We start from the raw sequence: 119790 nt of genomic DNA, 5'->3' as shown, positions 1-119790 counted from the left end.
TACTTTGTATTTATCTATTATCTTATTAATCCCCTGTTTGTATTAATGTATTCTACTGTACAGCGCTGCGTACATAAGTAGTGCTTTATAAATAAAAATATACATACATACATCTGTGTTAGTTGCTTGACAAGCCCACCCCGCCTCAGTTACTAATAGTTCCTCTTAGTTGAGAACGGAAAAAATACTAGACTCTTCTCCCAGTTTGACTAAAAAGGGAAGATTTATCGTGGAAACGAATACAAGGTGACATTAAATGATCTTTTGAGGTTTTTTGTGCCTTGAGGGTGTTTGTATATTTGTGCGAATAAGTGGCAGGCCAATGGCTAATTTAGGAGAAGACAATAGGTGAAATATGTGTGCAGATTTTCTGTCAGCAGAAAGTTGCTGGTGCTGGCTGGTGTTTCCCTTGTTTCATGGAGGCGTTTGACCACATTGGCAACTTTTCACTGGCTATCACATTTGCCCATTAGCACCCTTTTATTTATTATTAATATATATTTTTTTATGTAGCACCAACATGTCATATACAGAAATTATCTTATTCATTGCCCCAGAGGTGCTTACAGTGTAAGGAGGCATAAACCCTTCCTGTTTGTTTTTGAAGTAAGGAAGGAAGCCAGAGTAACCATAGGAAACCCATGCAAGCTTTAGGTGAACATCCAACCTTTTTGCAAATAGTGCCCTGGCTGGAATCGAATTTGAGTGAAGCGACTGCACTAACCACCTACGTCATCTATATGTTTTTCACTCCCTGCTATAGAGACTCCATAGAAAGACAACTTTTTATAACATTAACAAGGTTCCACATTATTTTTGTAGATATGCTGGAAAGTATAAAGTATTCAAAAGACCCTCTCTGATACTTGCCAGTAAATACTGTAGCTGTCCAGTTTATAGTTGTGTCAGCAATATTAGCAAAACATCTGTGCTGAAAAACAATGTGTACACCATAATGTAAAATATATTGACTTGTATTTAATAAAAACCGTTTTGGTTTTGTGTGTGGGGGGGCTTTTTTATGTATAAAAATGCATTATAATAGAGGTTTCCCTGTCACTATTCCTCACTGCTTTGTGCACAGGACACGGATGCTTAGCCCCCAGGCCCTTCACATATGACAAATCCTCTCATATTGACAGTCACTTAGTGCAAACAAATAGGTCACTCAACAAACTGGGTGCAACAGACCAGATTGTAGCAAAGGGAGACTTAACACGTCGATACTGTACAAATGTGCACTCAAATGTGCACAAAAAGTTGACAAATACAAGGAAATAGATTTGGAATATCTGGCCAGTAAAAATATAACTCTCTTATGGCAGCTAATACTCAAGGTGAATATGTATATTCAAAAGCATCCTGCCAATAGCAATACATAATGCCTCATTGCTGGGGACTCTAGGAGAGAGGGAATTGATGATTACTGTTGGTTGCTTGTATTTTAAAAGAACAGTAATACCAAAAAATGTAAGTAATTGAAATATAATGTACTGTTGCCCTGCACTGGTAACATTTGTGTGTTTGGTTTAGAAAGGCTACTATAGTTTATATAAATAAGCTGCTGTGTAAGCTTCTTAAGCTGAAGAAAAGGCACAGGTTATATAGCAGACAACAGATATTTATATAAACTATAGCCAACCTCAGCCCCTAGGCCCCTGCAGCTGTAGGGTTCACTTCCCCTATCTAAATGCTACTTGTCACAATACTATGTGAATTTTATGCTTTGTCTTCTGAAGGGTTAACATATAACAAAAACACTGTGTGACTCTCCTGCATTCTTTAAAAAGCCTGCTAGCCATATCCATGGCATGTGGGTTAATATGGTAATGCTTAAAATCATATTTCGAGGGAATGAAGCCATTTAATACATATTTGGCTACAAGTTTGCGCATTGGCTGTACAGAGAGGAAAATATAATCCATTCTGAGGTCCTTTATCAATGAAGACCAACAGTCTTCCCTTCTGTGCTCAGCTGTGGCCCCCCAGTTTAGGGGATCTGCCTGCGAAGATTTCATGGAGCACTCAGATGTATGCACTTAATATAGAATTCACTTTGCCAGCTTTAAGTACAAGTTAGTGATGCTGCATTCAGTATTTGCTTTGGAATTCTAGGCACACATTTACACACTGTTAATTACAAAATCTGCATCACAGTAAATATTGTCAATTTTATTAATTATATTAATAAAATAATATAATGCATTTTGTTTCATTGTATGGGGCTATCACAGGCATAAAGTATAATGCGTGTCTCTTCTACTTTCATCTCTGTCTGTATACAGATTGCAGAATGTTTTCTGGTGGTGAAGTGAAAATCAAAGTTGCAATGCCTGATTGGCAGATGTACTCAATGTCTGTAACATACTGCCTTTAAAATTATTTTCTAATGCTTTTCTAAATTGTTGTAATTCTGCTGCATTATAAACTGCAGGTATGGAAGTAGGTGGTTTGTCCCTACTTGGAGATCCTGTCCTTATACAACCCACAGGAGCCTGTACTGAGCTCAGAAATTCGTATCACGTTCTTTAGTATAACATCATGTTCCCAGTCCTCGGCAACAGCAGCTGCTGCAATGTGGGCAGAGAGCTTGACAAGGTTACCTTTGAGAAGGGGGAAGCTGTGATAATCTCAAAAATTGAATATTTTAGGATGAGACTGACTGAATGCTATAAAGAGCATGAGCCTAAAACCGTCTCCCCCTCCATAAATTGGACTTGGTGGAATAGTCCTGAATTGAACAGCCACTTCCTTTCTTTGTTTGAAAAAAGGGGGGAGGGAGGAAATAGTTATAGGCATGTAAATACTGCTGCTCAAGCCTGGTATTACAAGTATGTTGCTGGACTACATCCCCCTGCATTCAAACACAAATACAGTAATAAGGTTTAAAGCATGCTGAAAGCTGTAGTTCTACAACATCAGGGACAAGGCTTTAATTATTGCCCATTTTTTGCACTTCACACACTGCCTTTTTCAAGTTAAAGGGTACCTATCACTGTGAAATGGGGGAACTCCCTCTCTGTGTGGGCGGCCACTTCAACTAAAACTTTCCAACAAGTCAAGAATTTAAAAATAACTACCTGGTTTGGGGGCACTGAGAGCAACATCCAAGGGGTTGGGTTGAGCAACATGTTGTCCCCAAGCCACTGGTTGGGGATCACTGCTCTTCGTCATACTAAAAGTTAATTCATAAAAAAATACTTCTGGTTCTTTTACAGGACAAACTCAGTCTAATACTAAATAATATAGCTTCATACAAGGGGCTAGCGACTAGCTAGATACCTCAACCACTCAGAGCCAGTCCCAATTGACAAACTAACATCTACGCAAGGGAAACAAATGTAACTTGCCAATATGACAGGTGAGACTGCCTATTCTTAATATGCCAAGGCCAAACACTTGAACTTCATACCACTGGCATTTCCATATATTGGACAAATATAATGGGCTTCTTTCAACCAAATACTATTGGGAGAAAGTGCTCGCGCTATGGTTACATCACCACTGCTACTTCACAGCACGTAACACTGCATGTGACATTAGGGGTACTACCTCTGTACTAATACAATTCTAGACAATACCATTATATGAGAGCTATAACAACTCCCACCACGCTTTACTATGGGTGGACACACAGCAACCTTGTATTAAGGGTCATGATCTCCACAACCTTTGCGTGCCACAGACACCAGAATGCCCTAAAACCAGTGGTGCAAAGTCATGCAGCAAATCACCCTGGACTTGAGAACATTGGCACAGCGGAACCCTCTGCCACTTCATTGCTGTATACTAAATGTGAGCCACTCGCTCCCTATGAGCACATCTCACATAAGTTCAGCTAAGGGATCAATACCTACCAAGCTATAGGTCAGGTCGGGTGGGTCTTTTTGAGTTAATGTTTCCTCATTGTTTTCTTGATATTTGTTATATGTTTTGGTTCACTGGCGTAATATCACATGACACTGGTACTTTAAGTATAAGCCCTTTGCCATACTCTCCACTAATATTAATTAACTTCCAAGATGAAGGGTTAACTTTTTTGAAATATCAGGGGTCTAAATTCCAAATTCAAATGGGCACTGATGTTTGATTATGTAAAAAAATATGCCTCACTGCTACTGGAAACCCACCTGGTGCGTCAAAGGCTGATGGCACTATACCCCACTACAACTTTCAAACTACCTGGACACCATTCCCATCCCCAAACTTCCCCCCCTACTTAGGGCCTAACTCAACAGCCCCATCAAACTAGAGGAGGTTCAAGAGGCAATAACTTCGCTCCAGCCTAATAAAACACCAAGCCCAGATGGATTTCTCCCTGACTGGTACAAGGCATTTACAGATTTATAGACTACTTCGCTCCTTTAACACTGCTCTCATTGTGGTCATCCTTAAAGATGGTAAGGATCCACTCGAGTGCAGCTCTTATAGGCCTATCTCGCTCAAAAAAATCCTTTCTAACAGATTGAAACTAGTAATCAAGGAACTAATTGAGCCCGACCAGACAGGCTTTTTGCCCAACAGATCCACCAATATAAACATCCACAGGCTATTTAGTAATATTCCTGCCAACCATGTCAATAAAGATTCTCAAGTAGTGTAGCAGCCAAAGCCTTATGTCTGGAACTTTTCAAGAGGTTTGGCCTCGGCGAGCGGTTTATTAAATGGGTGAGAATGTTGTATGAAGCACCAACAGCAAGGGTTAATGTAAATCGCTATTTATCCCCAAAGTTCTCTCTATCCAGAGGTACCTGACAAGGCTGCCCATTGTATGCCTTTAATTTGCAATAGAGCCCCTTGCTGTTCTAATCCGACACTCTCCAGTCATAACAGGTCTCAAATTGGGGGCTGTGGAGGAACGTATATCTTTATATGCTGATGATGTTTTACTGTATTTGGGCTCCCCTAGTGCCTCACTACAGGCAGTCCTACATACAGTCAAACATTTAAGGTACTTCTCCGACTTGAGAATCAATTGGGACAAATCTAGTCTATTCAATATAGACCCAAAATTGATTCAAATACCTCCTACTCCCTTGCAATGGGTTGATACATTTAAATACTTGGGCATCAAAATACGAAAGGAGCTGATCGACTTTATTCCTGACAATTTAGACCCCATTCTCAAAGGAAAAGTAACACTAAACACAGTCAAAAATCTATTCTACCCTGCACCAATAATTGGCCTATCCTGCAAACCACTTAGTATTTTGAATGCTTTATTAGAAAATACCTGCTAAAACTTGGCTTCCTGTCATTTGAAATAAGGTGATACACCAAAGGAAGGCGCAGCATCCACTATGCGACGATCGATTGATCGAGCCTAGCCTGACTCCTTCCTATACCTTCCTTTCCTTTAAAGCCATGAGAAACTGCTGGTATGGGCCAATCTCCCTTTATCTATCTGGGGCAGAATAAACCTGTTAAAGATGATATTCCTTTCTAACTTTCTCTATATTTTCCACAACTCGCCTATTTTCATTCCACCCAAATTCTTCACCTCTCTAGATAAAACACAGACTGCCTTTCTGTGGGCCAATAAACCTCCCAGATTTTCCAGAGTCAAGCTTAGAGCACCAATCACAGAGGGCGGCCTAGGCCTTCCACACTGGCAATTTTACAGTCTAGCTGCACAGATGGTCCAATGGTGGTTCTCTCCTGATCTCACCAACCCCATCATTCCACTACAGGCAACCTTAGCTAGCTCAATGGAGTCACTAAAATATATCCCATTTCATAAACTATTAGATATCCAAACTAATCACCCAATCATTGTGACACCTTACAAAGCATGGCAAAAGATACTACACTTATTTAAACTGATGCCTCCTATCCTATCCCCTGGGGAAACTCCTACCTACCCAATTTCCAACAAATTTCCCCATACCGGGTGTGGCCTTACTGGGGCATACGTGCACTGGGAGATGTGACAAATGCTGGGGCACTGTTACATAGAAACCAGATCTGACACACAGATATTGGAGAGCTGTTACCCTGGTTCTCATACTTACAACTCCAACACGCCTCCCAACACCAATTCCAAAGAACCATAGTCCCCTTTGTGATTACTAAGCTTGAAACACCCTTCAAAACCCCTCCTCCAAAAAGCTGATCGCCACACTATACTCCCTTCTTCTCTCTACCTTCCAAACTCCCTTTCTCATAGCTTAAAAAGCTTGGCGTCAAGACCTACCAGAGCTTGACAACGAAGATTGGGAGGGCCTATGACTATCTGATCTTAACAAGAGACAAACTAATCCAATTCAAAATCATTCACAGGCTTTACCTGACCCCCTACAATTACAGTGGCTTGCAAAAGTATTCGGCCCCCTTGAACTCTTCCACATTTTGTCACATTACAGCCACAAACATGAATCAATTTTATTGGAATTCCACATGAAAGACCAATACAAAGTGGTGTACATGTGAGAAGTGGAACGAAAATCATACATGATTCCAAACATTTTTTACAAATAAATAACTGCAAAGTGGGGTGTGCGTAATTATTCAGCCCCCTTTGGTCTGAGTGCAGTCAGTTGCCCATAGACATTGCCTGATGAGTGCTAATGACTAAATAGAGTGCACCTACATAGTAACATAGTAACACAGTAAGTTGGGTTGAAAAAAGACATACGTCCATCAAGTTCAACCATAATGCCTATACCTAACCTGCCTAACTACAAGTTGATCCAGAGGAAGGCAAAAAACCCCATCTGAAGCCTCTCTAATTTGCCTCAGAGGGGAAAAAATTCCTTCCTGACTCCAAGATGGCAATCGGACCAGTCCCTGTATCAACTTGTACTAAGAGCTATCTCCCATAACCCTGTATTCCCTCACTTGCTAAGAATCCATCCAGCCCCTTCTTAAAGCTATATAATGTATCAGCCAGTACGACTGATTCGGGGAGGGAATTCCACAACTTCACAGCTCTCACTGTAAAAAATCCTTTCCGAATATTTAAATGGAACCTCCCTTCTTCTAAACGGAGTGGGTGCCCTCGTGTCCGTTGGAAGGACCTACTGGTAAATAAAACATTAGAGAGGTTATTATATGATCCCCTTATATATTTATACATAGTTATCATGTCACCTCTTAAGCGCCTCTTCTCCAGTGTAAACAGACCCAACTTGGCCAGTCTTTCTTCATAACCGAGACTTTCCATACCCTTTACCAGCTTAGTTGCCCTTCTCTGGACCCTCTCTAGCTCAATAATGTCCCGTTTGAGCACTGGAGACCAAAACTGAACAGCATATTCTAGATGGGGCCTTACCAGTGCTCTGTAAAGGGGAAGAATAACCCCCTCCTCCCGTGAATCTATACCCCTTTTAATACAGCTCAGAACCTTGTTTGCCCTTGCAGCTGCTGCCTGGCATTGCTTGCTACAGCCAAGTTTATTATCTACAAGGACTCCAAGATCCTTCTCCATTATGGATTTGCCTAGTGCAGTCCCATTAAGGTTATACGGGGCTTGCATATTTTTACATCCCAGGTGCATGACCTTACATTTATCCACATTAAATCTCATCTGCCACTTAGCTGCCCAGATTGCCAGTTGGTCAAGATCCTGCTGCAGGGATGTCACATCCTGGATAGAATTGACTGGTCTGCAGAGTTTTGTGTCATCTGCAAACACTGATACATTACTCATAATACCCTCCCCTAAGTCATTTATGAACAAATTAAACAAAAGTGGACCCAGTACAGAACCCTGAGGGACCCCACTGAGAACCTTACTCCAAGTAGAGAATGTGCCATTAACAACCACCCTCTGTACCCGATCCTGTAGCCAGTTTTCTATCCATGTGCAAACGACTTCACTAAGACCAATAGACCTTAGCTTAGAAAGCAGTCGTTTGTGCACCTGTGTGTAATCTAATGTCAGTACAAATACAGTTGCTCTGTGACGGCCTCAGAGGTTGTCTAAGAGAATATTGGGAGCAACAACACCATGAAGTCCAAAGAACACACCAGACAGGTCAGGGATAAAGTTATTGAGAAATTTAAAGCAGGCTTAGGCTACAAAAAGATTTCCAAAGCCTTGAACATCCCACGGAGCACTGTTCAAGCGATCATTCAGAAATGGAAGGAGTATGGCACAACTGTAAACCTACTAAGACAAGGCCGTCCACCTAAACTCACAGGCCGAACAAGGAGAGCGCTGATCAGAAATGCAGCCAAGAGGCCCTGGTGACTCTGGACGAGCTGCAGAGATCTACAGCTCAGGTGGGGGAATCTGTCCATAGGACAACTATTAGTCGTGCACTGCACAAAGTTGTCCTTTATGGAAGAGTGGCAAGAAGAAAGCCATTGTTAACAGAAAACCATAAGAAGTCCCGTTTGCAGTTTGCCACAAGCCATGTGGGGGACACAGCAAACATGTGGAAGAAGGTCTCTGGTCAGATGAGACCAACATGGAACTTTTTGACCAAAATGCAAAACGCTATGTGTGGCGGAAAACTAACACTGCACATCACTTTGAACACACCATCCCCACTGTCACATATGGTGGTGGCAGCATCATGCTCTGGGTGTGCTTCTCTTCAGCAGGGACAGGGAAACTGGTCAGAGTTGATGGGAAGATGGATGGAGCCAAATACAGGGCAATCTTGGAAGAAAACCTCTTGGAGTCTGCAAAAGACTTGAGACTGGGGCGGAGGTTCACCTTCCAGCAGGACAACGACCCTAAACATAAAGCCAGGGCAACAATGGAATGGTTTAAAACAAAACATATCCATGTGTTAGAATGGCCCAGTCAAAGTCCAGATCTAAATCCAATCGAGAATCTGTGGCAAGATCTGAAAACTGCTGTTCACAAACGCTGTCCATCTAATCTGACTGAGCTGGAGCTGTTTTGCAAAGAATGGGCAAGGATTTCAGTCTCTAGATGTGCAAAGCTGGTAGAGACATACCCTAAAAGACTGGCAGCTGTAATTGCAGCAAAAGGTGGTTCTACAAAGTATTGACTCGGGGCTGAATAATTACGCACACCCCACATTGCAGTTATTTATTTGTAAAAAATGTTTGGAATCATGTATGATTTTCGTTCCACTTCTCATGTGTACACCACTTTGTATTGGTCTTTCACGTGGAATTCCAATAAAATCGAATTCATGTTTGTGGCTGTAATGTGGAAAAGTTCAAGGGGGCTGAATACTTTTGCAAGCCACTGTATATGGTATGAGAATCTGTGACTCGTCTCACTGCCCTAAATTTGGTGCCCCCGAGGCCAACTACTTTCATTTAATGTTGTTATGCTCACAAATATACAATTTTTGGGACCAGGTCCAAGACTACATTCAGAATACAACATCCCTACCTAAAATACTCACTCACAAGCTATGTTTATTTGGCATTGTGGATGACATTGTTTTTGAATCAGCATCGTGCATCCTCTTTAAAACCTTATTGTTTTATGCCAGGAAATGTATCCTCTTTCAATGGATGTCACATCCTCCCCCAACAATTTACTTAAAGCCCTTCTGCCACTGATACAACTTACCTACACAGCAAGGGGATGCCCTCAAAAGTAGGACAAGGTATGGGGAAGATGGGTTGAGGTTAAAGAATAGCACCATATGATCTTGTCCTTGGGAATGTGAACACCCACCGGGAATCCTAAAGTCCTCCCCCTCTCTAGCAGAAGTTTGAACATTACCTCGAGTAGGTTGTTACTGATTACTTAAACCAATTAAACCAGTGGATATATCCTAGACACGAAAATGAAACATGCTTTTAGAACCAATGTTATAATGTTTACTGTTGTTTTATGTTACAAATGCATAAATAAAAACCTTTGAAAAAAAATATAGCTTCATAAATAGACAAATTATATACAAATAGTTTGCAACAAGTAATACTCTTCTTTACTTTTCCTGTTGACAAAATTGACATTATTTCCTTCATTAAGGCTAGGGAAGGCTAAGCCTTCCCAAACCTGTTGGATACCTTTAAAAAAAAAAGTTAGCTTCAACCTTCCCCCAAACTGTTAGTTCCATAAAGATTGGTAGTTACAGACCTTTAGCAAACAAATACTTCTGTTATCTTTTTATGAAATTATTTTTCTGCCCCCATAAACACCACCTTTAGACAACTCTTACAGTCCCCAGGTGCTAATGGCTTTGCAGCATCTCCCACCATAACAACATTAACCATTCACTTGCCATAATCAGTCATGCTATTTGCTATAATCAGCCATGCTATATTCTAATAAGCATTACTGGCTATAAAAACAAACATTTATTCTGCTATGTGTGCCTTTCAGGCCGGCTTCATTTAGAGAAAAGTTTAACTTTGATGGATCTCTGTCTATATGTCAGTAGGCAATAAAGCACCTGGAAATATTTTCTGTCAAGGACACAGTGATTTTAATGTTGGTAAATTAAAGGTATTAATAATAGGTATTTTTGGAAAAAGCGCTCCCACCTGCACAGTTCCAACTGAAGTCAGTGGGAACTGCAGGAGTTAGTTAGGGATTAATTATCATATTGGTGTAAATCTGCCCCTAACTGTAAGTCAGTCTGTGTATGGGCAACTTTAGCCTCCCCAAACAAAAAAAAAATCACCCTCCACCTATGCATTTAAATTGTAGTTGTTCTTTCGAAACAAAAAAATCTGCCTTAGGGTTGATGGACAGAAATATACTTGGCCTGAGCAACTGGGAAAAAGGATATTAATGACAAAGCTGCCTCCATGTTTGTCAGCATGTTATTGCAGAGATGTCAGTTTTCTTTCCCATTGACTTCAATACAATTTAACAACATTTTGGGTTTGCACAAAAATTTTCGATAGTTTTCCAAACTTTTACAAGTTTGCTCATCAATTTTCATGAGCCATCACAAAACAGTAATCTTCTTGCTTGAATGGGGTTGCAGCATATTTATAGCTAATAGAGATTTAAAAGTAAATCTACTGTTATGATTGCTCCCTTGGAAAATATGATATAAAGGTATAGGGAAGATTTACACAACCCCAGAATTAATCAGAGACTTCTCTGTCGCAAATAATTACACTACAGTTCCTAGATTCTGAATTAACATATAATTAAATTATTATTATTTTTAATTATTATAATTGTCACACTAATTCTGCAATGTTGAATTAAATGAAAGTCATGAAAAAAATAAATGTGTAGTGTGTCTGCTGCCATCTAATGGTGAATTTGGTCGAGTACAGCTCAGCAGAATATTGCATAGCATAACATTTACATGTTATGTTATCAGTGACTGTAATATCAGAGGGGAAGGGGATATGTATGAAATGGGTGAGTTTTGTGGCATACCAGGGCCATGTTTACATGTAATGTTGCATGTTTAGGGTGTGGAGAGGCATCCATATGGGGCCCCTTGATATTAAGGGACTGAGCTCTAGATGAAAGGCTTCATTAAAGGGGTTCTTTAAAATCTTTTTATTTTGTCAAAAATTAACTATTTTTCGTGCTTTTAGTTTTAAACAGTTTTGAATTAATTTACCTTTTCTTTCCAGTTTGGGATCTTTTTCTGCTTTTTATGCCAGTGGCAATTGGGCTGTCCCTCTAATGCTGTGGTTGGGCTGCAGGTTTCTCTGTTCCTACAGTCACACTCTTTATAACTCTGATGATTGCATCCATATTTGGGCGCAGTATTCTACACTTCATCTCTGCCCAGTAGTTATGTCTTCGTACAACCTGTTTTATTGCTGCATTGTTTTATTACAGAGAATCAAGCAAAGAATTTAAAGCAGAATATTGTGTTTGGAAGTGCTTGTTTGCACACAACACATTTGCCTTAGGGAGAGCAAAGTAACTGAGGCCAAAGTTCCATTCCCTTTAGACATGCAGAACAGACCTCCAGAGAAATAAGCCACCTTTTAGAAGTATATATATGGTAATTCAAATCAGATCCCATATCTGTTAATCTAGTCAACACAAAACCATATTGGATTTTGGTCACATTATTTTCCTCTTAGAATCCACTATATAATATATATATTTATGAACTATGAACTGGTATGGTTTGACTGACACTATCGGGTTTTAAATAGAGAGTCTTTCCCTTAGTATTTGACAAACAAATGGACTCAAAAAAAGTATTGGTGCAACCTCTGAAATTAGGTTTTCCAAAAACAAATGTTTTTTAGGTATAAGAACTCAGAGTTTGTAAAGGGAACCATTGGCCATTTATATTTGTACATAGTAATTGTTGGGGGTCCTTCTATTGGATATTATGGCTACTCATCCTAAAGTTCTCAAATGATACATGACTGTAACTCCCATGATCCCTTCCACCACTTCATGTGATGGCATCAGTACTGGAAAAAGAAGTTGAGATTGTGACTGTGTCACAGTATATACTAATACATTGGTGGAGTTATCAAAGCTTCTCAGAGGGAGAATGGCATCAGGAGGAAAGCAGGGAATGCTATAAAGAGGAATATGCAGGTTACATTTACTTTTCTTTAATACTTATTGCTGTAAATTATTTTTTACTCTTTAAATACCACAGATTGTAGAATATATGACCTGTGGATAAAAGGACATAATTGCCACATATCATAGGTCTGGCAGTGCTGTCCAGCTGCTGTCCATCAACACAGGGGCTGCATGCGGCCCGTGGCCCTCAGAAATCTTAACAAGCTATACCTGCACTTAGATACAATGTTTCTCAAACTTAATTTGACAAGTAGCTTTTGGCAATTTCAGCTTTTTTAGCAAAACTGTAATAACACATAAAACGAGACCCCAAAATCCCCAGAAATGTGTTCAAACTTTAAATACCCTACCAATGGGCGTAATAACATTTTTTTTGCTGCGCTACGTGTGCCATTTCTTTTTGTCCCTCTTTCCATTTTGAAAATGTTGGGAGGTATGCCTCCAGGCACAATTTTTTTTTTACCAGTAGTGCACATTTCTTCTTCCCCAGAGGCATTTCTTCTTCTCTGGTGGGCCCAGATGGGGTGCAGGCCTGGGTGTAGATATTGTTTTGATCTGCGCTGACCGTTACCGCCCCAGAGATCACAATGGCATTGTAACTGACACAAGTTTTGATTAATGGACAAAATATTGAACTGCTGGGAATTTCCTAGTTCAATATTTGATAAATGAATCCCTTTGTTTTAAATGTCTAGATAATACATATTGCATATTTGCATAAACATATATATCAATGATACATATTGAGGTTCCTGATTAGACTTTCAATCTAATAGACTTTTGTCATGTAATTATATTACATATTATAAAACCATAACAACATATAGAGTATCTGGACTTTGGTCTTTAGACACATCAGTGACGTGTAATAGTGTAATTTTTTATTTTTTTACATCCTGTATCATGGCCTGGATATACTACGTCTAAATTTTTAATTTTACAGTCGTATCAGCACCTATTTCAGAGCTGTCGCTAGCATAACTCCAACATCCCAAAGCTGGATTTTAATTGTGGGAGTGGGGGGCAGTGACCAGTTTAAAAGGCCACTATATGCTCAAATTACTAATACAACTGTGCTTAGGATAGTCCTGTACCAATTAAAATGTATAATTTCTGTCATGTCTCTGCCATGGAATGCTTGTTCCTGCTATAGAAAGAGATGCTTACAGCCCTTTCAGATACCCCCACCTATCATTCCACAGCCATCAGAGTGTGAGTATCAGGGCTGGAACTAGGGGTAGGCAGAGGAGGCAGCTGCCTAGGGCGCAAAGATTTGGGGGTGCCAGGCAGGAGCCTCTCTTGCCTACCCCTAGTCTGTGCTCCATTTTCATTGCCCCCGCCGCTTGTCATTACGCGATGGGGGCAATGAACTATTAATTTGCATCACACACCCCCTCCCACGCGTGAACTGCGCATGCGCGCCAAAACACATGGGGGGTCGGGGTGTGATAGCGCAGGTGCAGGGGCGAGGTGGCCGACCAGGTTGCCTAGGACTCCCGGTCGGCTCGGCCCACTCCTGGTGAGTATGCCATGTTTCTACTGATGTCTAGCCTGCCAGTGAGAAAATTATGGCAGACTATATGTGTATAATTAAAACAACATTTTAATCCAGGTATAGGTACTGAACTATTATAATTAAAAAAGCTTGTTATTTTGATAGTACAGTTATGGGACCCATTATTCAGAATGCTCGGGACCTGGGGTTTTCTGAATACGGCATCTTTCCGTAATTTGGATCTCCTGCCTCCTGTCTACTAAAAAAATCATTTAAAAATTAAATGAACCCGATAGGATTGTTTTGCCTCCAATAAGGATTATTTATATCTTAGTTGGGATCAAGTACAAGGCACTGTTTTATTATTACAGAGAAAAAGCAAATCATTCTTAAAAATATAAATTATTTGATAAAAATGGAGTCTATAAGAGATGGCATTTCTGCAATTCGGAACTTTCTGGATAATGGGTTTCCGGACAAGGGGTCCGATACCTGTATTGTAATTTTTATATATACTGCTTATTTTAAAAAAAATTCTCTTTTACAAATTAGGTTTCATGATTCAAAAGACAAATAAAATTTTTTTTTTCCAAAAAATTCCGATATATCTTTTCCTTTTACACATGTACACTAATGCAGACACAAACCAGGAGCCAGAAATCATACAGTGTTAGTATGTTATCCATTTGTATATATATATACCTGTATATATATATATACACTATTTGTGAATAAGTGTAAGATATAGTTTATTTATATTCCTTTTGTTTCATATTTCTATGCATCCATTGCCCATGATGTGGAGGAGGAGTTAAAGGATTGAGTTTTTACATAGGAAATTTGCTATAAGCTGTAGACTGTAGGTTCCTAACTATCCAGCCAGGAAACAAATGACAAAAGGAGCTTAAAGGAAAATTATACCCCCAAACAATGTAGGTCTGTATAAAAATATATTGCATAAACAAGCTCATATGTAAAACCCTGCGTCATCTAAATAAACCATTTTCATAAAAATATACCTTTATAGTAGTATGTGCTATTAGAAAATTGCCATTTGAAGAATTAAAGGCCGCCTCCTGGGATCATAGGATTCACAGTGCACACAAACAAGCCAAGGCACACATACATGCTAGGCCCCATCAGCCAATGAATGGACAGAGTTCTGCCTTTTACTCCCCTTGCTACTTCCTGTTACAGGTAGCGCTGCATTATTTCCTGTCAGGTGATCTCTGAGGGAGCACACAGCCCATCACTAAATGGTAGATCAAGGGAAAGGATGTAAAATGACAACATACTACTATACTACTAATATATATATTCCAGTTTGGCGAGATTCGTTAATAGGCCACTTAATATGATATAAACTATCTGTTTGTTAAGTATTCATTCTGGGGCTATAGTTTTCCTTTAATTTCAGAATACTGGAGTGCAAACAATTTGACTTTATTGGTCCTAGAGGAAATGGTTGTTAAAATTTCCTGGTTCTGATGGGATTTATCAACTACGTCTAGAAACCTGAGAACAAGAGGGATAATTATACCAGGTTATCTCCAGTTAATGATTTATATATACAGGATGGGTTGGAGAAGTGAGCTGGATACAAAGGTCCATGAAAGTAATTATCATTTTTCTGCCTAGGAAAAACAAAGCAGGAATCTTCAAGACCCAGGTAGCAACTTTTCTTTTTCTCATATTTGATTACTTTCTTTTAATTTAAACGAGAGTTCATTTTGAATTAATTACCATAGAAGTGTTTACATGTAGTAGATATTCTTTTCTTCCAGCATAGGCTCTTAATTCCTGATGAAGATAGCTCTTTAAGTCTATAGTGCCATACCGTTCAACGTTGTACAAGTAGTGGATCTATAATGTGCCTACATTATTTTCAAGGGCTGAATATAATAAAATGATGCTAACATACAAAGGAGTCTATGAAGACCTTAAAGAGGCTGAGGCCTCATATGACCCTTGGGCCTCTAATGGCATAGTCCAGCTATATGTAAGGATATATATATATATATATATATGTAGGATATGTAAATATCCCCAGGTCCCGAGCATTCTGGATAACAGGTCCCATACCTGTATTTCATATATCTCAGTTTTACAGAGCCTGATTCTTTCTAAAGGAACTTTGATTTGTGAATAATCACAACAGTGTGTTTATTGTGTACATGTATTTTAATAAAGTACATGTATGGGATCCATTATCCAGAAACCTCCAAATTACAGAAAGGCCATCTCCCATCAACTCAATTTTAATCAAATAATTCACATTTTTAATAGTGATTTCATTTTCTCTGTAATAATAAATCTTGTACTTGATCCCAACTAAGATATAATTAATCCTTTTTGGAGGCAAAACAGTATTGGGTTTATTTAAAGGAGTACTAAACCCTAAATAGAATATATCTAGAAATGCCAATTTTAATATACTGAACTTATTGCACCAGCCTAAAGGTTCAGCATCTATGTATTGGTAATAATTCAGTTTTTCAAAATTGTCACCATACCGGAATCTGTTAGAAGAGTTACTCTCATGCTCAGTGTTCTCTGAGCAGCTGGTGGGAAGCTGAGCTTAGGAGTCGTCACAAATTACCAAGCAGAAAATTAGGTATGTTTGTCATATAGGGTAATGCTACAGGGTTGATTATTAATTTTGGATGCTAATTGCATTGGTTTCAGAGCTGCAATGAACTAATAATCTGTATTATTGACTAATCATACCTCTATTGTTACATTTATATTGTAAATATATACAGTATATTGTGCGTCGATCCCTAAACTCAGTAAGTAACAAACCAGTGAACGTTAAAAATACATAAATATATGAAATCTGAAAATATCATTTAACAAAAAAAACACAGCTTGGTATAGGCCGATATAACATTATGAATTTCTTTAATTATGCGATCTTTAAAGGACCATTTTGTATCTGTATTTTTTTAACTTTTCTAATGAAAATATTAAAAGCTGAAAATATATTTATTTTCCATTTGCTTTATTTGTCAAAATAATCTGTAAAGGTAATATTACAGCCTGCAGTTTTAGCTTGTAGCCTTTCATTACTATTGCAAGGCAAGACTTTTCAAGATCATTAATAAATCTCAGAGATATTAATATGAATAGCTAAGAAAATGTTGACTTTAATATTGTTAACACTAATTTTAAAGCAATTTAATGCTCATTGCTGCCTATTCAGCAGAAAGCAAGGTATAGACATCTCCTACTGCTGCCTTCAAAACAAAAAATAATAAACTAAAATAATATAATATTTCCTTTTCCATCAGGATTGGATTTGGATAATATCGCAAAATTTCAAGATAGCAATGACAACAAAAGAGAAATTAAGGGGGAAAGTATTAACACTTGGGGGAAGATTTATTAAAATGTGAATTTAGAGCTTAATACATAAAAACTCACCCATGTTTTATTCATTCCTATGGGATTTTTAGAAGCATATTTATTGATCAGTGAAAGTTAGAACTCACCATTTGATAAATACGTGTCTAAAAATCCCTCAGGAAAGAATAGAATATGGATGAGTTTTTATCTATTAAACTCTAGACTCACATTTTGATAAATCTGCCCCTTGCTTTATGTCTAGCATCTAGTCTTCTGTTTAAAAGCAATTGTGTGATTGGTTACCACACCTGGATTTTGGAAAGGCCTAGGGCAGCAGGATTACAAGACTTCAAAAAAAATTATTACATCTTTTTGTTCCTGTGGGTTACTATTACTGGACCAATCTTTGCACTTGATGCTTAAATTGCCTGCTTAGAGGACCTTCTGACTAAAAGTATGAGGGGGTTAATTTACAGCTGCAATTGCAGGTGTGGTCACACAGAAAGGGAGTTGCATCCAAAGACTCTTTGTACTTTTGTACCGGTGTGCTTGTTGCCAGTGCATCCACCCCTCCTCCTGTTTCTATTTGTACGCAAGTGCTCCTACTGATGCTGGGGAACTCTGAAACTACAGCTACTTTAAAGTAGCAGTAGCTCTAATGTTTCCCAAAGCAGCTGCCATATTAGGAACAGTATACTTATGCCTGAAGAATAATGCCAAAAATAATATTAATAATAATAATCTCAAAAAAGTATGCAATTGCACATTCTGATTTTGCCACATCGGCACAGCAAATAAACAGGAGCAGGGGTCTACCTATAGAACCTGTAACTTTTGAGGGGACTCTGTGGGTAACTAAAGAATACACAATATATATGTTTGTGAAAAATATCTCATTGCCACAGTTGGGGGGGGGAAGTAAAATATCTAGTTTTGCCACTGTATAGGAGAAAAGCTCAAGCAACATGAAAGGTAATCAGATTGTGTGCTTATCACAGGGAAAAAGTAAGCTAATGTTTTACTATTATACTCATTTATTGCTACTGCAATAAATGCATATTCCATAAAAGTACAGTACATCCCTGCTTGCGTACATTTATTGTAGAATTGCGTTTGAGGGTAACCAAGTGCATGGACAATTAGAATAAAGTAAAAAATTACAACAAATATAGCCCATAGCTATTTCCCTCGTAGCATTTGACTCACTTGTTACATTGACAGTACAACCCACTCATAGAAACCTGTCCCAAACTGGCATATTGAAAACAGGTGGAGTGACCCTTTGAAGGTAATATGTATATGTTGAATGCTTTTGGATGCCCAGTGTGTACCCTTATTGGCTTTCTATCACTCTAACCCTAACTGAATGTTTTAGTTACGTACATACAAACAGCCCAGTTGCCTCTGATCACAATATTTTGATTTATTCTAGACAAATTCAATGAGTAGAAAAGTAGCCACAAACACTAATATATATAATCAGAAGCAACACAGTGGCTTGATTTCTTTTATATGCAACATGCTAAAAGCAAATTTATTGGTAACATTCTATTAATTATTCATCATTTGCTGTTATATCGATATCCTTGGCATAAGCATGTTTGTTTGGTTATGAGGACTTTTTTTTACCAACCCATGTAATCAACAATATTTCCAGTCCTGGACACTAAAAGGAATGAGATAATGAAGGAGCCATGCTTTCTTTGTGATATACTATACAACTCTGTTCATTATATGTCAAATTTTCTGTTAGATTTTGGCTGGGGGGCTGGTAATCCCCAAGGAGCTGTTTATGCTTCTGGGCACTGGGACTAAGACTATTACAAAGAATGAAATGTAAATTATATATGACTTGGTTGGTAGAAATGTGCTGCAGAAGGAAAACTGCAATTTCTCCTGGAAAATCCCTGGAGATATGTCTTGCTGAAATGTGTGGTACTTGCTAAGTCATTTAGGATTTACTCATATTGTTTCAGTGTCCCAGCACACATCTTACACTGGATGTATAACTGCAGTGGTAGTTTATCTGCTTGTATTTTGTGTGGCGATTTGCACATATTGGGTTACATTTTTCAAGTTAATCAATCACTTCTTAAGAGCAAGCAATTGAGGATTTACTATACTGTGGTATGGTGACAAAAAGGTCCCCGGTTTCCTGGGGAAAAGTGATTGACAACAGGTATGTTGGGCCACGGATTCTCAGACATTTTTACTGAAGTGAGACCAGCAGTGTTTTGGGGCATAGAAACACTTTGTTTCTCTGCAGTTTTTTAAATTGTTGATCCGGGGCTGGTCTTACGGGGAATCCGCAAGAGCAGGGTAGGTGGATTCCCAAATCCATAGGCCAGGTTTTCAGGAGGCCCTAGGCCTATTTGTAGTACACCTGAAGCTGTGCAGGGGGGCTGATGAGCCTGTGTGTGTGTGTGAGAGAGAGACACGCTGCTGGATTTGCTCAGCTTCAGGAGAAAGAGAAGCATTTATTTTTGTGTTAGCGAGGAGGCTTGATATTTCTGTTCCAATTCTTGTTTTATACCCCCTGCGAGGGGAAACTTCTGCAACCGCTGAAAAATAAACGCGGGCAGGAAGCCCTTACACCGGTCTTGGTGTGTGCAGTTGCCTCATTTGCAGCCTACCAGCGAGTGAACCCCCACAATACCCAATATTGTTTGTTATTTTTATAATTATTACCCCAAAAGTCTTCATTTATTTTGTTTTATTTTTTATTTATTTCCTGTTTTATATAAGGGCTGACACATTTCTGTAGTGATTTACAGAGATTATACATCATTCACATCAGTCCCCACCCAGAACAGCTAGACCCTATCACATTCACACACACTATGATCAGTTTTATCAGGAGCCAATTAACCTGCCTGCATATTTTTGGAGTATGGTAGAAAACAGAAGTACCTTGAGGCAGCCCACACAGACATGGAGAGAACATACAAGTTCCTTGCAGATAGTGCTCTGTTTGGGATCAAACATGAGGGCGCTCAAGGCTGTCTAGCTTAATCAAAGAGTCAACTGGGAGTCCCACACACTTGGACCTATGGTTGTTTGTTGAGCTCAGCTTAAATACCGGGCTCTGGAAATGGCAGAGGTCCAATTTAATTCATTATAAGCAGTTAGTGAAACTAGGTATGACAGAAGCTCTGTAAAGCTACAGGTGCAGCTCTGGGATCACTTGGGTACGGCTGCTAAAGTTACTCTACCGACCAATTATACCTAATAAATGGTTCACAAAGCCTTTACAGAGATACATTTTTACTGTTACAGGACCCATCCTGGGACTGAGGCACTGTGCCTCACAACAGAGCAGGAACACTCAGAAAGTGCAGGATTCAAATGGTAAGTAGCATGAATATGTACTTGCAAACAGGGCAATCTTTATGCTACTTTTTATTTGGCTAAAAGCAGGGGAATGATGCTTACTTTTAGGAATTTACGAGTAGGGTAACCTCAATGAAAAAACTTTGTAAAACGTAGTATCATGTACTGCATCCCCTAAGGTATGAATTTAGTTATTAAACATGTAATTAGAGATGCACAAGTATTCTTCTGTTTAAATAATCCCTACCAGCTCAATATCAGCCATCTCACTGTATCTAACATAGTGAAATTTTTTGCAGCTTGTTGATATAATAAGAAAAGGGAGCAGGCTTGTACACGGGCAGACAGGATCCTTAAATTAAATAGGTTGCTGTTCCTTCAGAGGTAGGGAAAGGCTTTATTGATTAGTTTTACTTTAAGGATTCATCTGTAGACTACATTTGTCAGTATTCTTTTACTCTTAATAGCATTTTTAGTGTGCTAGGACTTGTATGGTCCATTTTCCCTAAAAAGCGGTACTCATCCAGTTTCAAGTAAAGTAAATTTATATGTTGTATTTCTTTTCTTTTGTTCCCAGGATTCCTTTTGTAGAAAAATGATGTGGATTCAGCTTCTGTTGCCATTAGTATTCATGGTGACAGGTGAGATATCTGCCCACCTCTAACACTAAATATATATTTTATTCCTTAAGTCACTTGCTGGCCATTTCCACTGCTATTAAAATTGCATTTGTTGTGTGTATTTTTTAAGTCATTTTTAGATTCTGCAAAGTACCATATCTAAGCAAATCCTATTTTCATAAGCAGCCATTACTCTCGCACCATTAATTTAGCTTGTGATTGGTCAGCTGTTAGGACAACAACCTAGTAATACACACACAGTGATATTATGCCTAAAACACACATTTTTTTCCCAGTTTCTTCTCAGAATACAGCTCCTGAGTTTGCATCAAATATGACTTCTGCCTTCATACCAGAAGATACTCCTTTGGGTGAGTGTTTAACAAAGCTATATTAATTAACACAATATTAATTTGTTTTTATAAAATTCCCTCTGCTCTGAGATCTGTGAGTGAAGAGGGGGGCAACTGTAATTGTTTTTGTTTCTGTTGCCACTTGCCCCCGTACAGCTTTCATAACCATGCACATATATTAGTATATCCTGTTACACAGTTGGACTCTCAGTGATGTCATTATATAGACTGGTTAATTGCCATGTTGTATTTTTTTCCATTAGGTAAGTGTGTCTTCTGGATTGTGGCAAGAGATGCAGATAATGATCCTTTGACATATAGTATGGAAGGACAAGACTCCTATTATTTTAATGTCAATCTGATGACTGGGGAGGTGCAGTTAGCACTTCCCTTAGATTATGAGGTAGGCTTTCAGTACTTAGTACAACTTCTAAGAAAAATATTATCCCAGATTTTACAATGTACCAGTTCATGGCACTGTACCTTTAGGTTGTCAGCTATTGGCTTTCAGTGAAGCTTCAGTCCTAACTATTGGGAATGTTCTGGGGCTCCAAAGTGATGCACAAAGTGCCTTCACCTGCAATCTCTAGTTAACACAATGTTTGTATATGATTTATAGGGAATATACCTGCATTGCAGGTACTGTCCACATGAAACATTTTATTTACAAATTAATCCAAATATTTATACCTTATTTATCATATGTTCCCTACTATCTTGTGCAAGCTCCCTAATAGAAATATAGATAGATCTCTCTTGAATGAAATACCTTTACAAATAATAAATTTAAACTTGGAAGACCTCCACAATGAAAGTAAGAGTACTTAATTATTATTTGGACTTGATTAAACCTAATAAAATAGGAAGTATATTTCTAAAGGTATGGGAATCTTGGGTCACTGATAATCCTAAACAGGGTAGATGTGTCACATTATTTTATTCATCCTTAATTTTGTGTCGGACGATAAGTTTATTTGCCCCAATTAAAGGAGACCTGTTTTCCAGCCATAAAAAACAGTAAAATAAAAGCCCTTTTCAAATTAAACATGAAACCCAAATTATTTTTTAATTTAAACATCCATACCTGTTATACAGTCATTTAAAAATATCATCTGCCAATCATATATTGCCTGCCCTGCCTCTTTGTCCTGGGCACAGCAATTACTTTCATTTTCATTTCTGCACTTCCTAGATGTCACTACAGTCTTCACATGCCTTTTCTCTGACTGTTATATTCACAAAAGTCGTAAAGTTGTAAGTGCAGGTATAAATGATCTAACATACATATTTTATTTTTTAAGAGCAAAAACAAACTCAACACTATGATCAAGGTGCAAGATGAAATCAATAGGCCAGTAAGTATGTCATACAAGATCCTATTCCTGGTTTCTTTATTTGCATCTGCAAATTTTTTTTTTTGGGCTGTGGAAATTAGTTTTGTCTTTGCAATAAATGTTTTTTACCTTGGCTTTTTCCCCCATAGGTTATCAGACAATTTCCAGTTATAGTAGAGGATCGCAATGATAATGATCCGGTGTTCTTAGGTATTCCTTATGAAGCCAGTATCCGGGAGGTATGTTCACACATAGTGCCAGTCCCATCTGTTTTCTATGAAACTTCTTTTTTTTATTCTGTTTTCTTTTTTCTTTATTAACATAAAGAAAGGGAGAAAAAAAACAATATAGGGGCAGTGTATATCTTTTTCCAACATGCGTTCAATGAATAGGGCTTGTGCTGAACTTATTTTCTGCCCATTAGTTTAATCACAATAAATCCATGTTTTTTTGTTATTTTCTGGAAAAACAAGCAAGAGAAAGACAGGGAGAAAAAGAGGGGGGGGGGGGGTGAGGCTAAGGTAGCAGTTATGGGTGTACAGGATTAATAGTTATGGCGTTAAATTTCTGTGGGCACCCTCTTGCTAGATAAGTCAGTCTGGCTGGGAAGAAAATCATCCACCAATTTTCGCAACTGCAAATAGCACAGTCTAGAGCAGGGGTGTCAAACTCAATCACATAAGGGGGCCAAAATCTAAAACACAGGCTAAGTCGCGGGCCAAATTTTTTATTAATATACTTAGTAAGATACTATGGGGTATATTTATCACAATGTGTAAAAAGTGGAGTAAGACATTACTGGTGATGTTGCTTATGGCAGCCAATCAGATGCTTTGCTACTGTTGAAATCTGATTACTGATTGGTTGCCTTGGGCAACATTACTGGTAATCCTTCACTCCACTTTTTACACAGCATGATAAATATACCCCTTAGTCTTAGTTACTATGTGAGGAAAATGGAAATTGATCAGGCTTGATGGTCAGGGCCACATAAAACAGCCAGGTGGGCCAGATTCGGCCGCGGGCCTTGTGTTTGACATATATGGTCTAGAGTAAGAACGGAGTTACAAGTTTCCAGTCAGTCCTAGCAGACACAGTTCTGGAGAGCGAATATTTGGGAAGGCAAGCTTCTCATTAAGAAACAGTAGCACACCCCACTCACCCTATCCCTCCAATCCTATCCCACTTACCCTATCACCCTTTCTACTCAGTCAACCACAGCCCGCTAGAAATGAGAAATAATCGCGAAAACAAAAGGAAAAAAGAAGCACAAAGTCAATATGTTATCAGTGTTGAAGACTTTATTGTATAAAAGTTAGAAAAGCTGTCTAAATGTTTGACAAATAAGTTGATTGTTCTATTTCTTCAATTATAAAAATCAATAAAAACTTTAAAATTAAAAAAAAGAAAGAAACGGTAACACTTCACCCCAGAATCTCTGTATCACTGGACAGGACCATAAAACATGAAACAGTGCCTACTTCGCTTCTGCACTTGGGACATTGGACACATTTTTATAGATAGATTTTGGCCAGGCGGTAGGGGGTTAAGTATTCTCTATTTAAAAATTTTATCTGAATATATATATCCCTCATCAGACCCCTCTCATCATCAAGCGCAGGGATATCACAGCCATTTGATCTTGGTTTTCTGTAAAGGGGAAGAGTCTGAGGGAGACAGTATCATGTAAAACCAAGAAAGGGTTTTGTCAGGTCCTGTCTGTGGAGACAGGACTTCAGGGTTGTTTGAGCTACCCTAAAAGGCCTTGCAGGAAATTGGATATTGAAGGCATGGCATAGCTGCAGGAATCTATAAAGCATGTTAGAGGGGGATGCACCTCTTGTCACAGTAGGTCATATGTTGGGCCAGCTTCTGTGATTTCTGGAAGGCCCAAACTACTGTAGCCATGGAGGGTGTAGTGGCATAGAAAGAGAAGATTAGACATGGCCTCATATGAACCTAATGTAGCAGCCTCTAGGACCACTGCAGGATTATTAATGTTGGGGTCCTCCAGAGGAAGGTGCCTGCAATACATTGATATTCAGACGTGAAAGGTCTCCTGCCCACAAAAATCCCCTAATTATTTTATCCACTCCACTAAACCATTGCACTCAGGGAGTAATAGGGGAATTGTGTAGGGCGGATAAGAACTTGGGGAGAAAAATAATTTTTGAAAATATGGATTCTGCCAGGGAGGGAGAAAGGCAGGTCTTGCCATATGGAAACAAGCTTGTACCACTGGATTTATGTTTAATTGTTCATATCTATTTAGGTCCTTATGTACACTAATACCAGGGTATTGAATGAGGTCACAACTTGTAGTTGTGCTATGTGGTCAGGAGTTTCTGGGGGTAGGGGGTCTATAGAGAATATAATCGACTTAGAGTGGTTTTGTGAGGCTTAGTTAGGATCAAGTACAAGGTACTGTTTTACTATTACCACAATACAAACCCCTCTTGTCACCATTTTTGTGACTGTTTTGTTAGCAGAAGTCCAATATGTATGGGTATTATCTGTTCACTTGTGATCTAATTATCTACTTCTCAAGGACCATACACTGAGTAGCTTCAGTTTTCTCTGTGTTGCCCTGTTTATCAAAAGACAAAAACCATAGATGTTTTGATTAAACAGGCAAAAATATGTTTAGCACAAGCCCTATTCATTGCAGTTATTCTAAATATTGGAGTATACTGGCCCTTTAATAACAACAATAAAACATGATTTCATCTGTCATTTAAATAAATAGATAGATAGATAGATAGATAGATAGATAGATAGATAGATAGAACATTAACCATAATTATTATATCTAAAGTTTACTTCTATTACTGCATCCTCAATAGCAGCAGATTGTAAGATTTTCATAAGTGTACCAGGACTCCACTTGATGCACCCTAGCACAATTACCTGTAGATTACAATGGATATAGAGACAGATATAGAAACATAGATCAATAAATAGAGAGAGAGAGAGATAAATAGGTAATGGATAGACAGAGAAGCAAACAGATTGAAGAACAGAATTGCTACAAATATACACGCATGATTCTCTCAAATTCATTTGTGATCAGGAATTATTCACAGTATGTTCCTTGACAGGATCAGCCATTGGGCTCCATTGTTTTTAGTGTCAGTGCAGTAGATTTTGATGATGATGGAAGAGTTCCAGTGACATATTCCATTGATGAGGTAAGATAATGAGTAGTAAAACGTTTGACTAAGATGTACTATGTACTATGACCAGGCAATTTATTGTATTTGCATAAACAAACTTAATTTGAAATTACTGGTTCTTAAACTTCAGACAGGTATTACCGTAATATTAACTTTGAGACAGGTATATTCTAGGAATGTGTTCAATTGATCTTAATTATTTATGACCTTTTGTTTTTGGAACCATTTGCTTTTCTATTCTTCCTCTCTAAAACCTGAAATGTAGTATGTAGGCTTAATTTTTTTCTATAATACTTTTATCACTGATCTTTCTATTGAAACCTCTACTATTTTTCTTCCTGTCTGGCATTCTAAACAAGCCACTTTGCTAGGATTAGTGAAACCCTAGTAACCAGATTATATTAAAATGATGATGTGATACAGTGAAGCCCTAGATCAGTTTGGGGGCCATAAAAATGATTTGGAGGGCCACACCCTACCCACGGGCCCCCAGTTGGACTGGGATATCAGTGCTGCAATGGTATTTTATAATGCAAGATTGGTGACACACATCATTCTACACTGCAGAAAATTAGTATAGGAGTAATAAATGTCCCCCTTGAGCATTCATTTTGGTTCCATAGGCAGGAATCAAGTTTAGGCCCAAATAATTTAGTTGGCGGGTGGTCAAGGGGTAATACACATCTTTGTTGCAAATAAGTCAATGGTTTATACTGAGTGTTTTAAATAAGAAACTGAAACTTACTTAATGCCAGTCAATAGTACAGGTTTTGATTGTACCAGTGAATATGCTATATATATTATGAACATGCATAACAAAAAAACACATCCACCATTTTAAGACCATTTTTTTACCAATATGTATCATATTTATATCTCTACAGATTATACCAAATGATCTACAGTCAAACAATCTCTTCTACATTTTGCTAAATGGAAGCATTATACTGAATGACACCTTAAACTACAATGAGAAAAGCATCTTCTACCAGATGACTATTAATGCAACGGTAATAGTTTTAGTTAATAATAATTTTTTTTTTTAAATTCTTTATATACCATTTTGTAAATATGGGGAGGGGATACAGAAGGAAAGAAGGGAGGGGTAGGGAGGGGAACATTACAAATGTTAGTCTTACATTGTTTTACAATTTTATTTTCAGGCAAGCTGTCATCAAGTCATTTCTACATTTCTCAGTAAATATTCAGTAGTTAATAATAATTTTATCACATGAACACATCTACCATAGACTCCATTATAAGCAAATAATTCTAATTAAAAAAAATGATTTCCTTTTTCTCTGTAATAATAAAACAGTTATGCAGAATGCTCAGGACCTGTTTTTTTCTGCAATTTGGATCCCCATAATTTGTTACCTAAAAAACTTTTAAACAATAAATAAACCCAATATGATTGTTTTGCCACCAGTGAGGATTCATTATATATTAGTTGGAATCAAGTACAAGATACTGCTTTTAAAAATTACTAAAATTATTTGATTAAAATGGAGTCTATAAAAGATGGCCTACCCGTAATTCTGAGCTTTCTGGAAAACAAGTTTCCAGATAAGGGATCTATGCCTATACCTGTATCTTCATTAGTGCAATAGTAAACGCCTCCCTTTTTATTAAAATGCATATTTCTGTCATATGGATCATTTATCTAAAGGCTGATTTTTAAAAGGCATCCACTACTCAGTTCTTTAAATTCACCCTTTGTCCCCTTGATTCATTTTGCCCAAAAATATCTCTCCTGACAGCAGGACTTTAAATGGGACCTGTCACCCTAAGAAAAAACAAATAGAAAAATTATTTTCTATTGTGTTTGTTAAGCAAAATAAACTTCTCTTACACTATATAAGTAATATAAATCTTGTTTCCTTCAGTCCTGGAATTACACAATCACAGCAAATAGGCAGGTGCCATTTTGTGGACACTGTTATTAAGGCAAGCTTTGTATCAGTCCAAAATCATGTGTATGTGCCAGAATGGGGGACCAGATGCCCAGGCCCATGCACTGGCTACACAATTAGATGGTTAGGAGGGAGGGGGAAAGTGAGAGCTGAATTGAAAGTTAAAGTACTTGTCTGCCCCACTTCTATGCCTAAGGCATAGAACCCATGTGAATTCAGGATACATTTTCCATTGTTGTGTATGTGTATGAGGGTCACATTTTGCATCTACATTGCTTTTTCCCTTCTTTTTTAAATGGGATAACATCTACTATGCTTTTTTATATACAATACTTTTATGTTTTAGATTATGTTTTGTTTTATTTCTTTTTACACAGGACAAAGGAGGGCTATTTCACAATCATTTCATGTATCGCAGCACTCTTGCCTATGTGTCATTGAAAGTGATTGACTTGCCAGATTTGGACCCACAGTTTATTAATGCGCCTTATTCAGTTTCTATTGAGGAGAATATAGCACTGGTATGTAAATAGAAGTCTTGCTATAAAGCTTGTAAGGATTCTAGTAGATGGGTAGGGGGAGTATTTTTAAAACCCACTTCCCTCCAGTACAGTCCTTTGTGTGGTATGTTATTTATTGGTGAATGCAATAAGAGCAGCAGACCTATAAGTGAGAAATGGTTCATACATACATTGCTTGATTCATTTATGCAGGATGACTGCTTATGTCTAACTAATTCAATATACTCCTAAATAATACATCATTAAACAACTGAAAACGTAATAATTTAGTAATAATTAGTAAATGGATTTTAACCATTTTATGCCCATTTTCAGTTTTACTCAAATGATGGCTTTAGGTTTGCTATCTTAGCTGCTGAAGCTTAAGAACCATAATACCGGTGCAGTCTGCAGCATGCTGTTGCGATGTTGATAAATAACATTGGAGGCTGGATGTGTTGTTTTAACAGGTGATGTAGCAATGCCAGACCATGGCCAATCCATGTTCAATAATGAAAAAGACTGTGGTTTATGATATACTTTGACATATCTGACAATAAATGGTGTTGAGCGTGAGGTTTGGGTTTTTAGTTTTGAAGTAACTCAATCATCCCTTTAAAAGAGATAGAAAAAATGGAAACATAATTGAAGCAGAAGCAATTTTACCAGGCTTTTTGTTTTTGGGGGAAATAACCAATGGAAAGAACTTTTATTACAAGGCTGTGCCTTTTGCCATTCATTTTGTTTCTCATTCCAGGGTACTACAATCTTCAGAGTTACTGCCATTGATGGGGACAGAGGAATTAATGATGAAATCCAGTATTCAATTCAAGGTATGTTCCCTGCCATTAATTACTAGTTATTTGCTTTTTAAAGTCACATGATGCCATTCCTCTAGCTTAGATATCACGTGATAAAGGCTCTGAAATATACTTTTTACAATAGATGCTTTAACATGTTCTCCAGAAGTATTCATTTAATTTTTGTTCAAACAATATGTACAATTTGTACATTAATCTATCTTTAAATTTCACTAGAGAATAACTATCAGAGATTAATAGTAAAGTATTAATATTAGATGCAATAATAATCAGAAATATAGAGCACAGGCTAAGAAAATAGAGGGCTATTAGAATCATATTGACAACAATTTTCAGTAATTAAATTATTGTCAATGACTATTTGAAATATGGCTTTCCTTGCAGATTCTTCAAGACATGGATTATTTGATATAAACAGTAAAAGTGGAGAAATCTTTGTAACTGCAAAAATTGATAGGGAAGCTTTGGTGCAGGATGGCGAACAGGTTCTACTGACTGTAATGGTAATTCTCACACTGATGTAATGTAATTAGATTTACACTGTTTACTAATGCATACTGGTCTTCTGTTTTAAAGAAATCTAATTGGTTGCTATTTACCCCAGAATATTGGGGAAAAATTACTTTATCCCTCTTCCCCTGTAAAACGAACAATCCTCTAATGACCAGTCAACACCTGAGTTGTTAAAACAATTAACCAGCGATTGGGTCATCCACTGTTAATGCTGTCCATTCCCAGAGTGATGATGGTGGGGCTGATTATTTTGACAATTTTATTTTATTTTTTACAATTTTTTCTGCAGTTGTTTCTGGTGTTTACCAAAAGTTTTATACACATACACACAATAGGACTAATTTTACATGTGTTACCATGCAAGTGCCTTAGCAGTTGCAAACTTCAAATTTAGCGCTTCCTCAGTTACTGTCTATATAAGTATGACTTTTGTGTCAGGCATTCATTAAAATTCAAGTCAACACATTTTGAGTGCACCTTGAACGCACCTATACTTAATCTTTTATCTTCTCAAATCATTTTTCTCCCACAATCTGTTGACTCTTAACTTTGTAAAGAGTCTTGCAAACAAGCCAGCTAACAAGCATTAAACTGTATATGTATAGCACCTAAAGTGCGTACATATTTTGAGGATAAACTGAATGTTTGTATGACCATTAATTTAATCTTAAAAATAAGTAATTTGGTTTTGTATTGTTTTTCAATAACAATTTCTAATTTGTGCTATGTAGAGTGCAAAACCTCAAAGAATCATTGGTTAACCATAATACAGGTATCGGACCCCTTATCCAGAAACCCATTATCCAGAAAGCTCCGAATTACGGAAAGCCTGTCTCCCATAGACTCCATTTTAATCACATAATTCAGAATTTTAAAACTGATTTTCTTTTCCTCTGTAGTAATAAAACAGTACCTTGTAATTGATCCCAACTAAGATATAAATAATCCTTATTGGATGCAAAACAATCCTATTGGGGTTAATTAATGTTTTATTGATTTTTTAGCAGACTTAAGGTATGGAGATCCAAATTACAGAAAGACCCCTTATCCGGAATACCCTTGGTCCCGAGCATTCTGGATAATGGGTCCTATACCTGTACCAGGAGAATCATGACAAGGAAATGAAAAGAAATATTTACTTTTATATAGCAATTTGAAATTGTTCAAAGTGTATTTAACTTAGACCTGTTTCTTCATAGGCTCAAGAGAAGAACCTAAATGTAAATGCTGAGAAAGCCACCAGTACCACTACTGTCACTGTTCGTGTCCTAGATATAAATGACAATAAGCCTAATTTCTATAACTGTGAAATAGATGATTGTGATTTCAGTGCTGCCCCTACTTTGAGCTTTTTGGGAGAAATAGAAGAGCATTCCTCTATCCGTGTGCCAGTAGCAAAGTTAAAAATCACTGGCCATGACCCAGATAAGGTAAGTTGTCTGAAGAAGTGTCATTTTTAAAGAAAAACTATACCCTCAGAATGAATACTTTATATTATGTTAAGTGACCTATTAAAGAATCTCACCAAACTGGAATATATATATATATATATCAGTAAATATTGTCCTTTAACATCTTTTCCCTTGATCCACCATTTAGTGATGGGCTGTGTGCTCCCTCAGAGATCACCTAACAGGAAATAATGCAGCTCTAACTGTAACAGGAAGTAGTATAGAAGCAAACGGCAGAACTCTGTCCATTAACTGCCTGATATGGCCTAGCATGTACTGTATGTGTGCCTTGGCTTGTTTGTGTGCACTGTGAATCCTATGATGCCAGGAGGTGGCCCTTAATTCTTAAATTGGCAATTTTCTATTTAGGATTTCCCAAAGGCACATACTACTAAAAAAGTAAATTTTTATGAAAATGGTTTATTTAGATGAACTTTTATATATGAGCTTGTTTATGGAATATATTTTGATAGAGTCCTACATTGTTTGTTGGTATAGTTTTCTTTAAAAGGAGTAATTCAATGTAAAAATGAAAATGAGCAAAATAGGTAGACTGCGCAAAAAAAAAAAATGTTTTCAATATAGTTAGCTCGCCAAAAATGTAATCTATAAAGGCTGGAGTGAATGGATGTCTAACATAATAGCCAGAAAACTACTTCCTGCTTTCATCTCTAATCTAACTGAACAGTTGTGTGCCATGTGGTCCCCCCTAAAGTCACTGACTAAGAGGTTAGAGAGCTGAAAGCAGGAAGTAGTGTTCTGGCTATTATGTTAGACATCCGTTCACTGACTAACTAAGAGTCTCACATTTTTGACAGTGGGCCCAAGACATCAAGTTCTCTGGTGGGTCTAGTTCATCATTGTGTCTAGTCACTGAAATTCCCTTTCTTTTAACTAAGGATAAGAATGGAAATTTCAATCTGTACCTGAGAGGGAAGGATCAAGATTGTTTCACAGTGAGCCCAGCACGGGTGCAAAACACAGGCCTAATACAGGTCCTGGTAAAAGACTCTGTTGCTATAGACTATGAGAAGGTGCATCAAATGGAAGTGGAGGTAAGAATTCCACCATTAAATGGCTATTGGAATTACTGTCTAACTCCCCACAATTCTTGGTTTATATCAAAAATTAGCCATACGCTTTAAAGGTTATTCATCACTCATTTCTTAGAAATCAGTCTTTGTGCATGCTTACAATTGCTTTCCACTGTCACATTACACTAAATTTAAACCTTGGTCATATATCTGCATATTGTGCTGGACCAGATAACTCATGGTCTTTTTCCATAGCATCTGAAGTAAGGAATATTTTATGGTAAGAGACACAGTCAAGTCACATGTGATATATCTCTACCAGATTATAATGACTTCCTGTTTGTGTTTCATATAATACACTTATCATATGCATATTAATTTTTCTAAAACTTTTTTACAAGTTTATTCAACCCCTGTGACACAGAATAGTGATTCCATTTCACTAGTCTAATTGTCAGCCTATGAACTGTTTTGCTGCTTATTGCAGGTTACTTGGAAGGCATGGGTGACTTCAGTTCTTAACTAAAAGTTAGAGAATACTTATTTATTCTCTTACAGACATGCAAACTTCCAGTTTTAGGTGTGCAGTCTACTAAAATCATATTGTGTAGATAACTAGAAGAGGAGGTTGACACATTTCCATTAAGGACAACCTTTTGTCCAAGAAAATCCTGCCTACCTATCCAGGGGAAGGCAAACCTTTTGTTTCTGTATAGTTTGGGAAGAATCATAAGCAAAAAGTTACAGTGCTTGCTAATATGCACAGGCTTCTTCAGGTGGAAAGACCAAGAACCCAAATGTCTCTTTTATCTAATTCTTTCAGCACACAGTTTCCTTGGGCTTACTTATTTACTCAAAGTCATGCTGCCATTTCCTATTACATATTTACAGAATGCAGTCTTTTCTGATCCAAGATCTTTATCCATTAACTCACTTGAATTACTGTATATTTGTTGTGGTTGCCATGGTACAAGGTTATCATACCACTGTACTCATCATATCGTCTCTATCTATGCATTATGCAAACCTTTTTCTGCCAATCTGAACGCAAAACACAGTCCCTTAGGTTAATGTCACATCTTGTTTTGTTCTTCCATTTAGTACAAGGCAGAATTGGTGGTTTAAGGAACCTCTCCTTTGGCAGAGAAACCCACATATGATATTAGCCTTATCTACAACACTCTATTAAACACATGCCAATTGTCCCATTGGGCTTCAGGTGACAAAGCTGTGCTAAACTCTGACTCAAAAACCTCTGGAAATGCATCTTTTAGGAAGCCTTATCTTAGAATAAGTTACATATACAAATGCATACTAGCCATATATGAGCTATTCCAAGTAGGTGCCCTTCAATGTGTGGCAGGCATATTTGTATGTTATGTTGTTACCACATTTTGAATAGGTTAACTATATAGGAAGCGCTATTATCAGGACATGCTACAGCCAAATAAGTGTAATTCCGGTGGAACAAATATTTGAAATGGCTTTTACAGGTTTGTTCCTAATCATTAATCAAGTCCATCTTGATCCATAAATCTAACCTTGTGCTGTCCCAACCTACTTTGCCAGAGCATAAATATGCAGGTTATGTAGCCCTAAAATATAGATGCTTCCATAAACTTCCATCCCATCAGTCATGCATAGTACATGGCATTTCCTTTACAGGTTCAGTCTGCATTTTACATAAGTAGCAGGCACTTACATATTAATTGTGTTTTTTTTTTTATCAGATTGTGGCCAATGACACTGGATTACAAGACTGTTGCTCATATGCTACTGTAACCATCGACATCATAGACATTAATGACCACACACCTGAATTCTCTCAGGATACTTACTACTTGGAAGTGATGGAAAACTGTCCAGATGGTACCCAGATTGGAACAATTACGGTGAGAAAGGGCTACAGGACTTGTAACTAATTAATGAAATTTGAAATGCAGTAGCTTATAGCACATCTAATTCATGCATTTTCTAATTAATAAGGGGGTATTTATGACCCACAAGTGCAGCTGCACTCTTGCAAAATGGCCTCAGTCATGAATGAAACAATTTATTCAATTTAGGTATTTGCATCCAGAGCTACTGCATGCACTTCCATATAGTTGCGCTCCACCCCACAGCCTATGTCCAGCCACCTTTGCACAAGCGCATTTATTGATGCACAGGAACCCTGGAGGTAGCACCACCTCTGAAGATGGTGGTTGCTCTATGGTTCAAACAGCAGCCTGTGTCAATAGATGCAGTGAACTTGCATCTAAAATATCAGGTGCATGCGTTTTTTTGATGGTAGGCATCCAGAAATTCAGTTGCTTCCAGTTGGTGTGCATGAAGTGTGCATGAAATATTCTAAATTACATTTGAATAACCTGGAAAATATATACATAAATGTTGCATATTAATGTCATTTGTGTCAAATAATTTTTTGAAACTTGTATATCATAAGAAAAAATTACCTCCTATTGCTTAATAAGGTTATATATTCAAAATTACTTAAAAGTTCCTGAATGTACTCAGCCTGCAACTTTGCTTTTTTTTTTAATTAAAAAATGTGTAATAAAAGGCACTATGTTTAGGTACGTTATGTATAGGTTACTGCCCAGTAGCAGTAACCTATAGCAACCAATAAGATTTTTGCTTTTAAACAGGTGACCAGTGAATTCTACCTGCTGATTGGTTCGTATGGGTTACTGCTCCTGGGCAAACTTGGTGCCTTTTATTACATAACCCACTAGTTTATAGACCTCCTTGGTGAGTCCTAATGCTTAAAGTGAAGATAGGGTGTACATAATTCTATATATATGACCAATGAGAAAGGAAAGTACTGAATGATCCATTTCATCTGGAATTCTGAGAAAAAACAAAGCACTGTAGGAAAAAAAAAACTATTGCACTCGAAATGTTCATTTAGCTCACTGCACTTGACTCCTTAAATCTAGTAATGTGAATTCTTAACTAGTGATGAGCAGATGTTTTCACCAGGAATGGATTTGCGGTGAAATTCCGCATTTCACCATCAGCCGAGAAAAAACGCCCATTGGCTTTAATGTATTTGTAGTAAGAAAAAAGTTTGTGTGTGTAAGAAAATTTTGTTCTGCGTAAAAAAATTTGTCACCTAAAAAGTCACACTGTAGGAGTGAAAAAAACCACCCATTGAAGTTAATGCATTTGGAGTGAGAAAAAAAGGTGCACGTGTAGGAAAAAATTGTCGAACATAAAACGACAGTTTCGCCAATTTTTCAGTGAAGCGAAATGGGACATATTCCCTCATCACTATTCTTAACATTAGCATGATAACAGATCTGCTGATCTATCCTTAAAGACAGAGAGAGATTTTTGTAGTGCGTGGGCGAAGTGCAAAGTTGCCAATGACATGTGGGAGAATGTTACACAAAATCATAATGCTTTTTTTCTGTGGTTGTTTTGTTCCAGGCAACAGATTTGGACTCTGGAGAGCTTGGAAAAATCACTTACCAGCTGTTACCAGAATCTATGTGAGTAGAAATATAGTTGGCTACTTATCTGTAAGAGCAGCTGAGCCCAATTCCTCCGATTGGAAAAAGATTTATTGTTTTGCTGCAGTAAATACATGGGACTCATTGTACTGTACAGCTACAAATTCAGACAATAAGTGTTAGCCGTATTTACAAGATATATGAGATGCTCATGAAAAGATTAATCACTGAGGGGGCTGGAAATAACACAGGGATTCTAGCTTCCAGTCAACTAAGCTTTTGAAATATTTTGGAATCAGAAAGAAGACAGGGCAAAATATAATGTTTGATTTTTATTATTAACTGCACACAGACAAGCTTACTGGTCAAAATTACCAATTACAATATTTGGCTAAAATACCGGAAGAGTATTAACTAAGGGTTTCATAGCCATGATTAATGGCACATTTGTTGCTGGTATATTTCATCTGGCAGCGAAACACCCAATAGCCTTCTGTGCCTCTTGTCATTGTCAGGAAGAGAAGTTGCCTGTCTCTGCTTGTGAGGTGGTTATTGGCCCAAAAATGAGCATTTTTTATGCAAAGAAAACAAACAACTGAGTGGTAACAGGAGGCGCGTAGGGATTGAGCTGAGAAACTCATAATGCACTACAGTAGCTAAAGTGTAAAAACATTTTTAAAAAGAGAATTTTTTAGACCTCGCACAGTAACTGACTTGTATTCTTTGCAGACGACAAATCTTCCACGTAGACAGTGACTCTGGGGAAATCATTGCTGTCAATGGAAACCTTTTGGATCGGGAACGCCGTTCTTTATATTATGCAACCCTGCAGGCAGCAGATGGGCTGAATGCAACTGGCACTGCTCTGCTTGAGATAACTATTCTAGATGAAAATGATGAGATACCTACAGCTATAGGATCATACAATATTTTTGTCAATGAGAACACTGATGATGTCAGGATCCAGATTGAGGTAAGGTGTCTGGGTTGGCACTTGTAGTTTACAATACAAGAAGAAGTAGTTTAGTCCTGTGACATCAGTCTCCATCTTTCCACAGGCTTTTGATGCTGATGAACCAAACACCAATAACAGCCGCATTGAGTTCGAACTCCTGCCAAGCGTATTGAGCAGCAACTTTAGTGTCAATGTTACTACAGGACTTATTACAAGCATAGGGCCTCTAGATCGAGAGGCTATTGATGAAAAAGACAATGGTTGCATTGTGCTAACAGTAAAATTATATGACTTGGGTGTTCCTTCTCTTTCTTCTGAGGTCAATGTTACCATCAATGTTGAGGTAAAATAAAACAAGAAAATTCAAACACTCTTACTAATATTCTTCTAATGTCAGTGTTACAGTGAAACTAAAAAAAGAACAGTCTTACTGCACTCATTTCTAAATTATAGTGGTCTTCTGTTGTATGATGGCAACAGTGTATTTGTGCTAGCAATCCACCTAACCTTTCTAGGAATTACTGGGAAAAGTGTATCAATAAAGCCTTCATCATTGCTGCCTTTTATTGTTACATTTATCATAAGCAGGAGTGGAGTTATTACAGCCTGTTCTCTTTTTTACAGGATCTAAATGATAATGTGCCTGTATTCAGCAAGACTGTGTACGATTTCTTTGTTAACGAGAGCACAATAGGTAAGTGTGTCTATCACTCCAATAAGTAATGAGAAAAAAGTGCAAAATCAATTTCACAGAATTTCCGTGTAAAGGGCTCCTGCTTCTAGTAATGGTAATGGGAGCAACACTTGTGCCCATTTGTTAGTGCACAAACGTTTTTTATTCACATCATTATGAGCCTCAAGAGGGCAGGGCATGGCCATTTACTTTTATACAGTTTATAAAAGTTTTTGCCTCAAAACATTAAAATATTATATATATATATAATATATATATTAATATATATTATATATTATATATCATGAGTGGGCAAGACAAGGAAGGTTATTTTATGCTATTTACATGCCTTTTGTTCATATTTTATGTTTTAGATCTTTATTAGCAACCAGTGTCGGACTGGCCCACCAGGATACCAAGAAAACTCCCGGTGGGCCCATGGGTCAGTGGGCCCTCCTGCTCCTAACCATTTGGCCTGCTTCATGATCATTCCCTATTTCTGAATGGGAAAAGAAAAAATAAATGAAAGGATAGATTCTAGCATGTAATTAAAAATAATAGGATAATAAAGATGCTGAGTGAAGAAAGGAGGATAAATATTTTGGAGAGTGGGCCCATGGTTTAAGATTTTCTGGTGGGCCCCTGGGGTTCCAGTCCGACACTGTTAGCAACCACTGTAAAACCTCCACATGAATTCAGACACACCAGTCCCCTTTAAATATCTGCCAATCTATCTATGTATGAGATATTTTATTTAAGTTTAAATGATTTTGGTTTTACAACCCTTTAAATGTTGCCTAAAAACCAGTAGATCACTACCATTTCCCCTATATTCTGTAAGAAAAAGAGGAATTAATCTGCAATGCATATTTGTAGCTCTATACTATATTGTATTTATATAGAATATGTGTTTGCATTAAAGCATCAACCACATTTTTCACTTTAGCTGCACAAGTTGGGATTCTGCTGGTTAGTGATCAAGATCAGACTGAGTTGAACAATCGCGTGAGTTTCCGTATTTCTCAAGGAGGATCAGGGAACTTTATTATCCGTAATCAGAAAGTGGAATCAGGCCTGTACAACGGAATTCTTTCATTGGATCCTGATGTGATGCTTGATTACGAGACACAGAAAAACTATACCTTAATAATTGAAGCTCAAGATAATGGGCTTCACGGAGTAAGTCACACAGCAACTGCTACTGCCAGTGTCCAAGTGCTGGATCTCAATGATGAGCCGCCATATGTTGACCCCTCCTCTCTAAACAACCTGTTTCTTCTTGAGAACAGAACTGTGGGTCTAGAGTTACTTACCACTCTGAAGGCGCATGATCCTGATACCATCCACGAATTGGAATTTCAAGCTCTCTCATTGCAGTGCTTCAAGAATGGCAATGATATAGGCAACATTTGCTATGACTGGATCTGGTTGGCTCCAAATGGGGAACTTTTTGTAAATGACACTGAAGTTGTTGACTATGAGCTCTGTGATGTGATGGTGATGATGCTGCGTGTAGAGGACAAGCTGACATTGATTGGGGACAGATACAGCAAAAATGGTTTGTATATAACTACTATACTATTTCTTTAATTTTGTGTGTTGGGCTTTTTGTGCCTCTACCATCTCTGTTCATCAGTACTGAACACTAAGGGGCTGATTTACTAACACACGATTCCGAATGGGAAAAATTCCGATTGGAAAACAAAAATTTTGCGTCTTTTTCGTATTTTTTGCGTTTTTTTCGTTGCCGTTACGACTTCGTAAATTGTCGCAACTTTTTCGTAACCATTACGACTTGCGCGAATTGTCGCAACTTTTTCGTAGCCGTTAAGATTTGCACATATCTTGTCGCGACTTTTTCATATTGAGCGCTCATAAACTGCGGGCAAAACTTTCAGACTTAGCATGATTTTGGAAGCCTGCCATAGGACTCAATGGCACCCTGCAGCTCCAACCCGGCCCAAGGAAAGTCTCCCATAGGGCTCAATGGCACTCTGCAGCTCCAACCTGGCCCAAGGAAAGTCTCCCATAGGACTCAATGGCACTCTGCAGCTCCAACCTGGCCCAAGGAAAGTCTCCCATAGGACTCAATGGCACTCTGCAGCTCCATCCTGGCCCAAGGAAAGTCTCCCATAGGACTCAATGGCACTCTGCAGCTCCATCCTGGCCCAAGGAAAGTCTCCCATAGGGCTCAATGGCACTCTGCAGCTCCATCCTGGCCCAAGGAAAATCTCCCATAGGACTCAATGGCACTCTGCAGCTCCATCCTGGCCCAAGGAAAGTCTCCCATAGGACTCAATGGCACTCTGCAGCTCCATCCTGGCCCAAGGAAAGTCTCCCATAGGGCTCAATGGCACTCTGCAGCTCCAACCTGGCCCAAGAAAAGTCACGATACTGAAGCTTGAATGAATCCGAAACTTTCGTACTCGGCGCAAAGGCTACAAGTCGCGACAATTCGCGCAAGTCATGACGCTACGAAAAAGTTGCAACATTTTGCGAACCAGTCGTAATGGCTACGAAAAAGTCACGACAATTTACGAAAAAATCACAAAATACCAATCATTACGAAAAAAACGCATTTGGACGCCTTTGGACCGTTCGTGGATTAGTAAATCAGCCCCTAAGCATATCAAACTCATGGCCCTTGTTGGGATCTACAACTCACTGTATACTGTAATTAGCCTATGGTTAGATCAGTGGGTTTCTGGTCCACACCCTCCATGCCCAAATTCTGTGTTTAGAGTCCTCTTAGCGCATAACAGTGTTACAGACCTTGCTGTATTTTATAGGGGTATATATTTTATAGGGGTTTACCCCAAATTTTACTCTAATTAATTTTAAAGTTAGCATCTTGGAGAATCTAGGGGTGCAGAAATGGTAAAGTTTGGAGGAGAATTCTCAACAGTCTTCAGGGTGGGCAACCCTAGCTGCATCTTTAGTTCTCCTGTTGCACAGTTGTTTCAGTTACCACTTGGTTACTACTAAGATAATTATAAATGTTGGACACAAGTACGTTTTTAGAGAGAGCGTGGTGTCATTTCTGGCAACAAATACATGAGATGTCAATAGCGGCATTAGCGTTCAATTCAGTTTGAGCTAGTCCCTTGGATGCAACTTGGTTGCCTGTAACTCTAGTGTTCGAGAGGTGTATTAACTAAGGAGCATGTATGGAAGAAAGTACTTTTGTAAATAAGAGCTTAAGAGAGAAGTACTGGATCCACACACCCACAAGAGGACCAGTTCAGACTAATATTAATTTCACTGTCTGATGATGGTAGCTCTAAAAAATTACTTTTATTAAATTACTTTAAAATCAACTATATTCCACAAATTAAAATACAACCATCTCACTAATATTCAGTGAACCAATGCCCTTTAGTTATACATTGTGCACATTGTGGCGTCCCCCTAACCTGGTAATCAGATATCAGGAAATTTTTTTATTCCCTGACATTCCTCCACCACCACCCTTTCAGAATCAAAGACCTGCGTGACAACTGTTGGGAGTTGTGTAGGCTAAACCTCACCACAGTCCAGCTATACCCTGCCCTATGTTTAATCTGTCATTTTTAACTTCTGTTTTTTGCTCCATGACAATTTAATCATTATTGGGCTTACAGAGCAATTTTTCATTTATTTTCAACATTTTCTGCCTATTCTTAATTTTCTTTCTCCTGTTTATATTACTTTTATATAGAGAATAGAGAATATATTTGTAACTTTGTGTGATAAAATACAACATATTTTATCTTTTTATTAATAGAATCCCTGCGTGTGGACATACTAGATGTCAATGACAATGCTCCAGAGTTCTTGGATGTCGATGAAGTATTTGGTAAATACATTTTACTAAAAAGAAAAAAGTGTAGAAGAAACTACGATATATATAGAAATCACTTAACAGGAAATAATGCAGCTCTAAGTGTAACAGGAAGTAGTTGTTTGAGTAAAAGACACATTCCTGTCCATTAATTGGCTGATGTAACCTAACTGCATGTGTGTTATCTGCACTATGAATTGGGTTTGTGTATCTACACTATGAATTGTATGATGCCAGGAGGCTATTTTTTTTTATTTAGGAAACAAAAACTGTAATACTGTGTTAGCCAGTGTCAAAAATAATAATAGAAAAAAACAAAACAAAACACAAATACAAGAGTATTGTAGAAATGATACCTATATTGCCTAACAATAAAAATACATTGCAAGCTTTTGGAGCTCTAAGGCCCCTTTATTCATTTAGCCTGATGAAGGGGCCTTAGAGCTCCGAAGGCTTGCAATGTATTTTTATTATTAGCCAATATAGGTATCATTTCTACAATACTCTTGTATTTGTGTTTTGTTTTTTTTATTATTATTTTTATTTAGGATAACCCAATGGCACATACTACTGAATAAGTATATTTTTTTGAAAATGTATATGTATAAAATGGTTGATTTAGATGAAGCAGGGTTTCACATATGAGCCGTTTTATGCAATAAATTTTTTTTATAGAAACTTACATTGTTTGGGGGTATAGTTTTCCTTTAAGTTTTCTGGAATATTCTATTTTTTGCCGTACTATGTAATGATAAGTTAATGATACCTTGCATCCATCTGTGACTGATTTATCTCTTTTCTACAGTGGTTGTGCCTGATGTAGCACCTATTGATTACCAAGTGGCTCTTGTCAAGGTAAACTATACAGAACTTTCATCATTGACAACCACACGCTTTCCCTTTTATTTGCTACTGTACTAGAACCCTAAAAGTTTCCCGATAAATGTTAATTCATATTTGCATTGCCTTCAATAGCTATTCTGACTAAGATTAGTACAATGGCCCAATCTGAAGTTTAAGTCTCTTGTCCTTTTCTCAGGCCACCGATAAAGACTCTGGCTTGAACGCTGTTCTTAAGTTTTCAATCGCCTCAGTTGAATTTATCTCAGGTGACAGCACAAGACCACTTCTTAACATCTTCACTATTGTCACCACTAGTGAAAAGGAAATCTACCAGGGCAGTATCAGGTTAGTATTCCAATAGTAATTGCAGGCTACAACAAAAACAGACCTATGGATTTATTTAGAAAAATAAGGCTATCATGTTAATCATTTGCCTGCATCACAGGGTTGCAAGCTCATTGGATGCCACCTTGAAGGGTAATTATCGAGTAACTGTGATTGCTGAGGATTCGGGAAATCCCTCCCTGACTGCTACTCGCGTATTGGATGTAAGGAAAACAGTATTTTTATTTGTTGCTGATTTTCTTTAAAACCTATCAAACGTATGAGTTCTTGAACAAGCATAGTATCCAAGGCTATTGTGATACTAATATCTACAGTTAGTATTAGTGGTTGTATATATAGTTTATGTATGTGAGTGTATAGATTGGTAAGTATAGTTTGTGTGTGCTGGGTTTTCTTGGAAGGGTTGAACTTGATGGACTCTGTTCTTTTTTCAACACTATGTAACTATATGCATAAGCTATATTTATTTTATGCAGGTGATATTTTCAGAGGTAGGACTTATGGTAAAATTTAAGTTTTTCCTACAATCAGTCTCAAACATGAGGAAACAAATCTATATTTTAATTATCAGCATTAAAAGGAACTATCACTACATTTCGCCTTTTAGTACTTTGTCTCTCTACATGCAATTTTGTGTTGCAGTTATTTTGAAAGACAGTAAACTCAAATATATTGTCAAGGCAAAGGGAGCACACACCAATGTATTTGACTTAATTGTCATTGCAAATCTGGTTGTGACTCCTGCATGAATAAAAACGTATAGTTCAGAGTGGAATAGTGAAAAGTTACCTATTTCAGTATCAGTTCCTGGAATGGATAACCTTTCTTGTCTATAAAAGCCATAGACCTTATGTGGCCCTTACTTTGCTCCATTGACGTATAACATCACCATTTTAATATGACTCATTCTTCAATCTTATCACATGGCAATCATAAAAACTGGCATATATCTATTGTACAACATGTAATACGTAATTAGTAGAAACACTGGAAAGGTCAGTGCTTATTGCATTGGGAAAATATATTATACTGGCTATAATGGTAAAAGTGGGGAAAAAAGGAGAGAGAGAAAAACCCTGGTTGTAATCTTTGTATATCACAAAGTTATTAAGGGGTTATTTGAAAGTTACAGAGTCCTGGGATACATTTAAGTGAAATATATACACAACTGAAGTTTTTCCATTACATATATGTGATGTACATAGTCTCTCACTTGCTCTACCTATTAAAGGGCATACTATTCCCTTCTTTTTATGCCTTACCCTGTAGATTTTTGCTGTTGATGAATCGTATCGGGTCACTCTGAAATTCTCAAAGACTGCTGATGAAGTACGTGAGACTTCAGAAGAGATCAAAAGGTAAGGATTGCATTGTTCACACTTGCTTATATAAAAAAATAATCTTACATGATTGTAAATAATTTTGAACTGTGCTATTAAAACAAAAGCCAGTCATAGATCAAAGAACCAACCTGACTGATAGAATCTGAACACTTGCACTATGGTTTTATTATTGCGATTTATTGTTTTATTGTTAGATTCCATGTTTGGTGGTACAGGTATGGGACCCATTATCCAGAATGCATGGGACCTGGGGTTTTCCAGATAAGGGATCTTCCTGTAATTTGGATCTCCATATTTAAAGTCTGCTAAAAGATTTAAACGTTAAGTAAACCCAATAGGATTGCTTTGCCTCCAATATGGATTATATCTTAGTTAGGTTTAAGTACTAGGTACTATTTTATTATTACAGAGAAAAAGGAAATCATTTTTAAAAATTAGAATTATTTGCTTATAATGGAGTCTATGTGAGATGGCCATTCCGTAATTCGGAATTTTCTGGATAACAGTTTACCGGATAACGGATCCCATACCTGTACTAAAAACGACAACATCAATGGAGTAAGGGCAAATCATGGCCCTTAGTAACACACATACAGCACTTGTGCCTGTAATATTGCACAGTTTTCAGACTAACTGCTTTGCCCCATTGTTTTGTGAACAAGCTCTAGAATGTTTTCGGGATATTTTACACTTTTACTCTCAGCACCCCTGTATTTTTTTGTATGTATATTTGTATATTGCAGTATATTCAGTGCTACTTTTATACTTTTTTAACACTCCACATTAAAACAATCTTTTATTGGAACAGGCAGGGAACAACACAATATTGGGACATAAATATATCTATAGAATTACACTTACATTCAAGATTACATGCTAGGTCCTAAGTTTTTCCTACTATACAATTTATACACATCAGCTGACTGGTAGAACTAAGAACAAATATATTTAAAAACTATTGGAACCAGAGTTATCATAATAGTCTGTAGTCTGGCAATTAAACATTAAAGTAGCAAAAAGAAATACAAATTTTTACTATTGCTACCCGTAGAATCTTATTTCAAGGTCTGCCATACATTTAGATACCACTGCAGAGTACCCAGTTACATTGGGGTTAAATTAGAAAAACAACTAACAATACAATATACTGTATATATAACATCTTTCTTATGGCAGAGCGCTGACAATGGCAACAAAGGCAACTGTCTATGTGGCACAAATTAAGGATCTTGAACCTTCCTCAAAAATGATAATCCAGAGGTAAGTTATATCCACAAAACCCCTGTGGTAAAGCTCAATGTATGTGAATATTTGCTTGTAAACTCAATTAAAATTAAAAGTGTGCTGGAGGATTGTGGGGGTCGTTATTTAACAATATGCACATCCTGCGCCCCTATTTACTTCTGTGATTTACTTACCTAGGTTCTTTGTTGGCACACCTGGTGCAAGGTGCAGTTTACAGGAGATAAGTAAGATTGCCCAGTGTGTAAAGGGCATGCACTTGGATGCTTATGGGTTTTGTGCCATTTAAAATCAGGTGCAAATCTTTGAGACTCATAAATTTACTCCTGAAAATGGCAGGTGCAAAAAAGTAGGGAAGAAGAACTTTGTAGGCAAAAAAACATGGCACTTTGTGCCATTAGTAAAAAATTACATTAGTAAAAAATTCTCTGCAATATTTTAGAATTGTTTCATGTAGGTTATTTAATTTAACACTGAAAGAAAGCGCATCCAAAACAATGATAAGTACAAAATACATTTAAGAGAAACCATTGCAAAACTAATAAAGAAATTGGATCTTGAGATGGTGCCATATGTTGGTCCTTTCTGAGAGTGCATTAGGCAAACTTGGGAAACTTCTGTCTCATCCAAGGTAGGATATAAAAACATGTTGTGAGAGCAGCTGTTCCCCATAAAGCTAAAATTTTACGAATTCTTTTACTGAAGAAAGTGCCAGTCATCTCCTAAACATTATCTCAAAATCACTTTCTATTTTTATATTCATCCTTGTGATATGAGCATATTTTCCCTTTCTCCCTTTATAAATGTGTCATTGGCCTGGCTCACACATTTTGTACAAATAAAAGTAACATGTTTGTGCACATCTCAAAGTACAGAAAGAACACAACATGAAGGGTATTTTTAGAAATTCAAAATGTAAAGTACTTTATTATTTTCTGCTATAAAACTTTTTTTCTATCATACTGTATGTGTAGGGGATGCCATGCTGGACTCTAGGACTCAAACCTTCAAACAGTGCTGCTTTTACTTTGTTCCAAAATTAATATTATATTTAAATTATATTAATAGGAGCTCCCTATAGATCCTCCCTGGTCCCTGTTTCAAATGAGTTGTGGGCATGTTCTAATGGTCCCTGTCATCCAAAGATGGCTTCACTTCCCTATTAGGTCAGCCTAGCTCCTGATTGGTTCCTATCCTACAGTGCATTGTACTGAGTGCCGCCAGCTCCCTTGCAATGCCTGGGAGTGGAGGCAGCAGGAAGTAGAAAAGATTGGAGACACTACTTTTCTGTGTGCATTCTTCTATAATGTAGTATAGTATAATGCACTGGAACATTCTTGATCTTCACACAATATGTCTCTTTTCTCCTTTAAATAGCTAATGGTGAAATAATTCTCCCTACATCCCTCCATTTTGTACCACTTAGAATCATAAACCATTAGAGAATCATATATAGCCCAGTAGTGTCAACTTTGGAGCCCCCTGCTACAGTATTAACTATTGGTCTTCTGGGCCCCAGCAGTCCTACTGGGTACAGTTAGATCTAAACAATTCCTTTAAAGGGGACCTGTCACCCTAGGAAATAATTCCATATTCTTTTGTATTAAGTTTGTCAAGCAAAATAAACTTTACTTATACTTTTATACTAATTATGTAAATAATATAAATCTTGTTTCCTTCAGTCAGGAATTACACAATCCTAGCAAGCAGGCAGGTACCATTTTGTGGGTACTGTTATTAAGGCAAGCTTTGTATCATGCCAAAACCATGTTTCTTATAAGGCATAGGGCAGGGGAGGCAATATATCATTGACATCTGGGATTTTAAATGCCTTTATAATGGTTATGGATGTGGTAATAAAAAAATGAATTTGGGTTTCATTTGAAAAGGACTTTTATTATACATATTTTTATGTCTGGTTACCTTTTATATAATATTCTAAATATTGGATTGGTTTCTGTATTGGTCAGTGTAGAAACAACTGCCAGTAAATTCAGGATGCATGTATACTGACCAAACGATGTTTCTCTTTCAGGGCTAGTGCCGAGTGCATTATGTCTGTATATTTTGTGTACAATAACGGAACTGCTATCACTCCAGAGGAACTTGAAAGGTATGTAAAGGTTTAAGATTCATCTCATGGAAATAAATTAATTAAAAATTTGTCCCCATTTCTAAAATAAACAAGCTCCTCTTCATTATCCTCCTCTATGCAGTTTGTTTCTCTTTGTGCAGCTTTGTGCTGAAGTCAGTTTTGCTGGGGGACAATTAGCTCTATTACACCCCAATACATGATCACTCTTTTCTTCCAATCAGATGAAGTGCAGCATTGGAACAAACTGTCTGTTACTGACTCCGGCACAAAGCCGCTTAAGGAAACACAGATTTCTACAATGTTGGAATAGCGAAGATTAACTTGACTATTTCAGAAATGGCACAGAAATATTAATTTCTTATATTTACAAATTTTCTTATTTTTATGTGCTAAAGCTTTTATTATTTTTTCCATGATACTTTTCTCTTAATAAAGAAAATAAAAAAACTTACGCCAGCTTCAAATTGTTGTAGGTTGTTCTGAAAGATTTGGGTGAATGCTATTAGAAATTCATAAAAATGGAGCTCACGGACAACAAATATTTTAAAATGAACTTTTTAGGAATTTGATGTATTTTCACATTATATATATATATATATATATATATATATATATATATATAATCAATTATTCAAAATAAACTCAAGATAATACAGAAGACTAAATTTCACTGCTCATGACAAAAAACTATTTCTGGTGTTTTCCCACATGCCAGGCACTCAGTGGGTGGCAATATATACTGATAACAACAGGGACAACAGATAGAAGTAGGTAAATTATTTGTGATATTGTGCTGTGGTAGCTACCTTGTTCTTCTTAACATAGCTCCATGATATCTCAAACCTGATCATAGATTTTAAATGTCATTTAATTTATGTAAAGACACACTTGACCACTGTTTTTACATGTAGTTTGCCAAATATGAACCTATATGAATTGATTTTGTTCCAGGATTTTACAGAGTGACTCAGCAGCACTGGCAGAACTTCTACAGCTGGGCCTGTTTGTTATTGTAAGTTATTTATACAGTTATAAACATGTTATATCCTCTGCACCATACCCCCCATGCGTATCCTTACTAAAAATATATCTTATCTACCATCTACAAAAGATAAGAGAAAATATTGTCTTTTTCCCAGTAAATTTTACATATATCAGCCTTATTTTTTTCTCTGATTGATTTACAGGGTGGGGGCGCAGGCATAAACAAAAAAGCAAATGAAATCCTGTATGGAGTTATTGCAGGCCTGGCCGGTGCCTTGGTGCTGATCCTTATAATTATGATCATAGCTCTGGTCTGTGTGCGGAAGAGGTACATATCACTGTCATTGCTGTAATCTCATCTCTCATTTAACTCTCTCTCTAACAGGAAGGTATTAAAAGAAGAATCAATAGTTAGTGCTCAGTCATTCTGCTAGCATTAATGGATTATAACTCAATTTCCTTCTATAGGAATAGGTATTTGAATTGCATGTAGCATATTTATACTTATTTTCTTCCTCCTCAGTGATGATAACCACTGAGAGTAATGCTCAAAATATATCTCTATATCTTGTTTCAGGACTTTGGGAGACAATATTCTTTACAATGGTTTTTTATTTTGTGTAGTGTAACGTTATTAAAAATACAGTGAAATATCTTGAGCTGTGTATGTGTTTAAGGACTTTGAAGCAATTTGTAGTCTAGTTTCTAATTTGTACACAGAGTACCAAGTTACGCACCAATGTACTATATTGTTACAAGACAATTTACAGTACACTCTAAACAACTAGAGAAATAATGAAAATATAAGGTTGTTTCAGGATAGGTTTATTATAAGGACTGCTTCATGAGTAGCAAATTATGTGGAGATTGTGTAGATTACATCTTTGAAAATGATCCCTACAGTCTGCAGAGAGAGAATGGTACTAGTATGGGATGCACAAGCAGCAGAAGAGAAGGCGCAGCCCAGTAGGCAAGAGAGAAAGAGGATTATATATTTAAAAATAGTGTAATTCGGAAGCAAAATTCAAAAGATCAGGCAAGTGGAGGAGGATTGGCTAAAGCAGAGATACAATTTATTTTTTTAACCCCCATTCTGGGGGGACTTAAAGAATAAGTAAACCTTTTTTTCTATCAGTTAAATTACTCAAAACAGCCTCCAGAATTACCTACCTTTGTCCCTGCATTCAGTCTGACCTGCCTCCTGAGTTAGAAGTTGAAATCTCCTGCTGGTTTCCTTTGCTTCCTTGTGCAGAGTGCAGTCTCGCCCCCACTTCCTGTTCAGTTCCCTCTTCAAAAAAAAACCCTGCTCATGCACAGACTGGCTCCTGCTGCCTCCAGGCATGCGCAGAAGGCTCCCCACTTCGACTACAGTAGACAAAGTGATGAGGTAACTGAACAGGAATGGAGGCGGGGCTTCACTCTGCACAAGGAAGCAAAGGAAACCAGCAGGAGATTTCAACTTCAGGTCAGACTGAATGCAGGGACAAAGGTAGGTAATTCTGGAGGCTGTTTAGAGTCATTTTACTAAAAAAAAAAAAGGTTTACTTATTCTTAGATTCTCTCTGCTTTAAAGAATCTGTGCACCAACCACTAGAAAGAGCAGAGGGACTTTAAGTCCCACAATCCATCACTTCTTAATGGAACAGTTGTATTTGTTTCTGGAAGTTCAGATAGTGTTTTTGTGCCTTTTTACATAATCCCAACTGAATTAACTCATATCAAAAAGGACAGGGGTTATTTTCATTTAAATTCCTGGCTATGGGAACTTTGTCTCCCACTTTCTGACAATGTTCAATTGAATTAACTCACTGATTCCCACCGAGCTTCTCTTTGTACGTTCAATGTAGTGTTCCCAAAAGAGGCCTCAGGCTTTTAAATCTCAGCTCTAGGGCCTCTGTTTACTAAAGTGCGTTAAAATTAGTCGCACAATTTATTGACAAAATTAACGCCAAATATGTCACTGCCAGTTTACTATATGGCGACAAATATAAATTTGCGATTATCCGGGAGCAAAAATATATTAATAATAATATATTATTAATATAATAATATATTAATAAATATAAAAATAATATATATATCATGTAATTAATTTTGGCGTTAATTTATTTATTTGCCAGAAAATTCTCAGGGGGACAGGATATATCCCATAACACACAATTTTTCCTATTTATGTGTGTATTTATATGTATGTGTATGATTCTATTGGCGGGGGTTTGGTTTCATAGTGATTGTCTATACTCTGCATTTAAATGATGCAAACAGGTTGATTGGTAAAAATAGTTTATATTTAATTTGTTTAGATTCTATTTGCAGAGTGTAAGTTCGTTCAATTAAGTTTATAAAGTTTTTAAGAAGCATTTTTGATTTCTATTTTATTGGCAGGGTTTTAAGTTCCAGAAAGTTGCTCAAGTTTTGAAGAAGCATATCTGTCCATATATTTGTCATTAAAAATTGCCATAATAAACGCCATAAAATAAGACTATTTTCTAGCATGAATAGTCGCAAACTTAAATGCCATAAAAGGCGTTTATAGCAGAAATATTTGCAAACTTAATTTTGTCGCCAGAATATTCGCAACTCGCTAAAATGAACACCAACGTAAATTGATACGTTTGCATAATAAACTCGAATGATTGCAGTGATTTCCACACACAATGCTGTTTAGTAAACTTTGATGCAGCGAATATTCTGGCGCAAGAATATTCTCTGAGATAACCTGCAGAAAGTCCTAGACAATTTTAATGCTGTAATGGTCTCTTGGATTTTAGGGGCAGATTTATCAAACTGTAAGATTAGAGCTAACCACAGAAAGATTCACCCATTTTCTGTTCATTCCTATGGGATTTTTAGAAGCATATTTATCAAATGGTGAACTCTAACTTTCACCCATTGATAAATATGCTTCTAAAAAACCCATAGTAATAAATAGAAATTGAATGATTTTTTATCTGGTAAGCTCTTATCTCACATTTTGATAAATCTGCCCCTTAGACTACAGTTATGGGATTTGTTATCTGCAAACCTGTTATTCAGAAAGCTCCAAAATTCCAGGAATGACATCCCCATATACTCCATTTAAATGAAATAGTGATGAGCTAATGTGTCCCATTCAACTTTGTGGAACGGTGGAAAATATTGCAAAATGCAGCTATTACATAGTAACATAGTAAGTTGGGTTGGAAAAAGACATACGTCCATCAAGTTCAACCATAATGCCTATATACAGTGGAGGAAATAATTATTTGACCCCTCACTGATTTTGTAAGTTTGTCCAATGACAAAGAAATGAAAAGTCTCAGAACAGTATCATTTCAATGGTAGGTTTATTTTAACAGTGGCAGATAGCACATCAAAAGGAAAATCGAAAAAATAACTTTAAATAAAAGATAGCAACTGATTTGCATTTCATTGAGTGAAATAAGTTTTTGAACCCCTACCAACCATTAAGAGTTCTGGCTCCCACAGAGTGGTTAGACACTTCTACTCAATTAGTCAACCTCATTAAGGACACCTGTCTTAACTAGTCACCTGTATAAAAGACACCTGTCCACAGAATCAATCAATCAAGCAGACTCCAAACTCTCCAACATGGGAAAGACCAAAGAGCTGTCCAAGGATGTCAGAGACAAAATTGTAGACCTGCACAAGGCTGGAATGGGCTACAAAACCATTAGCAAGAAGCTGGGAGAGAAGGTGACAACTGTTGGTGCGATTGTTCGAAAATGGAAGGAGCACAAAATGACCATCAATCGACCTCGCTCTGGGGCTCCACGCAAGATCTCACCTCGTGGGGTGTCAATGATTCTGAGAAAGGTGAAAAAGCATCCTAGAACTACACGGGAGGAGTTAGTTAATGACCTCAAATTAGCAGGGACCACAGTCACCAAGAAAACCATTGGAAACACATTACACCGCAATGGATTAAAATCCTGCAGGGCTCGCAAGGTCCCCCTGCTCAAGAAGGCACATGTGCAGGCCCGTCTGAAGTTTGCCAATTAACACCTGAATGATTCTGTGAGTGACTGGGAGAAGGTGCTGTGGTCTGATGAGACCAAAATAGAGCTCTTTGGCATTAAAGTGATACTGACACGAAAAAACTACTTTTTAAAATATGAATCTACATAAAAAGTTACCTATGGGTCATGTTGATCATTTTTCACTGTTAGGGCTGCTTTTGTGAGTAATTGTTACTTGAAGTTCCTAAACCTGACTGTTTTGACAACCTGACTGTCCATTCTCAGCCTGTCAGTTATAGCTTCTAATGCCAATGGACTCCTGCTGCACAAATATGGCCGCCCCCTCACAGAGAAACATGGGGGATCAGATAGGAAATGTAAAAGCCTCAGGAAATACATTTATGGCAAAATTATAAAGCTCATGCAAGGATAATGTTATGAAAGATGTAAAAAAGGTTTTATTTCTGGTGTCCGTATCACTTTAACTCAACTCGCTGTGTTTGGAGGAAGAAAAATGCTGCCTATGACCCCCAAAACACCGTCCCCACCGTCAAGCATGGGGGTGGAAACATTTTGCTTTGGGGGTGTTTTTCTGCTAAGGGCACAGGACAACTTATTCGCATTAACGGGAAAATGGACGGAGCCATGTATCGTGAAATCCTGAACGACAACCTCCTTCCCTCTGCCAGGAAACTGAAAATGGGTCGTGGATGGGTGTTCCAGCACGACAATGACCCAAAACATACAGCAAAGGCAACAAAGGAGTGGCTCAAGAAGAAGCACATTAAGGTCATGGAGTGGCCTAGTCAGTCTCCGGACCTTAATCCAATAGAAAACCTATGGAGGGAGCTCAAGCTCAGAGTTGCACAGAGACAGCCTCGAAACCTTAGGGATTTAGAGATGATCTGCAAAGAGGAGTGGACCAACATTCCTCCTAAAATGTGCGCAAACTTGGTCATCAATTACAAGAAACGTTTGACCTCTGTGCTTGCAAACAAGGGTTTTTCCACTAAGTATTAAGTCTTTTTTTGTTAGAGGGTTCAAAAACTTATTTCACTCAATGAAATGCAAATCAGTTGCTATCTTTTATTTAAAGTTATTTTTTCGATTTTCCTTTTAATGTGCTATCTGCCACTGTTAAAATAAACCTACCATTGAAATGATACTGTTCTGAGACTTTTCATTTCTTTGTCATTGGACAAACTTACAAAATCAGTGAGGGGTCAAATAATTATTTCCTCCACTGTATAACCTGCCTAACTACTAGTTGATCCAGAGGAAGGCAAAAAACCCCACCTGAAGCCTCTCTAATTTGCCTCAGAGGGGAAAAAATTCCTTCCTGACTCCAAGATGGCAATCGGACCAGTCCCTGGATCAACTAGTACTAAGTGCTATCTCCCATAACCCTGTATTCCCTCACTTGCTAAGAATCCATCCAAACCCTTCTTAAAGCTATATAATGTATCAGCCAGCACGACTGATTCGGGGAGGGAATTCCACAACTTCACAGCTCTCACTGTAAAAAATCCTTTCCGAATATTTAAATAGAACCTCCCTTCTTCTAAACGGAGTGGGTGCCCTCGTGTCCGTTGGAAGGACCTACTGGTCTGCTATTGCATGACTTTTTTGACTTGTGTGACTTTTTTGATGCATCCGTTATGTATTTGACGCGATTGCAACTTTTTTGACATGATTACAACTTTTTTGATGCAACTTTTTTCTCATTCTGCAAATTTTTTTCCTCACTTGACAAATTTTTGCACCTGTTTCGTGAAAAAATCCACCACTGGCAAAATGCGGAATTTTGCAGCGAATTAATGCCTGGTGAAAAATATTGCTTATCATTAGAATTAAAAAAGTAAAGTGATTTACTTTCTTTATAATAATAAAACAGTTCTTTGTACTTGATCCTGATTCATAATTAATCCTTATCCCTATCCTGGAGGCAAAACAATCATATTGGGTTTAATGAATGTTATTTTTTTAGTAGACTTAAGGTATAAAGATCCAAATAATGGAAAGATCCCTTATTTGTAAAACCCCTGGTCCCAAGCATTTGGATAACAGGTCCCATGCCTGTATGTATTTTTAAGTTTCATCCACAGGCACAGGTAGCTATTCTTCGTCTTCTTTTTCTTCAATTTGGATGATGAATCATATATGAACCTGCACAGTCTGCCTTGGTGTTACAAAGGCCAAGGTCACATTTTATTTGTATTGTTTTATAACCTTTATGCATTGCACTCTCTGAATAATTCACATTGCATTGAAGTTTCACAATAACCACCTTTGTGTTTCAGCCACAAACGGCAGCTTCGAGCAGTAAAAGCTTTGAAGGTGGCAAAGACTTTACCTGTAGAGATGGTGCAGGGAGTGGAGGCCATACCTGGAACCAATAAATTTAATTCAGATGGGTGAGAATTTTAACAATAATTTATTTTTTCTTTCTGACTATAGATCAAATGCATCTTTTTATCATAAGCATGGTGATATAGTATAAAGGCACCTGGTTATCCTACTCTGCATAAATGCAGTTATGAGACCTAGTGACTTCTCCATGCTATAAAGTTGGACAAGGCTATGACCATATTTCCTATGTACAGCAAGACCTCCCTTTGAGATACTTACTGTATGGTCAGTTTTAAGCTGTAGATTGTCAGTCTTCTCTAAAAAAAAACCACATATTCATATGTCAGATTATTACTATTCTATACTTAATTTCAAGTTTTTGTTTTACAGAGCCAACCCTATGCTGAATCTTGATGTGAACCCAATTTTAGACCTGGGCTTTGAAGAAAGCAGTTCATTTAGTGACAGTGCCAGGTTTGTAATAAATACAATACATTTTGTTAATGATGCTGCCTTTCTCCAGCTAATTACATAAAGTTGTATGCAATGGGGCAGGAGTATCTTTTCTTTCCAATGGTAATGTGCACTACTTTAGCTACTTATTATCCAGGATGATTTACTGCCATAATAGTGTTATTTCTGGCTATACATACAATATGTGTGTCAAATTAAGTATTTCTTATTTTTTCATAGTGTGAACTCTCTTGATGATAATATGCTGGCCAGAAATGGAGGCCAGTCTTCAGTGCCCCAGGTAAGATACAACCTTCAGCTGAATTATTAGATTCCTGTTAAGTAAATTGACTGTTTATGTCAGGGAAGAGGCAGCTATCACTCACAGCAACATAACAGTTCTTGTGCAGAGGGGATCTGTTTTTAAATATGCTGTTTTTTGTGGTTTTTCTGTTATTTAGCTTTTTGTTCAGAAGTTTGATATTTCAGCAGCTGTCTGGTTACTAGTGTCTTGTTTACCTCAGAAACCAGGCAGTGGTTTGAATGTGGTATGAATAGGAGAGGAAATTAATATAAATATAAGGAAAAGCACATTCTATAACAAACTAAGAGTTAACTTAAAGGTGAATCACCCCTTTAATGCAGCTTTGCAAATGATGTGTTCCTGTTGTGTATTATGATGTTTTATTGTAGCATTTACTTTGTAGTGAACAGTGTTGCAGATGATGTAAAAAAGCCCTTTCCAATTTGTGTAAGCACTTTGCTCACCAACCCCTTGGATGTTGCTCTCAGTGCCCCCAAACCAGGGAGTTATTTTTGAATTCCTGACTTGTTGGCAAGTTTTGGTTGAATAAAAACACAATTTACTGCCAAATAAATCCTCCTGTAAGCTGATAGTGTGCATAGAGGCTACCTCTTTTGGAACCTCCATGAACTTTTATGATGCTTGTGTTGCTCCCCAAGTCTTTGTACATTTGGATGTGTCTCACAAGTAAGAAAGGTTGGGGACTCTGAGACAATTTGCAATAGGTCTTCATTATTTTAGCTCTCCAGCTTGGTATTTCAGCAGTTATGTGGTTGCTAGGGTCTTATTTGCCCTAGCAAAAAGGAAGAGGTTTAAATAAGAGACCGGACTATGAATAGGAGAGAGACTAAATAGGAAGATAATTAATAAAAAATAACAATACCATTTTAGCTTTCTAGAGCAATAGTTTTTTGGCTGTGGGGCCAGTGGTCACAATTTGAACACTTGAAAGAGGCAGAAGAGGAAGGCAAATAATTAAAAAACCATAAAAAATAAGTATTGAAGACCAAATTAAAAATTTCTAGCAATATGCCTATTCTATAACATACTGGAAGTTAACTGATAGGCGAACCACCCCTTAAGGTTCTTTACTCTTTCTGACATTATCAAGTTATTCTTCACTATCCCACTCTCAGCAGCCTATCTGTATTTATTCAGCTTTGTGTCAGTCAGTTGGGAAATACAGTTAGCCCATGAACATTGTCTAGGAAAAGGGAGCAAACACCAGTATATTTGACCTAACTGTCAATTAAAATCTGACTCTAACTCCTGCATGTAAAGAGACAGATTGCTGAGAGGGGGATACCGAAGAGTAACTTAATTATTTTGTAACATTTAATTGGTTATATTTAGAAAATACCTTATTTTCATGAGGTGAAACTCTTATTACATTTTTATTTAAGTAATAGTTCTCTATTAAAAATGCAGATTTGACTGAAGATTTAGGGACAGATTTATCAAAATTGTAATTTTTGAGTATTTTTTCCAAATGTGTGCTTATTTAAGAGACAACTTTGCTTAAAAACATGAAAAAATGTGAATGCAGTGAATTTAAAACCCTTCATTTTTAATGAAGTTGGTCAGTTTGAATGTCAGTTTGAAATTTTGGATTAATCTTGAGAACATAAGTCCAAAACTTTCAGAATACAATACCCACTGACTCACCGGCTTTTAGTCTTTTGTTTTTAAGTTTTTTTTAAATAAATCTTGAAAATTTGAGCTTTGAAAACTTGAATAAATTCAGATTTTTGTTGCTAAAAACTCAAGTCTGAATTTTGATAAATCTGCCACTTAGTCATATCCATACCTTGTAGAAGGTATTCCCTGAAATCTTATATTGAATACTAATATCTAGTTCTTAGCACTCTGTAAATGTATATTTTATTAAAAGCGAGTAACAGAGTCAAGGCTTAGGGCCATACATTCTATACAGCACAATGTGTCCTGGAAATGATAATAATATTTATGTAAGTTTTACCATACATGGATATTCTTTCTAAAAACTACAGTATGCATCTAGCATTCCCAGTGGCTGAATACAAACAGGCATGACACTAGTTCTATTCTTTAACACTATAAAATTTATAGCTGCATGCATACAATCATTTTCTGCAAATATAAGTTGTGCCCTTATATGTTACAGTCTATAGAAAGGTTTTATTTTCTTGTGATGTTTTATGTATATTTGATTTCCTTTACTGTATTGAATAAATACATAGCATTTTATTTATCAAGTTAATTTTGTAAATTAATTCAAAAGCTAACTATGTCCAATTTATACTCCACAGTGTTACTTTTACTGTTTTTGTAGCTATTCAACTTCCATTTAATTCCAAACTTCCTATTTGTAGTAGACATTTACTAGATTTCTTCATGTCTTGTCTCCTCCTATACATAGGAAAGCCAAGATATGTCTGTGCTTTCAGGAACAGATGAAGACAGCAGAGCCAAGGAAGAACCCTTGGCAGCTGCACTCAGTGGCAGAGCCCAAACATCTTACAGCAATGGAGCCTTGGATACTACAGACTTGTGACAGCAATAAATGATTAACACACTGCTGTGCCACTATATGTCCACTTTAATTTTGCTTGATCACAGTACTGATTTGTATGACTTTATACAATGTTTTGCATGGTAACATGGCACTATCCCACTTTTGCCTACAGGCCACCCAGTAGTGCAAGCCTTCAGAAGACTGATCTGTACATGAGCCAATTGCAGAGATGTCCTATAATTGGCCCCATGATAACTCTAAAAAGAAAATGCCATAAAAACTGAAAGGAATATCCTTGGCAGGGTTCAACACTTCATGTTCACTATAAATTATTTCTACAGCAAACAACCGGTGTATTCTTGAACAGCTAGTATATTTCCTACAGGGCACGCAATAATGGCAACTCTCTAATAAAACACCCTTTGGTATACTGGTAAATAAAAGTGCTGCTAATAACTTACCTGTGTCTGCTTTCCTGAAAAGAAATTACTGTCTTAACATGACTGTATACTCACATTGGGATGTTGCTTGCTATTCTAATTCATATGGTTTGTGGTCATTTCAGCATACTTGCTGGCACCTGTATGCAACGCTCATCTGTCTCTCAAAGATGGAGAAATATATTTTTATCTGGGTTTTGCGTATTAGCCATCTATCTATTTGGGCTGATTTTTCCACTCTGCCCAATATGGCAAGACATCCATTATTTATTTGTGGGGTCACTTGTCACTCATGCAACCCCAGTCCTTGAGTTTAGATGAGCTGTGTGCTGATCACTATGTACCCTAGGTACAGTTACATAATGATAATATTTTGGAAAAGAGAATTGTTTTTTTATTGCAAGATGTTGTGCCCCAATCCAAGCACTGGTGGCAGTGTGCCATTGCTATTTGTTTTATTTGTTTGCCATTGCTATTTGTTTGCTCTCTACAGAAAGAACTGCATGGAAGTAACATTGAAATGCCTTTCAACTCATAGGTCCCCTGAACATGTGAATATAAATGCTCATGAAACATAACATGCCTAAGCAATGTCAACCTACTTATGACAACTACAACACCCAGAAACCTTTGTATATATCTAATTATCAGAACTGTAGTCCATCAGTAGCTGGATTAGTAGAGTTATGCAATTAGATTATAATCACTTCATATGTATTGCAGTTTCAGAGTTTTGCCCTTATTTGGGGTAAGTATATTTAAAATGGTACCTTTCTGCTTTAAAATTAGTTTTATCCTCTAGTACAGAAACCCCCAACCTTTTTTTACTTGTGAGCCACACACAGATGTAAAAAGTGTTGGTGAGCCACACAAGCATGAAATAAGTTCTTTGTAGATGCCAAATAAGGGCTGTGATTGGCTATTTGGCAGTCCGATGTGACTGTTATCCTACAGGAGGATCTGCCTGGAGTAAATCTCTGGGAGCAACATGAAAGAGGGCGCTGAGAAACATGTTGCTTGTGAGCCACTGGTTGAAAACAAATGAAAAACATTCAGCTTTACATGTATATTCTGTACCTATTCATTGCTCAAAATAAATTAAGTTTTTCTTATACCTCTGTGTTGGTTGTAAACTCTGAATACAATTGGAAATTCTGCATTCTATGTATGATTGTATGAACAAAAAAATGGTTGTATGGACAAAGAAAAGTGTGTTTAGTTGTTAGATATACAAAGATTTTACCTTAGTACAAGTGTCAATCCGTTATCATGGATATCCCTTTCCTAGTTGCAGAGAGATATAAATTAGATGGTAATGGTTTAGGGCCAACATATATGTAACTCTGTCTCTGCATACTATTAGGTTAGATCAGTGGTACCTAACTATCCTTCCTCCGTCTGTTGTAAATCATAGGAAATGACTAGGGCTGTGCTAGTAACTTCAAGTAACCTATAGCACATGCACCTTTTCACTTTTCTAACATCACCCAAACAGTAAAAAACTGACTGATGATTGGCTGTTTGGGGTTAGAGGGCCTTGCCCATGATATATACATTGATACATATTATTGGCATTAACAGTGTCTGTGTGTGTAGGAGGGGGGGAGAGATTAACACACATGTAATTATTTTCCAGAAATTTTATTAACCAATGTTCAGCTTTACAACTTTAACTAAATTGCTAGGAAAAATGGAAGGGAAAAAATGACGAGTCCACATTTTGTCACCATCACACATTAAATAAAACTTCTATGGCACATTAGAAACTCACATCATAACCAGTACAGCGAAGAGAGAGAAATGTAGACTAGGAGTCAAAAATACAGGAATATCACAGCGTGAGGCAGGTGCCCAGCTCATACCCATCAGTTGCTTGGGCCGGGGCATTGCTAAAAAATAGCACAGACAAAAGAAATCTCAACTGTGTTGGTTATGTTCTATGAAATAGACAAGGAAACGTTTCTAAAATAAAAATTAGCCACATACCAAATACTCTATTGTCCCCACCTTCAGTAGAATAGCTCCCTGGTGATACCCCTGTGTGTCTGCTAGTAAATATTTTTTTGTGCTAAAGCAGTATAATAAATTGGAGCATGGGCTTTTGTAAATCTGATGTTGTTATAAGAGATTGGGCAAGTGGATCCTGTCTGTAATTTTCATATGACAAGAAAACATTAAACATTAGTCCTGGTTCTGCTGCAATGCTGAGTAAAAGACTTGCCTGCTCCAAAGACTGTATAAGGGCACTTCATGAAGAGCTGAGATTGTGGCCACTTGCTTTGAAACAGCATAGTATAAAGAAGGATTGTCACAGTTCCGCCACTTGTACAAAATGTATTAAAAAAATGATTGGCATGCTGAATTTGGAGGATGAGAACTGCCTCTTGGCCATTGATCTGACACCCACCTCCAATTATAGTACCACATTGTGGAGAGACCACCACAGTATATTTCCTGTAAAGATGACATACTCCTGATTGTCTATCTCTCTAGGATCATATTTACATTGAGAAGCCCGAGTCAAATCTTGATAATTGATCATATAGCTCTGTATTAAAATACTAAAACCTTTCTCTAGAAACATATCACAACTAACACTGTTTTTGAAGACATCACACTATTCTATGTACATTGATTGTTAAAAATTCTGAGTGTTTATGGTCTAGGCAAACTTCTAGCTTGCAAACGGTAAAAGCTCCTCGCTCCTAAATGATTGTCATTATCATAAACCAACGATACATTGAATACACCAGAGCAACTTGGCCGATTTGTCACATGTCTGGTACTGTCACCCAGTCCTGCAGCTTAGAAACCCCCTCAATGTAAAGGCAACCACATTGGGTTAAAGGGTCTCTTCAAAAATGGCACTAATAAAGAGACTAATAGATTGTTGCCGAAAATTAGAAATGCAGTACAAGATACATATTTATTTTTACTTTCCAAGATGGGCATTTGCTGCAACTTGCATAAATACCATGTTGTTTGTAGGACATTTTAAGACATCATTACTCAGCATGCCAGAGTGAAAGTTGTCAGATTAGCTGGAGTAATTCACATTAGCATAGGTATAGGAAAGCATAGGCAAAGTTTGGCACTTCAAAAAATAAGCAAGAGGGGGAGAGTAACGGTTACCAGGCCATGCTTGCAGCTTCTGAGACAAAAAAACAGTAACTGAGTACAAATCATTCCTGTTGCCTCCTATTAGGCACGCACACAATTTTGTCACTAGCAAAGCCTGTATTTATGTATGCTTAGCAGGATATAATTGTTGAGTATACTGAGCAGCAAGAGTGGAAGAAAAATGAAAAATAAAACTTTATAAAATAGTTTACAACGATATTTGTACACAGCCAAAAAGTTTTCAGGCATTAGTGACCTATGAGCAAGCTTAGGAAGCAACTTCTACTCCTGTTACACTTAAGGGTTTGCATGACTATCCCTTTTTGAACAAAAACACCCGCAGTGACATTATTTCAAATTCCCTTAGTGGCTAGGTCATACACACATCTGGCAAGTTGCAAGGAGATTACTGTCAGAGGAGATAAAAAAAAGGTTGTGGCCAGAAGAAATAAGAATACTGCAAAGTGATTCAGTAATACCCTCGTCAAAAAAAGCTATACCAAAGTATTAAGAAAATAATTATATGTATAACCCATTCTATTTCCAAATACAAAATGGGAATTTTAAAAATGTCCATTTAAAGAAATAGTTAAACAGCGCAGTTTCATTTCTGTTTTAGCTTAACATATACTGTTGGTGTGCTGCCCAGTAAGCCTCTGACCTATGGCTCGCCAGGTGGAAAAAATCCTGTCACCGCTCAGATTGACTGCCGAGTTAAATGGTACCTGCCTGTCACCAGTGATTACAGGTGTATATTAAGCTGGCCATACACGTGGCGATCTGACGATGTTTTGCGCGACCATCGGTCACACGAAACATCATCAGATCCGCCACACACCGTCAGGGCTGAAACAGCAGATAAGGAGGTAGAAACAATAGGATTTCTACCTCCTTCTGCCGATTCAGCCCTGACGGCAGATTTTGGTCAGGTGCCTTCTATGGCGCCAGATCAAAATCTTTTAACCGGTCCGATCGACGAGTCGACCGATATCAGCAGCTTCCTGCGATATTGGTCGACTCGCCGACATGCCATACACGCACCAAATATCGTACGAAACGAGGTTTCGTATGATAGTATCGGTGCGTGTATGGCCAGCTTTAGTCTGAGAACCCTTAAACAAGCAAAATACAAATATATCATGGTCATTTACTATTCATTATCCTCATTTGTGGTAGCATGTTCCCTCTCTTTGTTCATGTTCAAAGATTATCAGCTGTTGCCTATCTTTTCCTTACTAGATTAACTCTATCCCACTTATATAAATTTTATGTAATTTGCTGTATTTACTTCTTTCTAGATCCTGTCTTGATTTTACCACCTCTCTCAGGAAAACACTTTAATGCATTTATTGATGGTCAATGTCTAAAATGCACAATGAGAAAAGCAGTAATTCAGCACCTACAGGACTAAACCATCAACACTTTGGTCTTCTTCAGAGACAGCTTTCAGGACACTGATTGAATAAATTGCTATTTTTCAAGTTCTCTGAAGTGTTGAATTGCTTCCACAATGTAGTAGATAACAAGGACTGTGTACATGACAGTTGCATACCAGTTATAAGCAATTTCTCTTCTAGATTAGGCCTGGTATATCTGAGGAGGCACTGTTAATGCCCCAGCTCTCCCCCTCTCAAAACAAATGCTCTTTGCTAATTTAAGGCTTTGGAATGTAAAAATACACATGTAAGAGAGATTTAAATCTATATGTATGATACCCTGTCTATGTATTCCATGTATTGCTTGTGCTGCCCAAGGCTCTCGCAGGTACAGTGCCCTTTTTGTTAGGGAAATATGTCATCAACATTTTTCTTCCCACCACTTCTAGCAAAATGGATGTTTCGTACTCTAGTCTTATTATTAATCATTAACCTTGCAATATAAAATCAAACAGTGTGCTAAACATATTACAGGTTATCCTGCTTCCCTATTAAAGCTGCTGCACTTTCCCTTGGTCCCTATGGCAGCTCCACCCATGTTACAAAAACAAACCTCCAAGTAATTGTACCCAATAGAAATATCTTATGAACATGCTGGAAATGCACACTGATTCAGTGTGGATAGAGATTAGCTTAACTAAAATCATTTATAGAAAAGGGGTTATTTGTGAATGCAGTGCAGTGTGCTAAGTGCAATTTTTAGACACAAATTGTCAGGTTTTTTTTTTTTATCAACAATGCAATATTTGCAAATTGCTGTAAAAGTTGCAGCTAACATTTTCATTTGATGTTTGAATGCAAATATATTTAATAAATGGCGTGAATAAGAACAATATCTATATCTATATTAGCATGACTGCACTTGAGGCTGAATTCTTAAATGGCCCTACACAAGTCTACTCTTGTGCGTTAACCACCTATAGTGCATTCTTAGACAATGACTAATTAGATATCAGCAGTATCAAAGTTAAGCAAACTCAGCAACAACAATATCTAGTAATCTGAATGATTAATGTGGGGATATTCACCTTAACATTAAGGTGCAATTGATATTATTTTTATTTGAGGCTTTAAATTATTTCACATTTTGTTCTGCAAGTCTCCAGTACTGGAATTAAAAATGGTATTTGTTTGTCAGGATGCCACAAGTGCTAGAATTTGGATTTGGTTTGCTGTTTGGCCGAATCCCTTACGATGGATTCGGGGGTTCAGTTGGCTGAAAAAAGCCAATTACTGATTGGTTTCTATTTGTCACTGCTTATGGACAAATTTGTCCAGTGTTAATAAATGAACCCCCTTGTGTCTGCACACAATGAGAGAGTAGATGGGAAAGCATTGGCCTCTCTCCAGGCTGAGAGAAGCCGAGACACAGCTCCATGCGCCTTTAGCCTTACTGTTGTTTTACAACCTCAGACACTTGCTGCAGTCCTTACATTTAATCATTAATGTGTCACCTGCATTCCTGTAGAACCCACAGTACCATTTTGGCTTGAGGAGAGAGTAAGGAGCATGTAACCAGTCTGCCTGTGAGAAAATGGATGCATTGGCAAATCTAAACTGGTAGTTGAGCCAGTAAATAAATGGGAAAATGAGAGAAAATAAACCAGACAGGCATTTAGCTCATGGTATTTCAAATAGACAAAGCCCTAGGGAAAAATGATAAATTAAGGTATAACGGTCCTTAATTGAGGCTCACATCGAAAACAATGAGACAGCTACAAGTCTGTGACTGTAACCTATAAGGTCAAATTGTACACTGACATCATATATTAGGTGTATGGTCTGATCTTCCTATAGAGCCTCTTTATTTGCAGACCCAATTATAACCTTCTATTTGAAAAAAAAAAAAAAAAGCGGCAAGGTCACATGGTTTACCAAAGCACAAGGTTGCACATGCCATAAGTCAGCTGGGAAATCTTATTACAGCTATAAATATATATACTTGCACATATGGGGACATTGACCAATGTCATTCTGCCTTTCTTCCTTTCTTAATAAAGTACTGGCAAAATGCAATTTACAGCGAAATTACAAAGATGTGGATAAATGCAAATGAACATGGTGTAAATGTTTGCAAAAATGTTGCAATTTTCTCAGTGAAGCTGCTAATTATGGCCTTAATGTAGTCAAGTTTTTCAATGTAAACCATTTTAATAACTAATTGTATTAATATTCATTTAAACCTTTAAGGTAAGCAACAATATTTGTAAAAAATTGGTGCCATGTAATAGTATTCTCAAAAGTCCTCCAAAGCAGTTTATTTTCAGATGAAAACTATAAGTAATTGCACAAAGCACAATGAATTGCTTTATTCTTAATTTCCATTCCCTGTGTGAGAGCTGTGAAACTATGTTTTTTGTCACCGAATTGTTTAATAAATTCATTGTTATGGTTTCCAGATAATTAGCCAATACGTCAGCCTAAATGTTGGTGCCTGGTTTGTTGTATAACTATATAAAAACACAGGCACAAAGTGTGACTGGCTCAGTTCTTTGACAGGAAGGAAGAAGACACATAGGGCCTGATTCACTAAAGTTTATCGCACGCTTTTTTGCGGTAAAAAAGACGCGACAATTAGCGCGCGATTCACTACAGCATTACCGCATGCGATAAGTCGCATTTTCGCATGCGGTATTTCTCACGCTAGTTTTACCGCATACGTTCATTTCCGTGCTGAAAAGAATATGATCGCATGATTCACTATAACTTTTGCGCGCTAAATATCGCATTCGGCTATGCGAAAATTAACACCTACTACAGGCAGGCGAAAAATTATACAAAAGTACAGTAAATGATTTTTTGCAATAAAATATGGACTTACAGTGTTATTTATTCAAGTATGTGTTTCCCCTAGAGTGACGCAGCCGCCAGTTTGCAGGGAAATGGTCATTTTTAATACAGTAATTTTCTGAAAGTATTGGCGTGTATGGCTAACATGGCGTGCGTTCATTTGCGCGACTATTTATATTTGGCTACAAGTGATGAAATGTTTCGCCAGGCATGGATTTGCAGCGAATTTTTGGACGTGCGTTGAATTTTTTTGCGGCGGATTTTTTCATGCGTTTCGCAAAACAATCCGCCAATGGCAAAATGCCTGAAAAAATTTGCCACGCAAAAATTCACCGCACATACAAAAATTTATACAAGCGTCAAAAAATAATAGTCACAATTTTTTTGCCCGCACAATATTTTTGCCGTTTCGTGGATCTTTCGAAAGATTTGCTAATTTTCACTAAAGATAACCAGAACACATTTGCTCATCACTAGTGGCTACTATTTATAAGCATCTACTATTTATATGATACCATTTATATGCTACCATTTATATGTGGCTAATATTTATATACGGCAACAATTTTTATACACTATTTCTAAGCTACCATTCATATGCGGTGACTATTCGCGGGCGTAATTTAGCACATGTACCAGCAAATACCGCATTGAAATAGTCTTCGCGAGTTAAATAACGCATGCAATATCGCGCGTAAAAAAGCGCGAGTATGCTTATAGTGAATTGTGCGAAAAATCGCCAAAATTAAGACGCGGTAAAAATTTTAGCGCACAATAAAAATAGCACACGTTTTATCGCCCTTTAGTGAATCAGGCCCATTGCATTAAATAGATACACTTCAGCTAGGCTGTTATAGAAATAAAGACCCGATAATGATTTTTTAGTAAATTAAAACTGCTCTGAGTGTTTGTTTATTCAGTATGATTCTATAGCCCCTTTTTTTACACAAATATTTACAGCTCATGAATATGATTGTCTATATTGGTATGTTTTGCATTACTGTATTTGTGAATGACCATAATGCAACACTACAATACTAAAAATAAAAATGCCATGGCAAGGTTTCCCAGCCATAATGCCAGATTATGTGCAATAGGAGAGCCATTTTGTACCAGTTTGGGCACAAGGTCCCCTGACGGGCAGGCAGGCAGGCCAGACCACAAAGCATCTAAGAATACACACAAGCAATTGTAAAAAGTCAGCCATCTCCAAACCTGCCTTATCTGTAACTCTATTAACATTGTATGATCACATTTTTAAAAATCACATTCAATGAAGTTGAGAAATGTGCTGACCTCCTAATTTATAACATTTGAAATAAAACATGCAGAAAAGGTAGACTGACTTCTCCCAAACTAAGTTATATATGAAAGCAGCAGATGACATGCTAGATAAAAGAAGGAGCTGTTTTTATAAAATATGTACAAGTAAGAGTGCAATGTAGGCACACTTTCTCTATAGGCCTTACAGAGTATGTGTGTGACATATTGTATAAACACGAATATGGCAAAAACATCCATAAATTATTTTTATTATATATTTTATTTATTATTTCTATTATATTTTTTTTTTTTGCAAAAAGCAGGCTGGTGCAGTAGAATTCTCATTATTTATTTATCTATTATTTATATATTGCCAATACTATAAGATTTTACATCATACTCTGATGCAGTGAAACTAAAATCTAAGGTCCTTACCACACACAGGTCAGTTTTATCAAGAGCCACTTTGTTACCTGTTTTGGAGCATAGGAAAAAATCAGAGTACGCCCAAAGCGGGAACACATAAACTCCTTGGCCATACTAGAATGGAACTGAGGACCCCAGCGCTGCAAGTGCTACCCACTAAGCCACCATACTGCCCAAGTTATATTTGAAACATTGATTCCTGAGGAAGATCCAAAATTATTGATTTTCAAAAAAAGCCAAGAAACTCTAAGGGGCTGATTTATTATAGACTGGGGTGTTTTTCTTTACCAAATGGTAACAATACACGGCAAGTAAGCAATGTATTTATTTGAATGTATTGCTTTTCCCAATATCTTTTTAGATATTGGGATTTAATAATTTGTTAGGGTGCAGGGTTACAGTAAGTGCTGCCACTGAGCTCTAACAACCCATATACCAAAGCAATGGTAATGATTCTGATGAGCTGATGCATTGATCTACTTTAATATATGTAGAAATGCATCCAACACTTTTCTGACTGGAAAAGTGTTTAAAAGTGTAAACATTTGAACTGTTCAGAATCATGGTTGTCCACTTAAATTGTAATTAACGGTCTGCTTAATTATATTCTCCTTAGATCTGTCAGCAAGGGTATGTCTAATTTATAGCTATAATTATCCTGAATTGCCCACCATGCACTGCAAATCTGCCTAGCAAGAGATAATTTAATAGAGAGGAATATGAAACCTAAAGGCTATAACTCTATTTGTTCACCTATTTAGATAAATAAAAATTCACTCAATATGGGCAAACTATTTTTGCTTAAGTTTAAAAAAAACCAAAACATTAATTGATCTCTAGGAAGTATACCTTATAGTCATTATATTGCCTTGTCTACAGCCAATAGCTGTATGATTTAAATTCTGTTTAGTTTGCCTTGTATAAAATGAAATGGCATTCTTTGTTTTTTTTTATATAATTGTAAGTATTGAACAAAGCAAAACCTATCATGGATAGATTTCCAATAAAGGAATTTAGTAAAAAGTAATTTTGTTATAGTATAGCAGGGCCCTCTTCACCTCTTGTATCGGTTATTCATTGCTTTATATGTTACTCTGTATGTCCAATGTATGTAACCCACTTATTGTACAGCGCTGCGGAATATGTTGGCGCTTTATAAATAACTGTTAATGTTAATGTTAATGTTACCCTTGGAACTACGCACACCACATAGAATATATAGTAAATACTAAACTGTGTATTTTCCGTTTCTGGGCTGGGGGTGGGCTGGATAGTTGCACATTATACATCAGATAATTCATGCAGCTTAGGGGGAAGTGGACAGAGTTTGGGGCTGTGTATTTTCAATAAGGAAGCATGAATCAGAATAGTTATGGATAATTTACCTGAAAGACTCAAGGTTATAACGGATCATTGTTTGTCTGAATGGTTTAGGGATATTCTTGTTAATAGACTGTCTATCTGAGAGGCTCATGATTATATTGTTGTTGCTCTGCATTAACTCTGCCATCAGAACAAAAATATGTACCAAGCTAGCATGGGGCTATTGATCACATTAAATTACCAGGGGAACAATTGTATTTAGATCTAAACAATTTGACAGAAGTGAAAAATAGCTCCCCTTCCCCTCCTGCAAGCTCCTACACCTTTAAAATGTATAAGGTTAATGTCTGTTCTCTCCTTGAGTAACTATAGCTGTTTCTGTTTTTGTTGTTAATTTTCTTGTTTATTAATGCTAAACAACTTAACCATGCTGATATTCTGCTATTCTGCTATGTTACATGTGTCTAGTCAATGTGTCTAGACAAGTTGTAAGACTGTGAAACACTGATACAGATAATGGTATGTAATGTTTTTGAAGCAAATAGCCCTCCCTTGGCTAGTTTTGGAACTCTCCCCGAAAGGTTATTGACCCAGGTGAAGCTATACCTGTAACCCTTAGCCTTCATGTTTTTAGCTGCAGGGATGGACTGGGGTGCCTGCTACCCAAGGGCACCCACCCCAATTGCACATCCTATTCCTTACACTTGCATCCAGCATACCCCCCACACATACATGCACTCAAACTGTGCACACACTTCCCTGGACATGTTTTATTTTATTAGTGGTACAAATTAAAGGCAGGGAGCGGGACTCCGAGAAAAAAAAACACAGAGGGCCCCCCCAGTCTGACAATGACAATGCGAAAAAGGGAAAGTTAGTTCCTTCTGTTCTCTAATTGTTGACAATCCACTATAAATAAGTAGGCATAAACAAACTAATGCTGATGTTAGGCATAATTTACCCTATTAAGAAAGTTTTCGTTCTCATTCATGATACAGACTTAGACCAGATCAGATTCAGATCATAGCCAGTTGATATTACTTGTCAGATGCAAAAAAAAACCAGTTCATTGAGATCAACTAAAACTGACCATAAACAGGCCAATGGCACCTGTGCTCTCCTAATCGTGCACCTTATAAGCCTGTGTATGTGGTAAAAACTTTGGCATCCCTGTTGTGTATTGCCATAAAAGCCAGTAGTGTGAATTAAGCCTTAAGACAGTAAATGATTTTTGAAGAGCAACTACAAATCAGAATTGTTAGATGCCAAATCTCAAAGAAGGGATCAGCAACTGTATTTAACAGTATTAATAATTATTAGGAGGGTGCTTTAGTAATTACATTGTTTCTATTTAAATACAATTATTTAAAACAACAGAGGCAAAGTATCTTTAGCAAAAACAAAGAAGCTTATTTCCTATGCGAACCAAACACCCTTTTGCCTATGTCTGTTGCAAGACACACCTGGGAGCCAGTCCAAGCTTGCTTACTATCATTCTTACCGACTTTTTCAGTAATGATTAAAGAAACAGTAATCCAATAAAAGATACAGAAATGGTATCCCTGTGCTACACATTACAAGCATATCAACCACAAGCAATAAAAAAAACTATTCAGTGCACACGACTCCTTTCTTATTTCCTCCCATCTCTGTATGTAGGTAAGTAAAAAGGCCCTCTTGATACGGTCATTTATTTCAAATGACTGCAAGCTGCTAAATATGGCTGAATCAAAAACTACAAAACTGCATATTAGCCTAAGGTATTTAATGATTATGTTTATACTTTTCCTTTTACCTTATCTTCAATGCTTTAGGTAAACCTTAAAAGTAAAGGCCTTCAAATGGTATATTCCAATGGCATTCTTGTGACTAATAATGCATCAATTAACATATGAACCCTGACATTGCCTGATGAAGAAGCTTAGTAGATACTCCCACTCACAATGATCATGTTAAGGCTTATGTCATGTACAGAACCCATAGCATTTTTTGCAGTTCAGATCAGAGAGCTGTGCTTAACACTAAACAATTCTATTTACTTTCCAGCTTTAAATGTGGCCCTGCCAACTGTTAGGCAGCGATCCCTTTATCAGTGATACAATTTTCCTTCAGTTGGTCCACTTATTTGACACAGATTCAGCATCATCTTTATCCACAACAGCCACAACCAAATAAAAGCATCTACAATTCACCATCTTCACGGAGTGCTTCTTCTTCCTTCCTCGAAAATTTGAGGTTTAATAAAATAGTAAAAGGTAAAATCAGACAAATCTACATTTCCTTAAAATATTTAGAAAATGGCTTTGAACACTGGTCAAATCATTCTACTGCTGGGCCAGCCCCCGAGCAGCATCGGGGTCGCCGGTGGAAAAATGTACGGAAAGTACCAGGTTGGCGTTTTCCCTCACTCCTAACAGAGGCACCACGAACAGAACTACCTCTTGTATTCTGAGGTGTCATCACTTTCTGTCTCCCATGTTCCTCAATTTGTTTTTCCAGGTGTTTCTGTATGGCCATCCCCAGCACTTCTACTTCCATAGATGCTCCGTAAACTTCCCATGTCATTCCTTTTTCATCCCAGCTGACTTCTCGCACTGGTTCTGGATGATCTCCCTTAGCTTTAACTTGCACCTCGGGGTAAGAAGTCTGAGGTGATTTCCGAATAGGTGTCATAGGGTCTGTTGCAACAGATTTCATCTCAGCTGAAAAAGACACCTGCATCTCTGCATCTTTCATCACTGGCTTTTCTAGAACATGTGAACATGCCGTATTTAGAAAGCTTTGACAGGGGCTTTCAGTTTGAAACTGGAAGGATGATCCTTCTGCAGGTATAAACGGGCTAACAGCTATTGATGTACACTGTACAGTATTATCAGTCTGAGTCCCAAAATCTCGAATTTGGCAACTCTTATTCTCTTTAGCCTGGTCTTGTTGTTTCAAGGACAATTCTTGCTGCTTCCCTTCTGTTTGAAATGTAAAAGTCCCAGGACCCTGAGAGAAAACAAATGGACTTACAGCTATGGAAACAAATTCAGATATATTGTCAGTTTGTACCCCAATGTCCTGGGTGGGAGGCTTAAATGAAAAAGAACATGACTTGTTAAAGTTATCTTTCCCGTGTGTTATAGAGCAAGGATCATCTTTTTTGTTTTCAGATTGGAAAGTAAAAGAAGACTCCTCAGGTGGGACTATTGGACTCACTGCTACAGATTTATATTCTACTCTATTATCCTGAGCAGGGGAAATGAGCTCAAGTGAACACGTCGTTGAAAGATTATCTACACATTGACCTTCTTTTGATCTGCTCTGGTCTGCAGCAGCTCTCTCTGATATAAAAGAAAATGTGGAGGATCCCTCTGGTGGTACAATGGGGCTTACTGCCACTGATACATATTGCACTGTAGTGTAAGCCTTGCTACCACTCTCTTGATTTTTTGGTGTAAGTAACTCATAATCTGGCTTGTTTTCATTACAGCTCCATTCCTGTTGCTTTTGATCTGACTGAAATATGAAAGACGAAGATGCATCAGGTGGGATAATTGGGCTCACAGCAACTGAAACACATTCTGCTCTGGTGTCTGCCTGGATCCCAACATCTTGATTAGGAGGTGTCAGTTCAAATGAATATGTTTTAGGAAGTAAGTCTAAACTATCTTTATGATAACCTGTTTCCATGTTTGATGGAATTTTCTGCATCTGAAATGTAAATGTAGACTCATCAGGTGGAACTATAGGGCTCACTGCAATGGATCGACACTCAGCTCTGGTCTCGGCTCCTACACCCTGATTGGGAGGAGCTAATTCAAAAGTATAGGCTTTTGAAATATTTGATGAACCTGTATGATTTGGGGCAGGCTGGGAGTTGTGCTCAGACTGAAATGTGAAGGATGAAGATCCATCAGATGGAACAAATGGGCTAACAGCCACCGATCTATGTTGTACTCTAGAGAGTTCCTGAGTACCCATTCCTGTCTGAAAAAATAAAGATGAGTTTCCTTCTGGTGGAATAATAGGACTCACAGCCACAGATCTATAATGTACATTTGATGTTTCCTGAGTACCCATTCCACTTTGAAAAATGAAAGATGAGCTTCCATCTGGTGGAACAATAGGGCTCACAGCCACAGATCTATGCTGTACATTTAATTTTTCTTGAGTCCCCATTCCACTTTGAAAAGCGAATGATGTGCTTCCCTCTGGTGGAACAATAGGGCTCACAGCCACAGATCTATACTGTACATTGGAGTTTTCTTGAGTCCCCATTCCACTTTGAAAAGTGAACGATGTGCTTCCCTCTGGTGGAGCAATAGGGCTCACAGCCACAGATCTATACTGTACATTGGAGTTTTCTTGAGTCCCCAGTCCACTTTGGAAAGTGAACGATGAACTTCCTTCTGGAGGAACAATAGGACTTACAGCTATAGATCTACACTGTACTTTAGATGACTCCTGGGTGTCTATTCCCCTCTGAAAAGTGAAGGAGGAGCATCCTTCTGATGGAACAATGGGGCTTACAGCCACAGATTTATATTGTATATTGGTGGCTGTTCCACTCTGAAACAAAAACGATGAGCTCCCTTCACCTAAAACAAAAGGACTCACAGCTACAGTTCTGTATTGTATATTTGATGCTTCTGGAATTCTTGTTGCAGTTTGAAAGGTAAAAGACTGGTTACCTTCTGGAGGTGCAATTGGACTTACTGCGATAGATCTGTGCGTTGCTTGGTCAGCTATTGCATTAGTATTTTGATTAGACTCATTCAAGGAAGTACCCTCTTCTTTTGAGACTAGTGATGCTTTCTCATGATTTGTTTTTGCTTCAGTGTCTTGTCTAAATGATTTTGTTACTGCTTCTTCTGAGTTTTTATCTGCAAGACTAAGATCTTTACTATTATCTGAGGAAGTATTTGGCAGGACTTGTTCCTTGATTGCTTTGATTTCCATGCTGTATGATTCTGACCCTGGAACATTCTTGGGTGTCTCTTTTGTGTCTGGCTCTATCCCATGGATTTCATGTGAAGATTGTGAGATATTTTTTTCTTTTGACTCAGCATGTATTACTGAGCAAGTAGAAGATTCCAAATCTAAATGTTTTTCATAAAATGAAACTTGTTCAAGGTTTTGTTCAGGCACCTTGGTGGCTTTGCTCTCTATTAACAATGATTCAGAGGAATGTCCTTCTCCAGTTACATCATTATCTGAATTAGGCTGCTGACTGATTAGAGTGCTTAAGCTGTGCTGTTTACCTTCATCAGTCTTGCATTCCCTTTTGCATTCCAGTAAATTGTCCTTCTGTGTTGTTTCCACTGAGGTAGTGTTTGGACACTCTTGAGATCTCTTGCACTGAAATTCTGAGTCACCTGTGCCAATTGTGTTAAAATCTGAATGCCTAGATTCTTTATTTATTGATGTTTCCCCATGTTTAGGGTCTTGAACTGGAAGGCGACTCAAAGGTTCCACAAAGTTTTCTCTTTTAGCTCCTAGAATGCTGTCTCCATCCAGGTCAAAGCTGAAACTTCCTTCCATGAAGTCATGGTCACTTTGAAGCCTGATGCAAAAGTTTCGCATGCTACGGTCCTCTCCACTGAACCCAGGATTGCAGGTAGGGTCTTCTTCCTGCCAGATTCTAGAGGAGATTGGTGAGCGTTTTTCTGGGAGATTATTATCATTGTCATCTTCTGGTTTAGACAGCTGTAACCGTTGTGGCTTTTTAGGACTGTCCATCTCTGGGCCAGGCTTCTTCCATAATATTTAAAAATCTTGGCTTTGAAATATCTGAAATACAAGATATTGAAATCAAATTATTTTGGAAGCATTTTAAACATGTTAAAGAGCCACTATTGGGGTAAGAATTTTTAATACAATAACATTTTCTTATTTCCTTACATAAGAAAAATGTTTTACACTGTAGCTGAAACACTGAGTACAAATTTATAGAGTTGTACTAATCTTAAGAAAAGAAGAAAAAGGTATACTGGACATCAAAATGTTGTGTGTGCAGTAAATATAAACTACATATAACAGATGTGAATATAAACTCAGGGAAGATATAAATCTAAGATATAATAGTGGAGATCAGGCTTACCCGTTTGTATGTTTGGTCCGGGTGCTCATGCCCCAGACCCTCAGCATAGGGGAGCCACATAGGAAGCCTTACCAGGCTTCTTTATAGCATGTATGTGTATATTTAAATAAATTATTTTTGATTTTACTTCAATTTTGAGCTTCTACTTCACCATAATTGGATTTCCGGAGTGCCTGCCTTTCCTACTGAATGTCTACATATAACCGATGCCCAAGAATTAATTGCTACTTCTTAAAACAAACTTTTTTTTATTGTCAGTTGTTTGTATTACCGTATATACTCGAGTATAAGCCGAGTTTTCCAGCACTCAAAATGTGCTAAAAAAGGAACCCTCGGCTTATACTCGAGGCAAGTACCAAAATACCTATCCAACCGGGCAATTCATCCTCTCCAGGCATCGGGCGCGCACCGGCCAGCCGTCGCATCCAGCCATCAGATTTATACTGGCCATCCGTCTCATCCAGCCTTCCCAGCCATCTCCAGCCATTGGGCGCACACTGGGCAGCCGTCGCATCCAGCCATCAGGTTTATACCGTCCATCCGTCGCATCCAGCCTTCCCCAGCCATGGGCACGCACCGGCCAGCCGTCGCATCTAGCCATCAGGTTTATACCAGCCATCCGTCGCATCCAGCCATCGGGAGCTGTTGCGCAAGCACCCCCCCCCCACTTGACGTGCGACGTGACGTGCGACGCGACGTGCGTGACGTGCGACGCGACGTGCGTGACGGCTCCCGATGGCTGGATGCGACGGATGGCTGGTATAAACCTGATGGCTGGATGCGACGGCTGGCCGGTGCGTGCCCGATGGCTGGAGATGGCTGGGGAAGGCTGGATGCGACGGATGGACGGTATAAACCTCATTCCAATACAAACTTAACTTGCTTCAGGACATTAACATTTATTAGACCCACTTGTTACAATTTAGATTAAACAAGCTCCACTGCGGCAAGAGTATCTTTACCTGTAGGGGTTTGTATGGGAACTGAGGGGCTAGAGGGGAGAATGATATCTGTGGCACTGTTTGGGTAGGGCTAACAAGGGACAAAAAGAGCGTTTTAGGTCTGTGAAAGGATAATAAATCATCTGAAACTTTGGAAATGAAATATTTGGAACAGCTGGGAATCCCTCAGTATTTCCTAGTTCCATGGTTAGTATATCAGTCTCTGTGTATCTGCGATCGGGCATTTAGATGGATGGCCGGTTGGACAAGTAATCTGGCGCTGCCCTTACTACTCGGACACAAGCTAGTGTGCAGGTGTGTTAAAAGAAATGGATGCCTAGGCTTATACTCGAGTCAATAAGTTTTTCCAGTTTTCTTAGGTAAAATTAGGTACCTCGGCTTATATTCGGATCGGCTTATACTCGAGTATATACGGTACATTTATAATCTAGAAATAAAATGGTTAGTGCTACAGTGAGACACAGTACCGTCAAAGGAAAAGGGCCATTCTAGTGAAGTTACATAAAGTCTGAGAAGGATTAGGATTAGGATTATGCCATCTTCATCAGTGTTCCTAAACATTTCTGTTTGGGGACACATATCACTTTGTGACCTAAGAAATGTTTAAGAAAGTTTGTTCTATTGATTTTGTATTTATCAAAAGCAGGAAAAAAACAGATAAAAACAGATACCATGTTCAAATTTACATCAGTAAACAGTTACTTTTGTTAATTTGCAGTAACAAAAGGGGTAAAGAAAACAGAGAACAAGGAGAAAGGGGCAAGGAAATGTGCTCATCAATAAAAGCAATAAACTATAAAGATTATAAGGGAAAACATAGTATTGTTAAAATTTATATTTATTTCACCTCGGGCATGAAATCTGATCCAGCAGCCAAATAGGTACAATAAAGTTTAATTTAAAAAACATGCAAATTAGTACTAGCACAAAAATATTTCTGTGATTAAATAGAGATTTTGTTTTCCTCAAAACTGATTTACAAAGTGATATTAAGCATTTTTGCTTCTGTGCCAGAAAATCTTGTTCCACAGAAGTGCTAATTATATTGTTTTATGGAACAGATCTTGTAAAAGCAATTGTGAGTCAGATAATGTTGCCGTACTCAAAAGAGATCTACAAAGTGTTTGTTTCCAGGATATTTGGACAGACTTCACTTGCTAATGACCCCTGCTTGAATTAAAAGGGATGTTTAACCAAAAAATGAGTTGGTGTAAACTTGTTCACACTGGTTCAGTTTACATTGATTTGCCTGTAACTGCCTATGCACTTGCCGGATACGCCAAAATACAATTATTGGCAGTTTAAAAATGCAAATATCTCAGAAACGCCTAAAAATAGAAAAATTATTAAATATCAAAAGTGCTCAGAGAAGCAACCAAAGTAAATTTACATCAGTTCATTTTTTTCATGTTCAGATCTTCTTTAAGAAAACTATATGAATGCCTTTAAGAGCAGAAGAAAATCTGGCAAAACTACAAATCCTTCTTAAAGGTAGATCATACTTTAACGTAAAGGAAGGAACATTCCCATAGTTTTCCAAAATACTGTAGGCATCAAAAACTTAATTACAGGCATAGGAAGATCCTAATTATCACTACCAGTGCTATGTCAGTCAGTTCAGATGTTAAGTGGTAGATATCCTTTATATAATACCAGCATCAGTTCCATTAACCAAGAATATGTTCCATAACTAACTGGGCCACAGACTTTGGATAGCTTTGAAAACTACAGCCCTAGCATGTTGTAACCCATGGAACCCATCCATAAATTACATAGTTGCAGTGTGTTTGTGGTTAGCATTGCTGTTTTTTTTGTAATTTGCAAAATTATAAGCCACCTCTTACAATTTGATAATGTTGCATTTCTTTCTACTGTTGCATGTAGGGGTAATGTAGGGGTAGGGGTAATGTAATCAACTAACCTATAGCAGCCAATCAGCAGGTAGCATTTACTAGTCATACATTTGATTGGTTGCTTTGTGTAACTAGATGTGGCCAAATGGAAGACTTTTTATTACATTACTGTGTGTACATTAAACTCACTGCTGTAACGCATCTTAGAGATGAAGGCTAACTACATGACTAGAGGAAGCATCATACGGATTGGCAAATTCACTGGAGACTGAATTACCTGACCACACATCTAATGCTTGAGTCATTTACTCCCTGTAGGCTGGTATAACACTTAATGCTTTTCCAATGGCATATTTCAGCTGGCTGAAAACTGCCCATGAACACCTCCCTTAGATTCCATTCAATTGAATGGGAAATAAGTATAAATACATGAGTGATTGCTTTTTATGCATAAAATCAGCATTTTCAGGCTGAAACACACCTGGAAGGTACAAAGGGGTGTTACCATAGCCGCTGTTTTATAACTAAGGGCAGCGGCAATCAAAATTGCCATACTGGCCTGGCAAGTCAAAACTATCTCTTGCCACTTGGCTGAAGAATGCATATTTATTCAGGTTACCTTTACTGATATAGATATAAGTATATATTACATAGGTTCTAAGATCTAGAAGTGCCAAAAGTACCTATAGGTTCCTGATGCCAAATAATGCTATTCCTATAAAAAAACACATTGGTGTCCATTGACATTCAATTGAAAAAAAAACACAATAAAACCAGATTCTATCATTTCATTTCAACAAGCAAAAATAAGCCATTTGGAGGCCATAAGGAAATACTTTAGAATGAAAATTAACATAAAAAAAGCCTCCTCCACAAAAGTAATTTTGGTCTCAAGGCTGTTTCTATAGGAACAATTTCACAGACTCTCGCAGAACTGTGATGTTCGCTAAACACCAAGTGTTGAGTTCTGTGATGAGACAATGCAATGATGCTGCTCTCTCTTGTCACAGGCTCACTAGTCACCCTCTCACCTCCTTCCTCACCTCTTATTCTATCATAATAAACTATTACATGGCAGCTTATTCTAGACATTTCTCTGCATCTCTATATTAAGCAGGGGTAATTTCTGCCTGTTCCAATCAGAGCTATTCAAAGCTAACACATTAGTCTAACTTTTAATGGTATGGGAAATGCTGTTTATAGCGTAGATATCTATTAATTGTAAAATTAGTTGTATTATGAAGCTGTACGAGCCTCTACAGCACTTGTAAGCAAACTTAGTGCCAATCCAGGGCTTTCATACATTACTAACCAAGGGAAAAACTAGCAATGTTGCAGTCCATCACGAGAGCCCTTTAAATTGAGAAGGATCCTTTGGTGCAACGATTAGTTCTGTCACCACCTAAGTAACTGAAATATATAATGGTATTGGTAATGGTTTACTGGTATGGATGGATAATAAAGGTGGAATTAAGGAACTGGTCATAACTGGGTGCATGAGAGGTGAAAGGAAACAACGAGTTGGCCCCATGCCATAGATATTACGGGGCCTGCCATATCTTACATTATTGTGGTCACTTGTCATGCATGAGAATAATGAGTTTAGTGAGTGTACAACAGAATACAAAGGACAAAGGTGATCTGTTTTACCTGTGGATGACTAATTTCTGAGTAGTGCGTGGTACAAATCTATTGGCATGCAGAAAATACAGATCCTATACCAGAATCTCTCGTTTCTGTTCTAGGGGAAATCTAGGCAGGCCGTAACTGTTTCACAGTGGCTAAAATAATGTTTATTGATGCCCTACCTGCCAGCACTACGGCTGCCCTATATCATTTACTAAAATGTTGCTTCTTTTTAGGTGAAGTATTTCAGCTTTAATTTAGAACATCTGAAATCATATTACTTTATTTTCACATAAAAATGACTAAGTAGTCTGGTTACTAAACAGCAAATTAACACAAAATGTACCCTCTAAAAGTGATCAGTATCAAAGTATTCCAAGGTTTATTAAAGTACAGGTGTGTACATTATCCGGAAACCCGTTATCCAGAATGTTACAAATTACAGAATGGCCATCTCCCATGTAATCCATTATAAGCAAATAATTCCAAATTTTAAAATTGATTTCTTTTTTTCTCTATAATAATAAAACAGTACCTTGTACGTGATCCCAACTAAGATATAATTATTACTTATTGGGGGCAAAACCATCCTATTGGGTTTATTTAATGTTTAAAAGATTTTTAACAGACTTAAGTTAAGGAGATCCAAACTACGAAAAGATCCCTTATCCGGAAAACTCCAGGTCCCAAGCATTCTGGATAACAGGTCCCATACCTGTACAATTTCTAAGCCGTTGTTTGTAAAGCCCACTGAAAATTGTCTGCTAATTCTACAAAAGCTCTTTTGTTCCTTTCTGTTTGTCAATATTTTATTACAGATGTTAAAAAATAAAAAATTAAAAGTCATATAGCATGTATTACTAAACATGTTGTACAGTTCCTTTAAGGCTACTAAACAACTAAGGAAACAGAGAAATGACATGCACCCTGCAATTAAAATACATGTAATTCCAGATGTCTCAAGCATTGCTGAGAGAAACTGTGTCACAGATATCTGTGTGGTGCAAATTGCTCTTTCCTCTGTAATTTTCATTTTTGCTGCATTCATTTTTTTTTTGCTAAAGGGAAAATCACTGTTAATATTTCATATAAATCCCAGTACTAATTAATGATATTCTTGTCCTGGAAAAGCTGCCATACTTGTAAGAAGGTGGAAAGATGTATGCTTAATATGTATGTTGGGAAAATGGTAAAGGGTTAATGCTTTGTTTGGCCACTAGGTGGCAGTATAGTAACCTGGGTATAATTAAAATAGCTAAGTGTAATTTAGACCACCTGCCACCAGAGGGCAGTGCAGGCAGGAAGGTATAAAAGGAGCAGCCACACCCAGGTTCACGGTCTATCCACAGGAGGTGAATCAGGACCTGGGCAGTAGTAGAGGAATAGCTAGCATAGGTTAGAGGGGTGTACTAGCGAGCATTACATGCACAAGACAGTCAGGGTAGATAGAACGGGCAGCCTCTGTCCCAACCAGGAGAAAGGGGAACCAGGTTCCAATGGGTATCCCGTTAGTCAGGGAATCAAGTACCAGTATAGGAACAGTTAGGAAGAGTGTAAAAGCCTTCTAGCCAGAATCTGTAGGTGTAAAGTCCTATTCGGGAAGAGTGGAGGGGTATGACTGCAGAGTACCGGACCACTAAAGAGAGTGGAGAGGTACAAGAGTGGATATCGGACCACTAGAGTGGATAGGTGGGACTAGGTCTATGGTAGCGGAATTGAAGAGGTACTTTACGTAAGCTGTGCAACTGGCCTGGGAAGTCCTTGGAAGAAGAATGATTTGTATGCAAAAACTCAAGTGTTCAAACTGTCTGCTGAATGCATTGGTGACCACCACCTGTTAATAAAAAGTTTTTGCACAGAAAGAGTCTGCCCATTCTTCTGGCTGGAGCCTGAAATACCGAGTAAAGGTAAGGAACTGTCACCCCGGCCCTACCTACATATTGGTACCCAAAAGTTAGACTAAAAAAGGTGAAATTATTTAATGTGTAGGGAACATTAAGACAATGGGCCAAACTAAATTCAGTGAGAAAACTTATGAGCAAGATTCATTTTGAGATGGAATTCAATTCAGAAAAACTTATATCACAGTTTATCACGTGAAAACTCTATTGATGTCTTTAAGAAAAAACTGGAACTAAATTAGAAGAAAAGTTTTTTTCTGCTCAAATTATATCTCATCGATCAAGTTTTCACGTGATAAACCACAAGCTAACTATTTCTCACTGGACTGAATCTAGCCCAAAGTAATATAAAACAACACTAGTTTAGCAGGATACCCTGATCTGTACCCCTGAAAAGGGATTGCAGTAGGAATAGGAGTTTGGGGAAAATGAGCAGCGTGCTTGGTTGTAACAGGGTTGCCTGTGTGAATTGGGCTTTAGACCTGAAATCATTTTTTTAGCCTGGTATGTTGGTAGATATAGAACTGTAAATGGGTAATGGTCACCAAAATTTAGAGGATGGTTGCTACTAAATACCTTGTATCATATAAGGACAATACGGTATATACTGTATGTTATACCAAATGCAGCCAGTGATTAAATGTTGCTGGAAAATGTCCCATCTAGACTAACTGTATTATGAAAACTGCAATATGAACTGCATGCAAAATATATTCTGAAATATATCAATCCATAATGAAGCAAAATGTTCTCCAATAACTACATGAAAAGATATATAGCGCAGTGCATATGAAATTGTTAAATGACAAAACTATAATATGGTTACCTTGGATCCCATATTAACCAGGGGGAGCGAAGAGAATGCTTCTGTACATCTAGTCCTTTTAATTTGGTCATTTAATGCCAGCGCCCTTTCATCATCCCAGAATAGTTTATACAATATTTTATTTCATTAATCCTAATGATCATAGTACATAAATGTTTTTAGCCCTAGCTTAAGGCCAAGGGAATGTGTAGCAGCCTTTTTTGTCCTTAAAGAGAAACTATACCCCTGAACATTGCAGGTCTGAATAATTACATGAAGCAGGTGATGTAAAACATGGTTTCATAAAATTAAAATCCTTTCAAGAAAAACACACTTTCCTTGTATTTTAAGCCATTAAATTGTCCCATAAAGCTAAACTGCCATTTTAAATACTAAAGTCCGCCCTTTGGCATGCACGAAGCACGGTAATCACACACAAACCAAGGGCACACATCCATGCTAGATTGCATCAGCCAACTAATTCACAGACTTTTACTTCAACACTTCTTCCTCTTACAGCATTATTTCCTGTCAGGTGATAAGGGAGTGACACACAGAACATTACAAAATGGTGCCTCAAGGAAAAAGATTTAAAACAGCAATTGTTAAAGATGTGTAGATGCCAGCTTGGTATCATTATTTGATATCTTAAAAATGAATATGGATGGGGGGGGGGGGGCTACTGATTGTAGCTGTTTGTAGCATTATCCTCCCTGGTTTGCATGAAACACAACAATATAACCAGGTGGGAGATTTGGGAGATGATGAGCTGTCAGCTTTATACAGAGCTCTTGTGGGTGTAGCTTGTTGTCATGACAACCTGTTACCAAGCTGCAAGCCCTTCATTGTTGTTCTGAAATGGTACATTATGCATTATGTGTCAGTATTGCACCAAAAAACATACAGGGCTTCAGTATAAAACAAAACAATCCAATAAATGCCTGCAATTCTGGAAATTACAAACTTACTTATATGATAAATATCAGTATAGTAGTAAGTACTCTTCCCGCAGATGTTGCATTTTTTTAAAAACACATTTTGTATTGGGCATTTTGCAGCACTAATTCTTAGACAGGAACAAGCAACTGCACAGTGTTTTTTTATACAAGTATTTTTATTCATGTTATAGAGCAGTGCTGTCCAACTGGCGGCCCACGACCCCCCTCTGTGTGGCCCCCACCTGTCTGGCTGCTTTGATGGCTTACCTTTGTGTAAGCTTTAAATGGTATCAGTACTGAGATTAACTGCCCCCCCCCCCTGCATGGTTCACACCTCAGATTCAGGCTGTAATCCCCCTGTATTGTGTTTAATGTAATCCCCTGTGTTGTTCACACTATTTAATCCCTACATTGTTCACCCTCTGCATTGCTCATACCTTAGGCTCAGACTGTAAGCCCCACATTATTCACCTGTTCATACCTCAGATCCACAAATAAACCCTGCACACTATAAAAAGAACATATACTGAGGTGGTACTGCAATTGAAAAGTTTTTTAATATATAGATACTGCTGTGTGACTGTATGCTGCCTGTGTGTGCCATACTCTGCCTGTCCTATGCTGCCTGTGTGTGCCATACTCTGCCAGCCCTATGCTGCCTGTGTGTGCCACACATACAGGCAGCATAGGCCAGGTAGAGTATAGCACACAGACAGGGTAGGGCAAATAGAATATGGCACACACAGGCAGAGTAGGGCAGGCAGAGTATGGCACACACAGGCAGCATAGAGCAGGCAGAGTATGGCACAAACAGGCAGCATAGGTCAGGCAGAGTATGGCACACAAAGGCAGCATAGGGCAGACAGGGAATGGCACACATAGGCAGCATAGGGCAGGCAGAGTATGGCTCACTCAGGCAGGGTAGGGAAGGCAGAGTATGGTAGGTTTTTGCTGTACTACCACCAATAATATGGGTATGGTCATGTGATAACATGGGTGTGGATGTGGTTTAAAAAATGGGGAGCGGTCAAAACTGGTTTCAATTATCGGCCCTCCACCATGTTGGCCGCACAAAAGTTGGACAGCACTGTTAGAGAGAATATAAATGACTATGCTTATTTAAGAAAAGTGATAGTGTCCCTTTAATATTTGTAATGAGTTTCAGCTTCGAGTCCTCTGCTTGTTGCTGAACCATACAAGCCCTGCAGGTGCTGTTTATAGCAATGCAGGTAGACTCTAGGTCATGTGACCATTACAAGTCGCAGGTAGGACAGCACTGTGGGTTTTTAGATGTTAAAGGAAACATCTAAAAGGCTTTTAGATGTTAAAGGAAAACTATACCCCCAAACAATGTAGGCATCTCTAAAAACATACTGTTACAACAACTGATTCAATGTAAAACACTGCTTCATCTAAATAAACAATTTTGATAAAAATATACTTTTTTAGTAGTATGAGCCATTGGGTAATCCTAAATAGAAAATTGCCATTTTAAGTAAGAAAGACTGCCCCCTGGCTCATATTATTCATGATGCTGCCTTTTACTCCCACACTACTTCCTGTTACAGTTAGAGCTACATTATTTCCTGTCAGGTGATCTCTGAGGGAGCACACAGCCCATCACAAAATGGTGGCTCAAGGGAAAGGATGTACAAGTGCAATATTTACTGATATACATTCCAGTTTGGTATGATACTTTAATAGATTACTTAATATGATATAAAATATGTGCTGTTTAAGTATTCTCTCTGGGGCTATAGTTTTCCTTTAATCCCTAGAATACTGTTAGGCACAGAAAGTTTACAACATGTGAGTTTATATAACAGATTGTCTATATGTCTAAACGCTAACCCTTTAATAGAAACCCTCAGGTCTGCTGGATGGATCTACTGGCGAAATATCAGAGCCTTTATTGAATTATCCCCTTATATATTTAAAGGAGAAGGAAAGGCTAAGTCATTTGGGGGTGCCAAAATGTTAGGCACCCCCAAGTGACTTAGATCGCTTACCTATTACCCCGGGCTGGTGCCCCTGTACGGAGAGAACAGCACCAGCCCGGGGTAGCAGCGAGCGCTTCCTACTTCCTATCCGCATGCGCCGGCCCACGGATTTTGCCGGCAGAAGAAAAAGGAAGGAGGAAGCGCTTCCTATAGATACCCTGGGCTGGTGCTTTTTTCTCCTAACAGGGGCACCAGCCCGGGGTAAAAGGTAAGCGATCTAAGTCACTTGGGGGTGCCTAACATTTTGGCACCCCCAAGTGACTTAGCCTTTCCTTCTCCTTAAAACATAATGATCATATCCCACCATAAGCCCCTCTTTAACCTCAGCTTGGCCACTCTTTCTTTATAAGAGAGACCCATTATCAGCTTTGTCCCAATTTGGACTTTTGCACTTGGGACAACTTCTCATTACCTTGAGGGGGGGGTTTTGCAAGATGCTAAGGGGCAGATTTACTCCATAATATCTCATATTTTTTTTTTCAAATTCGACTAAATTCGTTTTCCCAAATGCTTTATATTTACTAAAAAAAAGTTACTGTGAGAAAAGTCGAATTGTCGCTGTAAAAATCCTGACTTTATCGAATTGTTTCTGCAACAATTAGAAAACATTATGATTTTTGGTGAAAACCTAGCAAAATCTCAAAAGTTTTGAGACAAAAGAAAGAACTTCAAGGAAAGGGAAGGGACCTCTGCCATTGACCTCTACATGAGCTCGGCAAGTCAAATTGTCGAATTCGGATTTTTAGGTGTTTAGATGCATAGTAAATTTTGGAAAAGTCGCAGCGTTTTTTTTTCTGCGACTTTTTAAAAAAAATTCAAGTTTAAAAATTAAAAATTGATGCTTAGTAAATGTGCCACTAAATGAATCAAGAGCTCAGTTGATCTATTTCATGAATAATTTCACCTTTTATAAATGGCAGTTACATTAACTATGCTCCTCATTTAAGTGAATAAATGCAGAGTTTCTAAGTTAACCCCATACTTACACCTACGCATTTTTGAGAAGCTACATATGTTCTTTTGGATGATCACAAGAAAACCGTGATGAGTTCAGTTGATGGAACATAATGAACCATAACAAGAACAGCCCCTGCTTCCGTTTCTGCAGGTGCCGATATTGTTAGGAATAGAAAAGCGCAGGCAACAGAAACATATAAAGTGCTTGTCAGAAATTCATTTGCAGTCACTAGAGAATCAGCTGTCGCTGCACAGGGGTTTTGAATCATTTAGAAAAAAGTTCCTGGGTCTCATTCATTACTCATACAGGACAACAATGGCACAATAGTGCAAGGGGATAGAATAGAAGAGATTCTAAATAATGCACACACTTGCTTCCATCCATATTTTTGGCTAAAGACACTAAAGATATTGCAATTGCCTGTTAATATAGTCTTTAAGCTCTGTTTACATGCAGTACATGCACATCATAACTAAAGCAGTGAAGGCAAAATAAGGCACACTATCAATCTTGGCACACTACAATCTTGTTGGCAAGATTAGCTCCAATTGCCTATTTGTCTATTCAGAAGTCTCACCCATCTGCATGGGATGTATGAAACAATCTGGGCTGTCAAAGTCCAAACTGAGATTCAAAATAGACCCTGCAGTTGCAAGGACACAAAGCTCTAACACAACCCCCAACCAGCCCAATAAATAATGACTGTCTATGGCATCTTACAGCAGTCCCTCTGGCATTTGCCAGAATCCATAGATTGCCAGTCTAGGCCTGACACCAGTCAAACAGTGCCTTCATGTCCCACTTACTTAAGAAAGAAAACAATACTAAACAACTGACCTATAAAAAAAATCTGTGGTGTAACTAAGTGCAAAAGTTCCCCAGTGCAAAATCAAGTACAGGGCCCACTCCTTTTCTTCCAGAAACAGCCTTGCAGACAATCACCAGCAGTTTCTTAATCACTCATCTCCAATGACCTATTTTCCTTCACACCTGAAAGAGAGACACTGTGCTTTGTGTTAATATCTCATACTCTGAAAAATCGAATCCTTTGTCCCCATTGAGCCCCTTTATTTTTGGGGGCTCGAATGTAGCCTCTCCCTGGTTAATAGCTCAAAATCCCAAAAGTCCAGAGACTGCCCTTTCTATAGACATGTTTTATTAAAAAATCTGCTTGTGTAGTTTGTTATATATTTGCATTACTTTGTATCAGATGGAGATGCCATATTGCTTTGCTTGAGAAGAAGCACAAATTTATTTTTACTATTAGGTGGGATATTAAGGAGGATGTCTTAAGTCAGATATGCAGTGTGGCAGTTTTCTTGCAAACATGTAGTGATTTTTGTGTTTTGTCTATACATTAAGTTGTGCATGTTTAATGTAAAATAATGCAAAAGAAATGATAGCTAATAATGAGATATATTGCAGTTTCTTACTAAGCCAACCATTTCTTGTCACAAGCAGCTACACATGTAAACAGCCTCCTTAAATTACACTGAAAGATAGCCCTTATGCTTATTTCTGTATGAATTTCAAATGATTCCTTTTATAGGTATTTGTTGATTATCCTATCACAAACCTCATGTTGCTTTTCCCTATACATTCTTTAAAGGCTCTCTATTCATGATTTAATCATCTCCAAATATATAGCCTTCTGTCATTCACACCTTCCAGATTTCACAAGAACAGTGTGTGGTACTGACAAGTTCAATCAGATTCCTGCTTGGGTTTTAAAATGTCAAAAGTTCCATCACATTGCATTTCTTTAGAAATACTTTTCCTTGCTATTCTAGTTCTTTTCCAGAAATATTGATTCAAATGTGTCCACCCCCATATTCAAGTTCTATCATATTTTCCATCTATACCTATTCAGTAGCCGGCTATATGGCCTGAAGTACTGGAAGAAAAAACCAAGGCTCTTTATTTATACAAATAAAAGAAAATACAATTTAAGTGACTGCAAATAAACTCCAGCCCTACCCTGATCAACAACTAATCACCTTCTACTGTCTATAAGCCCTGAGGCACGCTGTTGATTTATCATGTATTATCTCTTGTGTTAAACAATTTATACTAAAGAAAATTGATGCTGTATCTAGGAATCCACAATACATTCTGATACCTATAGTGCAATGCAAGTATTGGGTGTCTAGTTAAATATGGTTGCAAGTCACACGGTTAGGTTCCTGGCTTTAAAATCCAATCATGCTCATAGTTAGGTATAAAATTAAAGGTGTGCTGTCCAGTATATTAACTTCCATGGCAGCTGGTTGCAAATATGAATCTCTCTGACTGATCTAGGATCAATCATCAATCAGAGGCTCAGCGCCATGGAATGCTGTGTGTAAAAATGCCACAGATACATGAATAATGTGATCAGATGGCAGTGTGTATTTCAAGCCTTTATGGCAGTGTCACCTTCTTTTCGGCATTATTATATCTGTAATATCTTTTTGGGGTTTTAAATTCTGACCTTGTTAGACAATGGAAAGGATCTTCTTTGGCAAAAGGTAATGGGATAAAGTCATCTTATAAATTCCGCAGTTCTCCAAGTGTTTATGTTTATTTCTGCGCATCTCATTCAGTTATCTGTTACCAGTTTTTATTATGGATTTTAAAACTACAGTGGAATTGTTTATCTGTCTTGCTAAGCTGAATTTTCTCATTCTTCTAATTAGCTCTAATGGCAAATATTATGCATCTGGTTTAAATCCTGATCTGTGACCACTGGGATAAAATATTCTGTTATAGCTATGGTAAGAATTCTAACCATAAAGCATGACAAGACCACTACAAATAATTTATTTTCACCAAAGTAACTAACTCTTATATGTAATAAAATGCAGTAAGTTTGCCCAGAGGCAGTAACCCATAGCATTAAATAAGACAGCAGTTCTCAAACTACGGCCCGCAGGGAATTTACCTGGCCCCCCGCTGCGTCCTCACCCCTGGCAGTGGAGAGAGGACTCAGCGGGGAGCGAGATGGGGGAGCTGAGAGGGAGGACGGACGGCGCTTACAGTAAGTAAGGCAGACGGACGGCAGACTGGGAGGAACTGTAAGAGGTAGGACTCAGCGGGAGGGTGGACGGACGAACGGAGCACTGGAGACGGGAGGGTGGACGGACGAATGGAGCACGGGAGAATGGATGGGAGTACGGACAGAGCTAACGGAAATAAGAAGTCTGTTTTTAAACAGGTGACCATTAAATGCTTCCTACCAGGGTCGGACAGGGGGGTGCAGGGCCCCTCAAGGGCTGCCGCCCCAGGGGCCCTTGTCAGCCGCGTCCCCCGCCCAACATCCTCGCCTGAACACGCTTTAGTGAAACGCGTCAGGGGGAGCAGTAAGAGGGATCGGGTCTGGACTGCCAGGGCCCACCGGGTTTTTCCCGGTATCCAGGCGGCCTGGTCCGACCCTGCTTGCTACCCATTGGTTGCTATAGGAGATTAGAACAGTAAACTTTGCTCCTTTTATGACAGTTGCCCGTATAACTTTAAAAAAACATCACACGAGACATATGAACATAATGTTCATGTTTATATTTCTTTAAGTAGAAAGGAAATCTGAAATATAGCCTGTTGTGTGAATAACTTCTTCCTTACCCCATGATACCTTTTTTAGCCTTGTTTGCTGAAATATAATATTGCCCGACCTGGGAGCTAATGGCCAGTAATAGAAGCTTGGGGGTGTGCCTGTCCTGTACACTACTTATAACCTATTGCATTTACAGACCATTTATACTATTTTGTTTTTCCATTTACTGTACACATATGCTGACTTGTTGCTTGAACTTGACCCAAAGGAGTAAGGTTCTCATGGGGTCAAGGAATAATAATGCCACAGCCAAGGAAAGAAGTAACGCAGCTCCATGTTTTGTTGTATATATTTAAACATATTCTGGGCTTGCATTAAGATCATAGTTAATTTCCTCTTTATTTGAAAGGCACACAGAGGAAGACATTTACACAACAGGCACAACAGATGTATAAAGGAGTCTTGGATCTCCTCTATAAATGGCCAGCACTTATCAATAAATAGCTGCAAAAGAATGGATTATTTTTTCTGCCTAAAGTCAAATCTCTATTTCCATGGAAACCCCTGAAACATTTTAGTCAGACATGCCATTTCATGTGCATTTTCAGCCTTTTGTAGCCTTCTGCTATCCTGCAGTTGTATGAGTAAACTTCCTTCACATTGACATAAAATGCTGCCAGGTGCAGGCTCCCTGCTTCCAGAACATAATGGCATAGAACACATGGGCAATGGATTACAAGTTGAGTCTAGGAAAGAATTACATCACACCTGTACTCTGAAATACCACCTACTGCATCTGCCTACATCACTGTTTATTCACTGCAATATCCTTCACTTGTTCTACTCTTAGTGGCAGACTTATCAAAATGTGAGTTTAGAGCTTAATACATAAAAACTCACCCATGTTCTATTCATTCCTATGGGAATTTTATAAGCACACTTATCAATAGGTGAAAGTTAGAACTCCCTATTTGATAAATACTCTAAAAAGTGAGTCTTTGTAGGTGGGTTTTATGTATTAAGCGCTAAACTCATTTTAATAAATCTCTTAACACCTTGATAAATTTACACCTAAATGTCAGAATTCCATATGGCTAGCTCATGCTTAAGAACGGTAGTCTTCTCCCCCCATTCAAATAAAATAAAACAAAGTACAAATATAAATGGATAAAAATATCCTTTAAAATTAGATTTCTTTTTTTTAAAATGACATTATTGTCTTCAGGCAGTTTGCCCAAACCCAGAGATACTGTATGTTCTCAGCAAGTTGACTCATTTACAACCCAATATGCCATCTGTTTTCATAGTCTTTTAAAACAGTACTTTCAACCACACATTCTAAGTAGGTGGCTAAGTGAAACATGCTTATATTAACAGTAAATTGAATAGATATTTTATTTTGTCTGTCACAAAAAGAACTAAAATTGATCCCACAGAAAAAAATCTGTTATTATACATGGTAACTGAAGCAGGATACAAAAGGTCTGATGATGAGATGAGGTAAGGGAAAAACACAAAGCCAAAATACTAGGCAGAGAGTGGGAGTGAGATATGAGAACCAGTCGTCTCCTTGGAAACACACATAGAGCTGTATGGAAGTGCTAAGAAATGGAATCCCCTCTGTTAAAATACCAATCCACAGATCTGCTGATCTGGAGATGCATCGACCGAGTAAGGTTTCACAACCCCAACCTTACAGATCCACACACTCGGAAGGGAAGGGTGCCCTAGGAATGGTTCTGTTTCATGACTCTAAGGAAAGCGCTGAGTTGGTTGTCTGGATTTTAATAGGGGAATGCACCAGGGAAAAGATATTTCAGATTCCTATCTGGTCCAATTCTGTCTTCAAGGGACTGAACAATAGAATTCCATAGGGAACAAGCCCAGTGTTTGGCATATTGGCTTCTGGACAGAAAAAGGTTTAATTATTCAAAAAATGGTAAGAAACAGACTATAAACCCCAGTTATGTTTAACAAACCCCTATGTGCTCTGCTGCAAACTGAAGATGTCCTTTACTGCAAATAATGGGCATCAGTTGCTAACTTCTCTATATCAGTTTAGAAAGGGTTGCCTGGAAAGTACCAAGAGTGTGTTTGATGGAGTATATATCTAGGCTAGTCCATTTCCCTTTGCATTACAAGATGGTCTACTTAATATCTTGTTAACCCATCACTTCTTTGTTGCTTTCATTGCTAAGGGCACAAGCTGGAATTGCTTGCCTGCTATGTGACACTGCTTGCTATGATTACTTCAGGGAATTGGTGCTGCCATTATTACCTCTTTATCTTAGTCTCTCTCTTTATCTCTTGATAGTGTGCTAGGATTCAAACCTCACTTGCTGTCAAATCTTTTTTTTCTATTTATTTTTATTTAAGTCAACAATAAAAAAACATGCTCCTTATAGTTGCTAATCTTTATTTATATAGTGCCAACATAATCTGCAGCGCTTTAGAGAGATGATAGATCATTAAGATCAGCACCTGAAGCAGTGGAGTTTACAATCTAATGTTCCTGACACTTACACACATACTGGCCAATATTCAGTGTTATTTGCAAAAATAAGTGGGTGAAGGTGACAAAGATTGACAGTGTGCGTTGGATGAACTCATAGGAGCAGAGGAGTATATACACTGCCATCACTATTTCACCATGTGCCACCCATCACAGATGACATCACTGACAGCAATATCTATTTTTTAAAGACAAGAAAACTAAAGGCCAAAACAAACACTAAAACCCAAGTGAAATGGAATACAGCAGACACAAGCTAAAGGAAACAAATACCTTAGATTCTATTCCTCCCAGCACTGAGCTCCGTACATAGTGGGATAGTGTGGTGCCACAGCATGCCAACAGCAAAGAAAGAGGGAATGTAGTCAGGAGGTGACACAGGGAAGCAGATCACACAGAGCTCAGGTGTAATAGGAATAATGCAATTACCTGCATGAGTCACAGCAGAACCTCTTCAATGTACAGATCCCTCTGCTCACTGGCACTTCTCTAACAGAGCTACTCTTAGCTGCGTGGTGCAGTCATGCCTGCCAGTGGGAGCATGCGTGTGGGAGGGGGAAGAGAAAGAGAGAGAGAAAAACACAAGTGAATGTTTTTCTGCCTTTGCATTATCACCCATCATCCAAGGAATTAACAAAACAAGGAACATACGCAGGACAGTTACACAACCAGAAAGCACAAGGGATGGAGAGAAAAGGCAGCTCTGTCTGACTGAATTAGAACTTCATTATCAATCCTATCCCAAAGCACTTACTGTAGCTGAAATACAGTCAGCCAATAATTAGGGCACTGGAAATCGAGTCAATTCAATGAACCTTTGAGCTGGTCTCCTCCCACCAAATACACTAACACATACAAAGTGATTAAGAAGCAATCATGTAACATCACAAATACTGAAAGTGACACCCACAACACATGGCAGTTGTGTTTAAAGGGCAAAAAGGCAAAATTAGGACGTCAGCAACGTCATTGTCTACAATGATACTAGACACACATGTAAAGAACATTGCTTTCCCCTTACTATTGCTTAATTGCCATTGATCTTGTGATGTGGCAGTTTGCCAATTAGCTATTAAATGCCATAGAGCCTGCGATGGAAAATACATAAGGCAAATCATCAGTTAATGTACTAAGATAGGAATAAACACCACATATTATACCTTTAGCATTTACTCTTGGACATATAAACATCATTGTTACTCCGGTTTTCTAGAGTGCTAATTTTCCAGTTCTTGTTCTATAGAGATTCAGTAGATGGTTAGTGAAGATTACGTGACTTGGCCAAGGTCATGTTAAGTAGCAACAGCCAGTGTGTCCTTATATAAGCAATTAAAGATGTATGGCATAAACACAAACAATGCACAAATGCACAAGTAAGAACAAGAATTTCATTTTGCTGTATACCGTTCTGTGAATTTTAATTGCACATATCACATTTTTATACCTGCTAGAAGGTGGTATATTTTTTAGGTGCAAAAAAAGTTATTTTCACAGTAATAATTAGCACACGCTATAAATTATTTCATCTTTTTCACTTCTGCCTGATAGTAAAGGGACATATAGCCTAATTTTAAAAATGTTGCCATATAAGCTCATTACAAAAAAAGTAATTTTTCTCTGACCTAAGCCTATAGAAGAGCATCAGGCAAAAGAGTAGGGGAGCACCAGTGTCAGACAAGATAGTAAAGGAGTGCCAGTGGACCAGAGCTTTAAAGGAGCTGTCCAGAAAATAAATGTAAGAAGCACAGGCTGAGGTTCATTCAGGTCAGAGAATAATTGCTTTTTTTCCTTAAAGATGGTAACAAATGTGTAATACCTTTTCCTGGTAAAGTTGTTTGTTTTTACGTTTAGGAGCTAATACAGGGTTTTCCAAATTAAGCTATATGCCCTCTTTAAACAAATCTTTTTAATGAAAAATTTCTAAAGCACTTTTTTATATAAAAATCCTATTTCATAAAAGCATTAAGATGTCAGTCTATCTATCTATCTATCTATCTATCTATCTATCTATCTATCTTTGTCTTATACTCTGGCTCCTGAAAAAATGAAGCAAGCAAGCCAGCTAACTAACATACCTGAGGGATGCCTCACTTTTGTTACATTATTTTAAAAGTTAGACCCAGAGAACAGAAAGGGATAAACAAGCCCTGATTTTAATTCAGTTATGTTTATGTATGGCATAAACACAAACAATGCAGTTAATTCAGTTACATTTACCAATAACATTAAAGCCAATGCTTATGTTTTAAATGATTCCAGCTCTTAAAGAATACTGGATGGTATAAGAAGGCAGTTAGGGGAGAATACAGTTTCAGAAGTAATACACTCGGGAGTTAGAACATCTAGACATTGTGTTCTCTAGTTTATCATATAAATAAAATAAATAGACCAGTGTAAATAGATGTAGATGTTTTGTTGTCTTCCTCTAGATCAGCTAGCAGCTAGAAAGGTTTCATTTATATAAACTTCAATTAATTGCTTTTATTGGACATATCCCATACCTATTTTACAGTTGAGGTAAGGCAAGTAAATACCTAAGGATTATGATCTTCTCTAGTTCTCCCTTTTACCATCTACCCCTGGTATGCCTGCCATTTTCCTCTTACCACTTATTTATAATGTTATACAGGGCTTCACAAAATATTATGACAAATGTGGGACATTCAATAAATTATCAGGGTTAAACAAACAGTGATGCCCTACTTGCAAGAGGTTACAGTCTGTTATGCGTTATGCTTTAACAAGCCTTATCCTTTTCTGCATTCTGGATTGAAGCAATGTAAAGGAAGTCACTTTTCCTCCAGGTCTGTTAATCAGATGGCTTCTGCTTCATTGTTTTAGGGGTCGGAAGAAGTAGTGCAGATAATATTAACAGCCAAACAGAAAATGCTTTCCTACATGTTGCATAAAAGCCTACAATTATGTTACTCGCACAAAAGCCGAAAAGTCAAAATGCCACATATAGCCCATCATGAACTATGCTTCTGCCAACCTAGATTATTTTATTATTATCATTTATTATTATTACTATATCACAAGCAGAAAGACATTACTTGCTGTATTGTATATGCAAGGGGATACAAACCGAGCCAGGGTAATCACTTCATTATACATAGCTAAAGGGGAAATCAAGACTCACCATAAACAACTTGGAGCACCAATTTTTGAGCCCATAGTTAAGAATTCCAACTATGCATATACAATCTATGATCAAGACATCTGTGATCCATGCAGAGGCAACCTATAAGGCTGTTAGTGGGGTAGTTCACATTAAAATTAACTTTTTATATGGTGTAGACATTGACATTCTGAGACAATTAGCAATTGGTCTTCATTTTTTATGGTTTTTTAGTTATTTCGCTTTTTGTTTAGCAGCTGGTATTTTAGCAGCTATCTGGTTGCTAGGGTCTTTGTTACCCTACCAACCAGGCAGTGGTTTAAATAAGACATGGGAAAATGAATAGCAGAGGGCCTGCATTGAAAGATAAGCAATAAAAAATAACAATAATAATAAAAATGTAGACTTACAGGCCATAAGTTTTTGGCTTCCAGGGTTAGTGACCCCCATTTAAAAGCCGAAAAGATGTAGAAGGGGAAGGCAGATAATTGTAATGTAAAGGTGAACCCCCCCTTTAAACAAATCTGTTGGGACTCTCCAATCCATTTTGAATTGATTTGCATGGTGGTCTGAATGGGATGCATGACAAAGTGATTTGCTGACTTTCCTAGTTTTGATTTTTATCTTTATTTAAAATATTCATGTACACAAATACCAGTTTTTGCTTTAGTTTTCATCTCCCTATGTTAGCAGTACTCACATAGGAAAAGGAAAATACACACATTGGAAAAGGAAAATAATAAAAATGTATATATGATTGCAATGAACCAGGAACAGAAAGACCTAGCAGCAAAGTACAAATGCAATTTTCTTTCATTTGGCAGAAAGTCATGTGAATGATTGGATCAATCAGAGAAATCATGTGTTGAAGGAATTTATAGAAGCAGCACAGTAAAAACTGACAATAGTACAGGTATGGGACCTGGTATTCAGAATGCTCAGGACCTGGGGTTTTCCGGATAAGGAGTCTTTCCATAATTTGGATCTCCAAAACAGTACTTAAACTCAATAGGATTGTTTTGCCTCCAATAAGGATTAATTATATCTTAGTTGGGATCAAGTACAAGGTACTGTTTTATTATTACAGAGAAAATGGAAATAATTTTTAAAAATGTGAATTATTTGATTAAAATTGAGTCTATGGGAGATGACCTTACCGTAATTCGGAACTTTCTGGATAATGGGTTTCCGGATAAGGGGTCAGATACCTGTACATTAGACAAGTGTTTTGTTTCCCTTAAATATTACATGTAAAAGTTTTTTGCATTTAATATTTTATTTATATTTGGTGAAGTCTTAAGGCCGTTCTGCCCGCCTGCTCCTCAAACCCAAGGCACCCAGCCAGCTTTGCCTGCCACACAGAACATGATGCACCACAATGTAGACTGGCAAGTAAAAATGATGTCACATATTGCCATTCAGACCCTTTCCATGATATCTTTTAAAGAGGTGCGTTACCTCTTCTGAGAAAAAAATCTGTGATCCTTTTTTTTCTTTTATTTAAAGAAGACATATAACTTCAATAGTAGTGCTTCATTACCCAAATGTTACTGGACTGCAACTTCCAGCATTTTTAATACGTTATATAACACATTCCACACTGCTGTACAACGTACATCAAACATGAATTACCTACAAATACTGATGGACCCTGCTCTAACATGCAGCCTGTGTTCCCAAACATTCAGTGGTTAAAGCATGATGGAAACTGTAGGCCCCCAGGCTGTACCCAGCTCAGTAGTACCTGCAGTTAGGATCAGTAGAGAGAGCTATAGGGTCTGTAATGCTTCCTTTCTCATGCTGGGCTGGGGGTGGCACAATCCTTCACAATGGAAATAATAAAAATGTCAATAATACTTCATGCTATTACAGGATCAGCTATCCAGGCCAGCCTAGCATGACCGACAGGACCAGCTCTCTGCTCCCAGGCCTCTAAGGCCATATCGGTGTGTCAGCTGTGGACTGGGGGGCGGCTTGGGGGCACCTCTCTATAGGAAGATATCTGTGCCCCATACTTTCCATGTGTTACTGACACATGCCTATCAATTTTTATAAGAATGCTGTCAGTCAGTAATATTTTAATGATCTTAGTGAGATTAAAATATTACTTACTCCAAAACAACATACCCTACACAAAAGAGCCCTTTCCCTTGTACTGGAAACAGGTTGCTGGAAAATCTATTCAGGCACAAATCACATGGGTACTATACAGCGATACCAATCTCTATGCAAACCTAACAGTAAGCAAAAAGATTGGCAGCAGCAACCCGAAAGACATTATTACAACAATGAATATCCCCTGAAGCTCCTTCCATAACATTAGTCAAAACTACATCAAATATTTAATCTGGATTGGATAGAAACAACAACAACAAAAAAAAAAGAACAAAACACTTCAATACTGATAATTGGTCAACTTATGTACACTCTTCTACACCAGCCCTCAAATACCTTACAATCTACACCATTCAACACACAACATGGTACGTCATAGAATCATTAAGAAACAACCCACTTATAAAGGAAACACAATCATATTACCTTGAGATAAATCGGAGAAGAAATCAATCACCAAGACTGCTTCACATACATCCCAGAATTCACAGAATTATTAACCATAAACAAAAGTGAATTCATTATTATATCTGTTAATATTACTATTACCACAAAATGTTGCATTTCCTTTGTCTTGATATGACTACTATTATTTAAATTGTTCTATATTATTTTTTCTTCATACATGCATTCTATTATATAATTGTGTATTTGAGTGAAAAATAAATAAAACCATTTTTTTTTTAAAATAAAAAAGAGCCCTTAGTTTTAACTGCAAAGGAAGACTTTTACAAGTTCCCAGCAATTCTAAACAGTGGGAGCAGGTCATGCTAAAGAGTAGAACTGAGCAAGTAATTCAAAACTTGTACATTCTAATAAGCAGGGCTCTCTTTCCCTCCTGTATCTGTATCAGTCATTTTTTGTGTGTAACCTGTTTATACTCTTCTATCGTACAATGCTGATGAATATGTTGGTGCTTTATAAATAATTGTTAATAATAATAAGACTGGATTGGGAGTTCTTAGCTTTAGTAAAAAAATGAAAATGCAGGTTTGTGTTCCTATAATAACAATACAAGTGAACATTCTAGTCACATAAAAACTCATTTATAATGAACACAGCTACCATTTATCACCAGTAATGCAAGTAATGTTTCCAATATTATTTTTTATATCTTGTCATTTTTTATTACACCTTTCCTCTCTTTTTGGCTAATTTCTCCTCCTACGCATCCTTTTTTTATTTTTCTTTGTACTTTTCACACTCCCTCTTTATGTGTATGTAACGTCCTTAGTGTTCATCCTACAGGCTGATCCAATCAGTATTCACGCTGGCTGCCTAGCAACAACAGATGTACGTAGGAGTACATGCTGCTTCCAGTAAAGAGTAGGGAGGGTGGTGGAGGGGAAAATAACTCTAAAAATAGGGGATAATAAAACATAATGAATATTATAAAAATAAGGTAGTGTTAGTCCACACTGTGAGCCATGTCTGAATTCAGTCATCAGGCTAGCTCTTGGTCAATTTTACTTGCAGCGTGATTACATGATGGAGAAATTAGCCTAGAATTGGGGATGTTGGGCTAAGGCAGGTGAGCCAAAAAAGGAAATAGGAAAAGTGGACAGCAGTGGAAAACTGAATATTTACCTTTGTTGACTGAAAACCAAAGTGACTTATAAAATGGGCTAGGCATTCCCAGTTGTACTAGTAGGGATCTGAATGCAGGAAAATGCCTCAAGGCATTGGGTATATTGAATGTTAAATATGGTACCTGACTGTCTGTGTTACATGGATATCCAGTCAAAATCTTTGCTGCATGCATGGTGGCCTAAATGTAATTAAAAAAGATGAGGTCAAACGCTTTCCATATACACTTTGAATATATTTTGGACCGATTATGTGACTGGAGTTATAACAAATAATGGGGAGGATCAAAAGAATATCTGTAAAACTTGCTTCTGTATAATTGTATATGGTGATTCATACATATAGTAAAAAATTGAGTACAGGTATGGGATCCTTTATCCAGAAAGCTCCAAATTACGGAAAGCAGTCTCCCATAAACTCCATTTTAATCAAATAATTTAATTAATTAATATACTTTTTAAAATTGATTTCCTTTCCTTTTTCTTTGTAATAATAAAACAGTATCTTATTATTAATCCTTATTGGGGGCAAAATAATCCTGTTGGGTTTAATTAATGTTTTATTGATTTTTTCATAGACTTAAGGTATGAAGATTCAAATTACAGAAGAACCCCCTTATCCGGAATACCCTTGGTCCTGAGCATTTTGGAAAACGGGTCCTACACCTGCATAAAAAAACAGAATTATTATAAATGTTAATAAAAAAATAAATACAATGTATTGCATGTATAAAGTGACAAAAAAACACACTTTCTGTCTGGGATAGTGTACCTTCACAACTAAAACTACCAAAGGTTGCACTGATGGCTCTTTTAAGGTGCCTCAGGCAGAATATCTGCTAGACACAACATTCATACTTCCAGCATGAGGTGACTATTTGTGACATGACCAGCAAATCCAAAATAAATGATGAGTCATGGAGCAGCTAGCAATTCTGCCATTTCAAGTCTTAAGTGTCTGAAATGGATAAATCTAAGTGACAAGCAGGCTCAAAGAGTCAAAGGCATTGCCTAGGAAACAAGCTGCGGTGCTTTCCATTCCAGAACTAGAGAAGATACATGCAATCCCCTACAACCACAAAACACAAGTGCATATGGCTTCTGCTTAATTAAACTGACTCTCATCATTTCTTTCCTGCGCTTGCCTTTTTTGTCTAATGAAACTGGATCTTGATCCTCCACATTCTCAGACCAACCTTGCAGATTTCTCTTTTCTATGGAAATAATTTCATAAAAGTGCCACCCACATACAAATATGTATGACTAAACTAAGTATAATGACTTATAGAATAAGAGGATAATGTAAAAGATAACAAACAAGGTACATTGCAGATGTACAAAACCTGCAATCCACTTATAAATAATAAGAGGGAATAATGTACCCACTACTGTAAAATATAAGGGTAATAGACATCACCAAGGAGTTCTGTGGCCATATAAATGCTTTTATACAGCTTATGGAACCCCAAGGTGACTCCTAATATCCTCATATTTTTACAACAGGGGGCACATTATATTTTTAATACATACATTTCAATTTGTTGTGACACAAATTACACTACTGAGCACTGATTATAAGGGATAACATCACTAAGCACTGGTCACAAAAATATATTTTACAGATTGTCCACGGTTCTTGTGTATTATATCCTTTAATTTGTCAGTCAATAATTTAACAAAATTACAAACTGACAAAGTGCTACAGTAGGATACCATTCTTTAGGATCTTATGGTATTCTAGCAGAAAATATTAGCAGCACTCAAGGCAGAGTCACTTTCATGTAGCCTTTTCTCTCACATATGGGGAACTAAACTACTCCAACTGTAATCCAAGCTTAGGTTGCCCTTCTTAACTCCTTTAATCATTTTCTCCTCAAGCATCTCAAATTTGACCTAGCCGTACTTTTGGCATTCCTTTTTTCCCCATGGATACCTCTCATGTTCTCAGCTTCATGAACCACCAAGGTGGTGAGCCAAACAGGTCAGCTTCACTTCCCACCTATCCTAACTGAACACAAAGTCACCAGGTTCTACCTCTCTGTGGGGCTACTTTCAACATATGCAATAGGAACTACATTAAAGAGTCAGGTAAGTAATGTTCCACCACCCTGGAAACCCCAACAAGTGGATAATACTTGCAGCTCAAATAATAAACAAATAATATGGGTTACTTGTACTGTAGGAATTAAATTTTTTCACATTTCTGCCCTAAATGCTATGATATTGCATTGTATTATATTTATTTATATTAATAGCACTACAAATGAATGCAATGCTTTATAAGCTGTAAACACAACCAGGGCTACAGATATTATAAATGAAATATTGAGAACAAATAGTGAGTGCTAGTACTGGAGAATCACAGTAATAGTTTCTCTGGACTAGCCACACTGCCACACTATTATTTGTAGCCACACTGCACAGCCTAGTCAATACAGAAGCAGAGGGACAGGGCCAGCTTGAGAGTAGTGTGATCTGGCTTTCTTCAGGGTTAATCTGGCTGGCTTTCTTTAGGTTTGATTTCTCTTGCTGATCTTCTCACAGTCTCCCAACTGTATATGAAATGTCACAATACTAAAATAGATCAGTGCCTATGGCAAATGGAGAAATCAGGAACTCATATAGTAGCTTCAATCACTCAGATCAGCACCCACTGTTATAGAAGATATTAGAGGTGTATTTCCCCTTTTAACTCCAAAAATAACTTTTAGACTCAAATGTTCTTTAGATGAATGCTGTAGTACTATACTTGTATACTTGTATACTTGTATACAATCTGAAACCTCCACCATTCAGCAGAAATGCCTACTTACAAACCAATGGTTAAAGGTATTGCCTGTGGTAATCAATCAAGCGCTCTTTACAGTCTGTACGTCCTCAGGCTCCAATATAAGGATATACAAGAATCCAAATAGTGTAATACCGTTTTATATAAAAAACTTTAAAACATATTGTGCTCACATTCAGTTTCACAACACCTTAAATCTGTTATATAATGATTAATTTTATCTTAGCTGGGATCTAGTTCAAGGTACTATTATATTATTACAGATATAGGATCTGTTATACGGAAAACCATTATCCAGAAAATTCCAAAATACAGAGGGTCATGTTTCAAATGGTTGTGTAAAACTATTCAAGGTATAAGTCACCCTGTAACAAGTCATTCTCAGCTTTGCTATCTTTTTACTGAAAACAGCAGACATATTGATTGACCAGGAGCAATAGGGTGTTTCTGTACAAAGTTACAAACCAGCAGCAAATGTGAGGCAGCCACGACAAACAGCGAAATGCAGCTACTACACAGGTGAATGAGCTTATAGACAGGGACTGATTAATATAAGAATGCAATGTATAGCCTGAAAAATAAATCTGCAACAAATATATTATACGTTAACAAAAGACAAATTCATTCCTTTAGTAACAAATATTTACAACTGTAAAGATAGGATAAGCCCACAGCAAAATAAAGCTTATCTACAGTATATACAAGCACCCAGTTTGGTACTAGTGTTAAGTGAATGTGTGAATACAGTGTAAGGATAATAATAACTAGGTATATACAATAAATAACATGCAGTTATTAAGTTTGTACAGTAATTACAACCCTAATAAGGCACTTCATATTTGCCATGTGCTTCTTCTAGTACCAGGTACTCTAAAGTGCAGATAGACAAGTAAATTAAATCTAAGCCCGCAAAGATACCCCTGGCCTTTCATATAATATAATTACAGACTAATATAATATGTATTCTGAGGATGTGAATAAGAAGAATGTAAAAAAATATGTAATTTAAAGTTGCGCATATATATAGCATAAGAAGTGCTACAGTGCTGGGATTCAATCATTATTTTTGTGGTGTATTTTATTTCTAAATTACACTTTTACATAACAACTAATTCATTCTAATCAGCATTATGCTTGACATTTATATTCTATATATACAGTATATTGTGAGTCGGTCCTTAAACTCAGTAACTGACAGCAGCACAGAGCATGTGCAGTGAATCAGCAGAGAAGAAGATGGGGAGCTACTGGGGCATCTCTGGGGACACAGATCTTCCCTGCTAAAGGGCTGTGGTTGCCTTGTGCTGGTACAAAAGCACAAAACATAATTTACAGCATTTCTAGCATAGTTTGCCTTTAAGCGCATGGATGAAGGTGCTATGGGTTAGTCCACCTTGGATAGCCATGCAGACAATGTCCTTGTGTCCGAAACATTGTCCCAAACAGACTTTTCTCTGTTAGCTGAGAACCTTGGAATTAACTCCAACACATCTTTTGTGTTGATCAGCTTGTAGATTATCTTTGGTTTCAATGAATTTGCCTTGATTCCCTCAAGTTGGTGCTCCCTTACTATTTAAACTATTGTAACATCTGCTAGCACCAGCCTGCTAAGTTGCCTGCTCCTGGAAGCATTGTCTCTGGCCAGGTGCAGGCAGACACGGCAGTTATCTGCAGAGAGATGCAAACTGTTGTGTTTTTGGATGAAAAAGCAACTTAGCAGGTTGGTGCCACCATTTGGGCTGATTATCAGGCTGTGGAAAATTGCAGCTCCATGCGGCACTAGACTGAAGGACGGCACAAGCCTGAAGGTGCCCATACACGGGCCAATTCTAGCTGCCGATATCAGTCCTTAAACTGATTCGGCAGCTTATTGGCCCGTGTAGGGGCACTAATGACGGGCCTGCCCGACCGAAATCTGGCAGATATCGATCGGGCAGGTTAAAAAATTTAGTCAGATCGGGAACCACATGGGCTCGTTGATGCAGTGACCCCAAACCAACTACACCTATTACCGTCATTCTAATTTGATTGTTTGGCCCCAGGGACAAGCGACGGAATTAGCTTGAATTCGCCCGATATCGCCCACCTGTAGGTGGGGATATCGGGAGAAGATCTGCTCGCTTGGTGGCCTCGGAACAGACGAAGTATATATCCACAGAGCGGCGTACGGAAGCGGATCCGCTTCTCTCAGCCAGGCAGAAAAGGGCTGAGAGTAGCGGATATATGCTTCGCCTGTTCCTGCCTTTAGACTACTGTTACACGGAGAAGATTCTCATCATGCAGATAAGTGCAGGCTAAGAATCCCATCTGTTGCTGAGAGATGTGCCTGCACCCGCAAACATTGAATCCACCCAGTTGAAAGTACATGCAGTGTATTTCTGAAACTGCTCAAGTATTCCGTTTCGGACACAATTACAACATGTGTGCCTTCACCCAGACCAAATCAGTACTTCCATAGTGTAGGTGAAGAATATCGGCCTGTGCAGTAGACTTATATTCTGTTACCTGTTGTATTCAGGGTCATTAGTATTGCTTTGAGTCACTGTTCCCAAAACTCTAAATATAAAATCTAAGTCTGATTTTTGTAAACATCTGGATGTAAACCCGCTGCTTTTAGTTACGCACTGTCCTCCTTCCAGAATAAGAGCAAATACCTGTACATTCCGTATATCTCTTGACAGCATATTGATTAAATTTTTGTGGGCATGACAATGGCATTTAGCCTCCCCAAACAAAAAAGTCACCCTCCACCTATGTTAGTGCCGCAGGCCGATAATCAACCTAGGAATAGGAGCTGTCCCTCCATTCCATGTACATCTGAGTGGAAAAAGAAAAGAGCAGAACATAGATCTGAAATCCGAAATTCTTGTCTGCGAATGTCAATGCCTAGAGGATGAACTTGCAAGAAGCTCCTTGGCAGGGATGGCGTTTTAAGAAACACTTTTTACACCTTTGTGAGTGCTCCTTGTTTATTTTTTATTCATTGTGACAGTGTCATTTACACTGACTGCTTCTATGAGCCCCAGATAAAGTGAAATATTGTTCATGCGATGGCTCTGCAGACGGTGGCCAGTGGAGGCCAATCAGCAGTGGAGGCCAATCAGCAAACATCTGTCCACTGTGCTGTGTGATTTCACAGAGTTTTTCAGAACTAGCAGCTAAAAGGTGGTCTGGGCAGGAAAGGCACATAATGTACACATTACTGTAAGAGGTAACTGTAATATATAAACACAAATTATACAATACTTTTGTGATCTATTTGAATATTTCATATTCATTTTACAGTGTGGGTTACTTTGTAAAGTCATTTGCTTAAAATCTGCTCTACGTGACTTACAAAATATAATATGTGACTCACAGTTACCATGGCAGCATGTGTGTTACTAGTTTCCAAATGTACAAAATGATCCCAGCTATCAAAAGCAAGTACAAAGACAGGGTTATTGCAGCGGATGTTGGATTTCTTTGTTCAATAAAAACAATTCTTTGTCAGAGGAATGGAAGAAGGGGGAGGTGGGTACTGAGGGCTTGGAAGGCGAAAACAGGACCAATGTATTTGACATACAAATGTATTGTGGGGCTACTACAACCTACCTTGCTATGCAAGGTTTCATTCATATTGCCACATGACACGATCTCACAGAGCTGGAAAACAAAAGGTACCCCCCCAGGTCCCAGTGCAGTTGCCAATAGCAACAAATCAGCAACCAGCTTTGATCAGTCTCCTTCAGGTAAATGCTGAAAGCAAATCTCTGATTGGTTGCTATGGGTTAGTGCACTGTTCTGTTGTGATTTTTATGGTGTATTTTTCATTTCTAAATTACACTGTTTACATAGCAAATAATTTACTCTACCATTTAAAATTTTATTTTTGAACCAACAAATGTATTTTTTTTTTAGTTGTAATATAGGTGTGTAGGCAGCCATCTCAGTGCATTGTGCCCGAGTCTGAGCTTTCAGAAGGAGCCAGCGCTACACATTAGAACTGCTTTCAGGTAACCTATTGTTTCTCCTACTCCAATGTAACTGGAGGAGTCCCAAGTCTGACTTACTATTGAGTGCTATTCTGATATCTACTGGGAGCTGCTATCTTGATACTTTCCCACTGTTCTGCTGATCAGCTGCTATGAGGCGGGTGATATCACTCCAACTTGCAGCTGAGCAGTAAAGTGTGACTGAAGTTTATCAGAGCACAGGTCTCATGAAATTTCAAAATTGAATTGGATTTTTCTGGAGAAGCTCTTTTAACTGATGAGTTTTGAAAAAAAAATACTGTGACAGTATTCCTTTAATATTATTATTATTAACATTTATTTATAAAGCGCCAACATATTCCGCAGCGCTGTACAATAAGTGGGTTTCATACCTTGGACATACAGAGTAACATATAGCAATCAATAACCGATACAAGAGGGGAAGAGAGCCCTGCCCAAAAGAGCTTACAATCTACAAGGAGAAAGGGTTGAGACACAAGGTGTGGGAATGGGCGTGACAGAGTTGTGAGAGATGTGGCACAGGTTATTGCTTTTAGTGGCACACTGAGGTTATGTTAAACTAGATTAGGGTAAGCTTCTCTAAAAAAATGCTTTTTTAGAGATCTTTTGATGGCAGGGAGATTGGGAGAAAGTCTGACAGATTGTGGGAGCAAGTTCCAGAGAAGGGGGGCAGCCCTTGCAAAGTTTTGAATGCGAGGAGGGAATGAGGGAGGTGTTGAGGAGCAGGTCAGCAGAGGAACCTAACAAGCGGGTTGGATGGTACCTAGAGATGAGTTCAGAGATGTAGGGTGGGGCAGAGTTAGGAATTGCTTTGAATGTGAGAGTCATTAGTTTGAATTTTATCCTGGATGGAAGGGGAAGCCAGTGCAGAGATTGTCAGAGTGGCATGGCAGCGGAGGAGCGGTTATGGAGGGGTGTATGAGCCTGGCAGCAGTATTCATTATGGACTGGAGAGGGGACAGTCTTTGGCCAATTAATAGGGAGTTACAGTAGTCCAGGCGAGATATTATAAGAGAGTGAATAAGAATTTCGGCAGCATCTTGGGTGATAATGATTATATTTTGGAAATATTTCTTAGGTGAAAGTGACATGATTTGATAAGTGACTGAATATGAGGAATGAACGCAGGGCAGAATCAAGGATAACCCCAAGGCCTGGGAAGATGGGGTGATGGTAGAATTGTTAACCGTTATAGATACCTCGGGAACAATGTGGGTGTTGGATGGGGGAAAGAGAACCAATTCAGTCTTAGAGAGGTTTAATTTAAGGTAACGTTGGGACATCCAAGTGGAGATAGTGGACAGGCAGTAAGAGACAAGAGTTAGAAGCTCTGGTTTGAGATCAGGAGAGGAAAGATAGATCTGAGCATCATTAGCATAGAGGTGGTACTGAAAGCCAAAAGAATTGATTTATTTGCCAAGTGAGGAGGAATAGAGGTAAAATAGTAAGGGGCCCAGGACAGAGCCTTGAGGAACCCCAACAGAAAGAGGCAAGGGAGAAGATGATGCTCCATTGTAAGAGGCACTGAAGGATCGATCCGAGAGATAAGATGAGACTTCCTCTTCAGTCACTGGGGAGAAGGAGCCAAGGAGGGACTGGGTAGTATGTAGGGAGGGAGGTAAATGGTTATGGGGATTACGTTGTGCAATGTCACTTCTGATGGTGTCAATTTTATTTTTAAAGTGCTCTGCAATAACTTGAGCAGTGACTGAAGCACATGGGGTGGAGAAACGGACAGCAGAGAGTTAAAGGTAGGGAAGAGTTGTGCAGGTTTTTTAGAGAGGGAGTTAATGAGTGCAGTGAAGTAGGTTTGTTTAGCTTGGTGAAGGGTGGTATTATAGGAGAACAGAGCAGATTTGTAGCTGTAGATTCTGATATAGTTCCCCATTGTGCACAGTTCAGTGAATTTATGCATCAGTGGTAATATGTGGTGAATCTTTCCCCAATATGCCCACCTCGAGGAGAGCAATTTTGGATTGATCTAATCATTCAGCCCTCAGCCTGAACAACTGGATCACGGGATGCAGCATGAGGACCACATCAATGCACCGATGAACTCCTTTGCCCTGACGAGATTTCTAACCCTGCCTGATATTCAGCTAGATAGTAGTAAGGCAGACCCATCTGAGGGCCATATACACGGGCCAATAAGCTACCGACTTAGCCCGTCTGCAGCTTTTATTGGCCCGTGTATGGTCACCTTAGTGCTGGTTTTATCACACTGTGAGACTGGAATTCCCTCAAGCCACAGACATGCGACATAAATAATTATCAGTCAATGTTATTTTAAACCTGCTGACAGTCTGAAACCTTACAAAAACTTACAAACTTGTGCTACCCGAACCTTTTTGCAAAGGTTTCTTCAAGTCTGGTTGTCTCTTTTCTGATGAAACCATTTTCATGTACTGTGGCTGCCCCAATACCTAGCTATTTTTCAAATCACATGTCTCTATAAAAGCTTTTGCTATATTAAATAATTGGCATTTTTAAACCAATTTTTGCTACTACCAGGTTTATTGTATTAAAAAAAGCCCTAGCAGCCCTGCTAGTTGCTATACAGTGCTTGTAGTGCCCTCTCTTGGTGACTTCTGTTTCTATCTCCTTTCAGCCTGTGAAGTGATATTATTCAATGGCTTTGGGCATAATTATATTCTGAAACATTGGGTTCTTATTAGGCACGGCCCATCTGGCATATATAGCAGTAAATGTTTCTGGCAACTGTGTTGGAGCACAGAAAAAAACAAAACACTCTACCCAAAGAAATAGCTGTTTGCTTTTTGCTGTTGTGCTCTTTTTGGTCTGCTCACCCAAGAGCTATATATTTTTCATGGCTGCTCTCTCACACTTAAAGACAGACAGCTGGATTCACTGCAGGGGGAGAAATGGGTACACAGTAAATTGTAACTCTTCCTTTGAAAATAAGTTTCTTTTTCAATACAAAAATCCTTCTAGATAATAAGAACATACACTCAGTGCTGGTTTAAGAGTAGGGCTGAGAGGGAAATTGCTCCAGAGGGCAATAAGAAAAGAATTGCTGTGATAACTATAAAAGGCATACATAATGTTAAATGTTTTCTATTTACACATTAAGGATGCCCAACATGCAGCCCTCCAGCTGTTTTTAAACTGAAAAAGATTCTCCCTGCTGCTGCATGCTGGGAACTGCAGGATTACAGGTTAGATATATATGCTTTATATATGATAGATCAGTGCTGTCCAACTTCTACGGTGCAGAGGGCCGGGATTTCTCTAGCATACATGGTGGAGGGCTGCTAATGGAAGCCAGTTTTGACCACTCCCCTTTTTAAAACCACACCCACTTCAAACCACACCTATTTTATCACAATGGTGGTAGCACAGCAAAATCCCAAATGCTTGGTCCTTACTGTGGGGATATCAACCATCATTCATATGTGAAAGAATTATGTCATATTAAGATATACCCTTAAATTCCATATGCCTCCTCCTCCCCTGTGGATAGCAGAGCAACCCCCAGTACATAATTACACACCTTAGGAACCATTTAATGGCTATTTACAACTGCTAACAAACTCCCACAACAAACCCCTGCCAGGTTCACCTCCCACAAGCAGCATAGGGCAAGCAGAGTATGGCACACACAGGCAGCACTCTGCCTGTCCTATGCTGTCTGTGTGTGCCATACTCTGCCTGTCCTACCCTGCCTGTGTGTGCCATACTCTGCCTGCCCTACCCTGCCTGTGTGTGCCATACTCTGCCTTCCCTATGCTGCCTCTGTGTGCCATACTCTGCCTGCCCTACCCTGCCTGTGTGTGCCATACTCTGCCTGCCCTACCCTTCCTGTGTGTGCCATACCCTCCCTGACCTATGCTGCCTGTGTGTGCCATACTCTACCTGCCTTATGCTGGCTGTATGTGCCACACTCTGCCTACTGTACCTATGTCTGAGGTGTGAAGAAGTGAACAATGGGAGTGATTACAGTCTGAGCCTGAGGTGTGAACACTGCAGGGGGTGAACAATGCAGGTATTAAAAGGTGTGAAAAACACAGGGGATTACATTTTTAAACAATACAGAGGGATTACAGCCTGAATCTGAGGTGAGAACCATGCAGGGGGCCAGTTAATCTCAGTACTGATACCAATTAATGCTTACTCAAAGGTAAGCCATCAAAGCAGCCAGACAGGTGGGGGGCCACAGGGGAAAGCACTGTGATAGATAGATAGATAGATAGATAGATAGATAGATAGATAGATAGATAGATAGATAGATAGATAAGTCTTACATGGACTTCTTGCATACAACTAATTTGAGGTCTAAAAACCGCCGGGTGTAAAAATGTGCTAGACAGCAAAAGCAAATGTGTAATGTCACAGATATAGGAAAAATACTGTAACATTTTGGCAAACATTTTGTGATCCGGGCACTTTATAAAAAACACTTTCTCTGAGCAAAACTTTTCGTGCATTATTGGTGTAATTTTTTTAAATAAATATGTCCCATTATATTCCATCACTGTTACATTATAAAGGCTGAGAGTATGGACTTCTACAATGGCTGGGAAGGTGGTCATATTAAAGAAAATAAAAGTCACACAAAACTCAAACTTTTGATTACAGGTCACTGATACACAGTGCAGGGTGCAGCATCAATACTGTATTTATATAAGTCATTGAGAATAAGTATTATTACAGCCTAAATACAGTATAATCTCCTTCTTTCCTTTGAAGAGAAAAAAGTAGGTTGCTTTAAAGTATTAAAAGATAGCTTTTGCCTTAGGCTGATTGTAGCCTTCCCCCTCTCTTCCAATCTCTGGCTTTTTACACATGACTGCTTACTTAATCTACAATACTGCCCACACTGATTCATTCATGCAGCCGTGCAGAAAGCCATATAAATGAAGCTGAGTTTGGCTGAGACACAGACTGCAGCAGTTTTAAGCATAAGACACCACCATGGCAGTGTGGCCCCACAGTTAAATATCAATCAAGGGGTCAACAAGCCAGCCTCAGCACAGTGAGAGTAGGGACCGGCCATGCCCTTTTTTATAGTGGCAACATATTCCACAGTGCTGTATAGGTCTAACATCCCTATCACAAGCAATAGTCTACGTGCATGCACCAATAGCGGGCAGAGAGTGCCTAGGGCAGACCTAGACAGAAATCTATCTAATTAAGAAATCAGATTTATCCAGAGCTAGTTAAACTGCCTGTTTTGAGTATTGTGAGGCAGCAATGCATTACAAATGCTGCCTAAACCCAATAAGAAAATGATTACCCAGTGTACAACATCAAGGACTAGTTTCCTTTTAACTACCAGACCTGTGCTATAAAGGTTATTCTTGGCAAGTGAGTCAAAGTCATATTTTCTGACTTGTCTTCTCTCTTACGTAAACAATACAATTCAGTGGGAAAGCACATGTATCAAAGGTATACGTTCAACTAAATCTGAAATTTGAATTGTGTCACGCTGTTTCTAATGACTGTATTATTGCAGGTTTAGATTTACATTCTCTGACAATATATTCAATATATTTCAATATCAACTCTGAGACAACTTATTTTAATAAATATGTATTTTTAAAAAATGAATAATGTAATTGTTTTTACTTCCTTTCAAAGAAACACTCTCAATTTCCTAAGTGGCACTGGTTCTAGGTCTACACCAAGAGAAGTGACTGAATGAGGTCATGCACTAGGTGGTGACAGGCAGATTTTGCCTAGAAAGTGCTTAAATGTAGGATATCCACTCTGTATCTCTTAGAACAGAAGGAATGGCAGACTCATTGGAAGGAAACAAGCTGTTCAGAAACCCCAGTTCCTACACTGGGTCACCCCAAATTTCCCTCTAAGCGCTACCATATTTTTCAATCACACATTCACTCCCTGTGCCTGCCTATTGAAGCTGAGCACATTCCAGTACAGACATTGGTAATAATGTATGAGTCAATATATGATTTATACATCTCTAATCATTTAGGGGAGGGGGGTAGTCACTACAATAATAAATATATATGTAGAGCAGCGTTTTTCAACCGCTGTTCCGCGGTGTGCCGTAGGTGCGGTCCCCTCTGGGACACCTTCCACTTCCTGGCTCCCTGATGCCCGGAAATCGTCACTGCCTGTGACGTCATCCGGCATCGGATCCAGGAGGGCGGAGCAACCAGAGAGGAGAGGCAGCACTATCCTGCCCTGGCACAACCCGACCGGGGGGAGCAACTGCCCAGGCCCTGCCCCGACAGACCAGATCCACCAGGGGCCAGGCCCATGCACAGCCGCCCTACTCCCCACTGGAGGACAATCCCGGGACACCCCTGGATGCCGCACCCCAAGACAGCCTGACATGTAAGAAAACAATTAATAATAATATATATATATATAATATAAAATTTTTGTGTGTATAAAAAAAAAAAAAAAAAAAATCAGTGGGGGGGGTGGGTTTGTGGAGAAAATTTTTCACTATTTTGTTTACTTAATATTTCATAATAAAGTAATTATAAAATACTTTCTTTGTGTTTATTTGATTCCTATTCAAGAGAATTACTTTATATATAGTCAATATAGGCACAGAGTTAAATTTTTTAACATTTTCTAATGGTGGTGTGCCTCGTGATTTTTTTCATGAAACAAGTGTGCCTTTGCCCAAAAAAGGTTGAAAAACACTGATGTAGAGGATAATATACTGATCACTCTTTCATGAATTTATATTTACATATGCAGGATAAGATCACATCAGATCAAGAATGCAGAAATAGAGTGATTTCTCTGCATTTATCAGCCGTTTTTAAATCATGCCACATGGGGGCAACAAATTCAAAACTGGTTGAATGCTTTATCTTCTCCGTATACGGCAGAAATTAGGAACCTTCTGCTTGTTTTGTGCTGTAATGTAGTTGGGGCTGTATTTCCCGAATTGAATGTTAGTGAGTTGAACATAAAATGCAATGCTTAGGCAGGATATTGTATGTAATGGAACCTTGGTTGTTCTCAGTAATTTACCAGCAGAACAAATTTTCAGCACAGTTTTCAAGCAACAAATTAAAGTAGACTAGATTATTAATTCAGAATATACTGAGATAAGTAAGATTAGTCATATTCAGGGATGCAGCAATAGATGCAGCAGTCGCAGCTGGTGTTAGGGGCCCTAGATGAAAAAGAAATCCTGTGAGGTCCTGATAGATGTTCAGTCTTAGAAATACCTGAGAAACAGATTATCTTCCCAAAGGATTTGATGGACCCAGAAACCACAAATTACACCACTGTGCATATTAGTGCTTGATCTATTTACCTTCTAAAAACAAATCTTGTAATTTTCAGTTGACAGAATCCCCAGAGTAGTATAAGAGGGAAAAGCTGGTTTTGTTTTCTAAAACATGACACTACATTGTTTTATAGTGCCATTGCGTAGCTTTGTCATTCCATTATCTCATAACTTTTGTGTGCACCACACTGGTGTGTAGTTGGTAGGGCTACTATCAGAAACTCATTTTTACACCTGAGCCCCATACAGCTGAAACTTGTAGGCCTCCTGACAGGAGGCTCCTGTGTCATACATACTAATCAGTACTAAGTATTGTCTTTCAGGGTCCTCTACAGCTTTGCACCCCCCTGATGGCTGACCAACTAGTGGTCTGTCATCTGTAGGATTAGGATCAAGTGACAAGTGGATGCAACAAAGCATGTAAATGCTCCAAATGCTCCAATATTGGTGTTAGGTATCACACTTCTAAAATGTAAAAGACGAAGTAAAAGAACTAATACTCAGTGACTAGCAAGAACTTCTTTATTCATAGAGGGTTAACAACTCTTAAAAGCAATGTCAAATGGTGAGATTTTGGGTTGTTATTGGGTTGTTTTGTGCACTGGATCCTATGAGAATCACTTGCATTTTCAGGTGAGAATCATGTAACAAGTGCTGTTTCTAGTGCTTTTGGAGAGGTTCTAATAGAGGTGAGGATGATTTCAGTTGGTTTTGTCCTGTATATTTGTGGTACTAGGAACAGTGGGTAAAATCTCTTCTTGTGCCATTTGCAAAAGATTTTTTATACATTTCTAGAACTGTTATTTCCCGGTATGAAACTGTTCTGGGCCTGTTACAGAGAAAAGCATTAGGGGATTTAGAAGGAGTCTATAGTGTCTGCACTATGGCCCCTCTTTTGTTTTATCATTAAGATGTCTGCATTCAAGCAGTATCACACTACGCATTTCTGGTAGTATGAAATGGTTTGTAATGTCTCCCTTGGCTTACTCCCTAACATCATAACATAACAATGTTTTTGTCATCAGCATTTTAGGTTTCATTACCCTAGATTGTTTGGTACCCCCTCTATTATTTATCTTTTTCCACAAACCCTATTATTCTTCCCTGCAGTTTTATTTTCCTTTACAATGTTCCTTTTCTTTTGCTCCTCTTCAGTTACCACTAATACCTGACAGGGATGGTTACGTTGGCAGTCATTATTATTGTATTTATTGACTTTCTTTAGTTGGAATGGTTGGACATGCATTAGTGTAGCACAGCTGCAGTCATGCAAAGCTGTTATCTTTCCCTTCATGGGCTGATATTTTGAACAGATATTTAGAACATAATGACCTCAGTACAAAAGGAGAACACAATCTACATGTTTTCCATTAGGTTTCATAAATGTTACTGTATATCTTGTGTAAGCGAGATCAGACATACAGACAGTCCTTTAGGTGAATACAGTCCATTTTATTGTGTACAGTGACTGACTGGTATCCAGCAGGAACATAAGCAAAACAAAAGTAAACAAAACCCTTGCCACACTTGGGCTCTAACTAATACACAGGGTGCTTCCCTCTCTATTACCGGTCCCCTACTGGGATTGCCGGCTAAACCAAAGACACAAATCCCCAGAGACACAGTACCTTTTGAGAGTCCTTCTGTTTGGAGAAAATGCTCCAAGCTGCTTCAGGCAGGCACAGACCCTCACACAGCAAATTCCATCCACAGTCTCAGCTCCAGCCCCTCACTCTCTGACTGCAGGCCTATCTAGCCTGCTAATTATTCCCCAGGTGTGATTGCTTTGGGGAATTAACCCCCTCAGCACCACTATACATGAGGGAGTAGGAGATGAACCTAGGGGAAATATATCTCCCTTCCACCTGTTTACCTGTTTCCAGATCACATATCCCCCCCCTCTGCTTCAGCCCGTAGGGCTGAGCACAATGAGCCACCTGACAATAAACACTTGAGAGGGCATCTGCATTCCCTTGCAATGCCTTGACCTATGCTCCACTGTAAACTTAAAGTTCTGCAGAGCCAGAAACCATCTGGTGACTCGAGCATTCTTTTCCTTATTCTCTGACATCCATCTAAGGGGAGCATGGTCAGTGATCAACCTAAACTTACGACCCAGTAAATAGTACTTCAGGGCCTCCAATGCCCACTTAATGGCCAGGCACTCCCTTTCTACAATGGAGTACCTCCTCTCAGCCGGTGTAAGCTTTCTGCTTAAATAGACTACTGGGTGTTCCTCACCATTTACCACTTGGGAGAGGACAGCTCCCAGTCCTACATCTGAGGCGTCTGTCTGTACCACAAATTCTTTCTTGAAATCGGGCGTTATAAGTACCGGCTGTCTACACAGGGAATTTTTAAGCTCTATAAAAGCTTTCTCAGCCTCTGCAGACCACTTGATCATCACTGAGTTGTTCCCTTTTGTAAGGTCTGTTAGAGGAGCTGCAATGGAAGCAAAGTTAGGCACAAATCTGCGATAGTAGCCTACTATTCCCAGGAAAGCACGAACTTGCTTCTTAGTCACTGGTTGGGGCCACTTTTGTATTGCCTCTACTTTATTTATTTGAGGCTGTACTACACCTCTTCCAATCACATAGCCTAAGTACTTGGCCTCTTCCATGCCTATTGCACACTTTTTAGGGTTGGCAGTAAGTCCAGCTTCTCATATTGAGTCTAGCACCACCTGCACTTTTGCTAAGTGAGACTCCCAATCAGTGCTAAAGATGACTACATCATCTAAATAGGCTGAGGCGTAGGGTCTATGTGGCTTAAGGACCCGATCCATTAACCTTTGGAACGTTGCAGGGGCCCCATGTAAACCAAAGGGTAACACATTATACTGAAAAAGACCCTCCGGGGTAGAGAAGGCTGTCTTCTCCTTAGCCTGGTCAGTTAAAGGTACCTGCCAATAACCTTTAGTGAGATCTAAAGTGGTGAGGTACCTAGCAGGGCCCAGCCTCTCTATAAGTTCATCTACCCTGGGCATGGGGTAGGCATCAAACTTTGAGACCTCATTCAATTTACGGAAGTCATTGCAGAACCGTAGACTTCCATCAGGCTTGGGAATCAAAACAATGGGGCTAGACCAATCACTGTGGGACTCCTCAATTACCCCCAGTTCTAACATTTTCCTCACCTCTTCGGAGACTGCCTGTCTCCATGCCTCAGGGATCCGGTAGGGCTTCACGTTTACCTTTACCTGGGGTTCAGTAACCACATCATGTTTAATGAGATTGGTTCGCCCAGGAAGGTCAGAAAAGACATCCCTGTTTCTCATCAAAAACTCTTTTACTTCCTGTTTTTGTGAAACCGACAGGGTTTCTGCAATTTTTACTTCAGGAACCAAATTATCTCCATGAGGCAAAGGTACTGGCTCTGATGCAAGGACCTCCTGCTGCCTCCATGGCTTTAACAAATTCACGTGATAAAGTTGAATTTGTTTCCTCTTATCAGGTTGTCTTACTTTATAGTTCACCTCACCCACCTTTTCGTCTATTTCATATGGCCCCTGCCATTTGGCCAGGAACTTACTCTCAACTGTGGGAACAAGTACCAACACTCTGTCCCCAGGATTAAAGTTCCTTACTGTTGCAGACCTATTGTAAGCCCTGCTTTGGGCCTCCTGTGCCTGTGCCATGTGTTCCCTTACTATGGGTAACACAGCTGAAATACGCTCCTGCATTTGTGCAATGTGTTCTACCACAGTCTTATAGGGGGTAGCCTCCTGTTCCCAAGTTTCCTTGGCTATGTCTAGCAGCCCCCTTGGGTGTCTACCATACAGAAGCTCAAAGGGTGAGAACCCCGTTGAGGCTTGAGGTACCTCCCTGATGGAGAACAACAGAAATGGTAACAGACAGTCCCAGTTTTTCCCGTCTTTGTCTACAGCCTTTTTCAGCATGGCCTTCAGGGTTTTATTAAACCGTTCAACCAGCCCATCAGTTTGAAGGTGGTAAACAGACGTGCGTAAATGTTTAATACCTAAGAGGCGACACAACTCTTTGGTTACCTTGGACATAAATGGGGTACCCTGATCGGTCAGGATCTCTTTTGGTATCCCCACCCGGGAGAACAAATGAACCAACTCCTTGGCAATACATGTTGACGAAGTATTTCTCAGGGGGACTGCTTCAGGATATCGGGTGGCGTAATCAAGAATTACCAGTATGTGTTGGTGCCCTCTAGCGGATTTTGGCAGGGGACCTACCAAATGCATGGCAACCCTCTCAAAGGGAACCTCAATGATGGGAAGGGGAAACAACGGACCTCTATAATGAGGCTTGGGTGCATTTATCGGACAGTCAGGGCAGGAGTTACAGTATCGCTTAACATCCCCTGCTACCCCAGGCCAAAAGAACCTCTGGAGGACTCTGTCTGCAGTTTTATCAACTCCCAGGTGTCCCCCAAGCACATGTCGGTGTGCCATATCTAACACCACCCTCCTATGTTGCTGAGGCACCACCAGTTGCTCTATAATTTCACCCCTTATCTTGCTCACTTGATATAACAGATCCGGGTTCAGGACCATGCGTGGGAACAATGTTTCTGCCCCAGGAAACTGGGGTTCCCCATTTATTTCTTTTACACCCTCTCGGGCTTTGCACAGAGTTGGGTCCCTCATTTGGGCAGTACCAAAATTGTCTCGGGACACCTCTAAGTCAGGTACCACGTCACCCCCCTGTACTTCATCTTCCAGGCCAGCAAATACTTCTAGGGGTGAGGAACTATCAGGGGTTACCACATCCTCTCCAGCACTTTCACCAGATGCAAAGGGTTCTGGGGACAAGTCAGGCTCCTCTGCCTCCCTTGGGGACCCTTTTTCAGTGTTACTCCCTCTACCCCACAGCTGCCAAAACAATGGAAAATCTCTTCCCAGTATCACAGCATGCATTAGGTTTTTAACCACCCCAACTTGATACTTAAAGGGGAAGGAAAGGCAAAGTCACTTGGGGGTGCCAAAATGTTAGGCACCCCCAAGTGACTTTAACCGCTTACCTTGTACCCCGGGCTGGTGCCCCTGTTAGGAGAAAATAGCACCAGCCCGGGGTACCTGGAGTGCAGCACTTCCTCCTTCCGCCTTCCACTTCCTAAACTGCCGGTGGCCGGGCATGCACAGTAGAGCGAAAAAGCCGACTTAAATGTTTAAGTTCGGCTTTTCACTCTACTGCGCATGCGCGCGCAGCGAAGCCGGAAGGAGGAAGCGCCGGCAGCTACCCCGGGCTGGTGCTGTTTTCTCCTGACAGCGGCACCAGCCCGGGGTAAAAGGTAGGCGGTTAAAGTCACTTGGGGGTGCCTAACATTTTGGCACCCCCAAGTGACTTTACCTTTCTTTTTCCTTTAACATTTCCACATGGGGTTTCAATCATAACCACAGCAGTTGGGTATTCCTTTGTATCCCCGTGTATGCACATAACCCCAACCCGAGAGTTCAGAGAGTCAGTTGTGTCCACCAAACTGGCACGAACTAATGTTACCAAACTCCCCGAGTCCAGTAGAGCAGATACCTGCTGTCCTTTTATGCCTACCAGGCAAAATTGTTTACCAGTCTCTTCCTGTTGGGAAGCAAGGCATGCAGGGTGTGCATACAGGGACTTCCATCTTCCCCAGCTACAATCCATAGGCTCTGTTGTTAGGGGGCAATTAGCTGCAAAATGACCAAACTCCCAACATCGGAAGCATTGTACCCCCCTTCTCTCTCTATCAGAGGCCTCTTGCCGCTGACTGGGCATAACTCTAGCCCTGGCGCCTGAATTAAGTCCAGTGGCCATACCGGAGTTTCTGTCCCTGTTAATTTGGGAAACCACCCCTTTAAGAAATGGAACAGTCTTACCAGGATTCTCCTGCAGTCTCTGAGCCTTGCCAGGGCGCTGTGGGGAAGCTCCTTCTCCGAGGTAACCCTCCGTAGCCACATACCGCTCCACGAGCTCCACCATCTGGGTCATATCTTGGGGGTCTGCCTGGCCAACCCACCACTGGAGATCCCGGGGTAGAGCTTTCCGGTACCGTTCTACGACGATCCTCTCCACTACTTGATCGGCCGTGTTGAGGTCAGGCGGTAACTTTTCCCTTGCTGCAACTCTCTCAAACACAGCCAGGTAGGCCTCCACATCATCCGCTGGCGTCATCTTTTGCAGAGACCTTTGCACAGCTTTGCAGATATTTATTGGTGCTTGCACCAGGGCAGTACTACCCTGTAACTTCTCAGCCAGTGCTTGGATGCACTGCTGTAAATGCAAGTTCACTTGCTGCTGTTGTTCTAAAGTAACTTTACTGGCTTCTGCTTGTGCATTTATTTGTGCAACCAACAACTGATTAGTTTGTTGCTGAGTAGCATTGTTCTGCTGCTGGGTTTGCAGCAACACCTTTAATACTTCCTCCATTTTAGTTTTAGAGAGGGAAAAAAAAACTTCACCTTTAAGAGTGTCTGTCTCTTTAAATTTTTGTCTTCACTATTTCCAAGAGAAAATAGCCTCTGCCCGCATTCTCCACCATATGTAAGCGAGATCAGACATACAGACAGTCCTTTAGGTGAATACAGTCCATTTTATTGTGTACAGTGACTGACTCTGGTATCCAGCAGGAACATAAGCAAAACAAAAGTAAACAAAACCCTTGCCACACTTGGGCTCTAACTAATACACAGGGTGCTTCCCTTTCTATTACCGGTCCCCTACTGGGATTGCCAGCTAAACCAAAGACACAGCTCCCCAGAGACACAGTACCTTTTGAGAGTCCTTCTGTTTGGAGAAAATGCTCCAAGCTGCTTCAGGCAGGCACAGACCCTCACACAGCAAATTCCATCCACAGTCTCAGCTCCAGACCCTCACTCTCTGACTGCAGGCCTATCTAGCCTGCTAATTATTCCCCAGGTGTGATTCCTTTGGGGAATTAACCCCCTCAGCACCACTATACATGAGGGAGTAGGAGATGAACCTAGGGGAAATATATCTCCCTTCCACCTGTTTACCTGTTACCAGATCACACTTGCAAAACCTCCTGGTATATATCTGTAAATATGGAGTAAAGACCTGTAATAAGTGAAGAGTAAAACTACCAATAAAACGTACACAACAAAACTAAACAATTGTACAATGATAAAACATTTTCACACTTTTCACTTGACTTGGATAAGTGCCTCTTTTTCCAAAAATTAACAAGTGTTAAACTAGTACAGGTATGGGATCCCGTTATCCAGAAAGTTCCGAATTACGGAAAGGCCATCTCCCATAGACTCCATTATAAGAAAATAATTCTAATTTTTAAAAATGATTTCCTTTTTCCCTGTAATAATAAAACAGTACCTTGTACCTGATCCCAACTAAGGTATAATTAATCCTTACTGGAGGCAAAACAATCCTATTGGGTTTATTCAATATGTAAATACA

At 38.4% G+C, this 119790-nt stretch overlaps 2 protein-coding genes across 4 annotated transcripts; one reads left to right on the top strand and one right to left on the bottom strand.

Moving 5' to 3' along the window:
• The first annotated feature begins 15503 nt into the window (after window positions 1-15503).
• On the top strand, window positions 15504-59156 carry cdhr2 (cadherin related family member 2). Of its 2 annotated transcripts, XM_031898846.1 has the most exons (33): window positions 15504-15570; window positions 20523-20594; window positions 21154-21217; window positions 21493-21567; window positions 21813-21952; window positions 22851-22904; window positions 23033-23122; window positions 25982-26071; window positions 26941-27066; window positions 28347-28490; window positions 29227-29302; window positions 29675-29793; window positions 31003-31233; window positions 32154-32309; window positions 34019-34180; window positions 35721-35782; window positions 36473-36716; window positions 36802-37041; window positions 37323-37392; window positions 38318-38929; window positions 41135-41206; window positions 41997-42046; window positions 42231-42379; window positions 42480-42582; window positions 43649-43737; window positions 44899-44982; window positions 47000-47077; window positions 48011-48071; window positions 48247-48371; window positions 54303-54416; window positions 54742-54825; window positions 55045-55105; window positions 57507-59156. In XM_031898846.1, the coding sequence occupies exons 2-33, from the start codon at window positions 20592-20594 to the stop codon at window positions 57639-57641; spliced, it is 3963 nt and encodes a 1320-aa protein (XP_031754706.1). In that variant the 5' UTR covers window positions 15504-15570; window positions 20523-20591; the 3' UTR covers window positions 57642-59156. The 2 variants fall into 2 exon arrangements, with proteins under 2 accessions (XP_031754706.1, XP_012815287.2); XM_012959833.3 differs by lacking the exon at window positions 25982-26071.
• A 7795-nt stretch (window positions 59157-66951) lies between these two features.
• On the bottom strand, window positions 66952-114133 carry gprin1 (G protein regulated inducer of neurite outgrowth 1). 2 transcript variants are annotated; one of them, XM_031898845.1, is made up of 3 exons: window positions 114037-114133; window positions 91999-92096; window positions 66952-74175 (listed from the first exon to the last, which is right to left on the bottom strand). In XM_031898845.1, exon 3 carries the CDS (start codon window positions 74122-74124, stop codon window positions 70720-70722), a length of 3405 nt encoding a protein of 1134 aa, XP_031754705.1. In that variant the 5' UTR covers window positions 74125-74175; window positions 91999-92096; window positions 114037-114133; the 3' UTR covers window positions 66952-70719. The 2 variants fall into 2 exon arrangements, with proteins under 2 accessions (XP_031754705.1, XP_031754704.1); XM_031898844.1 differs by lacking the exon at window positions 114037-114133 and adding an exon at window positions 92730-92818.
• Between the last annotated feature and the right edge of the window lie 5657 nt (window positions 114134-119790).

Source organism: Xenopus tropicalis, chromosome 3 (genome assembly GCF_000004195.4).
Source record: "Xenopus tropicalis strain Nigerian chromosome 3, UCB_Xtro_10.0, whole genome shotgun sequence".
NCBI classification, from domain to species: Eukaryota; Metazoa; Chordata; class Amphibia; order Anura; family Pipidae; genus Xenopus; species Xenopus tropicalis.
Note: the sequence above shows the minus strand (reverse complement) of the source record. Positions and strands in the feature narration are given on the sequence as shown.

Excerpts from the sequence above, each read along its gene's own strand:
- cdhr2 (XM_031898846.1), top strand. Across the intron at positions 31,234-32,153 it reads CTGGCCATGACCCAGATAAG|GATAAGAATGGAAATTTCAA; the intron begins GTAAGTTGTCTG and ends CTTTTAACTAAG. Across the intron at positions 44,983-46,999 it reads TCAAAAATGATAATCCAGAG|GGCTAGTGCCGAGTGCATTA; the intron begins GTAAGTTATATC and ends TTTCTCTTTCAG.
- gprin1 (XM_031898845.1), bottom strand. The coding sequence starts at position 74,124 with ATGGACAGTCCTAAAAAGCCACAACGGTTACAGCTGTCTAAACCAGAA.